This window comes from Nyctereutes procyonoides, unplaced genomic scaffold (assembly GCF_905146905.1).
Source record: "Nyctereutes procyonoides isolate TBG_1078 unplaced genomic scaffold, NYPRO_anot_genome, whole genome shotgun sequence".
Taxonomy (NCBI): domain Eukaryota; kingdom Metazoa; phylum Chordata; class Mammalia; order Carnivora; family Canidae; genus Nyctereutes; species Nyctereutes procyonoides.
Window position 1 is genome coordinate 25,192,214 of NW_026575136.1, and position 121,896 is coordinate 25,314,109.

The 121,896-nt window shown below is 44.8% G+C and overlaps 1 protein-coding gene across 5 annotated transcripts; it reads right to left on the minus strand.

The window, feature by feature from the left end:
- Positions 1-40,546: 40,546 nt before the first annotated feature.
- Positions 40,547-120,423, minus strand: LOC129495438 (E3 ubiquitin-protein ligase RNF152). 5 transcript variants are annotated; one of them, XM_055302917.1, is made up of 3 exons: positions 120,225-120,423; positions 96,864-96,987; positions 40,547-48,296 (listed from the first exon to the last, which is right to left on the minus strand). In XM_055302917.1, exon 3 carries the CDS (start codon positions 48,127-48,129, stop codon positions 47,518-47,520), a length of 612 nt encoding a protein of 203 aa, XP_055158892.1. In that variant the 5' UTR covers positions 48,130-48,296; positions 96,864-96,987; positions 120,225-120,423; the 3' UTR covers positions 40,547-47,517. The 5 variants fall into 5 exon arrangements, with proteins under 5 accessions (XP_055158892.1, XP_055158891.1, XP_055158890.1 ...); XM_055302916.1 differs by lacking the exon at positions 120,225-120,423 and adding an exon at positions 97,448-97,623; XM_055302915.1 differs by lacking the exon at positions 96,864-96,987.
- Between the last annotated feature and the right edge of the window lie 1,473 nt (positions 120,424-121,896).

The following is a 121,896-nucleotide window of genomic DNA, read 5'->3' on the forward strand; positions in this document are numbered from 1 at the left end:
TTTAGAAGGGGAGGTCAGAGAGTTGACATTGCTACTTACAATCTTATCAGAATGCTGTATCTGTTAACCATGGGTAGCCAACTGTTCTTAGTCTTTTTCTCATTCTGCTCAAAATTTAAATTCCAGGGGCTTGGCCCCCTATCCCATACTTTGGCTAGAGGAAGACAGGACATCTTGAGTAACAGTCTCACTAACCTATATGGAATGGGGAAGAAATAATTTTCCACAAGGAACTGAAGTGCTATTACTGAAATTGGTCATGGATGCCAGATAGCCCAAAGTATTCTCACTTTGATAAAATATGCATTGTCACCACATTCAGTCAATTAAGTTATAATCAGAAGCAAATAAATTTAACATTTTTTGTTGGCCTGAGTAAGCTTATGATGGATAATGTTCTCAAAACAAAAATCTATTTTAATGCACTTTAAATTTAGCCTTGAGAAAGAAAAACTCAATAGGGTATAAGCAGAAAACAACTCTATTCTTTCCCTTCATTGTCTGTCTGAGCTATTTCAGCCCCACACCCTCTTGGATGAACTCTTGGCCGGCTCCCATATCTTTGTCAGCCACCCTTTGATAAGAAAAAGTTCCCTAGTCACTTTGAGAACCTGGGATAGCCTCCATTCAGTAAATTTCCTCTTCACTGTAACAAAACTGGGAACTTCATTGAAAGTTCCTGCCTTTGGCTTTGCTCTGCTTCTGGCTGGGAGCCTGCAGGGGGAGGGGATGGCAAGGCTGATGTCCTTCTGGTTTCCCTGCCCCTGCCTTTACTCTTCCTCTCTGCCTGAATCCTTCCAAATAAAACTTGAAGGTGGGACTGGGGGTCTAGCTACTAGAAAAAGAAGCACCAGAAAGACCTTACTTGGCTGCTACTGTCAATATCTGCTGAAGCATTCTATGAAGATGGGTGATTCCCTTGTTGACTTTCTCTCACGGAACACCTCCTAGAAACATCCACCTGCAGCTCTCTTGATGAAAAGGCAGGGCCTCTCCTCCAGCTGTCTTCTTAAAACATTTCTATTAGCTTCTGTATCCAAAAGAGCATCCCCATCTTTTCTTAGCAGGACACTATTTGGGGTGAGCTCCCCTCTGAGCGGTCCAAGTTTGGTCTACGCTGTGCCTTACCATTAGTGGAAGCCCAGCCTTCTCCCAATAGTGCCAGCAGGGCGAAGGGAAAATGTCATCACCCTTCAACACCCTTGTTTAAAGAAATTCTTCTGATTTTCTTCAACTTCAGTCCTTTCCTATACTTAAAGTCATGAGATAGTCTAACAGCATACCTCACGGGCAAGTCCTTCATAGGTAGTCAGCACTCCACTTTGGACTACGAGGGTACTTGCCATCTAGTATTTTGCTCTGGGTCTTTGATAGAATACCAGATTTTTTAAAAATTTATTTATTCATGAAAGACACAGAAAAAGGCAGAGATATAGGCAGAGGGAGAAGCAGGCTCTCTGCGGGGAGCCTGACGCAGGACTCGATCCCAGGACCCCAGGATCATGACCTGATCCAAAGGCAGACACTCAACCACTGAGCCACCCAGGTGCCTCTAGAGTACCGTTTTGACACACCAATGTACAAACATCTATTATACTCCTTGAATGTTGATCACACACCGGGCATTGCTAGTCACAGGGAAAGCAAACATGAATTGGGCTCCCTGCCCTCTAGAAGTTCTTAAGATACACTTCAAGGTAGAAAGAAGCACGTGTTTACAAAAATTGTAGTGATCAGATATTCTTAGTAAGCATGATCTTAAAAAAGCAATTGGTCCTTTCTGATCCTTAGTTTCTTTAGATTTAAAAATGAGGGCCTGGTTCCTCAAAACATAGAATCACCATATGATACAGTGATGTCGGTCCTAAGTCTACACCCCAAATAACTAAAATTTAAGACTCAAACAGATACTTGTACACCAACGGTCACAAGAACCAGAAAAGTGGAAATAACACAGGGTCCATCAGCAGGTGAATGGATCAACAAAATGTGGTATAGACATAGAATAGAATATTTTTATCTACAAAAACACATAAAATTCTGATACATAATAAAATCCTGCTCCAACATGGCTGAACCTTGAAAATGTTATGCTAAGTGAAACAAAGCAGACCGAGAAGGCAAAAATTACGTGATTCCACATGGATGAGGTACCTCAGACAGTCAAGCAGAATGGTGAGTACCAGTGGCAGAGAGGAGAGAATGATGGTGACCAGCGGCTGAAGGGAGGGGGAAGGAGGAGTTAGCTCAAGGGGCACAGAATCTCTGTTTGGGAAGATAAGAAAGACCTGGAAATAGGTAGTGGTGATGGTTTGCAAAACACTATAAATGTATACAATGCCACAGAATTGTACACTTAAAAATGGTTGAAATGGTAAATTTTATGTCACGCATAGTATACCACCATAAAAAAATGAGGGTCTGGGCATGAGAAACCCCCATGTTTCTGCTAGATTCTAAGTTCTCTTAAGCCCAGAAATTGCTACTACGATGAAATTATTTTCAGTTAATTAACAATCAAGTTTAATTTCCAGCTTCTCCCAGGAAAAGAAAGGAGGAAGCTGGATCTACCCCCAAATTCACCTGAACCATAAGAGGGAAGGTGGGAAATGGGGTCAGAAGACTAAACCAACGTCATTCTGATCCTCACAAACCACAACTATGAGGGAGCTCTTTTATGTATTCATGTACTGACTGTGAAAACCATGGCTAACGTCTGAAGTGCACCTTCTCATCCAGAAAGTTCGATGATACAGCGTGAAGTAAAGTGACACAGTGTTATCTGGGGCTGGGGGGTGAAGGTGAGGGAATTAGGGTTTCAATGGATTTGGGAAGTAAGCAAAATTAGAGAGTGAGACTTACAGACAAACCAAGAATGCCACTGGGCTGCCACCTGGGATCTGGGGGGCAAGGAGGCTGTTTTTATTTTGAAGGAAATTCCAAGGGACGGTAGGAGTGAGATCCCAGGAATTCGGCTAACCACAGAACCTCACGTCTTACCGCCTGGATGATGTGGGCGACAGGCTGCACGGAGGACTTCATTGACACTGAATACTTCGCAAGTCTCTTTTCCAAACACAAGCGTGTTAAGGTCACGGGTGTGTGAAATGTCACACCTCCGCTCCTCAGCGCAAAGCGAGGTGAGATGAGGCGGTTACCAGAAGATGGGCCACAGATGGAAGGCAGAGTGGAAACTGCGGGCCTTCGGACAGCTTTCCTCACAGAACAAGGGCCTGCCCAAAGGAAGCAGCATCTGCGGTGTTTCTAGGGAACACGTCACATCAGAAATCTCTGCCTCCTGCCAAATTCTTATGCCCCAAATCACCTGGGCTCAATTGTGTCTGTTAGTGGCTCACTACTAAAGGCTGAATTCTGAGAAGAGGCTTTCTTCTAAATGGGTGATGGTCATTGGCCTCATCTGAAGGGGGTTGCTGGCGCCGGAGCTCGGCCTTATCTGTGGAGAGCAGCCTCCCGACAGCAGGCCCAGCCTGTAGTCTGTCCAGCCCAGCGGCAGTTGGCTTTGCTGGGCCAGCCGCCACCTCACACCATGTCGACAGCACCACTCACCTTGGGAGCCTCACGTGATCCTGTTTTGTATTTCCACCTCCTCATTCGCAGATCACGCTCTATTCTATTTGTTTTGGCCACAGGTTCCCCCCTTCTGGGGGCTGCACACATCCGTTTGGCCTGAATATGGCTTCCATTTCTCTTAACCCTGTTCTCTCTCTCTCTCTCTCCCCCTTGGGAATCTGCGGTGACAGTGTCTATGCCTGGCCTCTACTGGATTCAAAGGAGCACCCCCCCTACCCCCCCCCATTCTCAAGTGCCTGAAGGAAAGCCCTGAGCCCATTTTCTCCACCTGATTTAGTCTTTATTTGATTTTAAAGATTTTATTGGTTTATTTATTTGAGAGGGAAAGAGAGAATGAGACAGGGGAGGGACAGAGGGAGAGAGAGAGAAGCAGGCTTCCCGCTGAGCAGGGAGCCCAGTGTAGGGCTTGATCTCAGGCCCCTGAGCCAAAGGCCCACCCAAAAGCTCCACCGAATGGGCCACCCAGGTTAGTCTTTAACGAGATTTTGGAACACAGGTTTGGAACGAGAGAGACTTAAGTTTCAATTCCAGCTCCGTCGTTTACTACTTACCTTGATCCAGCTACTTAACCTAAAATTCAGTGTTCCTTTTCTACAAAGTAGGATAATAAGACGCACCCCAGAGGATCGCTGAAAGAATTTAATAAAATGATGCCTGTCAAATGCCCATAAATGATCCATAAATGGTAGGTCAATCTCCTTATCAATCGAGGCCGTCAATACGCTCCCTGCCTTAGCAATTATTTGGAAGATTTGATTTTTGTTGTTTGGTGTTGCATTTTGTTTCATTATTAATCGTTTAAGCAAATGCCTTATATTCACCAAAAAGTATGTGCATGTGTAAGGAATAAAGAATAACAACACAGTGGCCCATGAACCAGTTAAAGAAAAAGATGGTCCCCATTACCTGGAAGTGCTTTGACTTCACCTCCACTTCATTTTCCCCACCCACCCAATTATTTTGAACTCTCGGCCCATCCTTCTTTTTTGGTTTATAGTTTTGACTTCATATTCGTAACCATACACAATACACCTACAGTAGCCTTTTAAAAGTTTTTTTCATGCATCCCGTGGGAGCTCAATAAAGATTTATTGAATTGAAAAAATAAATAAATAAATAAAACTTTTTTATAATTATAATCGTTCTCTGGGTATGCTTCTGAGATTTGCTTTTTTCATTCACTATTTGGGGTCACCCATATTGCCGTATATGCCTGTAATTCATTCCCTCCCACTCATTTATGGCATTCGATTATACAAATATGCTACAATTTATTTAACCATTCTACTGTCAGTGGAAATGCTGGTTGTTTGCAGTTGTTTTCCTATTATGGGGCTGCTATGAGCAGTGTTACGGGAGTTACTACTATCCACATGCAAAGGTTTCTCTAGGGGAAATCCCTAGGAGTGGAACGGCCGTGTTACTGGATATGCACATTTTCAAATTGGCTAAATCATGCCGGTTAGGTTCTAGTGTAGCTCTAAGAATTTACATGTCCACAAGCAGCATCTAAGTGTTCAAGTTAGTCTACATACTCATCAAAATTCGATCTTTATCTTGTTGGAGAAGTTCTTCCTAATAACAAGGTCATAAAAATATTCTATTTTGTCTCCTGAAAGTTTTATGGTTCTGCCTTTCATATATAAATGTTTAATCCACCTGGAATGGATTGTTATGTCCTATGAGATAGCTTCATTATTTTGGGGGTGAACCACCAACAGAATTTTAAATTATCAATTTAAAATAATCATGTTAGGGGCACCTGAGGGGCTCAGTGGGTTAAGCAACCGACTCTTGATTGCAGCTCAAGTCGTGATCTCAGAGCCCCAGTTCGGGCTTCCCCCTGAGCATGGAGCCTGCTTAAGATTCTCTCTCTCCCTCTATCCCAACCTCTCCCCCCATTCCCCTGCTCGTGGGAATAAAAATAAAAAATTTTTATTTTTTAATTTCCTCCCTAAAAAATAAAAATAAATAATCATTTTAAGCAATCAATCCTTTACCCCACTGACCAGAACTATTTTAAATAATTCTTTACCCACTAACAGCAGTGCCTAAAGTTTCTTTATATGAATCTGAGTCTGTCTCTGGGCACTTGATTCAATTTCATTGGTTAATCTGTCTTTCCAAAGTATTTCCAAGTAATAATTCTTGCTATGTTTCTGGTAAAGCAATGCACCCAGATTGTTCTTTCAGGAGTATCTTTGCTATTTTTGATCCTTGGCTGTTTTTTGTTTGTTTGTTTGTTTGTTTGTTTTTTAAGATTTATTTATTTATTCAAGAGAGACACAGAGAAAGGGGCAGAAACACAGGCAGAAAGAGAAGCGAGGTCCCAGCAGGGAGCCAGATGTGGGACTGACCCTGGATCCCGGGATCACGCCCTGAGTCGAAGGCAGACGCTCAACCGCTGAGCCACCCAGGCATCCCAATCCTTGGCTCTTTGATATAAATTTGTACATCAGTTCATCAAGTTCAGACAAAATGAAACAACCCAAAACTGTGTTTTCTGTGAAATTGCATTGTCTATATGTAAATTTGGGAAGACTTGACTTCTTTGCTAAATCTTTTCCCCCCAGCCATTACACAGTATATTCTTCACTTCCAGGCATCTTCATAAATGTGTTTCAATAAAATTTAATAATTTGGTACATTGAGATCTTGCTCTTCTTTTCCAACTGTTTTCTTCCTCAGTACTTCATATATTTTCAATGCTATCATAATTGGTATCTCTTATTAAATTACATTTTCTAAATGTTTATGGCTGAAATGCCCAAACAGATTAATGTTCATATATTAATTTTGCATTAAGCAATCTTTCTAAAGTCTGGTTAACCATAATAATTATTAGAGATGCTTTGGGGTTTTCTATGTACATAATTATATCATCTGCGTAACAAAGAAAATCGTGCCTTTTCTTTTCCAAATCTCACCGGTCTGACCATGACTTCCACCTTTGTCTTCTTTCTGCTCTTAAAGGAATTACAGTCAAACCTCATTGTTCATGGGTTCCGCATCTGCAAATTCACCTACTTGCTAAGACTCCTCTGTAACACTGAAGTCAATGCGCGCTTCTGTGGTCATTTGCAGCCATTTGCAGGTGCAGAGTGGCAAAAAATTTAAGTCCCCCTTCTTGCAGGTTCCCAGCTGAGGGCAAGCAAGCCTTCAGCTCTCAGGCTGGAAACATGTGCCCTTTTCACATCTCATGTTTCATGTCATGTTTTTTGCATTGTGGTCATTTTTTTGTCAGTGATTCCACTGCTTAAAAGGATGGGGAAGCCCAAGACTGATGCTCTGTCTAGTGCCCAGCATGCAAGAAAGTGGCTCGAGATGTAGGAAGAAAATACATGTGTTCACATAACTGTCTTTCAAGCCGATTTGCTATTTTTATTTCTGTGTAAATCATATTTTCCCAGGAACACGTCTATTTTGTTCAAGGTTTTAAATATAGTAGAATAAAATTTTTCACTATATTTTCTTATCTTTCATTTATTCACATTTTAAAAAATATTTTATTTATTTATTTCATGGAGAGAGCACGAGCCTAGGGGGTGGCAGGTAGAGGGAGAAGCAAGCTCCCCACTGAGTGGGGAGTCCGACATGGGGCTCAGTTCCAGGGCTCAGAGATCACGACCTGAGCCAAAGGGAGATGCTTAACCGACTGAGCCACCAGGTGTCCTTTTTCTTATCTTTTAAATCGGAAACACCAGGGCGCCTGGCTAGCTCAGTCGGTTAAGCGTCTGGTTTCAGCTCAGGTCGTGATCCCCAGAGTCCTGGGGTCGAGCCCCGCATTGGTCTCCTTGCTCAATGGGGAGTCTGCTTCTCTCTCTGCTCCTTACCTCACTTGTGTTCTCTCTTGCAAATAAATGAATAAAATCTTTTAAAAAAATCCTTGAAACACCTATAGTCAAGCCCGTTTCATATTTCTCATATTTCACTTGCGCCTTTTCCCCTTTTTATCCTCCATGTACATGGTAAGAGACATGCGGATGGACTAGTGATGCCCCCAGGTGTTAGGGGTCTCTGGCAATAGGAGCACCTGAGAAAGAGCCCTTACCTTATCCATGGCTATTGCTGTGCTCAACCTCAATGTCCCAGAAGACCCAGAGGACCACTGTCGGTGGCCCCAATCCAATTTCTCCCAAGGGCACCCATGCTGAGCCCTGTGGTTCTCAGGCTCCTCCCCCATGCTTACTGCCTCCTCAATGCTTTTCTCACCCTTGCAATTATAAAGCTGAAGACTAGCAGGTCTACAGTGTCCCCTACATTGTGGCAATTGCCCTCACTCACCTGCCATGTACCGTAAAATGTTCTGAAGATGGGGGAATGAGGCTGTGACCCAAGGAACGTGAGCAGCCTCTGGTACCTGCCAAAGGCAGCAAAACCAGATTCTCCCCTAGAGCCTCCAGAAGGAACACAGCCCCACCGATGTCTTCATTTTAGCCCATGTTGGACTTCTGATCCCAGAACTGTTTGTGTTGTTTGAAGCCACTAAGTTTGTGGCACTGTGTCACAGCAGCTATGGTGAACTACGTACCACCTTCTCTGCTGCCTTCTGACTTGTCCACATTTTTTTTAAGATTCTGTTTGAGAGAGACAGACAGACAGACAGACAGAACGGGGGGGGCAGAGGGAGAGGGAGAAGCAGACTCCCTACTGAGCAGGGAGCTCCACACGAGGCTTGATCCCAGGACCCTGAGATCATGAACTGAAGGCAGACGCCTAACTGACTGAGCCACCTGTCTTGCCCACATTTTTAATGTTTCTTTTTCTTTACTTTCTAGACTTCTTTGTGATTATGTTTCAATCATTACATTTTCTTCTCTATAGTTTGGAGGTTCTATACTTTCTATTCTTTTTGTGGTTACTAAAGAACCCTAGGGGCAGCCCGGGTGGCTCAGCAGTTTGGTGCCGCCTTCGGCCCAGGGCGTGATCCTGGAGTCCCGGGATCGAGTCCCATGTCGGGCTCCCTGCATGGAGCCTGCTTCTCCCTCTGCCTGTGTCTCTCTCTCTCAATCTCTCTCTGTGTGTCTCTAATAAATAAATAAAATCTTTAAAAAAAAGAATCAGATTATTCTATTCATTAACTTTACACTCATAATAAATAATGTAAGAAACATAAAACCACCATACAGCATCACCTCCCTCCCAAATCATGTGCTACTACTAAGTAGTATTTTAATTCTACAGTTCAACCCCCCAGATTAAACACTACCATTTTTTCTTTATATAATTAATAATTGTTTCATCTATGCAAATATCTGCCATTTGCTTATTATTCCTTACTGCACCTCAGACTTTTTGTGTAAGATTACTTTCCTTCTAGCCAAAGTAAGTCTTTCTTTAGTCAAGGATTGTTGTGGCAAATTCAGCTCTCTTTTTTTTTCTTTCTTTTTTGATTTATTTTTGGTCTTAAAATGTTTTTCTTGCCTTGTTCTTTTTTTCTGTTTACTACTTGGTTAGGATAGGATTTCAGTACAGCAAATTGCCCGTATTTAGAATGTACGATTTGACGAGTCCAGGAGATGTAAAAACCTGCGAAACCAGCACCACAATCAAGACACAGAACATTTCCATCACCCCCAAGGTCACTTCATGTCCTTGGCCCTCCCTGTCTCTGGGCAACCACTTTGTTTACTGTAACTATAGAGGAGTTTCTTTTTTTCTGGAGTCTTTAATAAGTGAAATAATTCAGTAAATAGTTATTTGGATCTGGCTCCTTTGGCCCAGCATAATTATTTTGAGATTGATTCATGTCATTGCATTTATCAACAGTTCCATTTTATTATTGAGCGGTGTTCAATTTTATAAATATGCCACAGTTTATTATCGCTTCCTTTGCAATGGGTATTGGGTTATCCTGAGTGTTTTGACCACTATCAATATGCTGTGGCCCTTTATGTACACATCTTTGTGCAAACACGTTTTCTTTTTTTTTTTCCAAACACGTTTTCATTTCTTTTGCATAAATACTGAAGACTGGAATGACATCTAATAAGTGTATTATTTAACTATTTAAGAACGGCCAAACCGTTTTCCAAAATGTGTGTGCCATATTAGATCCCACCAGTAGTTCCAAGTGCCCCCTATTTTTGCTAACATTGACAATGCATTTTTAAAAATTCTGGCCATTTTAGTAGATGTGTAGCGGTATCTCATTCAGTTTTGATGTGCACCTCACTGATGACTCATGTAGGCAGTCTCTAAGATGGCCTTTAACATTCGTCACCTCCTGGCATTCACACACGTGTGTAATTGTGTAATGGACTGAACTTAGTGAATTGCTCCTAATGGAGAGCAGACTGCAACACTGGCAGGTTCTCACTCCAGCAACGAGGTTACTACCATCAGACTGGCTTCCATCTTGGGCTTCTTCTCTCTGGAAAAGCAAGCCACTGAGATAAGTTCTCAGACGTTATCTTTCCAGGCATTTCCTTGGTCCCTTTTTTTCCCTCTTCCCTTTCTGGAACTCAAACGAGATGAAATTAGAACTTCTTCCTCTCACTTCTGTGCATCTTAACTTCTTTAGATATTTTCCATCTCTTTTTTTCCTGTGCTGTATTCTAGATCATTCTTTCGAATCTGTCTCCTGGTTCATGCTCCCTCCTTGGTTGTGTGTACTCTGCTATGAAACATAAGAGTGTTTTTCATTAGGAGGGCTTTCATTACTAAGGTTCTACAGGCTCTTTTTCATTTTTCATTTCTTACTCTTTGAGCATGCTTTTAATCCATTCTTTTATTTCTTTAAATATTCGGCAAACTTATTTTCTGTATCCAAAGGAGTTTTATATCTGCTTCTGCTGTCTGTTATTCCTGCTACCTTGCATTTGTGCTTTGTTTCCTTATTATTTTGTAATTTTTCACTGTGTACTCATATTCCTTAGAACTTCATCTTTGAGAATTCTTGGGGCCTGCTTTGAAAATGATTTCCTTGAGAGAGGATTTCTATTTCTTTTGTCAGATGCCTGCAGCACCAACCTATCCTAAGCTACTTTAACCTATTCTTGCCTTAAGGTTTTAGGAATCACGAAGTACGGTAAATTTTGGCAACAAATATGCATGAAGGGAGTCTTATAATTTTGAATTCCCAAGAAACATTTGTTTTCCGCTACTCCAAGATTCAAGAGAGGCAGTTTTCTTGCATCCCCTCCCCTTCCTTAACATAGGTACAGATTTATTTCCAATTCATTATTATCCTCAGGAAACAGTCTTCTGAGTCTCAGCTTTATGCAAGGGACCTATAATTAGACACTCCATGGGCAGTCTTGGCTTTTGTCAAATGTCACTGTCCCCACAAGGCTTTGAGAGCCAAGCTCAAGTTCACTGGATTTCAGTAAGGACACTCAAGGCAAAAGGTTGATTTAGTGCCTTACCTACTTCCATAGGTTAAAGCTTCTACTTAGCTTGTGGCATCAGGGTATTTCTACTTTCTTGCTAGTTCATTGATGCATTTGAAAATAATTTTTAAATAGTTTCGGAGGCAGAGTTATCAAGTCCAGTGTGCTGCCAGAAATGGAAAGGTTCCTTTTAATTTTTACAGGTTTCTAATGAAGTGTGAATTAATTTAACAATGTTCAACCATGCATCTAGTAAAATAATTCAAAGCACTTTGCCTTAGCCATTTCAAGCTGCTGTAACGGAATACCATAGACTTGGTGGCTTAAACAACATAATTTATTTCTCAGTTCAGAGGCTGGGAAGTCGAAGATCAAGGTGTAGGCAGATCCAGTGACTGGTGAGAGCCCACTTCCTGGTTTGCAGATGGCCATCTTCTTGCTGTGTCCTTACATGGTGAAAAGCAGAGAGCAATCATCTCTCTCAAGTCTCTTCTCATAAAGGCACTAATCATATTCATGAGACTCTACTCTCGTGAGTTAATCACCTCCCAAAGATTCCAACCCCAACCCCCATCACATTGGAGATTAGGGCTTCACTATGAATTTGGGGAGAACATAAACATTCCATACATAGCAGGCTTATTGTTTTCCATGGAACTTTATAGTTTGATCTAGCAGCTGCATATGTAGCTTTAAGTCAAGATGTGAAAGGTCGAAAGGAGGACAGTTGTGTTTTCTTGTCATCTTAAGTAAATTTTCCACCAAGATACCAGTCCTACTCCTCAACTTCATCCCAAGTCCCTCCCCACATGGAAGGGCTATTAAAATATTTTTGGACATCCCTAACATGGACGGAATGACCTTGAATCCCTCTGTTTCACAGAAAGTGAATTTATGTAGGAAAATATAAAAGATATTAGTCTAAACCTCTTTGGACAGCTTTTTAAGAAACCTAGCTATCCAAACCACCCTCATAAGGCCCTTTTAGGCTGTGGAATCATGGAGGTCTAGAGCCGGAGGTCATTACTCCAACATCTCATTCAACAGTTAAGGAAGCTGAAGTCCTAAGACCTCAGCCGAGGCTAATCCTGTGCCTTGTACATTGCCTTGCTCAGAGGAAGCAGCTGAGTTTGATTCAAGGGGCCTGAATCCTGGTCCTGAACTCTTTCCTCCAAGCTTCACTGCTAATAGTATTATTTGCAAAATCCAAGACTTGCTCTTTCATTTTATTTTAAGATTTTATTTATTTATTCATGAGAGACACACAGAGAGAAAGGCAGAGACACAGAGGAAGAAGCAGGCTCCATGCAGGGAGCTGGATGAGGGACTCAATCCCCAGACCTGGGATTATACCCTGAGCCAAAGGTAGAGGCTCAACAACTGAGCCACCCAGGCATCCCAAGATTTGCTCTTTCAATCTTAGGGGTTTTGTAGTGCAAGCACCCTACTACTCCCCCATAACCTTCTTTCCTTAGCCTAATAAAACATGTGGAAGCATTGTTAATTTAAGATTTAACATGGATTTCAGCTTCTAATAAGTGACATCTTCAATTGGCCACTCATAATTTTTATGTGTTATTTGTGCACTGTATAGCCCATTGGAAGCCTGTTGTAATGTACACAGTACATTTATGCCCAATTTGTTTCATTACTATTTTAATTAATCGAAGAGGTTAATAGTTTTGTATATTTGATTTTATGGCACATATTTTGCATATCCACTACACATTCGATATTGCATTCTGGATCAGAAATGTAACCCCTAATTGTAACATGGTTCCCATGAGAGAATATAGCTTGCTTTATGACTGACAGTCACTTTATGACAATTTCTAGAAATGAATTATGGTCTACATATAATCTGTAGCATCAAATTTACGAGTAATGGAATTAGAACATGTGATCTGCATGCTTTAATTTGAGGAGCACTGTCAATGGCAGCAGGAATCTTGACAATTTTCCATGGAAAACCACCATTACTTCAATATTATGATTTTATGATAACCTATAGAGGAGAAGGGATGGAAAATAAAGCATTTAAAGAGATATTATACATTATTAACTAATATGACATAAAATGTTCCCATCCCACTAATAAAAAATGCTGAATTTGTTATTTTATAGCAGGCTGTCTCCTAGAGAATAGCAATATTGGTAATATTTTTTTCACGGGGGAACTGGAACTTTTTGGTTACTTACATGATTTACAAGACTACTTTAGGAAAGGAACAATAACCACTCAGATGTGGGTTTGCCCTAAACTAGAGTAGTTACATTAGAGATTTAGAATGGTGGAAAACGTAAAACCCACACATCCTCACAGAAAAGGAGGCAATATGAAAATAAGGAGAATCATAATTTGTTTAATGGAATTCAGTCAAAGGGGGACTTAGCATTAAATACTTCCAGAGATCTGTATTTGATTTTGCTTCTTTTGTTGTACCCACACTCGTAGCAAAGACTTCTGTTACCATTTAATGTTAACAAATCATTTCTCAAACATAGTGGCTTGTTATGGTAATCCACGTTTGCTTAGTCAGCTGCAAAGTCCTTAACATGAATCATGTCCAAGAGTAGGTGGTTACGGATGAGGTAAGTTCCTCAAGAAGGAACTTGGACTCAAATAGTGGTAAGCTTAATCTGATAACATTGGCAGCTGGTCATCATTGCAACATGAATGATTAAAACCCATTCTGAACACCTAATTATTCCTTTTTCTTTTTTCAATATTTTATTTATTTATTCATGAGAGAGAGGGAGGGAGGCAGAGACCTAGGCAGAGGGAGAAGCAGGCTCCATGCAGAGATCCCAATGTGGGACTTGATCCTGGGACTCCAGGATCATGCCCTGAGCCAAAGGCAGATGCTCAAACGCTGAGCCACCTAGGTGTCCCCTAATTATTCCTTAATCTGATTATCACCACTCACCACATTCCTAAAAACGTCCTATGAGACGTTCTCATTTAAACCTAGTTGACAGCTAACTTTCATTATCAATAAGGTGGCCAAATAACTTTATCTGCATCTTTGAGATCATGAGCTGCCCAGTGATGGAAGTATTCAAAAAGGAGCCAGAAGATCTCTAGGATCACTTTCAAGACTCTGCCTCCCATTATGTGAGGGAACGTGTACATGACAATGACGTGCTGGGAGATGTTGAGATGGCTGGAGAGTATGGGACACAAAAAGCCATCAGGGTTGTGATTGCCACTCCGAGTTGAAGCAAATTTGACCTGAAATTGCTGATTATACCAGCGAAACATTCACCCACGTGGTATAAAAAGAAAAGCAATGGTTTAAAGTCAGGAGTTCTGAATTCAACCCACAGCTCTGCCACTAAATAATTGCCATGTTCTCTTAGTGCCTGGGTGGTTCAGTTGGTTGGGCAACCAATTCTTGGTTTTGGCTTGAGTGGGGGTCTTAACGGTTATGGAATCAGACCCCACGATGGGCTCCACACTCAGTGAGGAATCTGCTTAGGATTCTCTTCCTCTCTCTCTGCTTCTCCCCCCTCCCCATTCTCTCTCTCTCTCATTCTCTCTCCCTCTCAAATAAATAAATACATCTTTAAAAAGAATAATTGTATGCTCTCCAGCAAGTTTCTTCACCTTTCTGGGCTGACGTAGGACTCACTAGCCAGCCTCAACCTTTTGCTTATTACTTGCCTGTTTAAGCCAACTTATTTCCATTCTCAAGGAGATGGTTGCCCACCTCAAGGCTCACCACCTCTCTCAGCTGTCCCAGGTATAGCAGAGAATGTAGGGAAGATATTAAGAGATATGGGACCTGCATTGAAGAACTTTATAATCCAGCCCAAAGGTCAGCTGGTTTTCACCCACAGGGAAGGGAGGGTTAACCTGCAAAATGTTAGGTATAATAACTGCTGGGAGAATATGGAGCAATGGAGATGACTTTGTCAAAGCACAGAAGGCATACGGCTTGGATAACACTTGGGCTGGACACTCTTGGATCGACAGAGTTTGCTCAGGCTGAGAGCACAGGGAAGTTTATTTGAAACTGGGTGAGCAGCATGAATGGAGCCAGGGAGGCAAGAACAAGCATGGCATGTGGAAGAAATGGTGATTTGCTTAAATGAGGGAAAGGAGAGCATGGGACATAAGGCTGATTGGAAAGATAACAATGAACCTGATTATGAGGACATTGAAAAGTAACTCCAAGGGATCCCTGGGTGGCTCAGCGGTTTGGTGCCTGCCTTTGGCCCAGGGTGCGATCCTGGAGACCCGGGATCGGGCTCCCGGTGCATGGAGCCTGTTTGTGTCTCTGCCTCTCTCTCTGTGTGTGTCTCTCATGAATAAGTAAATAAAATCTTTTTAAATTTTTTTTAAAAAAATAAAAATGGCAAAGATGGTCACTTTTTCAAAAAAAAAAAAAAAAGAAGTGATCTTCCTTAGTGCAAGGCTCTGGATCCCATCATCCCCAGCCTTCTCAGGGGCTTCATTTCGCTTGCCATCCTATTTCTTTCTCTCTCTCCTTCACCCTCAAGCCCTCCCTTTCTCTCTCTCTCTCTCTGTCAACTCTTTCTAGTCAATATTCTTCAAATATTCTTCAAATATGTTGTAGAATCTACCTTTCACTCTTCAGCCACTACCTTCAGACAAGATCTGAAGATCTGATCAGACAAGTGGTCAACAATCTGCTTCTAAAATTAAACTCCTACTTCTTTAGTCCTTACCTGGCTGGACCCCCAAGCAAGAGATTATCCTGTTGACCTCCTCCTCTTTCAAATTATTTCTGCCCTTCTTCTGTCCCACCAAACTCCCCATTTATCTGCCACCTTTGGAGTCACTCCCTGATTCCCATTCAGGTTTCTTCATGGTCACTCTTCCTGTGTGCACAGTGCTGGGCGCCCCTGTTCCATCTTAGATTCTCTTTTATCTTTTTTATCTTCACACTCTTTGAGTGATCATATCCACTCTTTGGCCTCAGGTACCATCATATGTTGACGATGCCTAAGTCAACATGTACAGTAGAGATCTCCAGTACTTTCCATGGTCACTGGCCTTCTGGACATCCCCACTTGGATGCCCCACATACATTTCAAACTCAGCATGTCCAAACTTGAACTCATTCTGGCTTCTCCCCACCACACACATACCAACTTCTCCTCTAATGTGCCATGTGCTGAAATGATAGAATTACCATTAAAAACCCACACCAGGAATCCTGGGTGGCTCAGCGGTTTGGCACCTGCCTTCGGCCCAGGGCATGATCCTGGAATCCTGGGATCGAGGCCCACGTCAGGCTTCCTGCATGGAGCCTGCTTGTCCCTCTGCCTGTGTCTCTGCCTCTCTCTCTCTCTCTCTCTCTCTCTCTCTCTGTCTCTCATGAATAAATAAATAAAATCTTAAAAAATAATATAAATAAATAAATACCCACACCAGAAAGTTCACATCATCTTCCACTTTCTCCCTTTCTCTCATGCCCAGTTCCATCACTTACAATCCTGTCAATTATACAGATCCTGGGAAACCAGAAAATTCCCAGGTAGATCTGTGCTCTGAGCAGAGACTTACAGTGCCCTTCCCATCTACGGGGCCATTGGAAAGCTTCAAGTGTCAAAAAGAAATATTTTAATGATAGTTTGATCTCTGTGTTAGGAAAAAAGGATTTGAATTTTCAGATAAGTTGACTTTCATTACTAGTAAATGTTCTGGGATGTTGTAGTAACCCTGGGTTTGGGCATACTCTTTAAAGGCTGCTTTTGAGGCATTTGAACTGCATTTGTCGTAAAACCATTTAATATCAGCAAATGTGATAAGCTACTTATAGAGGAACCAGGAACAACATCTGTTGTTAGAGGATAAGGCATCAGTTTTCATGCCTCAAAGCCCTGTTGAGCAGCGAGAAGGCAGTCAAGCTGGAATTCGCCTGGGAGGGATGGTTGAAGGAGACCCTATCTCCCCTCCCAAAGCCAGTTGGAAGTTGATCTAGATTTCCAGAGCCCCCTCAAAGTTCAAACTTTGGCTCGCTCACTTCAAATGGGAAGCTACATCATCCTACCTGCCAGGACCCTCCTTCCCACACCACCTGGAAGGAGAAGGCATCTGCGGGGTGATGGCAATTAACACTCATGAAAGTGAAACAACACTGTTGGCTACTGTACTGTCTTCGCTGTGCTTGAAATCTCACAAAGGGTGTTGTAGATCCACTGTGTTTCCCCTCCAAAATATGTTCAAGTCCTAATCCCTGGTACCTGTGAACGTGACCTTATCTAGAAATGGTCCTTGTAGATGAAATCAATTTAAGATCAGGCCATTGGATTAGGTCCTAATCCGGTGACTGGTTTCCCTACAAGAAGAGAGTAATTTGGACTCACAGAGACACAGGCAAGAACACGAAGTCAAGACAGGCAGCAACTGGAGTGATGTGTTTATAAGTCAAGGAATGTCAAGGGTTGCTGTAAGCTACTGTAAATTAGGAAGGACACGTGGCACAAATTCTTCCCTAAAACCTCAGTGGGAGTCTTGGTTTTGGACTTCTAGCCACCAGAGCTCTGAGAGAATAAATTTCTATTCTTCTGAGCCACTCAGCCCATGCTTTTTTGCCACAACAGCCCTAGGAAAAGATAACGATGGGGAATTCTGGATGAGATAGAACCAAGAACCAGGAGGGAGGCCTCCAGAATGTTCGCCCCAGGCTTAAATGGCAGCCAGTCAACACACTGTGTCTTAAACAGCTCTCAGATCTGCCCACTTCTCCAAACTAGGCCCCCAAGCCAGCCCTCTTGCCTGGCTTCCCCAGGGGTCTCCTAACTGGTCTCTCCACTCCAGTCTTACACAAGGGTAGGGGAAACCTAAGGCTACCCACAGTCACGTTATCCAGAACTCTGTTCTCAACATGGTCAGAAGCAGCTGGCGTGCTGTATAAACGTGCAGGCACACTCCTAATGAGGATCCTCATCTCCTTTTAACTAAATCTTGACAGTAGTTCTGTGATGAGTAATACTATAAATCCCATTTTGGGGCATAGAGAGACTGCAGCCCAGGAACATTGAGTAATTAGCCGGAGGTCACACAGCTACCATTTGAGCTCAGGCCTGGCGAGCTCAGCACTCTTTCCTGGGTTTCTGTACTGCCTGGGGAAGAGGATGGCAAGCCACGGCTCAGGGCTCGAGGAGCACGCAGGGCCCCAAAAGAGGCGGAGTGCTCATCTTGAGACAGTCCTTTAAAACTGGGATGAGGTATCATCATTATTTCTCAGGGGAGACACTGAAATCTGAGAAACCCCAGTCTGGGCTGGGAGTAGGGCCCAAAGAACCTCCCGATCTGAGCAGGTGCTGTTCACCACAAACTCCTGGGTGAGCCAAGGCTGAGGCTTGCTTGCTCACAGCTAGTGCCTTACCAGTGACTTGCCCAAGAGCGCAGTGAGAGTTAATGTTTAGAAAGTGCTCTGAAAGCCTCTGATAAAAGACATTAAATGGCATTAATAGAACACATTCTGCAGGCCCCGTGTCTCACTCAGGCTTGATTGATATGCATCCCTCTTGCGCAGTAGGTGGACTCTTTACTTCAGATGAATTGAGCTCATTAATTAGGATCCTGTGTGCAGTTTATTGTGAAGGATGCTCGGTTATTACCGTAATTAGGACCCTGAGCCAACCCCAGACTATCTCACTGTAAACATATGGGGGAGGGGGACTGTCTGCTTGAACCCATTGTGCACATAGTTGCTAAATTCGAGCCCATTATCTTGCACAGACAGGCACCCGAGGCTCTAATAAAATAGAGCGTCACTGATTTCAATGGGGCTCTTTCTTAGATGATTCTCCGGTAAGCACGTGATTGATGCATTGTTTAATAGTGATTCTCTATTTCCAGACATGAGCTCAACTCTGGTTCTGTAACACCTCTATTCATCATCTCCACTCAGCAGCAGATAGGCATTTTGAAGCAAAATCAAGCTTCTTTACCCATTTGCAATCAAGGGGCTCCTCCTATTAGCCAGAAAGGTGGCAGTAGTGCCCTTAACGCAAGTGTTCACAAACCCAGTTGCACATTAGAAGCCTCTGGGGAGCTTTAAGCAAATCTCAATGCCCAGACCCCAGCCTTAGAAATCCTGATTCTGATCCATGCTGGGGACTAGGCATCAATGCGTGTGTGTGCGGTGTGTGTGTGTGTGTGTGTGTTAGCATCTTTCTTTTTCTCTTCTTTCTTTTAATTAACAGACTATCTTTTTTAGAGCAGTTTCACATTTACAGAAAAATTGAGGCCAGTCCAGAGAGTCCCCATATACCCACACACATATACCATATAGAATATACACAGATTTTTAATGACCTGAGTGATTCAAATGTGGGGGCAGAGCTAAGAATTCAGTTTTTGTTCAATCATTACCTGCACAACTGGAACTCAACAGCTTTTTGCAAAATAATATCTGATTAAGCCACAGCCCAAACTGTTTCAGGTTTCCTCAAAACTTGTCCCTAGTGCAGCAGCCCAAGCTTGAGAACGGACTGGCGTTTATTCAAATAGAGATGACTCTGTTCATCATCGTGGTTTATGCCTTGTACAAAATGAATGGCCTTGTCAATTATTAGAAGCCTTGGAGGATTCTCTTCCTTGTTAGATTAAAAAGAATAGAAATAGAAATAATACAAGTTGTGGCGATCTAGACCTCTTTGGAATGGTTGATGATTTGCAGAACTTAAGGAAAATTAATATATTACTTCGAAAAAAAGTTATTTATTTTTGGTATTAGTAGTCTTGCTGTAAAGATAAGTAGAACAAAAGAAGTGATCTGTTTGATAGAGAACAGGAAATATGGGGCAGGGCAGGGGGAGGTGTGGTTTTTCATAATAGCCAAAAGGGAGCTACATACGCAAGCAAGTGTTTTGGGTCCATAACCATTCTTCATTAAACAAATTTTTATCGAGAATTTATTATGTTTCAGGTTCTAGGTGCTGTGGATAAACAGGAAATCAAACAGGCAATAGTGCTGCTCTTATAGGATTTATACTCTGGAGGCATATAAAAATATGTACTCTCCCACTTATCCAAATGCTATTGGCATTGGCTAACTAATAACAGTTGGATGCTTCTGGAAATGTGAAATATTATTTAAATTGTAAATACTATTGACACCACTACGGCTTTTCATTAGACTGGCATCAAGATAAAAGGAAACTCAAATTCACATGAAATACAATTAATTACGAACTTTTGACTTGAAAGAAAGTTGGTGTGTTGTAACAATTGAATTGTTGAAGTATAAATCATGAATCACATATAAAATATAGAAAAGAAATGAATTCGGGGCACCTGGATGGCACAGTCCATTAGGCATCCGATTCCTGTTTTCCACTCAGGTCGTGATCTCAGGGTTGTGGGATCAAGCCCCACATCAGGCTCCACACTCAGCACAGCGTCTGCTTGTCCCTCTCCCTCTGGTCCTCTCCCTGCTTGCGTGGTCATTCTCGCTTTCTCAAATAAATAAATAAATCTTTTTTAAAAAAGAAAGGAATTCAAGTTCCTTTCATAAGGTTAACAGCTTATGGGTATGTTGGGTCTATTTCAGTTAGTCATGTTTTAGAATTTTGTTAGGAGCAAATGGTATCTTTATCGAAGGGCACTGGTATCTATCACTTAGCTTATGATGCATAACAAACTTCTCTGAAATAGAGGACCATAAAACAACCCAATTTAGCTTTTATTTAGCTCGAGATTCTGTAATAGGCTGGAAGCCTATTCTGGACTGGCTCAGCTGAGCTCTGCTGGGGTCTCTTGAGTGCTATGGCTAGCTGATGAGATGGCCTCACCCCCTGATGGGTGGTCTAGTGCCCCCGCCCACCCCCACCCCAGGGATGGTTCATCTCTTCTCCATGTGGCCTCTCATCCTTCAGTCTCCTCCTGGTCTCCTTCACATGGTGACTGCAGGGTTCCAAAACACAAAGAGAGCAAGTTCCAATGCTCAACTAGTTTCCAAGTCTGTGATTAGGCCACATTTGCTATCATCCCCTTGACAAAAGCAACTCTCAGGGCCAAGCCCAGAGCCGGTATGGGAGGGCACTACTCAAGAGCAGAGAAGGAAATGATAGTGGCATTTGTGCAAACGATTCATTCCTCTATCCCATTGCTAGGTTTGGGTTTTCAGGTGAGACTCTCCTAGAAATTGCTATTTTATGAGAAGTTCTCCCTCTGATCGTGGGCCCCATATACACGCAGCTGGAACTGTGCGCAGTGACTACAGCCCAGGGAAGACGACGCCTTGCTGCCTCACTTCCTGCAGTCTGGGATCTGGAGTTGTGCACTCCTTCCCCTGGACCATGCTAGTTTCCACCTCTGGGGTGGCTTAACGTGGCTCAAATTAAAGTGGCTTCATAGATTTCCTATGCACCCCTAATTTCCACACAGACCACACCCCGGAATCTTTAAGAGAAGAGCAAGACATTTGTGACAGTGAATGTGCCGTGAATATCTCTCTCCCAAGACTTACACTCAAACTATCTTCCTCTTCCTTAAGCCAAAAGTATCAATGAATCATTGTTAGAACCACATGTCAGAGATTGGAGACCGAATTCACCAGACGTGGGCAAGAAAGAGGCTCAGGAAAGAGAGACTATACCTCCCTGGGGGGCAGCGGGGAGGGTATCTCAGATTGGACTCCCCCTCAGAAGTACAATAAAGGAAGTACAATAAAGAGAGGAAAGTCGGGGATCCCTGGGTGGCTCAGCGGTTGAGTGTCTGCCTTCGGCCCAGGGCTTGATCCTAGAGACCCAGGATCGAGTCCCACATGGGGCTCCCAGTGTGGGGCCTGCTTCTCCCGCTGCCTGTATCTCTGCCTCTCTCTTTCTCTCTGTCTCTCATGAATAAAGAAAATCTTTAAAATAAAAAAAAAAGAGAGAGAGAAAAGCCAGAACAGGTCTTATGGCACCTTATTTGGAATTTCATAAAATTCATTAAAAATTTTGTTTCAAGTTTGAATATAATTGCCGTGAGTAGCCCCTGTGGCGGTGCAAGAGGTAGTATAGACCAGTGGTTAGGAGAGCAGGCTTCCCTCAAGCCTTGCTTCCATCACTACTACCCGTGTGACCTTGAACGAGTTAGCCTAGGTTAGCCTCACTTGTTCCCTCTGTAGTGGTCACGGTTCTCCCAAGAAACAGAACCGATAGACAGAGATGGAGGCGGAGATCAATTTTAAGGAATTGGCTCCCTGAGTTGCAGGGCCTGGCGAGTCTGACGTCTGTAGGACAGGCAAGAACTCTGATAGTTGTTGACGTTGCAGTGTAGAGTCAGAGCTCCACAGAGCACAGGCTGGAAACTCACGCAGGGTTTCTATGTCGCACGCCTGAGGATAATTCCTATTTCTGGGGGTGGGGGGCATCAGTCTTTGCTCTTGATGCCTTCAAATGGTTGGATGAGGCTTCCCCAAATTATAGGGCATCATCTACTTTACTCAGAGGGCGCACTCATTTAAATGTTAATCATATCTTAAAAAAAAAAAACCTTCATGACACTAGATGAGTGTTCGGCATCATCGCCTAAGCCAGGTTGAGGTGTAAAATTAACTATCACACTATCCATTAAAGGGAAACAAATAGTATATATGTCATAGAATTGTAATGCAATGAAGCAGACGAAGCAGGGAGGAGGGCTCCCAGCATTAATCTTGGTTATCATTATTCCTACCCATACCCTGCAGAACCAGTAAAGGCTGGTCATCCACGTAAATTAGGGCTATCTAGTTTGGGGAAGCAGAAGGTTTGGTGGATTTATGGCAGATAAGTGGTTTTATTCCTTATAGAACCAGAGCGGGGCATCTGGGGTTAGTTTTAAATTGATGTTTGTTTTCAAAAGAAAAGGAATTTTAAAAGAGCTCTGATCCTTTAAGACTGAACCATTGCTTTGGAGACCCATCACCTAGCAACAGGAAGATAATACCTTCTCTCCTCCAACAGGTAAACCTCTGGCTTATCTAATTGAAATTTCAGGCTTCCTGCCACACTCCTGAAAAACCATCACTTTAAAGGGATCAAACTGTACAAGCCAAACAAAGTCAAATTTGAATGTGCTGGTTTTCAAATGGCAGGCTAATGAGATTTTCATTGGGAGAAGAGATTTGAAGCTTTACAGCTCATCATTTAAGTAGCTTTGTTCTATTGGCATTCATCGAATTTCACAAAAAGACGGCAGTAAAATTCCCTTTTTTTTTTTGACTCCTGTCTGGGGATCAAAGATAAGTGTTAGAAGCAGAAACAAAGTGTAAATTGTAAGAAAATAAAGAATTATCTAGACTTTTCACCAGGTGGAGTTATCTTTTATTCTTCCCTCCCTGTTCCCTGACCCTCCCTTCCCATGTTCGTTACACATGCTATCCATCCTACTTCTGCGATGACTGCTCATTCCATGCTTTTCCGTTTCACCGACACTGCCCTTTACAGTGCTCCTGATTGATCTCCCTGACCACACTGTCTAATCCATTCTTTATAGCATTGACCAGTTTATTTCTTTTAAGACACAGCCTTTCCTCCTTCTATTCTCTGCTCAAAAGTTTCAATAACTACTATTGCTTTCCTTTCAACAGAGTTCAAACTCCTCTGCTTGGCATTTAAGACCTTCTGTGATACGACCTCACATTATCTTTCCAAGATTCTGTCCATAACTCTATGCGCCAATTCTAGCCGAACACAAATTTCTGGCCCTGAGCCTTTTTGACTCCACACGTCTATTTATACTACCACCTCTTCAAGTGCCATCTGCTTGAATCCCAGTAGTTCACCTAGGCCCAGGTATGCCACTTCCTCCAAGAAGCCTTCCTTGATTTCCCTTCTCCCAGGCAGTAATAGATTCTCACCTTCAATCACATCTCTCTTGTGTATTTATCACATTTAGAGAAGTCAGTAGGACGTAGTCGTTAGGTGCCCAATTTTGGAGGCAGAGAACTGGGTGTGAGGCCCAGCTCTCCTGCTTCTTATCTGTGTTTCCTTGGACAAATTGCTTACATTCTGGGAGTCATAGCTTATGTTTGTCTTTTTGAAAAATGAGATAGCCAGTGGTTGGTGAAAGTTAAATAAGTTAAATCATGGAACGTGCCTGGCATGTCGCTGACAGTCAGTAAACATTAACTCTTACTTTTAAAAAATCACATTTAACCTTTATTATAGTCTATATAGTCCCCATCTCATTCCTCCCTTAGGAAATCCTTTGGGGATAGAATCTGTCATAAGCCCACTGTGTTCCTCTCCCCACAGTGCCTGACATGTATTAATATTTGAAAAAAAATTGTATACAAAATCAAGCTCGTGGTGGCCTTTCCTGGGTAGCCTTCCTAAAATGCCCCCTCCACCCCCACCAGTGCACCCCAGTCACATGGTGTCTCTTTACTAGACCTTATTTTGACATGACACTAATTCTCATTGAAGTTAGAGCATATGCCTGTTGTTTTTGTCATACATATATCTTATTGTCTTACCCTCCCCCCCAAAAAAATGCACTCTCAAAAAGACAAGGACTTTTGTGTGTTTTGATTATTGCTGAATCCCAGCACCTGGATCAGTGTGCAGAGTGGGCATTCAACAAATATTTGCTGAACACATGAATGAATGGGGATCTCCCTTCTCCCCACCCGCTCCCCCAAGTGGTATATCTAAATAAAGTGATGATGCCTATTGCCAATTCCTCAAAGCTAGGTTTATAAAGAACAATTAGACTTACAGCCAGATGATTTTGGTATAGAAGTGTCAGGGGAAGAAACCTGTGATTGGAAATGTGAGGTAGCAATGTCTACTGCTTACCCATTTCTTCTCTGCCTCTCCTGTGGGGCATGTGAGAAGAGAGCATGTCTCTGCTTCCCTTCCAGTTAGGCAGGACCATGTTCTAGAGCAGAAGTGAAGCAGGTCACTTCCAGACCAAAGCATTTAATTATCAGCGTGAGACCCTCTTTCTCTGCCTTGTTACCTAAGGAGATCACATGTTCCAAGAGGTACAGCCACGGGATGGTGGTCCCCCTGTTCAGCCTGGATCCTGCAATAGTGCATAGACTGAGTCACCTAGACCCACAAACAACTTTGTAAGAGTGAGAAATAAGCTGGGTGGTGCTCAGCCATGAGACACAGGGGTCGTTTGTTACTATGCATAACCTAGCTACCCTGACTAATACAAACTGTATTACGGTGGATTGTATCAAAAGCCAGAAGGAGGGTCTTGGCATTTAGAAACAAACTTATCAATGCAAAGTAGTCTTTCACCGGAAATATTAAGTAACACAACATATGCTCTTTAGTTTATTTCGGTGACCATGAAAATGTCCTCTCATTTTCCTTGATTGTCCCTCATTCTTTGTAGATAAGGTGAATGTACCAACCTTTACTGGACTTCAGTGGGGTCCTTGCTTTGCATGCTACCATATTTACCAAAACCCATGCATCTCAGAACCATACAGTCATGATTCTAACATGAATGTGGATCAATTAATGCTGTACCGTGCAAAGCAAGGACTGCCTGAATTTGACTTTACTAGAAAGCACTGAGCTATAAAGGGACAACACTTTGAAACTCAATTTCCTTACAGTTTTCTTTGCTTTTATTTGTTTTCTTTCCAGAACAAGAATGTTTTTCCTATAAATTACTGTGACTTCTCAAGAACAATGAACTTCACGCACTGTATCTTAATATTGCTGATTGACATGGTCTTCCTTCTTCATATCCAAACCACCGTTCTTCCCATCACATAAGTAATACCAGTTATTGAGTTATAATCATTATTTCATCATTGATTCACTCAAAATATTGCAGAATTAGTTTAAAAACGAATAGCTGCCATTTTCTTTTCTAAAAATTCCTTTACTGTCTGAGAGACAGCCTCCTTGTGCAAAAATAATAAGGCTGGGGATGCCTGAGTGGCTCAGTGGTTGAGTGTCTGCCTTTGGCTCAAGGTGTGATTCTAGGACCCTGGGATCCAGTTCTGGATCAGGCTCTCCGCAGGGAGTCTGCTTCTCCCTCTGCTTATGTCTCTGCTTCTCTCTGTGTCTCTCATGCATAAATAAATAAAAATTTTAAATAATAATAATAATAATAATAATAATAATAATAATAATGTCAACCCAGGAGCCATGAATTCTTCCCCAGGACTTAGGGATGGATTTGCATCACTCTTTCTGTCCTTTGAGCAAGAACAGTTTGGCCAGAGGATGAGGATGATCCATGTCCACAGGATGGGACAAATGGATTGACTTTCCAAGGGATGAAGTCCATGTTGTTGGCTGCATTAGCACAATACTCTCCACAGCTGAACTCATGAGTCATCTGTTTTGTTTTGTTCTAAGATTTTATTTATTTATTCATGAGAGACACAGGCAGAAGGAGAAGCAGGCTCCATGCAAGGAGACCGATGTGGGACTCCATCCCGGGACTCTGGTATCAGGCCCTGAGCCAAAGGCAGATGCTCAACCACTGAGCCACCTGGGCATCCCGAGTCATCTGTATTCTTAAAGAGGTTCCCAAACCTACTGATTCATTTTTGACACCGACCGAACCCCTGCTGGTGCTAGGAAAATCAGATGTTTTAAGGCATAAAGTCTATGGACTATGTCTTACAATCTAGCTTGGGTCTTGAGTGACTGTATCTTCTAAAGTAGAAAGTGAGAGTAGTGCAAAACATTTACATTTGCTGTTTCAGAAAATCTGGAACTTTCTGTCATGTCCATATTACATATAAAAGATAATCCACGATAAGGGCCAAGGATTGTGTAGGCCCAGTAAGTGCTGTAGGAATGCAGAGCCTCCAAGAGAGGGGATCGGAGGACTGGGTAGGCAGTTTTATTGAGGAGATGAGACGAAGGGCAGGTGAGACCTGCATCTGAGACAGGAACTCAAATGCCCAGGGAGCCAAGCAGACAACATGAGCGAGGGCAGTAAGAATGGGAAGTACTGATGGCTGTGTACGAGCATGAGGCCATGTTCCCAGGCCTTCAGATTTTTCAAGAAAAGTCAGAAATCCATATTTGTAAGAAATGTCCAGATTTTAAAATATTGGCAACCCAGATAAACACAATTGCAAGTCAAATAAAACCGTTTCTGGCAGGATTGGACTGCTGCCTTGCAACTCTCGCCCCAGGTCATCCAGGCAGGAAGCTTGAGAAAAATTTTCTTCTGCTCTCAGCCGACCTTTTGCATTTCGGATAACTCCACTTCTACTGTGTGCAGAATATAGTTAGCGCTGATTAAATTGATATTAGATATAGTGCATTTACTTTGCATAATTCCTTAATTTTGAAGAGGAAATTTCTATTTCCCCCCCTCCACATACATAATTCTGCTCTGTCAACAGTAATTGTCCTGAGCCGCTGCCACACTGGGGAGAGCTGCTGAAGAGGCCTTGGCCGTGATTAATTAAATTCTATTTGCTGAGAGCAAATGGCAGAGTCCTCAATCACGCTTCACGCCTCTTCGGCTGCCTCCAGAGGAAGCTGTTGTCAGGATTATAAAACTGCAACTTTACTTATTTTATTTTTTATTGTGGTAATACATACCCAATATTTACCATTTCTAGCATTTTTAAGCATACCGCTCAGTGGTTCGTTGTAAGTGCATGGACAATGTTGTGCAACCACCACTGCCATCCGTTTCTAGAACCTTTTCATCATTCCAAACAGACACTGTTTACTCATTAAACAAGAACTCCCTGGTCTTCCCTCCCCACCAGCCCCTGGTAACCCCTATTCCACTTTCTGCCTCTGTGAATTTGCCTACTCCTCACACTTCATGTAAGTGAGATCACCCAAGAGTTGTCCTTCTGGGTCTGGCCCATTTCACGAAGCATAATGTTTCCAAGGTCTATCCATGTTGTGGCAAATATCCCATTTACTTTATTTTTTTGTTTGTTTGTTTATTTCCTCCATGTCTCCTCATCACTTTCCCTGCTTTAGTGGTAAATACATGCAAAAAAAGATGATACTTAAAGCATAAAAGCCACCTAAGGATGCATCATCCAGAGCTTTAATTCTCTTAAAAAGAAAGGATCCTAATTTGTCCAAATCTCTGGCTTTCAGACTGTCTGGATTTGAATCCTGCCACCATTAACTATTGTATGGCTCCAGGAATGTTATTCAACCTCCCTGTGCCCTGGAATTCTCACATAAAAAAAAAACAGGATGATAATAATTCACATATATGCTAATATCCGATGTTAGGTATAATACAGAAGGAGCTACCTATACAGAGCAGCTTTAGTCATTTAATTTTTTGGAAACATAACCAGGGACTGATTGTATATCTCCGTGTGTGTGTGTGTGTGTGTGTGTGTGATCTAAATAATTTATTTAAATGAGTCCTTGGTAGTGAATGTGGCCTGTTTGCTCACCAGGTGCTGCTCAGGGATCCAGGACTATGAGTGATGGGAGGAGAAGCTGCCACAGAGCCTCTGCATGGTGGTCCTCACGACAGACCCCTGGTCAGGGGGGGTCCCATCCCCAGCCATCACACTGAAATTTGGGAGCAGAGGACACCCCACACAACAGGATAACAGTGGCAACTCTCAGTGGGGAAGTTGACCAAAATATTTGGAAGTTCTCTGAAAGAAGGAAAAGAGAAAAGAAGGAACAGACCAGGGGTGGGTGGAAAGGTGGGATCTAATCCATTGAACAAGCCCATTCGGCGTTGGCGCAGAAATCATGGCATACCTCCTTTTATCAGCCCCAAGACCATCAACTTTTCTGATAGTCAAGCACTGTTCAAGAAGCACAGGTGAAAGAAAAGATGCAAGTGAGAATGTTCTCTGCAGATCCTTTATGCAAAGGAACTAGGTAAGATCCCTCCCTAGAGGCAGATCACAATCAGGTAGGAGAGAGAGGTCTGTAAGTCAACGGGCTCTATGAGAGTTCCAAGCAGAAGAAGAAAGGTCCATAAGATACCAGGTAGCGCAGAGAAGGGAGTCATGAGCCCTCTCACGGACAAGCAGAAGCTTCCTGGCACATGTGGCATCAAGGTTAGAAAACTACGTAGTTTCTCAGTCCGACCAGAGGGAGGGAGAGACAGTGTATGGGCAGTTGCATTCTGGGAACGTTTAAAATTCTTGAACACTGGTGGAGTTTAACGATAAGCTGGAGAGGTAGGGAGGGGGAGGAACCAGGAGCCCCGTGTAAGATGCTAAGGTACAGGGACCCTGGTCTTATTGATGAGATGGACCCAGTAAAAGTTTTCATCAGCAGAGGGGCAGGCTCAGAGATCTGTGGTTTCTGAAAGAACACACGAGCCTTGGTCAAGAGGACAGTAAGTGGGTAGTGGAGATAAAGCAGAAGGCAGGGCCATTAGCCAAGAGTTGATTGGAGTTCCCTGATGAGCATCAAAACCAGGGGAGCGGCCAGAAGAATGTAGAAGAAAAATAAACAACCTTGATACTTCTTTTATTATTTTTTTAGTCTTTTTTTAAATTTTTTTTTTTCTGAGAAAGCATTTATTGGGAGCTATGAGAGACTCTTCTAGCGTTATTTTTAAAATATTTGTTTAAATTCAATTAATTAACATATAACGCATTCTTGGTTTCAAAGGTAGAGATCAGTGACTCATCAGTCTTATATAACACCCAGTGCTCATTACATCCCTTGCCCTCCTTAATGCCCATCACCCAGTTATCCCATCCTCCCCACCCTCACCCCTCCAGCAACCCAGGTTGTTTCCTATGATTAAGAGTCTCTTATGGTGGGATCCCTGGGTGGCGCAGCGGTTTGGCGCCTGCCTTTGGCCCAGGGCGCGATCCTGGAGACCCGGGATCGAATCCCACATCGGGCTCCCGGTGCATGGAGCCTGCTTCTCCCTCTGCCTGTGTCTCTGCCTCTCTCTCTCTCTCTGTGACTATCGTAAATAAAAAAAACAAAAACAAAAACAAAAAACCTTTAAAAAAAAAAAGTCTCTTATGGTTTGTCTCCCTCTCTAATTTCGTCTTGTTTTCTTTTTTCCTCTCTTTTCCTATGATCCTCTGTTTTGTGTCTTAAATTCCATGTATGAATGAGATCATATGATAATTGTCTTCCTCTGATTGACTTGTTTAGCTTAGCATAATATCCTCTAGTTCCATCCATGTTGTTGCAAATGGCAGGATTTCATTTTTGATGGCTGAGTAATATTCCATTGTATATATATATACCCCATCTTCTTTATCCATCCACCCGTTGATGGACATCTGGGCTCTCTCCATAGTTTGGCTATTGTGGACATGGCTGCTATAAACATTGGGGTGCAGGTGCCCCTTCAGATCACTACATTTGAATCTTTGAGGGAAATACCCAGTAGTACAATTGCTGGGTTGGAGGGTAGCTCTATTTTCAACTTTCTTTGGAACCTCCATACTGTTTTCTAGAGTGGCTGCACCAGTTTGCATTCCTACAAGCAGTGTAAGAAGGTTCCCCTTGCTCTGCATTCTCGCCAACATCTGCCGTTCCTTGACTTGTTAATTTTAGCCATTCTGACTGATGTGATTTGGTATTTCATTGTGGTTTTGATTTGTATTTTCCTGATGCCAAGTGATGTGGAGCATTTTTCATGTGTCTGTTGGCCATTTGTATGTCTTCTTTGGAGAAATGTCAATTCATGTCTTCTGCCCATTTCTTGATTGGACTATTTGTTCTTTGGATGTTGAGTTTGTTAAATTCTTTATAAATTTTGGGTAATAGCCTTTTATCTGATATGTTATTTGCAAATATCTTCTCCCATTCTGTTGGTTGTCTTGATTTTGTCAATGGTTTCAGAGTTGGAACAAATAATCCTAAAATTTGTGTGGAACCAGAATAGACCCCAAATAGCCAAAGGAATGTTGAAAAAGAAAACCAAAACTGGTGACATCACAATTCCGAACTTCAAGCTCTATTACAAAGCAGTAATCATCAAGACAGTATGGGACTGGCACAAAAACAGACATTGATCTATATCAATGGAACAGAATAGAGAACCCAGAAATGGACCTTCAACTCTATAGTTAACTAATCTTCAACAAAGCAGGAAAGAATCCAATGGAAAAAAGACAGTCTCTTCAACAAATGGTGGTAGGAAAACTGGAGAGCCACATGCAGAAGAATGAAACTGGACCATTTCCTCACACCATACACAAAAATAGACTCAAAATGGATGAAAGACCTAAATGTGAGACCCATCAAAATCCCAGGGGAGAACACAGGCAGCAACTTCTGTAGCCTCAGGCACAGCAGTTTCTTATTAGACACGTCTCCAAAAGAAAGGGAAACAAAGGCAAAAATGAACTATTAGGACTTCATCAAAATAAAAAGTTTTATATATATATTTTTAAATAATCTCTACATCCAATTTGAGGCTCAAACTAATGACCCTGAGATCAAGAGTCACGTGCTCCTCTGACTAAGCCAGCCAGGTGTCTTTAATTTTTTTGGCTATAAAGCCATTCATTTAATAGGTATTTAATGATCACTCACTGTTATCTGAAGCTTTTCATTATTACATGTTATATTTTTAAGCATTTTGAAACCTTTTCACAAGCATTTTTACCATGTTTGAGCCCCAGAGTAACTATGCAAGAGAGTTGGTTCTATCGTCCCCATTTTATAGATGCAGAAACCGAGGTCCAGAGAGGTGAACCGATTTTTCCCAAGGTGACACAGAGAACTAGCTGCAAAGCCTCAGCTGAAACCAAATCTTACCCCGAACCACATGTACTCTCTGCTCTCCACCCCATGACGTCAATAGCTCAAAACCATTTCCCTGTTTATGCATCCTCAGAAAATGAAAGTCTGTTGGGCAACGGGGTTATTGGTCAAGGGAATGGAAAATTTCAAAGAAAGCCAAAATTTTTAGTGAACTGTAGAATTCTTGGAGTCATCGATCTAGATACAAATGACCCAGCAAATGGGAAGGAATGCAGGGCTGTTTCTGGTTTGTTTTTGAATTAAGTGGGGAATCCACTTATCCATTCACCCAGCTCTGGCACAGTTAATAACAAGGATTTATGGGGTGCTTGACAGGATGCCTTTGCCTACCTCCCGGGGTAAAATCTGTAAAATCTCTGTGTTAGATAGAAAGGCGGATGGGGCCATGAAGACCTGTCTTGATTGCTAAGGAAAACCAAAAAGCATTTGGTGACCCATTTAGGCTTTAATTTGCTTTCAGACTTCTCCACCATCTGTGGATGCCGGGGGGTGAGCCTTGTTTAGCCCATGAACACACATGGCTTCTGTTTGGTGTCTCCATTCGCCTGTGTCCCAAACATGAGGCCTTCAAAAAGGCAAAGTCACCTCTTCTGTCTCTTGCTAAGTTCGTCAGGTATTTGTGGCTCCCAGACCTATTTGTTGAAAAACATTTTCCATTCAGAGTTAAATCTGGCTGATTCCACCACTGTATTTATATGGCTGTAAAAAGAGATTAGTCCTGCTGTAATAATTTTTTTCCACTTTGTGGGCAGAGAGGCCCATTCGAAGCCACAATGTTTCCCACTTTCATCAAACTCTAAAAATGACAGATAGGCTCTGGGCACAACCCCACAATCACCTGGTAGGGGGAACAGCCTTAAAGAAGGCGACGGTGGCAATCTTTTCCTGAACCCCCATGAGAGAGGTTGCCCACACCTCAAGTTTCAAACCAAATTAGAGTCAACCCAACTCATGGGAAAGGATTGGCTGGAGAAAGAACAGAAATCACCTTGGAAATCACCTAGAATAGTGATCATCAAGTTCATTTCTTCTGTAGAACTCTTTTTTTTTTTTTAAAGATTATTTATTTGTGAGACAGAGAGAGACAAGGAAAGCGAGAGAGCAAGGATGAGAGGGAGAAGCAGGCTCGCCACTGAGCAGGGAGCCTGATGCAGGACTCGATCCCAGGACCCTGGGATCATGATCTGAGCTGAAGGCAGATGCCCTAACGAACCAGACCTCCCCAGTAGAACTCCTTTTAACCAGGCAGAAATATATGAAGGACTGGTTGACACTGACCTACTGTCCTCCCCTTCCTGACCTCCCCTTAGCCGGGACCAGCATCTTTTCTTTTTTCGCCTTGAACCTAGGTTGAATGATCTGCCCCCAAGCCTTCCCCTTTGTGAATCACAAGAGACCTCCAGAGGACAGAGCCCAGGCCTTTGCCTAATGGTTGGGGGGCACCTCCCCTGCCTCTGGGACCCCCCTCACTGCCCTGCAAGGGGCACCTCTCCGCCCCATCTTCACCCAGGGACCTCTCTCTTCTTGTTGTGTATGTCAAAAAAAAAAAAAAAAGGCAAGCAATGTGAACATAAAATGTCAAGATCAGAGAAAACTGCAAGACCAACCTGCTTAATCAAGCATTTCTGGAAGGGAAGAGTCCTTTTGACTAATGTTTTCAGACGGTTTTCTCACTGTCCATTTATCACAGGTTCTTGTTTGCCAATCCCAAGCAGATCATTTATATGTGCCCAGAATCCCTGGGTAATGGGCATGCTGTAAAAATAAATAGAATAAATAAATTAGTTCCTGAGCTCCTCGAATAAATCCAGTTGAATTAAACGCACCTAAAGTCACTCAGTCTTGAAGAGCAAAGTGAAGACTGTAATGAAACAGGCTTTTTGTTTGGGAGAAAGGGAGACAAGGGGAAAAAAACTTCCCTCAAAGGCATGAAAAAATTTAAGAAACAAAGGGAGTCATATTTGCACAGAGAGGTAGTCATTGTTATTTCCTAGAGGCTTTGTCTCCCAATTGCCTTTTACCATAGGCTCAATTCACTTTGCATTTCTAGAACGTTCCATTGAAATTTGAATGCAGGTCTTTTCAAAAGTGGAGTCAGTGGCAGTCACCTGACAGTTATAGATACAGATATAGATGATATAGATATAGATATAGATATAGATATAGATATAGATATAGATATATCCAAAGAGCAGGTAAGATTGTTTACCTCAAAAAATTACCCCTCTGAAAGGAGGAAGTAGCCCAAATTTTCACATTCCTATTGTCTTTTATATTATGAGTTTTATATACTTTAAAATAACAAAGCTTTACTGGAATGTGCATGACATCCTCATCCTCGATTGAGACCTCACAGCATACCAGGCACTGTTCGAAGGCCTTTATTTCCATTAAATGTTTTAACCCTCACAACAACCCTGTAAATCATGTAATATTATGATCGTCTCCATTGAAAAATGAGGAAACTGCTAGTTTTAAGTTTTTATAGAGGTCACCTGATAGAATTTATTTTAGAAGGCAAATAGCGAAAACTCACCTAAGATTTAAAATATATTGTACAATTAAGGTAAATTATATTTAAAGCAGACATTTGACATCTATGCCTATAAAAGTTGATATATTCAAGTTGACTTAAACTGCTTTTTTTTTAAGATTTTCTCACTGGGAAGATAAAGTATCACCTTGTAATTTGGATTATTTTCTACTTGAGCATATGCAGTGTTTCCTGAGCCCCTACTGTGTGTGGAAGACTGTGTGACTGTTGGGGAAACCGATGTGTATCTGGTGCTACCTTAAATCCAGTTCCAGTCAGTACTCATCACCCTCACACACACTCACCTATGCACACTTTTGCTCACCCACACTCACATACTCATTCTCACAACCCCACTCTCACATAGTGATGTACACTCATGCTCATGCTCACACATCCATGCTCATGTTCACATACCCACAGTCACACACATATTCACACCCGTGCACTCACTGATGCACACACATGCTCACACACACACGCATGCTCATGCTCACACTCACATACACACACTCATACATCCATGCTCACACTCACCTATTCACACTCTCACACACACAGTCACACTCACACATATCCTCCCTTCCTCCTCTCAGAGCGGAGCCCAGGCCCAGGCGGCAGAGGCTGCTCAGAGCAATAGCCTCCTTACATGTCCCACCGCAGTGGCTTCACCTGTCTGTTCATACTCCCAGCCCTGTCCTCTTCCCTCCTCATGCACAAACACACACATGATAATTAAATACAACAAAATACAGCATGGTCCTGTAGGCCAGTGGACTATGGGGAATGCACGACATCTGTAGATAGTCAAGTGAGACGTGACATCAGTTAATTCTGATTAACAAGTGAAGTCACCAAAGCAGTCAGCCTCGAGCATGAACATTTTGAGGAAGAGGAAATGACTGTATTGCAGGAAGACAGCTGAACAGGAACAGCTCATTAAAATGGGCTTGATGGGCAGGAAAGAGAAAGCAAACTATTCCCCACAGCAGTAGCAAGAATCTAAGTGCAGAAAGTGATGAGATCTGCAAAGAAGAGAATCCCAACCCCGGGTATTCCAAAACTGGCAGTGCATCCGAACCTGACGGAGCTGAGATATCCCAGCAGACGAGCTGACTCACATCCTCATTCATTCAGCAAATACGCACTGAGCCTTGATCGCTCCTCTGAGTGCTGGGGGTGCAGTGGTGAATGCCAGGCACAGATAGGTCCTGGTCTATCAGGGGTAAATCCAGGGCAGGATTAACATGATCCTCGCTGTCAGTGGTACCATGCTCAAATTCTCTTGAGGGAGCCTTTTCCCATGTAATCCCACATCCACTAATTCTGCTTCTCCAACATTTACATATTCAGGCTATCCTTTTTTTTTTTTTTTTGAGATTTTACTTTTAAGTAATCTCTACATCCAACGTGGGGCTCGAACTTACAACCCCAAGATCATGAGTCACATGCTCTACTGACTGAGCCAGCCAAGCATCCCTATCTTTTTTTTTTCTTAAGCAGAACACCATTTTTCAGAATTATATAAACTGAAGTCATTCTGAAATTAATGATAATTTCCATAAAAATAAAAGCCACCAAGTATCTGCTTTGGAAAAGGCTAGAGGAGCTGGGATGAAATTTGAGAAAGTGCAAAGCTTCTACTTTGGAATGAAGATTACCCTTTTGATGGCTGGGGGATGAGACAGACTAGAATGGGGTAAAATAAAGACCATTTCTTGGTTGCCTGATGTAAATCTAGGAAGGAGGTTTGATTTGTCCTAAATGGTGAAGAGCAGGCGATGTAATTTAATAGGGAACTTAACTGCACAGTGGGCCCAATTGTATTTAAAGTATAAATAAACTGATAGAAATCCATAGAAGCATACATTGTCATTATATTGCTTATATATTGAGTATATTGAAAGTAATTATTACATGAGCGCCTGAATGGCTCAGTCTGTTGTGCGTCTGACTCTTGATATTGGCTCAGGTCATGATCTCAGGGCTGTGAGATTGAGCCCTGCATCAGGCTCCATGCTTAGCAGGAAGGCTGCTTGAGATTCTCACTCCCTCTCTGCCCCCTCTTCCCCAACACCCCCCCTCCATGCTCAAACACATGTGTACGTGCTCTCTAAACAAATAAATAAAATATTTTTAAAAAAGTGATTATTACAACTATTAATTTCATTCCATGAAATTTACATTTCTATTAAAATGATAAAATAATTATTTTTAATTTGTGTTTTGCATGTATTTGTAAATTCCTTTATTTGTTTGCCTAAATCCTCTATGCAGCAGTTCTCAAAGTATGGCCCTCTGCCTGCTGCAGGGCCAACAAATCCTCCCAACAGGTTGCCCTTGACAATCCTAAAACTTTTTCTTAAGTGCCTGAATGAGATCAACTCATTAATAACTGTCTACGTATGTTTTGCTACATTTGGCATTTGGTATTTTTAAACTAAATTAGTGCTTTTTTAGACTTTAGAGAATTTAGGTATGGCTCCAATTCAGTATTTTACTAACACTGCAGGCTCCAGTTGCATGTGTGCATATGCAAGTAGTTGGATTCCTACAATTTGGGGGAAGGATACATATTAATTATCAGTACTGCCTTGAATAATCATGTTTTTTTAATTGCTGCTCTTCTTGCTTCTTAATAGCAAATTATTGTTAGTTTTGTTCATAATTATCAATTTAGTTTGTTGTGAGTTGTTTTTAACCCCATAGCATGTAGTAATGAATATTTATGAATTTTTAGGCTATAATTTTCCAAAATTACTCTGGTATGTATGCACTGTGTTCAAGTGTGAATCATCCATTCCTTTATTACTAAAGCAGATGTACACATATTTCCCCCATAATTTGCTAATATGAGAAATTTCATCAGTAATGTGTGTAGTGCATGGAGTTTTAGCATGCAATTTACAATAAAACATGAAAGTAAATCTAATATGAGCATTGGGTTTACATTTACGTCTTAAAAAGGGGAACATATGAGTAATGATTTAATCTTATTACATAAAAATAAGCACTACATATGTATATATATATTTTGGGGGCATCTTTTGAATAACTAGAGTAAGACAAAATTGTGAATCATTATTCAAGGTCAATAGTCTCCAAATTGTGTTTTACCAGATGTTAATAGGTGTTATGCAAATGTGGATTCTTTAGTCACATAAATTGGGAGAAAGTGATATCTATTATGTTTTATTATGTTTCCTTTTTCCAGATTTGCAAAGCCCTTTAGCATATTGTGATGGTGAATTTTATGTGTCAACTGGGATAGGCCTTGATGCCTAGATATTTGGTCGAACACTGGTCGGGGTGTTGCTGTGAAGGTAAGTTTTAGATGAGATTAACAGTTAAATCAGTGGACTTTGAGAAAAGCTCATTGTTCTCCCTAATGTGGGTGAGTCCATGCAATAAGCTGAAGACTTGAAGAGACAGAAATGCCTTTGAGGATGAGGGTATCCTGCCAGCATTTTGCTTTGGACTCAAGCTGTAACATTAACCCTTCTCTGGGTCTACAGCCTATGGCCTGCTCTGAAGATTGCCAGCTTCTACAGTTACATGAGCCAATTCCTTAAAATAAATCCCTTTATAGATACATATATGAATATGATAGATTTATATAGCTATGTGTATAAAGATACATCCTATGGGCTCTGTTTCTCTAGAAGACATGCTACACATGCTAAAGCCTTTAAAAAGTTCTACAATTCAAAAAAAAAATCCTCATTTAACCCACCGTTTTCCTGGTTTATTTAGCCACAAAACATTTTCACATAATACTTACAACTATCTCAAACAGAGCTTGGGCAAGGCTATTCCCAAGACTTGACCTCCCACAGACCTGATCTGTAGCCTTTGTCGGCAATATCAGACCCTAAACCTGTTCGATGCAGAAACTAATAGCATAACTCTCAGAACAAAAGGCTGGACATGGCTTTTGCTTCCACACCTGGCCCGGAGGGAGGGAAATAGCCACATTTTGTGGGCACAGGGAGGTGAAATATTCATTGTGGAACTGGTTCCACATAACGGTGACACTTGATGGAAATAACTACTGGTGGAATAGACCTCATAGCTGTGCTTTTGTAAAATGCTCTATTGTGGATATTTCTGGGGATTGGCGAGTCATACCAAAATATCATCAATTACAGGGCAATGTGGCATAAGGCAGGGCACGAATGGCAGGGAGCCCGACAAGAAAAGCCGGCTCTGCCTCCCTAAAAGGCATCACGCCTCCTCTGTCTCTTATTGTTCCTTCTTAAATGTGTTTTCATAACTGGTCCTCACTGACCCCAATTTATCCTTCAGATCTTATTCTAGAAGCCATTGCCTTTTCTGACTAATCCCTTACCCTGGATCCACCAACCAGCCTGCCCTCTTCCCTGTTATATGCATTCAAACACCGTGTCCCCCCGCATTGGACATAAACAGTGTTTATTAATGCCTGTCTTCCTTACAGGACTGTGAGGGCCAACAGGACAGGGGCCATTCCCATCTCGTTCATCTGGGCAGCCCTAGTGCCTAGTGGGAATGCTGCATGAAGGAACGCATGACCTGTGGAGGCCTTCCCAGGTGAGTCTATATAAATTATCCTTCCTTTGTAGCCCAATGGGTGTACTTTACTTTGATTTACCTCCAAAGATCTTCACTCTTTCAACCTTTAAAAAAATCTGTGCCAAGAGTCCATGAAAGGTTCACATGTATGTGTGCACACACATAATACAGACATGTGCACGCACGCACACGCATGCACATCTCTACATTCACTTACTCTTGCAAATAATAATACATTCATTTATCAAGCAAAGTAGTGTGGAAGTGATGGGGAATGCCAGGAACAGGCAGGAAGAATGAGAGACTGAATCCAATTACAGCTATATTATTTTCTGGGTCAAGCAGAATTGTGCAAAAGTCTTCAAACCTATAAAAAGAAGAGCAGAGACTCAGTCTGATTCCAGGGCCAGTTCCTCCCCTCCCCCCCACCCAGCTGCCATTTACCCCAGCCTAGTGCTGCTACGCAGCCTAGTGCTGCTACGCCATGTACACCGAACATGGGTATTTCTTCAAGAATTGTTATTGGAAACAAAAGCGTTGAGGAAGAAAAATTAATGCATTGGCAGATAAACAGGCTTTCATCTCCAGAAATCAGGCCGAGTATTTGGAGGGGACACATATTCAACGACTGAGAATGAGGGTGGCACGTGGTGGACGCCAGGCCTGGTTCCAAGGACTCCCTGTGTAGCCTCCACCATCCCCTCTAGACCGTCAGTTACTCACACGCAATATCCTTTTGCTGAGAGGGGTTGGAATGGCAAAGACCTTGGAGCTGACATAGACCCTCCCACCCCCTACTTCTTGCAACCCTACACCCAGAGACAGAAAACGTGTGCTATCCAAACAGTCTCATCTGAAGAGGTTGCCAATGTGGGCACCCCCAGGCAAGATGTGCGAGCAGGACTCGCCTGTGGTTCCCTCCCATTCACCCTAATTCCCGCGATGTCTAAAGAGAAGTCTCTAGATAAGGTTATAGGTACACCCAGCCCTGACATGGGAGGAGCTGAGACCTAGAAAAGCTAAGGTAGGTATTTAATAAATGCTGTAAACGCCTTTAGCCTTTCCAGTTAACTCCTCCAGCTGAAAGAAAAGCTCAAGCACGAGGAAGCAGTTATAAGGGAATCCCTCCCCAACCCACACATGTGCCTATTTACCCCAGCACCGGGAAAATCCACACAAGAAATTCTAAAATATGCCAAATAAATTTCACATTTTCAAAAATCTGGACTCCCTAATACAAAACTTGCTTTTTTGGTACAAGAAATAGATTTTGAATTACAGTAATCGCACACTTTTAAAACTATGGGGATTATTTTTTAATTGCCAGACAGAGCCAGGTCATGCTTATACTAGCATTGCATGCATGATCAGATCATTGATAACCCTTTAATTAGGATTAGGCCACTAGCTAAACTGAATTGAAATTCATTGCTGTAATCCAGTTACTGAAAGACCGGTTGATTAAAAAAAAAAAAGTCTCTCCCACTCTGTCCCACTGATGAAAACACATATTGAAGGATACCTTTCCAGATTCAGAGCCAAGAGGCAGATCACACTGCCTCTCACTGCACAGGGGCCACTGTGAATTGTTCTACACGTAGTACAATGAGATGGTCCACCTGGGGTCTGACGCATCCAATGCCATTTCTAAACAGTAGAAGGAGAAAGGTAGGGCCACTGGAAGCCATGAAAACCCAAGTTGCAAAACCATGCTTGGGCTTACTCATTACAAATGCGTTCTTTGGCTTCTCAGAGAAGCCACTTGAAGGTCACCTCCACTTAAAATTCTTGGCTCGGGAGCTCCTTGTTGCTTTATTACCCAAGTCTATTAAAATTCTTAGAGTAGCTGATGATGAAAATTCTAGCCAATTTTTTTTTTCATGAAGAGGAAGGAAAAAAAAAACCAACGCGTGAGTCTATTTGAAATCGTTTTATGAATTTTAATCATAGCAAATGTGTTTTAACAGTAGTCATAAAATCAACATTACCACATATACAAAGGACAAGACACCAGTTTGGCATACAAAAATACCATATATTAAAATTGGGTTCATTGGAAAAACTCAGGACTTGCTAAGACACCATCTACAACAGAGAGAGCAAGCAAGAATGCTTTTAAGACATTCAGATTTATAAACAGCAGCTTAATATCCCCCTTACAAAGTCAATTATTTGGCAACATTTGAACAATATTTTCTACACAGCCCAGCAGCTCATTTATCTGTAGGGCTATTTGGCCCTTTAAAAGAAAAGCTCCTAAAATAAATAATCCACATACTTGTAAATGAAACATGTCAAGGACTTGAGTTAGCCTCTAGAGCAGCATTAATCTAGCCATTTGACTGGAGTATTAGTTATCAAGAGGGCCGGGGAACCCACCAGTGGGCCTGGAAGAAATGGCGGGAACCCTGTTCACCAGCTGCATGGCTTGGGTTGGGGAGTTTGTACCCACCCCAAGCTGAAACCAGCCTCCCCACCTGCAACTGTCAAGTGAGGCAAACAGGAATAAAGAAAATAGAAGAAATGACAACAACCAGGATTGAAAAACGAAAATATTCTTGAATGAGTCTTCCAATACTATTGACCTACTCAGTTGGGAAACATCCACAGGCAGGGGCACTGCATTTCACTGGTAAGAGGGTGGTATTAGTTTGTAATGACTCAGCAACCAACTCTAAAGCGTCTAGTGTGCAGAGAACGCTGGGGGGCCTCCTTGCATTCTCTCATCAGCTGAACCCATTTCCCTATGTCTTCAACTGAAACATCTGGAATGGAATTTGGCAGGCTGTTCTAGAAGGACCAATTGTGCTTGTCTACATTACTCCTAGTCATCCATGACAGCTCTTTAGCTCCTATACATTTTGTCTCGACTTGTGATCCCATTGTAGATTTCTCTCCTTTTTGGCAAGTATCTTCTTACTGTCTTGGGCACTCTGCCTATCTATTTTGCTCTAGACCTGAGGCCACATCTCCACTGCTCCCAGACAGAATTTTTCTCTCCAGTTGTTTTCTGAAGCTCGGTGCATGGCAGCAGCTATTCTTGTCCTCCCACGATTTAAATACAGATGACATAGATTGAGGTTGCTATTTGCTCCCCCTTTAAGGGGGCATTTTTTTTCCCTCTTATCTCCTCCTTCCTACTGCCCATGCTCCTTTACCACCCTCACATTCAATTATCTACTTCCAGATTCTCAAAAAGCAAATGTCAAATTAAAAATTGAACATTCCTTGGAACTCCTGTTAGAATAACCCAGTAACTCACAGGGAGAATACAGAAAACTTGCACATGGGCTACCAGCCCTACATCCCATGGTGATGAATTTAGAGCAGTGTTCTAGAAGAACAGGATAACTATAAGAGAGCACCCCAGAAAAACAAAGAAAATGCATGCTGTTGCAGACTTCAAGAGACTCCTCTGTACTCTGCCCCAAATATTACTGATTGTCCCTAAAAAGATCATAATATGAATAGTATCAAAAATCTTAGACTAGAATAATAAAGTCCAGCTAACGAGATGAGGGTTTTCAAGCACCACTACATCATAAGTGAGATATACATAGTGGGATACCCCAGGCAGTGAATCCTGAAAAAAAATACAACAACCCATTGGCCCAACTGTGCAAGGAAACTTGTGCAGAAAAATTGGAGCCATGTTGCAAGAGTTCAGGAATAACGGTACTCTACCCATGATGCTTGAGCAGAGTCAAAAAACAAGCCATTTGGAAAATGGAAATTAAATGCCCCACTTACTTATGCTCTTCAATCATCAATGGCTTTCCAATAAAATGTACACAGTAGAACCCACCTTTTCATATGTTTGAAGTCTCAAGAGTTTATTTATATAGACTTTCCCAAAGGTGGTTGGTTTGATATAATGTATGCAACCTATAGCATTTGTTAAGAAATTAACATCTAAAGTCAACATTATATAACCCACAAATTGGAAAACATGACTAACAACATTTTTTACTTGATATTTAAACTCCTGTTACAGCTAAGTCGTGTGTGTATCTACATGTCTATACCTATGTGAAGATATAGATATAGATCTCTATACAGGGAATCATGTCAGAAAAAAAAAAATCAATGGCTTGAATTTCCACTTCTTTTTTAGAAGTATTTCATGCTTAATAAAATTTAACTGATCTTCATTGCCTTTGAGATAGATTACTATTTTCAACAGTTACTGAATTATCTGGATTACTTTGTTCTTTTTTGGAGTTTCTCTTTTGGTGAGGGTTACCTTGTAAGTGATGTTTTACTGGGAATGACGGAAATGGCAAGGAACAGTCTCTTCTTCCAGGTCAAGGATGACAGATCAACTGACTCGTGACACTTCTTATGTGGAAACAAAACACTGATTGATTGGCAGCATCATTCTTTTAAGAGAAGATAGAAATTCAAACCTTTTCGATAGTACTCCTCTCATACCAATAACCTCTGGACCTCTAAATTCCTCCTGAGTCCAAAGAAAAACTACCATTTTGGCAAAAAAAATATTAATAGTAATTTCAAAAGACAAGCTAAAAAGGTCATGCCCACCGACAAGTTCTAGAAAAAAAATTTACTCAATTGGGCTAAATTGAAATGAATGCAATGTTTACCTTATATTCAGAAGCAATGAAAAACAGACCAGCCAATTTTGACACAGCACAGGATTTCAGATAAAGCAATGGGAACTCTTCAAACCAAAATCTAGACTAGAATACACACCATACAGTCAGGAAGAGTCTCATCTTTCTATGAAAATATATCACAAACCAAGTCTTCTGCTTTCCTTTACTCACTTAAAAAGCAGTTTTAGTAACTTTAATAACCCTGAAGTCTTTAAATTCCATGGGCAATGTTTTTTAAGCCAAAAAAAAAAAAAAAAGCTTCTGTGCAAGGCTGCAAATTTCCAATTCGTTCAGTGATAAAGGGATAAAAGGAAAAACCAAACAAGACTAAAACAGTGTCAAATCTCACTCTAAAAACAGTACCTATGTTATAGTCTGGCATCTGAAAAAGGATGCCCACATATGCCCACACCAAACACAATGACAAGCCAGCAGACTTCAAGGGCAAACAAAAACCCTCTATGAGCACTGCAAAACATGCCTGCTTTTACATTTCACACCTTACTGATGCAGTGATGAAGTCTGGGGAAGATGCTGGAAGCAAAGAGGAATTTCATTAGGCGCTTTTTTTTTTCTTTTTTTCTGTAACATTTACTTTTTGGCCATAAGACCCTAGACACAGTTTCACAGTACAGGTCATGCATAGCTTGCAAGTCAAACGTTTTACAGCTACTGTCTAACTACTATTTTTGGACAACAGATTCACATGCAGCTAATGATCCCAGAAACGGGGCTTCAGAAAGCGCTCTTTAAGTTTCACTGACCATTCTTTGACCCAAAGTATGTAAGTAATAACCCCAAAGGGCAACAATGAATTTTTATTGTCACACTTGAGATCATATACTTTTTAAGCCCAGAAAGGATTTTTCAGCCAACTGCATGTAACTAAACCACAAACCGTCTTCTTAGCCTTATTCCATTAACACTGATGCTAGATTCCCCTGCACAACCCTCCAGAATCCCATGGTCCAATATGGTAGCCACTAGCCATGTGAGCGACTATGTTTAAGTAACTTAAAATACAAAATCCACCTCCTCAGTCGTACTAACCCTGCTTCAGCTGCCCACTAGCCAATGTGGCCAGTGGCTACTATATTGGACAGCATAGGTTATAGAACATTTCCATCATCCGAGAAAGGTCTACTGAACAGACTAGATCTCGAAGGCTGCACCAGCACATGGGTTAACCTTCAAGGGACCTACTCTGAAGTCATGCAGAAGATTAAACTTAATTATATTCTCAAAGAAAGTACCTTTTAGCTTTCTAATCATAAAGTATGACTGAAACTGAGAACCAATTTGCCTTTTCATCACAACTTATGCCCCAGGTCATTATATGAAAATTTCCCAAAGACAACGCTTTTCGATAGCATACTTGGCTCAACTTAACATATTGAGCATTCTCTTGTTTATGTCAAGATCATTAATAAAGATGAAAATTCATGCTTCTTAAAGTTAACTATTTACACAACACTCATTGTCCTTTACATAAGGGGGGGGGAACCAATGGTGTGCGATTTTAAAAATTCAAATCACATCATTTTTATTAAATGTCTCTACTCGTCTTTTAATCAACCCTCCTTTCATTTCCCAGAGAGGTAGTGCTAACTAAAAGGAATATGTATATATATTAAAAACAACAACAACAACAACAAAAACCCACACAACCTAAAGCAATAGTTGAGTCAGTAAAGGAGTAAAGGGTATGCATCCACCCTCCAAAGGCTCACAGTCCGACAGAGATGTCAACAGGCATAAGAAGGAGCAAGAGAAACTCTAATGCAGTTCTCATCTCCCTTTTGTTGCAGAATTTCAAGGGGCCACCTACCTCTGTGGGCCTCCACGGGCTCATGTACGAAACAAATCCACTGGGGATTGCTTTCAGCTCTGACTCTGTGCTTTCAGTTGTGATTTTTTTCACTCATGTGCAACTGTGAATTCCGGTTGATTGGGTCACTGGACTTTTGTCACACGGGGTAGATGAGTTGTTCATGTTGTGAGGAAATGCCAGAAGAGGCCAGAGCAAGGGGATGCCAGCTAACAGTGAAACAGCCAGTCGACAAAAATTCTATCTGTAGGCTGAGGTATGACACGCACAAACACACGCGCACTTACACGTGTGCACAACGGTGCACCGTAAGAGGCAATGTACAGGTAACTGGAGGCAGAATGCATTTAAACAATATTTCTTAGGTCAGTAAGACTCACACAGGAAATTCTGATCTTGGTATTATTGTTACCTTAAATTGAAAAGTCAAGAATCTATCACAGAGCCGATTAATTTTGCACTCTCACCTGCAGCTCTAGCATGGGATTGTTTTTAAGTTACGTGGACATTTTTACTCTACTGCTTTGCACTAAGAAACACGGGGCTCTACGGCCACACGCATTAGTGTCTACATCTAACCTACTTAACACACAGAACTCGAGGACATACTACACTACAGGGCCAGTCACTTCATACTGTACATAAACAGATGCAGATATCATTCACAAAATTAACTCAAATATGGCCTGGCTGGAAATTGCAAAGGGGAAAGTCTATTTGAAATGTAGCATTCTTAATGCAACATTTTGGTGATTTTTTTTTTTTTCCCTCCAAGAGGAATAGAAATGAGGTCAGACATGCATCACGGCAGCCTGGCAGATTTTGAGAAGTTGACACTAACCCAACAGTATATTATGTTACATAATAGAGGATAGTATTCAGCTAATATGATACCTAAATTATTAATACCAAATAAATCCTAGATTATTTGTTGTATAATGCCCAATAGCTTACACAATAAAATGGCATTTTAACCTAATTTCTACTTTGAGCTTTCAAATATACTTGCTTCATGAATTCCATAAAAGAAATTGGAGAACTGTAAAAGCTCACAGCTATTTCTGAATGCACACACATTCAGGCACAGGAATTTACCGCTTAACGCCAGCAGATCTTTCTTCATGAGCATCTGTAGGCCACTACACATTTAAGAATATTTGAGAATTTATGATGAACTGATCCATTTAAATTGGGAATGTGAGTTGTTGGTTTACCTTGTCACTTTTCTCAATAAAAACATTTTGAAATACAAGAGATCGTCTCACTTATACCAGCAAGAGGAAACTAGAATCCTAAACGGTTTAATTCTCACAGCGCGACATCTTTTGAAAAGTAATCATGGACTGTCTATTAAAATGTCAGTCCGGGTTTGTCATCGACGAACAACACTCATATCTACTACGACTCCTCCAAACCAGGACAAAAGACAGAGTCTTCTGTTACTTTCCATTTGTGCCTCACAGAACACAGGACTTGAATACACAGAAGAGGAGCAAATGTTGGAAGTGACGAGTGGGTGACACTTCACAGAGCGGGTCCCGGTGCCCAAGAGGTGGCCACTGTGTCAGACCCTGGACTCATTCGGGCCAACAAAGTCTTACTCCTGGGATTCTTCTGAAAAGATTCAAAACCTGAGGTAAATCAAATGACACACACTCACACACACACAAATACACAATATTTACATTTAAAATCCTTATCTCATGAGATGGCTTGAGAAAAATTGGCATATAGGGTTCCTGTAGGATTAGGTATTTCTCATGATTACTCAGTTTATTGCTCCCCCGTTGGGCTTTCAGTTTAATAAACACGTAGCGAGCTCTAATTACAAGGGAAGAAAAATGAAGGTGCGTAACAAAACACAACACACCGGGAACACTTGTTCAAACATTTTCTTCAAAAAAAAAATGACAGTCCACTTCACTTACTTTAATTTGGGTGCCATTCAAAAGGTATAAAAAGCCTTAGCAACTAAACGAGACTGGATTTCCATTAAAAAGGGGAAAGAAACCAGCACTGCATGTCGTCGCTGAATTTTTACATGGATTCTCAGGTTTAATTCTACTTGTATACATAGCATCTTTGTTTTAATCTACCACATTTAGAGAAGATCACATTGTATGCACTTGCACGGTTTAACGTCTAAGTAGAATACGTCTATCTCGTAACATGATTTTGAAAAATCAGAAATTACAGTCCATTTAGTAAATGATTATGAGGATGCATGCAATCGTCTTCGAAGCTGTTGCCACCAACACTCAGAATGATTTGCCTGGTATCCTGTGGAGACCTCACGTCTGCCCTCCGCTAATCAAGTGGCAGCCCCGAGGCCAGCGCTGGCACCAAATGATCAGCGTCGGCCCCCTCCTTCTCGCTGCGATCCCATCACCAACACCTGCTCAACCCCTAGTTGGCACCCACGAGAGACTTCGGCAGGCCCGCTCAGCCACAGGATATCACAGTGAAGCGCTTAGAAATGCAAGACATGTTGTGCAGCACGATGCCCAGGAGGAAGACCAGGACGCAGGCCACAAGGATCACAGTGCACACCCCGGACCAGGTGGAGCTTTTCGCCGCGCCCCGCCTGTCTGGCTCCTCCTCCACCGCCTCCTGGGGCGGCCCCCCCTGCAGGGGCTGCTGTTCCCCGGGGATCGTCACCACCGTGACGGGCTTCTGCTGGCTCCCGGGCAGCAGGCGGCAGCCCAGGTCTCCGGGCAGCAGCGCTCGCTCCTTGGCGATGGGCAGGGGCAGCATGTAGCACCCATTGCTGGGAAGTTTGATGAAGACCGGGGTGTGCTCGGACGCGTGCGGGATGGCGATGACCGCCAGGACCTCGGGGTCGTCGGGGAGCTGCGACACGGAGAAGCCTGGGGGCAGCTTGGTGATGCCCCGGCACCACGGGCATCTCACGTCCTTCTGGCTCGTCCTCATCTGCTGGAGGCACACCGAGCAGCAGGTGTGTTTGCAGTCCAGCAGCTTGGGCCTTCGCCGGGGGCTGTAGTAATTGAAACAGATCTGACATTCCAGCAAAGAATCTTGGGAGAGCGTCTCCATCGTGGCCCGGTGGCGGGGAGGCCAAGGCCAAGGCCAAGGCCAAGGCCGGGCGGAGGAGCTTGTTCTCAGAGGCCGGCAGGCCCACGCCCTCCTCCTTCTGGTCTTTCCACGGTGGCCGGGTGACCCGGGAGCTCACAGGCACAGAGCATACTCAAGTGTGTTCATTTCTGAAGAAGACAAAAAAAAAAAAAATGCGGAAAAGTTAATTATTTCCAACAAGCTCAGATGTCAGCACATCTGATGGGAGTAGTTCAAAAGTCCTGATGCTGGGTTAAAAATAAATAAATAAATAAATAAATAAATAAATAAATAAATAAATAAATAAAAGTTTCCCACTCGAGATTACAGGATTCCCGCAGGTAATGCCCAGTGGAAGGTAGACGGGTTGTCTCAGGTGGCTTCTTATGGTAAATACTTGGTTTGTTTCTAAAGGGAATGACTTCGTGGGGGTACATAATGCCCCACAGTTCATAAAGAGGGAGTCTTGATTCTGTTTTACGTATTTTGGTGGACCCTGGCTTGTTCTAAAATCCACTGGGGAAATTCTCAAGCTTCTAAGATGCTTTGTAAAAAAAAAAAAAAAATTTTTTTTTAAATGCTTTGTAGCATCTCCTAAAAGTAAATTTCTTTCCTTAGACCCTCTGGTCTTCTTTTCCTGACTCAACTTACCCTCCTGTAAGCATTCATTGCCAGATTCAGGCAACGTCCCAAACCTAGGGATTCATAACGAACTAGTTCGCCCATTCTATACGGGTTAGGACTATTCCTCTCTCTCATCGGAAATTAAAACGGTGCTGCCCAAAGGAGCACGCACAGGCATCTGTTATTTTTTTCCGATCAAATCACTGAAACAGTAATTCTTATCATCTGGTTTTAAGCGACAAAAACTGGAAACGACAGCCTCAAAAGGCAGCAACTACAATGAGCCTTCAGGCAGCGGGGGTCACAAAGGCACACGAGGACCATTAGTATTTTTTCAGTCCTTTTAATCTCATTAATATTTAGGCTTGCACCAGATAATGGGACCATAAGCAAATACTATTCACTCACTAATCCTAATCAAGTGCGGTATAGCAAAAGGCTGCCAGAGAAGACCGGCAGGCAGACCCCACCATAAAACAGTAAGAGCAAAAATAACATGAGCCTCCAGGTATTGAAAGGCAGCAGAGTAACTCAGATGACTTAACCCGGGTTTGAGGAACCCCCTGGTGCTCTACTGTTTCAAGGAAGGCCGCCCAACCAACCTTTCAATGGTTTCCTATTGAAAGCATCCAAATTTACTCTCTCTGGATGGAGTCACGATACTTTGGAGAGAACTACCCAACCACTATTGTAGAAAAAATTCCTAGTCATTGAATACCAACCCACTCCCAGAGCCAGGAGCTAACATGGAAAAGAAGCTCCAACACATTTCTCTTAAAAAGCAAACCACCTTCTTCTAACTTCCTTTGTGAAATTACGAATGTACTCCTCGCCAATGATATGATTTGTTAAAATCAAAATTAGAAATGCAGGGGGCGCCTGGGTGGCTCAGTTGGTTAAGCAACTGCCTTCAGCTCAGGCCATGACCCGGGGTCCTGGGATCAAGCCCCACAGTCGGGCTCCCTGCTTCTCCCTCGCCCTCTGCCCACCACCCTACCACCCCACCACCTATACCCACTGCTCGTGTTCTCTGTCAAATAAATAAAATCTTTTAAAAAATTAGAAATGCAGCAAAGTTTAAAGTAAAAAATAATCATTGGCAAAAATTAACAATGACAGTCCAAAAGAGAAACACGGTGTCAAATATTTTAGCTGTAGTAAAGGTGCCTAAATTATCGAAAGTCAAATATAGTAATACAGCATTCAGAAAGTTCGTATCATAATCGACTGCTTATCTCTCTACTAATTCAAGAAGTGTTTGTTGAATAAATGAAATTTGGTAAAGGTAGAACTCAAATGTTTTCACTGGAAAAAAAAACATATGAGGTGATGGACATGTTATCAGCTGGAGGGGGTCCTTTCACAATGTACACGTAGCAAATCACCACCATGCACGCCTCAAATAATTTACAATTTTGTCAACTATACCTCAGTAAAGCCGAAAAAAAGTAAAAAATTAAAGACATAAGTATCTGTGGGGCATCAATCAGGCACAAAGCACAATGCTAGCTACTATAGGGCATAAAGATGAATCAGATCCAAATGCTACTCTTAGGTAATTTAAGGCTAGGTAAAAAAGAAAACGTGAATAGATTTCTTCTTCCATTCATTTATTCATTCCAGTTCTTATTGGACATCTGCCATGTGTCAGGCATGATGGTATTTGCTTTTGTCTCTTGTAACTAAGACCTTGTCACTGCCTATTAAGAGACTCCCAGCCTAGCCATAACCAGTTATGCATGCTAACAGTCGTAATATAAATATAGAGTGATACATGCCATACAGGAAGGGAGGAATCGGGGATGGCTCCATGAAAAATCTGGATTATGGAGAGGATTTAGACATGTAAAATTAGGGGGCACTTTTCTTTAGGTTCAGAAATCACTGTGAGCAAAGGAGAGAGGGTGAGTCATTACAGAATTACTTCTAGACTCTACCTGTGGCACTGGCCAGAGGATTGTTTTTTTCGTAATAAGAGAGTAACTCAAAAAAGCCCACCCTTCAGTTTCATAGTTTTAGCTTTTATCTTTAGGTCTTTGAAACGGATTCATGTTTTTAATTATCTTTTTTAAAGTTTTTATTTTTAAGTAATCTCTACACCCAACGTGGGGCCCAAACTTACATCCCCAAGATCAAGAGTCGCATGCCCCACGGACTGAACCAGCCAGGCGCCCCCAGATGCCTGCAAGCACCCTTCCCCTGGCCCAGCCGGGGAACCCAGTCCTGCAGGGAAGGAGAGAGAGGAGTGTGGCCAGGCCCAGACCACACACAACATAGAGAGCTTCGAGTGCCAGGCCAAGAATATGGGACTTTTTTTTTTTTTAATATTTTATTTGTTTATTCATGAGAGACACACACACACACACAGAGAGAGGCAGAGACACAGGCAGAGGAAGAAGCAGGCTCTATGCAGGGAGCCCGATGTGGGACTCGATCCCAGGACCCCAGGATCACGCCCTGGGTTGATGGCAGGGCTAAACTGCTGAGCCACCAGGGCTGCTTGGATGTGGGACTTTGTAATGGGCAATGGGTAGACCCCAGAGAGGGCAAGAGTATGGGAATGAGCAGCGCCTGGGTTGTTTACCTTCGGCTCAGGTCATGATCCTGGGGTCCTGGGATGGAGCCCCGCATCCGGGTCCCTGCTCAGCAGAGTCTGGTTTTCCCTCTCCCTCTGCCCCTTCCCTGGCTCATGCTTTCCCTCTCTCCTTCTGTCCAATAAGTAAATAAAAATCTTTAAAAAAAAAAGATTATGAGAATGACTCATTAGTCATATTCAAGATAGATTGGAAAGACCTGCTGAAAAGCTATTATAATATTAGACAAGAGGTAGCGAGTCGTTGAAGGAAAGACTGGCAACTGGGATGAAGATGAGAAGAGGAGGAGGGTGGGTGGCATCCCTAGGAGAAATGGGGATCCCGAGAGAGTGCCCCTGTCTGGGCCTTACTCCAGTTGAGATGTGAGGAAGATCCACGAAATGAGTTCTTCAGGGAGACATGGAAGAGCTGGACAAAGGCTGCAAGCGTGGAGCTGATGCTGCAGAGCAGAGTCGGGCTTGGACCTGAGAGCCAGGCGACGGCCACGGAAGGCCCATCGGCCGGACGACACAGAACAGAGGGACGGCTTGGGGAGCACACCGCTAAGTCCCCCCGAAAGGAAGAGCTGTGGCAAGGGAAGCCACCCCCGTGTCCCCGCGCGGCCCCGGCAGCAGGAGGCCAAGCAGCGGGAGGGCACGGAGGGGGCCGTGGGGCTCCGGGGACAGGTGTCCCTCAGGGCAATTCGGGTGGAGTAGGGGGTGCGATGGAGTGTGCGGGGCCCAGGATGTGGGCACCCGAGTCCCCACGAGGCAGTGGGGGGGCCACGGGGCAGGAGAAGGGAGGCAGGAGCGTCCAGGTCCCCCCAGGCCCAGGGGGCATGTGGGGCTGGGAAGGGGGCCCATAGGCCCGCGGAACGGAAATTCCCCGTGTCTTGGCAGCCAAGATAGAATCTTCTAGAATGGGGATGCCCGGGGGTGTGTGTGTGCAGGGGGGGCTCAGAGGTTGAGCACCTGCCTTCAGCCCAGGGCATGATCCTGGAGACCCAGGATCAAGTCCCATGTCGGGCTCCCTGCATGGAGCCTGCTTCTCCCTCTGCCTGTGTCTCTGCCTCTCTCTCTCTGTGTGTGTCTCATGAACAAATAAATAAAATCTTTAAAAAAACAAACAAAAAAAAGAAGCCCCTGGACAGAGTACCAGGGAACCCAGGGAGATGAGGGTGCGGCCGGGCGGGAGGGGGGCTCTGAGCTCTGGTGGTGGAAAGGATGAGATGGGGGATGGGTATGAGAAAAAGCACAGAGCCCTGCAACCCCTTCCTGAATTTGGAGACCACTTTCCTTCACAATGGCCCTCAGGACCACTACCTCCGAAGATATATGGAGCCGGGACATGTTTCCTGACCCCAGTACCGAAACAATGACCACCGATTTATTAACCTTCCTTCCTCCCTTATTATTTATCTTCTTTCCATATAAAAATGTGGGTAGCAGATTAGCAGAGTGGGAAGAGCAGGGACTTTGGCCTCCAAGAACCTTGGCTCAAAACCTTGCTCTATCACTACCAGCTGTGACCCTAGAACAGGTCATCCAGCCTCTGGAAGCCTGTGGATCACCAGCCAATGGGGCAAAATGGAAGTGTAGCTGAAGTCCGGTAAAGGGTGCAAGGAGCACAGGTTCTCTCTCTCTCCCTCCCTCCTGACTCCGCCTCCTCCCCGTGTGCCACCTGCCCAGAGAGCTCTTCCTGGCTCTCAAAGAACTGCCATGTTGAACAGCTTGGGAGGAAGAATGCAAGTGTTCTCCTTGGCCCTGCCCCAAGACTTGCCATGCCATCATTTTTCAACAAAACCAACATCCAATTTTATTCATGAATTTATGTTCCAAGTAATGTTCACTTAATTGGTGTTAAGCTCCCTTAAAACTACATTACAGTACTCAATTTCCAACTCTATCCAAGTAAGTCTAGGCCCTACAGTAGAGGCTGAACACAAATGCCAGATGGGAAAACAGTTCCTCTCTTCCTTGCTTAGCCACTCAAGCCGTCTTGACGGTGGCATCTCTCATTTATACATGGACTTGTTCTATCTTAAGCCAGCCTATACTGCATTCCAGTTTATTTTCTGTAGCATAATTAGTAAGGATGATGATTAGTTAGGTAAAGAGAAGGAAATTTATGAGCCTGTGGACCGAAGCTAATGATGAATCATCCCTTTTCCCTTTCTTCAGAATCTGGAAAGGTGTGAGTCAACCATAGAAGAAATGGTATGCGAACAAGGAAGGCCCACATAAGCTGAAAACAAACTCGGGTGCCCAGTCAAATGCATCATACACGAAGCACACGTTGGCAAGAGCCTCAGGAACCAGGGGTTGATGTTATTTCCTCACGGGAACAAGATACGGCATTCCACGGAAGCACTCGGGACACTTAAGGGGAAACGGCCCTTCGGTAGAATGTGTGCAAACAGGTGTATAGTTAAATACATTAGGATGATTTATTTTGAAAGAATCTGAAGATCAGAAAACATCAGAAGAAGAGGAAGAGCAGCTAAAGGAAGTTATTCAGGAAATAATTATGGCCTAGAAGACAGAACTTCTTTTCTTTTTTTTTTTTTTTTAAGATTTTATTTATTTATTCATGAGACGCAGAGAGAGAGGCACAGACACCGGCAGAGGGAGAAGCAGGCTCCATTCCATGTAGTGAGCCCAATGTGGGATTCGATCCTGGGTCTCCAGGACCACACCCTGGGCCGAAGGTGACGGCTAAACCGCTGAGCCACCCGGGTTGCCCCAGAACTTCTTTTCAAACATATTTTCATAAAATGGTATTTAGTTTCATAAATGATGTTAGTTGTACGATCAATGAACGAAGTAGTAATGCATGCCTGGGTTTAAAATGCCTTTTTAAAAAATATATATTTATTTATTTGAGAGAGCGAGAGAACGAGCAGGGGGATGGGCAGAGGGAAAGGGTAGGAATAGGAGCAGACTCCCCACTGAGCGTGGAACCCAATGTGGGGCTCAACAAGGGCTCAATCTCATGACCCTGAGACCATGACCTGAGCCAAAATCAGGCATCAGGCATCCAACCAACTGCACCACCCAGGTGTCCCTAAAACACTATTCTTGGTTTTGGCTCAGGTCGTGATCTCAAAGTTGTGAGATGGAGCTCCATATCGGGCTCTGTGATCCTCTGAGTGTGCTCAAGGTTTTCTCCCCCTTCCTTCCCCTTGTCCCCCTGCTCAGGTGCTCTCACTATCTCAAGTAAGTGAGTAAATAAATAAATAAATAAAACCTTAAACAAACAAACAAACAAGCAAACAAGAAATAGATTGAGATTTGTGTTAGTAGAGGGAGGCATGATTTGGGGAGGAAATGCCAAAAACTAGAGGCTTATGCATGTTGCTGTTGTTTGGGGGCAGTGGATATTTGATGCTTTCCAACACTGATATATTTTCACAATATAAAATTTTCCCCCTTTTTAAAAACCATGTAATTTTAAGCATCTTTATAAAAGTTGTGGGCATGATAAAGTGCTACTATGAATTTAGTGGGTGGTAAAACAAACAAACAAACAAACAAACACAGGTCTCCAATACTGAGTTTTTTATTTATATAAGTCCCAGTTGCTTTTAGAAGCCCAGGCATATGAGGATAAAAAAGTCAATGAAATAAATAATCCACATAGTTTTACTCTGCTTGTACTCTTAAGAAGTTTCATACATTCTGATTTAGATTTGTGACCGTGACATTAATTGGGAAGCCTCGCCTCAGAACCGTGGTATGAACTGATAGTTATTATATCTGGCTGACCTTGAACTGTTCCATCTGATGCTCCCCATCGTGATCTTAAATTTAATGATCATGTTGAGAAAGATCTCAAAGTCAGAGATTAAAGTAGACACTGTACTGGTGCTTTTCTTACTCTATTGAAATAGCATGTCTTTCTGATGCAGGTCATTTGCTTCAGTCTTCAAGAAAATGTAAATATTTGAAATGAGATTAAATGAAATAATTACAATTCCATTTAATGTGGTATTTCAGCGGCCAAGACCACTTAGTTACATTGGATCTTAGCAAACACTCTGATTAGTGGCAAGAATGGGAATTGCCTGGCAGTGACAGATGTGTCGCTGACTTCTGGTCCTCTGGTAGCCGAGAGCCATCCTTTCAGGACACGATTGCGTAACACATGCAGAGGCCAACTGGTGTTAACTACTATCTCTGATTTAATGGAGAAGGCAGTGGATTCTAGGACTCTGACAAGTTTTAAGTAAGAATTCCATCGGCCCAAACTCTAATGTTTGCATTGTCTCCTCCTATGAGCATCCCTGGTTTGCTGTATTTAATGATGTCAAGAATCTAGAAAGTGAAAGCTGTCACTAACGAGTCTTGGATGGCCAGGGCCATGCAGCAGGGAATGGGGACAGTCTAGACGCAGAGTGGCCTCGGTAGCAGGGCAGGCGGGGGGGACAGAGAGATCATGGCTAAACAGGCAGAGGGCAGCAGACCAGCCAGATTGCCATGGTCAGCCCCAAGGACATGCCACACAACCGAAGGACTAGCCCTGCCCACTGGGATAACTGCAGTCCCGACGGACTGGGCCACAGGACAGGTGCCAATTCTGCTACTCTGAAAACGCAACTAACCAAGCAGCTGAAGCTGAACCTTGGTCTCCAGAAAGATTATTTACTCAGAAGCATTTAAGTCAAGTTAGGAAAAAAAAAAATGAATGTGATCCATCCATAGTTTGGCAATGCATATTTAAAATCCAAATATATTGGAATCAAGACATTTTTAGGAATTCAAGTCAAATTTCAGAATGGCCATGAGTTGACAGTAACTGCTGGGTTTTGTGGGTTTGCTTCTTCGAATAGCTATTATATTAAACAATCATTGCTCTTAGGGGTCAGAAGATGAGGATTTTAGCTCTAATTCTGCCCTAACCAGATAGGCTGACCTGAAGCAAGTCCCCTCTCCACGAGCTGCAGCGTCCTCACCTATGAAGACACAGGACTAGATGGACCTCTAAAGTACCTTCCAGCAAACATAGCTCCTACCACGCGAACACAGTGCTGGGCTTCTGACAGCATGCCAGAGCTGTCCGGCTCTTTGTTCTGTGCTTATGATACCCGACAGATAATTTATAAGTATCACATTAACAATCTCACAACAATGTGCATCTATGTGCGAGAGTGGGCAGCTAAATAAACAGGAGCCCACTTACATTAGAAATTTCTTCCTTTGTGCCTCCGGTTCAACGAATGAGTCTAGGTAGAGCTAACGGGCTAACAGAAACAGCCACAATTTTGATTTGTAGCAACAACCCAAAGAATATCAATAACCTTAGATCAAGTAAGATATCGCTATTACCCAAACCTGTTATCAGGCGATGGTGGTCCCAACTTTCCCTTGAAAAGAAGCCGGCCCAGCTGTCCACCTCACACAGAGGTGAAATCACAAATCAGACACACCGCTTCACCTTCACTTCTTCTGATCGCCCAGTAATGGTGAAGAAAAAGTTGCAGATGCTCATAAAAGCAGGGGGAGCTAAAAAGGGCTGTCAAGGGACCCCCAGGCTCCCTGGAGAAAAGGGATAATAAAAGATGCCATCAGACAGACAGACAGGCAGGCAGGCAGAAGCGAGGGAAAATAATCAATTACCCCAAATCCTAGAATTCCGAGCACAGCCAAAGGAACTGACAAGTCAGGTATATAAGTAAAGCCAAAGAAATGAAAAACAAACAAAAATCCTAAGCCTTCCCACTGGCTGGACACCTACTGAGGCAAAACATGGGGTCGGTAAGCCAGTATTTATGGGGAATCCATCATGGGCCAAGCATCAGCCAAGACACGGAGACACGATGGCAAACTAGCGCCTTTGCCCTCAAGGAGCCTGGATGTGTTCCTGAGAGAGAAGCTAGGAGAAGGGAACCACAGAAGGGTTGGGGGGCAGTCAGAGCACTAAATGAGGGGCTTCTTCAAGCGATCCTGTGTGTTCAATCGATCATACACAGAGCTTAGACAGAACTAAGCAAACAACTAGCACTGCCCATGGGAGCCAGAGAAGATGCTAGAACTGAAGGCGGCTACCACCAGCTGGCCCACTGCTCTTTCTACTCCAATGACACTGCAGAACAGGAAAACTCAGAGGGAAGGACACCAACATTTCCTTTTACGATTAAGCATCACATCTGATCCATGCGGTCAGCACCCCAGACAGCAAGGTGGGCTCTGAGCCCACACACCCCAAGAGAAGCAGGAGTTGAGGGGGTCTATACCTCTAGGCAGTCTAAAGACAGCCCCAGGCCAGGGAGCACAACAGCTCTTCGCTGGAGAGAAGGGGCTGGAATCGTGCGTTCATGACTGTGAGGCTCCCAGTAGGCAAGCTCCCTGGAGGGCAAAGGCCCCTCTCTGCCGTGGGTCCCCACTGCCCTCCTCTTCCCCTGCAGGGTATAGGGGAACTCTGAAGGCCCCAGACAGACTTCCTATGTGTATATTTGCATTTCTATAATATGAGCCACGCATGTGCATTCCCCACTTGGTTTTTTCTTACCCAACCACCAATTCCAGCACAAAAAGAAACCTTCAGGTAATTTGTCTTTTAATTTTCCCATTATATTTTATCTGTATCAGGGACCCTCAACCTTCTTCTATAAAGAGGCTGATAAGTATATTAGGCTTTTAGGCTCTGTGAGTCATACAGCCGTGTTCACGAATACTCACCTCTGCAATCAAAGTGTGAAAGCAGTCATAGACAACAGACAAGGAACAGTGCCTTCACCAAAACAGGCTGAGGCTGGATTTGGCCAAGAGGCTATCATTGGCCGACCCCAGCTCTCCATCAGTTCCTCAGCTCTGCTCTTAAGCCCCTAAATCCAGTATTTTACTCCGGAGACATCCATTCCCATATCAGGGGTGGGTCCTTGCTCTAACATCTCACCTGCTGTCTTTCTGTTAAGCTCCAGAAGGCAAAATACTTTCATAGTCATTTAGGGGAGACAACAAGAGAATATTGGCTTTATAGATGCAACACCTTTTTAAATGACCATTTTCAGACCACAGGAAGAAAGAGAGGTGAGCAGAGAACATTGACAATGACCATCATACACTCATCTCAGCAACAGTAGGTACTATGACCATTCGTGAGAACATAAAGCTAGGGTTCCAAACTTCCTTCATACTTAGAAATATGGATCTATTAGTTTGACAAAATGGGCAGTAACTCTAGAATTTATTGTGACCACTCCAGGTTAAAGACAATCTCTAATTTGATGGAACTTCACAGACACAATGGTAATGCCACCTGTCTGAACTTTGGATACAATCCTGTGTTCATCTCCACAGTTATGGCAAGCCAAGACGTAGTGAATAAATGTAGATCTGGTCAGGTTAATCTCAGCTTTATGCTGCTATCCCATGGTGGTTCACCTTTATCAAGAAGGGACATGGAGATGGGGGAGGCACCTGGATGGCTCAGTCGATTAAGTGTCTGCCTTCAGCTCAGGTCATGATCTCAGGGTCCTGAGATCGATCCTCACAACGGGCTCCCTGTTCAGCAGGGAGTCTGCTTTTCCCTCTCCCTCTGCCCCCATTTTCTCTATCTCTCTCTATCTCAAATAAAATCTTTAAACAAAAAAAAAAAAGGAGAAGAAAAAAGGACATTAGGTAAATTTCCCAAACACATGAGAATTCCTTCAAAGTGCCACAGAATATGTATGATGATGAGAATCCCATTAATCTGAGGCACCCTGAGATAGAAGGAGGTATAAGACTGGAAAATCTTAGCTCAACTTTCTTTAAATTTTAAAGATTTATTTATTTATTTATTTATTTATTTATTTATTTATTTGAGAGAGAGAGAAAGTGCACGCACGCGCGCAAGTGAGCAAAAGAGCATAATGGGAGGAAGAGGTCCGAGGGAGAGGGTGAGAGAGAATCTCACTCAAGCAGACTCCACACTGAGCGTGGAGCCTGACATAGGGTTCGATCTCACAACTCACATCATGATCTGAGCTGAAACCAAGAGTCAGATGCTTAACCAACTGGGCTATCCAGGTGCCCCTTGGCTCAGTTTAAAAAAAAAAATCTAAATGTTAAAACTCATTTCCTTTTTGCACATTTAAAAAATACATATTTCTTCAGATTACCCAGAAAACCTAAATTAAACATTTGAAAAGAACAGCACATGAAAATCCTGGTGGGCTTTATGGATAGCTCTTTAAATAAATCTATTCAGAAGCCATTCATAAGATTATTTTCCTTGAGCAGAGAGTGTTTATTGCTGCAGTCTCCCCACCTAGCATCAATTTCAATGATTCATGACATAAGTGAAGTCTCAAACTGAAGTTGCAAAGGATCCCTACAGACACTGATACTAAACCAAACCCAAGAAGCGCCACGGGGAGCACGGGGGAGTCAGCTGTCCGTCTGCTTGTTACACTTCTGCTTTTTCTGATATCCAGCTGCAGTAACTCAACAAGACTTGATTTTCCACTGAGTCAAAGTAAGAAGAAAAAAGCACACCCCCTCCAAACTGGGTATCGAATGGTGGTACAACCAAACACCATCAACCATTAATCCATCTTTCCTAACCTAACAAGAAATCCAAAAGATCTCTCTTTTGCTTTCTTAGATTTATTTTTGAGTCAGCTCTGAAATTATATTTGACAATAAAATGCGCATATTTTAAACATACAGTTCAACGAGTTTTGACAAATATACACAGCTGTGTAACCACCATGCCAATCAAGCTATTTCCATCGCCCCAGAAGGTCCCTTTGTGCCTCATCCAGTCCACCCTCTCTGCCCCCTGCTCTGTTCTATCTTTGAATCTGTTTCTTTAAAAAGCTTAGCTGTAGGTATAGGCGTAGGGGAAGAGGCAACGTTCTGAGGGTACCTTCAGATGACCTAGGGCCATGTGTTGGGGAATAAGGCGTTGAATCAACCTCACATTCATATTTCCCAGAGAAAACCGTAGAGTAACAAATAGTACTCTGAATGCGTTCATTCAAATATGTACTGAGTACATGGCACTATTCTGGGTTTGGGGGATCCAAAAAGAAAAAGATGGGCCCCTCCCAGCAAAGATAACCATGTGATACGGTCTGGGCCTAATGCAAGGTAGGAGACAGCAATGGAAGAAAGAAGCCCCTGTGTCTGTCTGGGGAAGTCCGGAAAGATTTTTTTCAGGAAAAGGTGGCATTTAAACTTCAAGGATGAGGACACGGCATAAGCAAAGGCACAGAGCCCTAGATGGAGGCAGTACCAGTGGCTTGGAGCAGGGATCAGAACCTGTGGCCTCCAGCAGTACTCAAATGTCTGTAAAAGGTGGTAATAACAGCACCCACCTCATAGGTCGTTCAGATTCAAATGCGTTAGAACACACGTAAAAAGTCTAAGAACAGTGCCTGCCAGCCAGCTGGCTCTTCCCGGTATCGTCACTACCTGATGAGGAGGGAAAGGCGGGCATTGGGGTCTGAATAGTATTAACTCATCAATCAATTAAGTCCAGTGCTTCCCTCCAAGCTCTGAGCCCAATGGAGAGGCAGGCAAAGCAGCACGTGGGGGTTAAAATATAGCCGTGGCCACACTGCTCTAAAGCCAGACCGGAGGAAGGCCCCAAAGCCAAAATGGCACTTCCTGTTCCTCACATTCTGGTTCCAACGAACTCCGCAGCTGTCCCTGCTGAGGGAAAGGCCAACTCATGGGGGGGGGGCGGGGGGGCACAGGACATGCCCCAAGGAGGGCAAATAAGTCAGTGAGAGAGGAAGGGAAGAGAAAAAGAGCATGAGGAAGGAAAGAGGAAGGAGAGAAGAGGGGAAGGAGACAGAGGGCCCTTACCTCCTTCCAAACCCTCAGCGAGGGGCACTGAGAAACGCCCAGACCCCACTAACAGGCAGATTTTGTGGGAATCCAAGGAACAGAAGGGCAGGACCCTCCCCTTCTTATTTCTCAGGGTTTGGATTTGATCCTGGGAGTGACAGAGCTCGTGAAGACTCCAGTGGGGAGGAATATTACAATCATATCTGCACAATCTTTTTTTTTTCCTTCCTTTTTAACCACTTTAAAGTCCACCATTCAGTGGCATTAAGTGCAATCCTCATGTTGGGTAAGCATCATCACTACTTCCAGAAACTTTTTCATCATCCCAACCACAAACTCAAGTAGGGCCAAAGGCACCATGCTCCAAGATGGGCCACTTTGACATGAAGATTACTTTGCATTAAAAGCAATTCAAGGGCAGCCCAGGTGGCTCAGCGGTTCAGTGTCACCTTTGGCGCAGGGCCTGATCCTAGAGACCCGGGATCGAGTCCCACATTGGGTTCCCTGCATGGAGTCTGCTTCTCCCCCTGCCTGGGTCTCTGCCTTTCTCTCTCTCTCTCTCTCTCTCTCTCTCTCTCTCTCTTACGAATAAATTAAAAAAAAAAAAAAAGCAATCCAAACCCAGCAGATTCAGAAAAAGCTCTTTACCTCACCCTCAACTGTCTGCCTGTACCAGGAAAAGAGGTATTCAGAGACTTCTCTTTACCGAAGAAATTTCTCTGTATAACAGAGCAACCTTTGTTTTCCAAACATCTCCTCTCACCTCCCCACTAATGGTCTTTCTCCCCCTTTGAATCCTCAGAGTCTACCCTTCTCCTTAGCTCACCTAAGCCCCATGGCTCCTCACTGTCTTTGGGATTCCATGTCTGTGCAGATTCCCCATATGTATAAAACTACATTCGTTGTCTCCTGTTCATCTGTCTTGTCAACTTTTTTTAAAGATTTTATTTATTTATTTATTTATACATGAGATACACACAGAGAGAGAGGCAGAGACACAGGCAGAGGGAGAAGCAGGCTCCATGCAGGAAGCCTGATGTGGGACTGGATCCCGGGACTCCAGGATCATGACCTGAGCCAAAGGCAGACGCCTAACCTCTGAGTCACTCAGGCATCCCTGTCTCTTGTCAATTTGATGCTCAGTCCAGCTAGAAGGATCTTGAAGGGCAGAGGAATTTCTTCCTCCCCTACACTTGGTACTCCTGAGTAACAGTAGTAACTCCCCACAGCCCTTGGTAACCTCCATCCTGCTTTTGTTTCTCAAGGAATTTGCCTTATCCTGATGCCTCATGTAAGTGGAATCGTGTATTTGTCCTTTTATGCCTGGTCTATTTCACTAAGCATGTTTTCAAGGTTCACCCATGTTGGAATTTCATTCCTTTTTATCGCTGAGTAATATTCCATTGTGCATTATTTGTTAAAGCTCCTGGGGCAGCATCTTGGGGAATGAATGGGGAGGGGGAGGGGTCACTGCTGGAATGTAGGCAATGGGGATGAAGGGAAAGGGGAAAAGCAAAGAGAACTTGAGGCTTGTTAGAATTAGAGAGGAGTGTCAAGGAGCCCTCGTTCTCAACTATAGACCCCAACAGTGAAAACCAGACAGAGACAAGGCTGCTTAACTCATGCACTAACTGAAACCCATTATGCTTATTTCTTATCGCACTTCCTTGAGGTATTGACCACGCTGTTTTGCAATGACTGGAACTTTCTAACTGCCAGGCCAGAAAAGCCCAGATAGCAAGGTCATGCCTAGGAGACCACACCCTACAGGCCCCCTTCCGTGCCCATGATCATGTGCTGGAATACATACCAACCCCACCCGTGATCACATGCTCTCTGCCTGCTTTCTTGCACGTACCCTCCTGAGCCTCTTCTATAAAACTCTAGAGTCCATCTTGCAGGCATAGAGGCCGGCTATTCAGGTTTGAGCCTGCCACGTCCCCTGGCTTCCAGCACCCGAAAATAAATGTCTCCCCTTCTGTTTTCCATACCCTCATCTCTTGAGTGATTGGCTTGTCTTGCAACAAGTTTATCCAAGTTTGTTTGGCAACAGTGTTGGCCAACCCAGCCAGAAGCTACACTTTCAATTTGCCTGGCCTCTTTGGGTTCCCCGGAATGGAGCAGTTGGCCACAGCAGCGCCAAGGCTCATCTGTGGGTTTCCTGAACTAGTGACTGTGATAGATCATTTGGTAACATGAAGAAGGAGGGACAGATACCCAGGTTTCTGGTTCAGATGACTGGATGGAGATGAGATTTCTGAGGAGGGCTGCTTAATGAAATGCAGCCAGGGTCTGAGGATTCCAGAGATGGCCAATACATTCTGAATCTTGACATGTTCTAACCGCTCAAGTCCTGACTCTGGATGAAGTTAGGTAACCACTGGGGAAACCAGTATTACCACACACTTTTATTTCTATGAAGTTATATTTCACCAAGTCAATTATTAGACAACAAAGAAATGAGTATTTTCTTTTCTTTTCTTTTTGTTTTGTTTTAATTTTATCTATTTACTCATGAGAAACACACAGAGAGAGGCAGAGACACAGGCAGAGGGAGAAGCAGGCTTCCTGTGGGCGCCTAATGTAGGACTTGATCCCAGGACTCCAGGATCATGCCGTGAGCCCAAGACAGATGTTCTACGGCTGAGCCACCCAGGTGCCCCAGAAATGGGTATTTTCATTTCTAGGTCCTTTAGAAAAAACAAGAGAGGAGAAGTGACTGTGAACCACAAATGTTTAAGTTCACAGAGATTAAGCCTCAGCACTGTTCAAATTCTCATCTCTGCAAAGGCCCAGGGTAAAATACTTGTAAGAGGTTCTGTGGTGCAAGGCTAGAGCTATTAGGACATCACATTGTCAAATAATGACTGCCACCAGGCCTACAGCCATATTTTGTGTCTAAATTCCTCACTCTCTAAATCCTGGCTGTAGTGCGAAGAAATGCTCAGATTCACCACCTCTTTTTGTTGCTTATTCAGTCTGAGCTCCCCGCCACTCTTCAAACAGGCACAGCTTTACCGATTAATAAAGTTTGCCAAGTCCAGTAGATGGTATACAGTGGGTGCTCATTTATTAAGTAACACCCAGATAAAAGAGCATGTCTTCCTCTCACTGTCGTATTATCTCGATAATAAGAATATTCAACATCACAAGGAGCCCCAATCTGAAATGTGAGGTTATGGATCATCCAAATTTTTATAGCCAAGACCACACACAAAGTATTTAAGCTTTTAGAGAAAAAAATTAAGTAATTTTGGATGCCATGTTCACCCCCTACTCTAAGTACCCTTGAAGAAAAAAAAAAAAAACACTGTAAATTAAGCCTGTTTAATCTTCCAATTAACTTATTGAATTTCAGCTTTCATATCCTTTGTGAAAAAATTTCTCAGAACTTACCCAGAATAGTCACAAAACGTATCTAAAAGCAATAAGTTAATATTTTTATATTAACCCAATTCTACTTTTGAGTTTAAAACACAGAGCTGTAGCAAAATAGGAGTAAACCAACAAATACAGATTTAAATGAAAATAGATGTCTCACAGGCCATTAGCTAATGTAGGTCATGGGAATCAGATTATTTTGGTTTATTGAGACAGCCAGTCTATTTCAGAAAATAATTCTCTAATGCTCTCAAAGTTACTGAGTAACTTAGAATAAAACAAGGTCAAATTTAACCTACATTGAAAGGAGGGAAGAGGTAGCAAAGCCTCAAAGAAATTCCAATCTAAGGTGATTTACAGCATAGGCCCCGCCCAGCACCCCCACCCCTCCCCCACCCCACCCACAATCCAGTTCCACTCCTGTCCTTGGCTTTAACTGTCACAATCCCGCTGTGTTCCCATCAATGGAATACCAATGAGACCACAGAACCACAGACTCACACACAAATACAATTTCCTGAGGAAGTGATTCTAGAGCTAACATCACTGAACAAGAGGGCGGTCTGTTAGTCTCATCTGTTTGTTTTTCTTTAGCTGATGGGAAACATTCTAGGGTTCTCAAGGCCAAAGGGACTGTGCATTTTTTAAATGCCATCTATCCCTGAAGCTGGATTATAATAAGCAGATAAAGAGACAGAAACATCATGACAACAATTCGAAGAGGTTTTTCTTTTTGTGCATCAATCCAGAATGGGGCAATACATCATCCAGGTGACCCTTCCCAATTATGGCTACTTTCAAATCTGATAGCCATTTGCATTAAAAAAAAAATTCATCCACAAGATAAAATACCAAATACACTGGAACTACTGACTCCTTTTATTATGGGTGCAAAATGCTAATGCAAACCTGCTTTATTCCACAAATCAGCAAGTCATCATTCACACAATCAGCCATCCATTGAATTATTGAGTACCTACTCTCACCAGGCACTGGAGCAAATGATGTGGCCTTTGGTTATTTATCCAAGTACTTGCCATGCCCTGGCTTGAAATCCACCCTCCAGACACTCTGAGCCACTTGCACTTCTGTAAAAGCAACGTGCCTCTCTGCCTCTAAGCTTCTACACACACATCATTCTCTTAGCTTAGAACTGTCGTCCCCTTTCCTGGCCTGGAAAAATTCAGCCCAGATGTCCACCACCAATCTAAGAAAGCATCTCTTACCCCTCCAGCTAGGTTAGGTGCTACTCTTACATTATCATATTGTTTACTTGCGTCTCCCCCACTGGAAAGAGTGGAAGAAACCTACACACACAGTGTGTTTGACCAACTGAGGGGTTCAATGGATTCCTGTTTACCTGCATCTCCCCCAGCCAGAATGAATACCCAAGGACAGGGATTTGGCCTGTCTTCTAGTCTTTCATTAACAACTGCCATCCAGTAAGTGCTCAATAAATGCTTATAAAAACCATAATGGCTCTTAATCATAGGAAATGAATTGAGGGTTGCCGGAGGAGAGGGAGGTGGGGGGATGAGGTAACTGGGTGATGGACGTTAAGGAGGGCACGTGATGTAACAAGCAATGGGTGTTATATACACCGGATGAATCACCAACCTCTACCTCTGAAACTAGTAATACACTATATGTTAATTAATTGAATTTAAATTAAAAAAATAAATGCTTGTAGACTGAAAAACTAACTGAAATCAGGCCATTTTTTGAAAAATTAAGGACATGTGGGAACCAGTACTGTAGGCAATTCAGAAATCACAAACACAGTAAGATTCATGCATTAACAGTATGCTTTCATTTACCTCTTCCGAGAATGATACGTTAAAGGAAGGAGTTACTATGTAAATAAATGAACTCGGATGTTAAACTAGTGTTTCTATAAAATTATGTGAATCCATGCCTCATAATGTCCACTGAAGACTGAATAAATCGGTGCCTGGCAGTGGGGTCCCAATGTAAATATGTGCAAAAACCTCCCTGAATGATTGTCCTTCCTGTCAACTGAGGCTTGAGAGCCACTGATAATTCCTTACTCTAACTATGAAGGACTCTAACATCTACCCCACAACAGGCACTCTCACACACTGCTCTTGAGAGAACACAACAGCAGGAGGGAGAAGTGTCATTACCTAATAAACTGTATGTGATTTACCTGTCCACCGAGTAATTCCACTTCTAAGTATTCACTCCAGAAATACACCTCCATTCATACAAACTAAAACATTCACAAGTTAATGCACATCACCATCGTTTGCAACAGCCATATGCTGAGGAAAAAAAATATTTAAATTCTCATTCATAGAAGCTAATTGGTGTCTTATCCACTCAGTGCAGCAGTATGGGTATGTGGTCATACAAAAGAATGAGGAAGATGCTATGAACTGCTTTAAAATGACAGCCTCTGTGTGTGTCTCTCATGAATCAATAAATAAAATCTTTAAAAATAAAAATAAAAAATAAAAAGTAATTAAATCAAAAAGGATGAACAAAAATCAAACCCTGAAATTTAAATAAACAGAAACAACTGAATTGAGCTCGGATAGACAACATAACCATCATAACATCAACCAACATAATCAAAAGGGGGGAAATGCAGAACAAAAAGAGAAAGAGAGGAAGGGGCAGGGAGTTCTTTTTTAATGGAGAATCCCAAGTTGTATATGAAAAATGACAGATTGTTTTTAAAAAGATTTTATTTGAGAGAGAGAGAACACGAGCCCTGGGGAGGGGCAGAGGGAGAGGGAGAAGCAGACTCCCCACTAAGCAGGGAGTCAGATGTGGGGCTTGATCCTGGACCCCGGGATCGTGACCTGGGCCAAAGGCAAACGCTTAACGGCCTGAGCCACTCAGGCGCCCCAGCAGATTACATTTTTAAACCATCATTTTGCCATCTCCAATGTAGCGACTGATTTAGGCGAAGATCACTAATAAATGCCAAAATCACTGGGTGAAAGGTTGTGGAAGACAGCATAGTGTATCTATCTACTCTCCTCAAAAACCATTTCACACTGGGCAGCCTGGGTGGTTCAGTGGTTTAGTGCCGTCTTCAGTCCAGGGTGTGATCCTGGAGACCTGGGATCGAGTCCCATGTCAGGCTCCCTGCATAGAGCCTGCTTCTCCCTCTGCTTGTGTCTCTGCCTCTCTCTCTCTCTGTTTCTCATGAATAAATAAATAAAATATTTAAAAAAAACAGTTCACAGACTGCTTACTAACTGGTGAAGACAAAGTCCTCTCTACAATGGAGAAATCTGGCAGGTATCCCCTTGGCCAAGGATGTAGCTTAGCACCTCCCCATAATGGCACAGGCCAAGGGCACGTGCCTCCTGCAGGGTGCCCAGAAGAACCTAATTTTGCTTGTGAGGTACCATGCCAAAATGTTCATCTTGACTTTTGATCACAAGGAACAAGATGCGTTGGACTCCTAGGGCTCCTCAAAACTGGCAATGTTGTGGAAAGGAAACCAAAAGCAAGGAGACTGTTCTAGATTGTAAGAGACGGAGAAGATGCCTGAACCATGTTGGGATCCACAACTGGATGTGGGGGCAGCGGGGAATCTCTATGGTGATCAAGGGCGTTTTTAAATACGGACTATGTATTAGATGATATTCTTGAATTAATGGTGAATTTCTTGGGTGTGTTGATAGGATTCTGAAGGAGAATGTTCTCCTTGTTCTCAGGAGAATATGCCAGAATTATTCTGGCAGTGAAGTGTCATGACGCCTGAAAATGTGGTCAAGTGTGAAATTCATCTCCATTCCACCTGTTTAGTTATTCCTTCTATTTCTAAGACTATAGGTGAGAGGAAGCTAAATACAGCTATAGCAAGCCTCTTACGCTTTCTGAAAAGTTGCCTATCACCCTTCAAAAACATGTGAGGATTGATGAAAATAAAACCTCCTGACTGTTATGGGCTGAACTGTGCCCCCCATCCCATAATTCATACATTGAAGTCCTAACCCCAGGACCTCAGAATGTGACTGTATTTAGAGATACGGCCTTTAAAGAGGTGATTAAGCTAAAATGAGGTCACTAGAGTGGCCCTCATTCAATATATCCATGTCCTCATCAGGAGAAATTAGGGCACAGCCAGGTATTCCGAACACCACAGCAAGATACAGGGAGAAGGTGGACGTCGACTAGCCAAGGAGACAGGTCTCAGAAGAAGAAGCCAACCCTGCTGACACCTAGAGCTGAGACTTCTAGCCCCCAAAATGGTGAGAAAATAAACTTCTGTTGCTTAAGCCACCCAGTCCACGCCACTTTTGTTATAGCAGCCTAAGCAAACGAATACACTGACTTTGTGCTTTTTTTTTTTTATGATCCTTTTTTTAAGTAATCCCTACCCCCAATGTGGGACTTGAACCTACAACCGCAAGATCAAGAGTTGCATGCTCCACCAATGGAGCCAGCCAGGCACCCCTTGTGCTCTTCTTGATTAATTTTTCTATTTAGCCAGGCAAAGTGTCTAGCAGTGTTCCTGGCCCACAGCACCCAAATGCACTCTTTCCTTCAGATTTCACAAAAATGGTACCCGAGGTCCTTCAGTCCCATCCCCATTAATCACACAGCCTCCATGCCCGTCCCCCACTCTCTCCCCTAGGCCCCAGACACCCTCAAACTCCTGGTTCCTTGCCTTTGTGCCTTTCTTTTGTTATTTAAAGATTTTATTTATTTATTCATGATAGACACAGAGAGAGAGGAGGGTGGACAGAGACACAGGCAGAGGGAGAAGCAGGCCCCACACAACAGGGAGCCCGACGCGGGACTCGATCCCAGGACTCCAGGATCATGTCCTGGGCCAAAGGCAGGTGCTAAACCGCTGAGCCACCCAGGGATCCCTGCCTCTGTGCCTTTCTTTGAAGAAACACGCACCCTGTTCCTCCTGACCTGAAGGCTTCCCTCTACAGCCCTAACAAGGTTGGAGGTTGTCTCCTCCCTAGTTGCTCAGCTCTTTAGCAGCCCCTATGAAACCCCTTCCCATGTTGCCTTGTAACTAGTTGTTCATTCACAATTCTCCCCCAGCCTTGCCCCCAGATTTGATCACTCTAGGGCAAGAAATAAGTGTTCTTTATCTTTGTAAACCACAGCATTTAAGCACATGCTACACACCCATGTCTTTGGTGAATTAAATTAATTTGAAACATGAACAATCCTATATATTTGATTTTGGACTCCTAACTTTTCATGGACTTGGCATGTTCAAGGGAACAGAGAGAAGCAATCGCAAAAAGGACTCCACAAAGTTCAGCCCTATAACCAAAGGCAGAGGAGTAATACTTAAATCCTCACATTTCAGCCTGCGCTTGAAGCCAGCCTCATTTTCATTCCCATTAGCAGAAATGAATCTCAGAGAACCAAGATCAAATGAAATGTGCCTCGGTGTGAGCTTAAACCAACCTCTCTTTCTAGAATAAACTGTTGTAATCCTTCCTTAGTCCCTGGCAATCCACCTCTCCTGCCACCCCTCCCACCCAACTTGGCCGCAAAGCATCTACAAATAGCCACGGAGCATCCTCAGAGAGCATTAATATTCGTGGCTGGAGAGAGATGCAAGAGCCACCATGTACTAAGATGGCAGTGGAGGGTGGGCCAAGGACAGCACGGAGATCGACGCACGTCTGCTGTCCAAAGCCCCACTCAAGGTCCTCGCTTTCCCCTCCCCATCCAGATCAAAGTCTTACCTATCCTATTCTCATGACTCGCCTCCTTGCCTCCCACTAACTCCCTCCTGGGGGTCTTTCACCCTTTGTAGGTTGATGCTCCTTTATCTTAAACCACCTATACTTCCCATCTGTTCCTTTCTGGTCCCTACTGGTCCCTGCTTCTCTGCTAACAACATCAGCTGCAGACTTATTCTCAACCTTCCTCACCCATCATCTTCCACAACCTAACTATGATTACTCACTCGTAGGACCCCACTCTGTTGCAAAAAACAGCCTTCCCCATGACGTTTGATAGTAAGTTGCAGACCAGAGGTCCCATTATTGCTGTATGTTCAAAGTATTTCCTACCTAACTGCAGTACAACCATGAAAATCAGCAAATTTCGCCAAATGCCCCAACAATGCAAAGGGACGGGATCCAGGGTTACATGTTGTATTTACATGTCCTGATTCCTTATTCTTCTTCAGTCTGGAACATTCCCCAGTCTTCTCTTAATTGTATTATAACCCTGACGATTGGAAGATCACCAGGATAATGTCTGAACACCCCTCAGTCTGGGTTCGTCTGATGTTTTCTCATGAATAGATTCAGCTTATACATTTTATTTGGTGGGGAGAGGAGAGGGATTACAGAAGTACTTCTGGCAGGTGGTTATGTTACACTAAGTTGATCACTTGTCTCCCAGCTTTCTCCACGATAAAGTTACTCGTTAATCCCCCTCCTTTTGTATTTAACAAGCATTTCGTAGAAAGATATGTTGAGGCTATCTAAATCTTATTCCTTATGAAACTTCCATCCACCCATTTCAGTATGCTTTAAAATTTCTTGCATGAATTAACTATAACATGATGGTTGCCCGATGGTGATTTTTAATTCTGTCCTTTCTTCTACATTTATTAGCAATATTCTGTTGCAAGTAGACCACCATTTTTTCCTTATTTATTTTATTTATACTAGTATGGGCTCATTGATTTTATATTATTCAACCAGCTGTGACCCATTACTACTATATTATTTTGATGCTGTAAGTATTCTAGGTTTGGCTATCGGGGGCTCCTTCAGGCTGGTTCCTATGTCCCCATCACTCTTTGAGCACTTCGTGACACAGAAAGATATTTTATGCTCATCTGACACTTCCCTTGCCCCAGAATCAGCCACTTCTCCCAGGAGCCCATTTCTTTTACCTGCAGAAGGGCATTTAGAAATCAAGATCTTAAAAAAAAAAAAAATAGAAATCAAGATCTTAGTGGGGCGCCTGGCTGGTTGGGTCGGTAGAGCACACGACTCTTGATCTTGGGGTTGTGAACTTAAGCCCCATGTAGGGTGTAGAGATTACTTGAAAAAAAATTTTTTCTTAAGTCTTAAAAGAAAGAAACCAACATCTAGAAACCACAGGTTTCTAAGCATTATGGCCATCAGTGCTCCCAGGTCCTGTCAATAGACATAGCTAGGGCTGCGCTCCACTGGAGATGTCCAACATCTTGTTCTCATGCAGCAGACAAGCCTCAACATCAGTTAAATTGCCTAGGATCCTGCAACTTGGACCAATCTGCCTTTTCTTTATAGCCGACAACCCAAGGAGCTATGCCTACAAAATGGGAGTCCAATCCTGTTGCTCACAGCTCCCCCTCCTCTCCTAAAGTTTCATGCTCTGGTCTGGGAGCTTCTAGTCCTATCTGACTGTGTCTTCTTTGCTCTTTCCCCTTGTCGTACCACTCTGAGTGTTCACTTCTAACTTCTTGGCTTTCCATGGAGACTTTCAGAGTGCATGGATTCCAGGCAGCCCAAAGCCAGCCCTGCCCTGTGTACAGTCCATCCCAGATCCCAGAACCCCAGAAACATGTTTATTCCACAGGAGAATTCTCCCACTGAAAAACAGCACCAAAAAAATAATAATAAAATATTTACATTCTTCATGGTGATGATCCATCTTTCCCTACATTAACTTCTAATGGATTAAAGAAAAAAGACAAAAACATTTTAGATGGTATAGTAAAGTGATATGTACCCTTTTAGATTTGTGGAGGTGATATTTAGGTTCCAAAGTCAGGGCTACTCAGCTAGGCCTGCCTTTCTGAGCTTCTTCCCTTTCTCTACCTCTGACATCACAGTTTTTTCTAAAAGCACCATTATTATTCCTTCCTCTACTGCTCTGCTCAGCTTCCATCCCCAGAAATGTGTCCATCCAGGCAACCTGGAGATGAGGTATAAATCTTCTGATTCCTACAACCTACCGTAGTAGCCTAATCTGGGATGAGAAAGAGAATACACGAAGCAACACTCATGGGAAAGGCGATCAGAAGTCAGCCCCAGCCCGCTATACAGTCCATCTTCTGCTTTTTGGAAGTTTCTACAGGGTTCCATACATGATGGATATTTAATAACGTTGTCAGGCTAACTAGCAGTGATTTCTAGTGGCTATCCATAAGAAGTCACTAGAAAGGCCTATAATTTTGGACCTCAGAGCTTTCATTTTTCCAAATGGGATAGGCATGCAATAAATATCTCCAGAACCACAACGTGATATGACACTAGCTATTAAGGCTCAAGGAACCAATATCCATGAAACAGTCCCTTATCCATTAATAACAGTCACAAAATGTCATGCCCCACAGCTGTGCTGTGCTACAAATCTTATATTCTTTATTTAAGAATAGATAAATAAATAAGCAAGGGTTGGTCTGATGCTTCCGGGTGTAGGGAAGTGAGATCTTTGTAGTCATCACTTCAAACATGAATCCATGAGTTCTGAGTCAAGGCCTCCCTCTTCTAGACTAATGATTCTTTACTCTTAGGGGCTACAACCCTTCTGGGAAAGTGATAAAGGGCACAGACTCCTCTACGCCTGAGAGGGTAGAGGTGCAGAAAAACCCACATGTCTGCAAGCAGACGTGTGCCTATAACTGCATGGACTTCGATCACTGAGTCCCCAGCTGAAGAACTCCTGCCCTCAGCCAGTGTTTCTCAGACATTCATGTGCCAATAAATCACCAATGCTGCTTTGAGTGGCAAACTTCTAGAACAGAGGTCAGCATGCTTCTTCTGTACAGGGACAGATGGTAAATATTTTAGGCTTCATGGGCCACGCAGCATCTGCTAGAACTACTCGACTCCGCCATTGCAGTAGAAAGCAGCCACATACAATACCCAAGCATACGGATGTGCCTGGGTTCTAATAAAACTTTATTTACAGAAGCAGGAGACAGGCTGGATTTGACCTGAGGAATATGCTAGAAGGTATTACTTTAGACCCAGTAGAAGGACTATAATAGCAAATTACAAGACCAAACCCAATTCTGATCTTTTGAGGGCTCCCACTTATTTTTACTGCAAGTTTATCACATGTTCGCTTTGTTCTAAAACTTAACCAGCAACCCCCTTCACCACATTTTTTTTCCTACTGAACAATTTGTTATGAAGAAGCCATTGTTCTGTTTTGCAGGCGACACAGCAAGGGTCAGAATAACTCCACATTATAAACATTTCCTGAAAGACCCTCCTTGGCCTGCTTTTCTAACTCACAGCGCAGTTCTATTAATTGACAGCTGACCACACGCCAGACATAAAAGCAGAACACATTCTTTCGTGTTCCAAGCTGCCCGTTTCTCTTCTGAATCCTGCTGTCATTTTAACAAGCCTGGCAGCTGTCAGACTCAGGCCAACAGTCACAAGGGCTTTGTTTCCACAGAGACTTGTTTTCACAAAAATCAAGCCCTGCGCAAGGCTCTTCTCTGGCCTAACCCCGTCCTTTGTGGCAAAAGGGCAAATGCTGGACTATGGGGCATCTTCCTCCCAGGTAACCTGGAGCTACCCCGAATCCCTCCCCTGTCTCCTGACCACTGGTGGCAAGCCAAGGCCCTTCCACCGCAGCCACCCACCTCCCCAGAATGGAAGTGGCTTCGATGGGTTTGCCTCCCAAGGGTCCTGCACCTGTAGTTTGCACCTGGCCAGGTGCCTGCCCGCCGTGCTCTAGAGGAAGGTTTGCAGAATGACCTGTGTGAGTATGTGGCCATGTCCTTTTTTCTTTTCTTTTAAAGATTTAATTTATTTATTCATGAGAGACACACAGAAAGAGGCAGAGACGCAGGCAGAGGGAGAAGCAGGCCCCACGCAGGGAGCCCTATGTGGGACTCGACCCCAGGACCCGGGGATCATGCCCTGAGCTGAAGGCAGATGCCCAACCACTGAGCCCCCCAGGTGCCCCAGTGTGTAGCCATTTCCAAGTGACTGACAAAATGGTTTTCTTTTCAGCTCACGCACACCCTGACAGGAAAGGCAGCTCGAGCTAGAAATGATTTAGGTTCATGGGCATGTTTCTAGCCATTTTTGCTGGTTTCCCAAGGTAAGCCTTGCCAAATTAGATATTAACTTCTTCAGGATTGCCAGCTCTTGTCTAAACACCGAGAGCATGTAGGTGTCTAAACAGCACAAAGCATAAAACTCTACAAAGCACAAATGCTGGGGCAGCTGGCTGGCTCAATAGGTTAAGCATCTGCCTTCAGCTCAGGCCATGATCTCAAGGTCCTGGGATCGAGCCCCATACTGGGCTCCCTGCTCAGCGGGGAGTCTGCTTCTCCCTCTCCCTCTGCCTCTGCCCCTTCCCTGCTCATTCTCTCTCAAATAAATAAATAAAATCTTTAAAAAAAAAAACCCACAAACGATGCTTTTTCTTTTGCATGCAAGTCCAAGTCAAATCCCCAGCCTTTTGTAAAATCTCACACACTAATGGGAAATGAGTTATGAGTAACAGACCACTGGACATCATAAAAACAATATCCTGCTGCCCACCTCTCACTATGGCAAAGGACGTTCATCACCGGATCTGATGGAATAAGTCACAGTGGCTCTGGCGTTTCTCAGGTGTTTGTTATTGTTGTTTTTGTCTGAGAAAACACGTTTGGGACTGTAGGGCATTCACAGCAGCATTTCTTACCTGGAGGTCACACTCTCACTCTAAATCACTTGCACAGGCCGTCCCACAAGTTATTCATCTTGTGTCTACACGAGAACTCTACAGGTTAGCAGGGAATAAAAGTAATAATAACAGGAGTCTGTAGGTCATATGCACTTAAAACCTGTGTCTCCAATGAGGGCAGGGAATCTGATTTCTTAAGGGAATGAGCAAAATACATTTCACCTTAGTTTTTAGAGGCTGTGATGACCCTTAGCTCGTCACGGTGGCCTCGCAAAAAAGGCATTTATTCACCTACTCCCCTCGTGATGAACAATTTATGGAGGGCAAGTGACAAAGAGGCTACTTCGTTCACTTTATTCCCTGTTTCTCCTGGGGGCCATAAGTGGCTCCAAGGGCAGAAAAATGTTGGTGATGCTCTAGGATTTTTCTGAGTGAGGAAGCTGGGTTAAGAGGACTTGCTTAGTCTCTTGCAGAGGTGACAGTTTTGACTGTGCTGTATAAGAAGGGAAGGTTGGGGATCTCAGATAAAACCTAGTGAAACAAGGTAGGTGGCTGGAGTGCCAGACCTCCCACCAAGCCCACAGGCCTGCCCAGGGCAGCGGGGCACACAGCGCGTGCCCACCAAGCCACCTGCGAGCTTTGTTTTTTTTTTTTTTTTTTCACCTGCGAGCTTTGTGCTAGAAAACATCAACCTTCCATCCACGTAGGTGCTCAGGTGTGAAGCGGATAGTCGAAAAGGTTTCTTCCCTTACATCAGAGTTTTTCTTCTCTTTCATCTTACATGGGGTAGGTACATGGATCCTTTAAGACCCGGCCGGGTTTACGTGAGCACCCTCTAATGCACTCACTCCCCACCCAAGACACCAGCTGCCCAGCTGACATTCCTCCCAGTTAACACTGTCCTCCCAGTAACCACACTGAGAATAAACCCGCTCCAAATGCAGCCAAGCCCATGTGCTTGTTGCCTGGGCTTGCTCTTGTCTTTTTCCCAACCTTCCCCCAAATTATCTTTTTTTTTTTTTAAGTAGGTTCCATGCCCAGCATGAAGCCCAACGTCGGGGTTTGAGCTTATCACCTGGAGCTCAAGACCTGAGCTGATGGGCAGCCCCGGTGGCACAGCGGTTTAGTGCTGCCTGCGACACTTGGGGAACCGGGTTTGAGTCCCACATCGGGCTCCCTGCATGGAGCCTGCTTCTCCCTCTGCCTGTGTCTCTGCCTCTCTCTCTCTCTCTCTCTCTTTCTGTGTGTCTTGTGAATAAATAAGTTTAAAAAAAAAAAAAAAACAAAGAAAAGACCTGAGCTGAGGGGTGCCTGGGTGGCTCAGTCGGTAAAGCGTCTGCCTTCAGCTCAGGCCATGATCTCAGGGTCCGGGGATCCAGGCCCACATTGGGCTCCCTGCTCAGCGGGGAGTCTGCTCCCTCTCTCTCTGCTGCTCCCCCTGCTTGTGCTCTCTATGTCAAATAAATAAATAAAATCCTAAAAATAAATAAATAAGACCTGGCCTGAGAACACAAGTCAGGCCCTTAACCAACAGAGTCCCCCAGATGAGAACCCCCAGGGGTGATCTCAGATCTGTGACTGCTGTCGGTGTTTAAATGGCAATTATAAGGTTTCATTTTCAAATCATGTTACCCTCGGTGGCTGCCCCCAAAACTACCTTGAAGAGCAGCCATGGTATCATGAAATAGAAAGTCAAGAAATAGAAATACCGCAGTCGTTCAGGACTACAGAGCAGACCACTTCAGTCTACCCTAGACCCGCTTCTTTTCCCTCCCTGCTGCACCTGTGCAAGCCCCTCTAGCTGGTCTCAGCCCTGCGGCCTTTGCTGCCGCCGTGCCTGCTGCCAACAGCCTTCTTCCCACCTCCCTGGCTGGATAATTCTTTGGCTCAGAGGCTGCGGGGGGTAAAAGTGGTCCCCAACAGACCGATGCACACTCATGAAGCACCTGTCCCTTCCTCCTCACACTCTTCTCCCTCGTAATTCCTCACTTGAGGTGTGCTCCAGTAGAAGCCCTGGAGACTTGCTGCCCCCTGCCAACACCGAGCTCGCCACAGTAAACCTGTAGAAACATTTATGAAAGGGGCAGCAGGTGCGGAAATACGAGCGCTTCTTCATGGATAAGAAGGCCAAAGCAATGCACTCGCATGGAGAAGCACAACTGCCTGAAGGGAGGACTTTGCTTGGGCAGAGCAAAGGCCAGAGACCTTGGAAAGTCACTAACTGGAATCTCAACTCATCACCAATTAGCTACCGTGGCCTTCGGGCCAATCATTTAACCTCAGAGTTTCAATTTCCTCACCTGTCAGGCAAGAACAGTCAAACCTATCTCAAAATATTGTTTTTTGGATCAGAAGGGTACTTGGTAAGGTATCCAGCCCTCTACCCAGCACCTAATAGCTGCTCAGTAAACGCTAGTATTCTTTTCCCCTACTTGTGGTCTAACTTCACTTTGGGAGCAAACGTGACCTTGCCAGCAAGGAAACAGAATGTTCAGAAATAAATAAAAAGAAGTGGAGAGGAAAGCACCAGAACGAGGGAGCAGGATAATATTTAAAAGCAAAAAATAGATCTAGGAGGGCAGCAAAGTTTTAACACACAAGCAAACAGGAACTTTGCTAAATGTGCTATTTCCATTTGCATGAGGTCTGCTTCTGTGGCTGACTTGAGACCCTCACTGCATCGTGCCACCGCACACAGCTCTGCTCTAAAAAAGGTTTGGTGCAGTTATCGCAGGAGCTGGTAAAACAGTGCCAGAAGTCTCTTGGCTCAGAATAAATTCCCACAAGTGCCCTTGAATCTGTGAACGATGCAAAGACGGCTTTGCATCAATGGAAAATACAGGCTGTCTTAAGTCTCTCTCTCAAAATCACTATGGCCCATGGTAGAAACATCGCTTTTTCTTAAAACACACCTCAGAGAAAACCAGCCACCGAGGGTAACATAATTTGAAAATGCAACATTATAATTGCCATTTAAACACTGACAACAGTCACACATCTGAGGTCACCACTGGGGGTTCTCATAAGCTTCTCAGAGTTAACATGTCCAGGATGGAATTCTTGGTCTCCTCGCAACACACCCCAAAATCTGCTCTTCCCACAGTCCTCCCCATCTCAGTTACCGGCAACTCTATCCTTCCAGCAGCACAGGCCCAAACCCTCAGCATCACCCAGGCGTACCTCAACCTCATATCCTACCTACCCCATCAGTTTTGCTCTTTACAGGTGTCTGGAATCCCAGCACTTTTCCCTCCTCCCCTCCCACACCAGGGTCCTGGTCACCCCCTCTCCCCCCAGGAGCATTGACAATAGGGTGGTCGGGCTCCCCGCACCTCCTTTGCCCCCTACAGTCTACTCTTAGTACTGCATCCAGAGTGATGCTATTACAACAAAAATCAGAGCAGAGGACTCCTCCCCAAAGCCTAGGATAGCCACACATGGCTGAGAAGTAAAACCAAAGTTCTCACAATGGCCCGTGTGTGTGCCATCACACCCCCCCCCCCGGGGCCTCCCCTGGCTCACCCTTCCCAGGGCCTGCGACCTCTTCTCTCAGATACTGCTGTGTCTTTCCTCCTCGCCTCCTTCAAGTCTATGCTCAAATGCCACTTTCTTAAGAAGGCCTTCCTTGATTGCCTCTTTGCGAATTGCAACACCTCCCAGCATCCCCTCCCCTCTCCCTTTGGTTATCTTTCTCTAGACACAACATCCTCTAACACTGTAGGTAACTTACCTATTCTATTTTGCTTGGTGTCACCCCCTCAGTCCCCAGCACATGAGCTCCAGGTCTTATCTGGTGCTGCGTCTGCAGCATCTAGAACTGTGCCTGGCACATACCAGATGCTCCACTGAAAATCTGCCTCTGGGCCTCTATCACATCAGCCAACTAAAGCTCTATGGGGGGGGGGGCGGAGGCAGGAAGAACATGTTATCTTACTGACTCTGTTCTCTCTCTCTCTCTCTGCCACTACATCAAAGTTTTCTAGGTTTCCCAATATTTTTGCAGGAGACATCAGGCTTCTGTAATTATTCTGACCATTAATAATTACAACCACATGTTTGAATGATTCCCTAAAAAAGAAGTATGTATGTCAGATATGGTAAAAATTAAAAATAAAAATAAATTACTACCCTTCCTCTGCTATCACCTTCCTCTACTTAAACTGGAAGCTCGTAAGGGAATAGCAAGCAACACTCACATGCTTACCATTCTAATACACAGAGATCCAGTCTACATGACCTCAGCTGGACATTGCTACATTATTCTTGAGGGGTGTTGGAGGAGAGCTAAGGAAGGGACCATATGCAGGTCTGGGCAGGGGTGAGGGTCCTCTCCAGGCTGCCAGGGATTAGCGACAGAAGACCCAGAACTGAAAGGCAAGAGAAGGGAGCTGTCGCCACCATCCATATAAGCTTGAAGTTTTGGAATCTGGAAAATGGGCCTGCCCAACAGGAGCTGGGGGGAGAGGGGAGGGAAATGGGGCTCAGATGGAGAGGGATCATGGGTATGGGAAAGGGGAGGAGGGATCTGACTTCTCTCTTCTCTGGCCTACCATCTCCTGCCAGTAGTCAACCCCAACCTGAAGCCAAGAGGCAAGGGAGGCAGGGTGATGCAGCCCAACAAGGTCTGGGGAGACAGGAGATTGATCTGGAGGGAAGAATGGAGAATGTCCAGCACACCCGTTAGCCAGGGGAGATCCTGGATCTTAACCAGTCTGGGGAAGAACACAGAAGGGGAGGGGAGCCTGGATAGAGGTAGGAGCCTTCCTTACTTCCTGTTAGCTGTTGATCCAGGGAAATGCTGCCCTGGGTGGAAGGTTGGGGGGGGGGGTTAACAGCTCATAACCTAAACACTAAGTCCTCTGTCCAAAGCAAATGGTCTCTAGTACCCCACACACAAAAACTGAGATGCAACTGCTACGTAGTATGGCCAGAGGGTTTTTTTTTTTATAGAAAAGCTCCATTTCTGCTGCCTTGAAGTTGACCCTGAAGAATTTCCCTGGGCCTTTGACTAGTTTTGAGAATCCTGCTCTCTCTTCTAAAGTTCTTTCTAAAGCATAATAAGTAATCAATCACTGAGCAACTGCAGAGAACACAGACCAAGTTCTAGGTGCCCACTCCTCCCAACAGCCCCATAAAGGGAAGTATTCACCGCTGAGTTGGCAGTAATCTGCCCCAACAACCCACTGAGCAGATGCCAAAGCCTGTGCCATTTTCCAAAATATGAAAGAAGTTTTAGAATTTAATCCAAATTAAAAAATTCTCAAACTTCTGATTTCGGATGACCCATAACAAAATGGATCTCTCCTTCATCGATGTATTTGAATTGATGTAGGTGGTGTAATCAGTTAGGCTGAACGTTCTTCACTGGAAGAGTCTGAAGAGCCGCTGGTTCCGGATTAAGTTCTATCAATGATTTACTTTGTGACCTGAAGCAATACTCAATTTCTCAGCAGCTCAGTGTCTCTATCTTTTTAAATACAATGACCCTTCATCCAAACCTGTCAGGGACATAGGGAGGTGAAAGACTTAATAGACCCTTCCCATCTCTTCTAGAGGCTCTTCTTCACCACCCTCCTAATGTGGATTTTGCCCAAAGCAATAACACAGTAGCATAGAAAGCACATCTGTCAGACCCATCTGGAGTCACACAGTAGACCTTTCAGTGGTGAACCATTTGAACTTGGACAATTTATCCAACCTTGTTGTGCCCTAGTACTCTTCATCTGTAAAATGTGAACACTAAGAAAGCATGGGCTCACACAGTTGCCAGGTGATAAAAGGAGAATATGTGTGCAAAGCCCTCAGGGTAGTATCTGGAATAGAATAACCACTTGAAAGCAGAATGTAATCATTATCATCATTATAATCCTCATTATCATTTTTCATATGTGGTTCTAAGTAGCATTGGTGAAAATACAAAATTTCTTTGAGCATTCTCCAGAATTATTCTATGATCTTAAAATAATTCTCCTTTTCCGTCTTTACAAGCAGAATAGAAAATAACACAAATGGGGGGGTGAGGTGCATCTGGGTGGCCCAGTCAGTGAAGCGTCAGACTGATAGGTTTCCACTCAGGTCATGATTTCAAGGGTCATGAGACTTAGCCCTGTGATGGGCTCCACACTCAAGGGGGAATCTGCTTGAAGACTCTCTCCCTCTGTTCCCCTACTTGTGCACACACACAATCTCTCTCTAAAATAAGTAAATCTAAAAGAAAAAAGAAAGTAACACAAAGGGATATCATGATCACCACCAAACTTGATTAATAGCGCTCATCGAGAGTAAAACCCATGATACTGAAAAGCAGGATTAAGCTACAGAGACTTGGTTAAAGCACAAGCAATATGTCCTGAGGGAAATCTTGGGGACAGAGGATTTCATTTTGGACTACTCTCTATGAAAAAAGTCTAAATCCATGACAACAAAGTAAACCTGTTTGTGAATGAATGGTACCCAAAATTTGGGTTAAAAAAAGAAACAATTTCATGAACCACAAAATACCCCAAAATCTTCTTTGAGCTCATAGATGTGGTGCAAACTCCCTGAAGCTCCCACCCAGCATTCACTCTACGTAAGCACCCCACTCCTCAACTGTAAAGTCTTCTGATACTCAGGAAGCTCCACTCGCAGGGACCAGGCCCCCCAGGGCAGCTGGCACAGTGCCAAGCACACAGAAATGCCCAACCACCATGTTCGCTTTGATAAATGACTGATTCTGTAGCAAAATGGATCAGAGCCTTATCAGCTTCCCAGGGAACCACTCAGAACATCAGCAACACGCCAATGACCTTCCTCTGTTTGGTCCCCAAGACCATCTACTGTTACCCACAATTACGAAGAACATCTTCTGATCTGAGTCGGGTTGGTACAGATAAGCCACGTGAAGTCTTACATTTCTGATCTAACAGAACCAGACAGGCTTTACTCGCCCAAGTCCCTCCCCCATCACCACTTTGTATCAATATTTAAAATCAAATTTTTAAACCATTAAAGTTCTGGACCACAGCGTCTACTCTGCATTAATACTGTAGCCACGGTATAGTATCTAGTAGGTATCCAATAAACGTTTATTGAAGGGAGGAGAAAAGGAGGGAAGAAAGAAAGGTGGAAAAAACACTGACCCAAGCTCCTAAGCTGCCCCAGATTCAAGGGTGAGGAAGTGGACACACCTGGAAATGGTACCAAGTTTTCTATGGGCCTCACCTAATCCTTGCAACAGTCCTATGAGAAGGTATCCCGTTTACCCATTTTAAGGATACAGAAACTGAGGTACAGAGAGATTAAATAGTTTTCTGAGTGTCCCCCAGAGAGTAAGCTTCAGAGCCAAGATTTAAACTGAAACAATATCATCCACAGCTCCACTTGAGTCCTGCCCTACTGTCTGGATACCTAAATTCACCTAAGGCAGCCTGAAGAAAGCCAATCATTAATGTTTTCATTTATAGATAAGAAAATTAAACCCAACTGGTTAAATGACCAATAAAAAAATATATCACATACCATCTAGAGGTACCAGACAGTGCTTCTATTTGGTCACTACCTTAGAACCCAGAAAATAAGGACCCTCATCTATTTTTATACATGAATATAGTAAGTTTATGCTATGCGCTATCATCTTTTTAACTTCAACCCAGAATCCCCACTGATAATACAACAGCAACATTTGCATAGCATCTTGTGATTTATAAAAAACGATTTTATCTACGATACCCTCCCTGTGACATACACAATGCAGATGACTTCACCTGCTGTCAAAGACCAGGGCCATCTTAGCGACAGGCAGCCCAGAGAGGCCCTCAGCGACACGACTCAGCTCAAAGCACCCAGGAACACAGGGAGATAACTTTCAAAGACCACAGCTTCTACCAACAATGACTGCCAAGGAAGAAATTTCAAAATGATTACTTTTTCCTCCAGACTGGAAACTTAAGGATGCAAAATATGAATAAAAACAATATTTCTCAATCCTCATGGGGATCAATCATTTAAGGAAAAGCTCTCCACGTCTTTCTTCTCTCTGCCTCACTAATACTTTTTAAAACCTTTGGGCAATACAAGGAGAAAGGTATTTACTTACTGAAACTGTGTCTGCCATCGGGGCACACCAATCTGTTTGCCGAACATCTATCTCAAGAGTTGTTGGCTCACTCATACTTTTTGCCTTTCTTGCCAGAATTATACCATAGCTCATACATTGGGAAGTCAATATCATTGAAAGATGTAACCTACAGTCCTTGGAAGAGCATCTTCCCAAAAACTCAAAAGAACATCTGGATCATCAGACCTCAGAAGACGAATTTAAAATCTTACTTCAGCATACACAATACCTCTGCAGCGGGTCTCATTCTTGGCTGAACACTACCAAGCTTTTTAAAGCTTGGATGAGCTTTAAAAAATACCATTGCTCAAGTGCCACCTGCAGAGGTTCTGACTTAATTGTCCTGGGGTGAGGCCTGCACACTGGGACTTTTAAAAGCTCTGCCAGTGACTCCACAACATGCAAGGCTGAGACTCACAAATACCGAAAGGAAGGCATACACCTGCCGGATCAAAAAAAGTGACTCACTTTTGACCTAATGACCAGGAACAATTTCACAATTTAGAAATCTTTGATAACATGGGTTTTACATTTTTAGACCCAATCTGTTTGTTCACTGCATAATGGAAGCTGTCCTCTTGGTCTTCCTGACATAGCTAGCCCACCTTCACCTGGAAATCTAGATGAATATAAAAATGCATTTTGAAATTACTAACACTTATGCAGCACTTTGAGGTTTATAAATATATAAATACAAAGTCACATTTAATCATTACAAGAGCTGTGAGACACGCGTTTTCTATTGCTGCTGTAACAAATTATCCCAAGCTTAGTGGTCTAAACCACATGAATTTATTCTTATAGTTCTGGAGACCAGATGTCTGAAATCGGTCTCCCTAAGCTAAAGTCAAGGTGTGGGCATGGCTGGTTCCTTCTGGAGGCCCGGAAGGGAAAATCTATTTCCTTGCCTAGAGGCAGCCTGTGTTCCTTAAGCTATGGCTCCTTCCAAATATTCCTCTGCTGCCTCCCTCTTACAAGAAAGGACCCTTGTACTTACTTTGTACAGACCCAAATAATCCAGGATAATCTCTCCCATTTTCAGATCCCTAATCACTTCTACAAAGTTCCTTTTGCCATATAAGAGAACACTCACAGGTTCCAGGGATTAGGACAAGGACATCTTTGGGGGGCCATTACTCAGCCTGCCACAGAATAAAATAACTGTCACCACTATCACCATTATGCCCATTCTCCCTGCCCATCATCCTCATTTTTTCAATTAAAACTAGGCTCAGGGTTGCATGACTTAACCAGTTCCCATGTCTGAGACAAGGTTGAATTTAAAACTGACCTTATAACTCTAAGTCCCACTTTCCCTCTGCCACAAGTGTTGGTTCCCCACGATAAGGTGATGTCTGCAATATTACTTTCTTTTCCCAGTTTTCACCACATTGTTAACAATAAGTGTTTTCACTCAGCTTCAATCATTATTTCTGTTCCTCAGCCAATACAGGCCATGCACTACTACCCCTGGTAAACAGGCCTTGAGCCAGACCCGTTCTCTATGGTGCAGAAAAAGCAGCAAGCCTCCTGAGGCAGTAATTCGTTATACAGACTACAATGTCACAAGTATCTGAGCTGCACAAGAAGTACATGGGGAGAAAAAGCAAGCTCTCGGTTTGAAGAGAGCAAAGCGATCTGAACTTGCTAAGGCACACTTACACACAACCACCTAGAGAAAAATTTATAATCCGTGATGTCCTTATCCTGCCTACTTCAAACAACCTATTCAGAATTACTTTCTCTCTTCTTCTCAACTGAGGAGGAGGTAGTGTGTATTTAGAAGCTCGGATGGCGTTCTTCTAGAACGTGGTATTATTTTAGTGGGGGTCATCAGGAAGCAGTGGGTACAGCTTTCAACACAAAGAACATTCTAATATGATGGTCATACTTCCACTGATGCTTTGGGATTTCACATACCCCTCCTCCCAAGCACATCAGGGAGAGAAGAACCTGGTGCTGAATCACAGCCACTTCAACAATGGGAGAAGGTAAACAAGCCAAGCAAATCTCACTCCCAAGCTTATACCTTGCCTGAGTCTGTGTTCAACCTGATGTGAAAATGGTAGGGAAGGAGAACGAGGAGAAGGAGGGGAAGGGGGAGAAAGAGGAGGAGGAGGAGGAGGAGGAGGAGGAAGAAGAAGAAGAAGAAGAAGAAGAAGAAGAAGAAGAAGAAGAAGAAGAAGAAGAAGAAGAAGAAAGAAGAAAGAAGAAGAAGAAGAAGAAGAAGAAGAAGAAGAAGAAGAAGAAGAAGAAGAAATCCATACCCCATCAGAATGCAAGTGGTATAATATCAGAAAGTCACATGATTTTCCAGGATTAAGAGAACTCATTGACTCTGTCTCCAGAACTATAAAATAACAGCAAACAGGGTTTTAAAGGTCATGTGGAATAAGTCAAATAACCAAAATATTATATTTTAAATAAGCTAATGTGGCAGAGGAGAGGAGGAATGCTGGAATATATTCTGTGGCTTGTATTCATGCCAAATCCATGTTCTGAAGCTATCATTTTATAGGATTACAATGAATATTTGCAATGATTCTTGGGGGAACCAAGATTCCCCGCCATCTAAGAGTCAGCTTGGGCCACTAACTCAGAAAAGTAAGTCAATGCATTTTTAAAGCTTTACAACAAGGTAGCATTACACGGGAATTCTGGTTTAGCAGGAGCCAACCATAAACTTGTAATAAAATTAGGACATTCTAGGGCAGCCAGGGTGGCTCAGCGGTTTAGCGCCGCCGCCTTCAGCCCAGGGCACGATCCTGGAGACCCTGGATCGAGTCCCACGTTCGGCTCCCTGCATGGAGCCTGCTTCGCCCTCTGCCTGTGTCTCTGTCTCTCTCTATGTGTCATGAATAAATAAATAAATCTTTAAAATAAAATTAGGACATTCTAATCCACATAATTTGGATATAACCTAACTAAAAGAGAGCACATCTGCTAAGTATTCCTTACTCCATGTCTCCCTAGATCCAGGTAGTTCAAGAGCCCTGGGTTCCTGTCCTGGCTCTCCATTCATTCATCTGGACCAGTCACTCAGCTTCTCCGGGCCTGAGTTCTCATTGGTAGGCTGGACAAAATGACCTCTAAGGGCTCCTCCAATTCTGACTCTAGAAGCTTCCAAAAGATCTATTAACAAAGTTTACTGGCTGCTTTCTATTTGCAATTAGATTCCAGTTGAGCTGATGAATAAGTGAAGATCATGAAACTGATGGTTAAGACTCCAAACAACTAGAAGCTAGAGAAGACCCCTAAGCTGGAGAACAACATGATGAAATATTAAATGGGTCCCCCTCCTGGGGAAAGCCTCAAAGCCTAGGGGTCCCAAGAGTTTATTTCAAAGACTTCTGAGGGTCTTATACTTAACTACAGGAGGGTCCTGCACTTTCATGCCGCCTCCAGTACTCAGAGCCTCCCAAGCACAGGCACAGAAGGGATGGACGGGAATGGGGGGAGGTGGTCACTCTTGGGACGGGAATTCCACACAAAACATCATCAGAGCATCATCACTAGGGCCCTTCTGGCCACATAGGGTCCGGCAGAGCATTCAAGGTTAGTCTGATGCAGGGATGACTATTCATTTGAGCTGGAGACTGAGTAGTTGGAGATTTGCTACACCTCTTTATCTGGGGTGGAGATGGGGGACAGTAGAGCAATCTTCCTCCTCTTTGAGGGTCTGCAAAATTAGCCACAGCAAATGAAAAGTGGATTCACAGAGCTGCTGAGCTCTCTCAGGATTCAGATCCCTGAACAGCTAGTTCCATGAAACAAATGTGCTTGCCTAAGTGGGAGAGCCCAGAAAAAAACTGACAGGAAAATTGAAGACTTGCTATAAAACTCATCTTCAAAAAGCCATAATTATCACAATCGTGTCACCTAAGCATTATTTACAAACATCCTTCTGCACAATTTCTCCTCTCGGAACAGCCCTTGTCTAGATATGGCTCCATTACTCAGGGTAACATTTTAGATTAATTAAGTAGTAAAACACGGAAAAACAAGCATTTTTCCATCAAAATTCTGGAGTGAATTTAATTAAAATAAGATGCAGGGGGACAGGCATAAAATAGAGATTCTGACTTTTTACCTTTATGCTGATCATCCCCGCTTACCAGTTGAAGAATATGTCCATTACCAGTGCTGTGTACACTACTCAATGGATTACCCCCAACACTGGAAAAGAGAGTGTAAAAGAAATTTCCTACTTTGCAGATAAGAAAAACTAAGACTTTCAGGAAATTAAATGATTCATCCAGAGTCGACTCACAACAAAAACCCTGATCACCAAACTCCTAATTTCGATGCCTCCCTCAGGACATCAAACACGGTCTAGGGGATTTCATTTTCATGGGGAAACTAAAATAATTTTTACATCAAAAGCTGCCACATATTTTGTCCGGGCCTTGCTTTTGACCCTTTTGGGCTTCAGAATATTATGGTTTGGGTCCTGGCAAAATGAAGCCAATCTTCAACAGCCACACAAACAGGGTTTTCTCTCCAAGCAGAGACAGGGATGCTCCTCACGGTCTGTTACACGTTACTGCAGTTCTTCTCATAACCTACTATTCCTTTTTTCACATTTCTATAACGCAAGTATAACTGATATACGGTGTTATACTAGTTTCAGGTGTACAACATAGGGATTCGACAATTGTATACATTACGCACTGCTCATCACGATATGTGTCGTCCTCATACAACATTATCATTCCCTGCGCTGTACTTCTCATTCCCGTGACTTATTTGTTTTATAATCAAAAGTCTGTACCTCTTAACCCCCTTGTCCCTCCAGTTTGATCTCTGTTTTTATGACTATTTCTGTTTTTGCTTGTTTTATTTTTTGGAGTCCACGTCTAAGTGAAATATGGCACTTGTCTTTCTCTGACTTGTTTCACTTAGTCTAAGATCTTCTAGATCCATCCATGTTGTCCCCAGTGGCAAGATTTCATTCTTTTTTTTTTTTTTTACGAGTGAGTAATATTCCATTGTGTGTACAAATATTTCTTTTAAATGCCAGGCCTCATGGTTCATGGCCGCATTCTGCTTGGACCAGGTACAGAAGTAGCAAACAGATCACACGATTTTCACGTCTTCTAGGCCCTGGCCAGCAATCAAACATAGGCCTGGGTGGGGACGCTTTGTTCATTCTGTTTGGGGATGGCAATATTAAAACAAAACACTTCGCAGTCCCAGCTCCGTTCATCAATAGTCATTTTAGGTACATTTGTCATGAGGTATCTAAACATCTACGTTTGGGTGTTTTCCAAAATAATGCACTTGCCCCATGATTTTAAGGAAGGAGACAACTAAAACAGCAGCAGCAGCAGGAAAAACAACTCTAGCTTATGCTCAGGTGGTAGAGAGGAGTTAAGCTTTATTCTGGGATTTCTGCTACTGAGCCTACTAAGTCTACTCAAATAAATGAAGCAGGGAGGATGATGGCTCCATCCCAGAAGTGGTCTGTCTCAACCTGGGGTCCAGCTGCTCCAGCCCTCGTTTCTCACAAATGAATCCCTCCCACCTACACCAGTTTCTAGGACCAACCCTAACCCTAGTGGAGACATGTGGGGACTTTTGGGGCAACCCCCTGGGGCCCCACCCAAGTCTCCCCAGAATGCCAGCTTGGCTCTGACTTCCTGCCCCAGCTCCCCTACCTACACTTGCGTTCTTTCTTGTTCCTTAGCCCTCAGGTCTGAAGCTCACCGGACCCCTAGCTGCCTCTCCCTCCCCCAAGCACCTGGACCTACCATCCCTTAAACCCCATTCCCTAACACCAGGACTCTGTCCCTGATACTGCCACTTCTGGCAATATTCCCCAATTTTACCTCCTTCAACTTCCCATTGCAACCCATCACCCCAAGGGGACACCCCAAGCCCCCGGCCTTCCCTCGGCCCTTCCATCGTATCTGGCAGGCGGGCTCCCACCCAGGGCAAGTCTCTCGCACTCCTCCTGGGCCTGGCAGGGCCCTGAGATACAAGACCAGCAGCTCCTCAACCGACCCTCTGCATTTCAGACCATGTTCTTATTTAAACGCCCCCGTCTGAGCCTAAAATCCATTTACTGGTGGAGACAGAGCTAGTGAATGACTGTCCTCATGAACAACCCCTATTTCCTTGAGGTCGGCCAGCGGCTTGCACACAGCAACCCATTAATTGCCCTGCAGACATCATGATGCAGCAAATTTCACTCTTTTCACACAGAGATGAGACACCGAGGATCCTGCTCTGGTAAGAACCGGGCCTAAGTTCCCTTGGCAAGACGGGGGCAAAACGAGGACTAACTCAGTCTGCTGGCTTCGTCCTGACAGTATGAACCCCCCTGGGGGCAACCACGTTTCTCATGCCGAGTTATGTCAGGCACCCAGCCCGGGATGGCCGAGCCCCTCTTCTGGCCAAGCTGGAGCTCCCTGGGTCCCAGCCACCTGCGCGCACAACGCCGGAGCCCCCGCGTGCCCGGCCCCGTGCATACGAGGGGCCGCCGTATGCACTTGCCCAAATTCCCAACTCAGTACTTCTGATAAAACTGATCGTTTCAAATAAAACTGGAAGGGGGGATCCCTGGGTGGCTCAGCGGTTCAGCGCCGCCTTTGGCCCAGGGCACGATCCTGGGGTCCTGGGATCGAATCCCACATCGGGCCCCCTGCATGGAGCCTGCTTCTCCCTCTGCCTGTGTCTCTGCCTCTTTCTCTCTATCATAAATAAATAAATAAAATCTTAAAAAAAAAATGGAAGGCCTTTCGCACTTCCCACTGGTACCATCGAGGCTTCTTGGTTTCAGGCTCAGGAGACGCCAGTCGTCAACAGAGCGTGAGAGAGGGTGGTTTGGTGCTAATCCGACCTCTGAGCTGCTTCCGAGGTGCAGCGGTGCTCCCAAGGACACACAGCCAGCAGGTCTGGAAAGATCGGGGGGCTACCTCTCTGTCCAGGGTGGTGAATGCGGCCCTTCTGCAAAGGAGCTTAAAGCTGTGGTGTGAATGAGTAGCAATCCACCTGTGTGTGTGTGTGTGCACGCGCGTGTGTCTAGGGGTATCAAAGAGGGTCTCCATGGCAGCCCGGGTGGCTCAGTGGTTTAGCACCGCCTTCAGCCCAGGATGTGATCCTGGAGACCTGGGATCGAGTCCCAAGTCAGGCTTCCTGCATGTAGCCTGCTCCTCCCTCTGTCTGTGTCTCTGCCTCTAATGAATAAATAAATAAAATCTTTAAAAAGGGATGCCTAGGTGGCTCACTGGTTGAGCGTCTGCCTTTGGCTCAGGGCACATGATCCTGGGGTTCTGGGATGGAGTCCCATATCGTGCTCCCCGCAGGGAGCCTGCTTCTCCCTCTGCCTGTGTCTCTGTGTCTCTTGTGAATAAATAAATAGAATCTTTTAAAAATAAATAAAATAAAATCTTTAAAAACAAAACAAAAACAAAGAAAGTCTCCAAAAAGTGTATGCTCAGGTCCTAGTCCCCTGTACCTGAGACTGTGGCCTTGCTGGGAAGTAGGGCCAGTGTACAGGTAGTTTGCTAATACAAGGTCATACTACTGGGAGGGCCTTCAATCTACCACTCATGTGCTGTCAGGAGAAGAGGAGACACCTGAGGAAAGGGGGTCATAAGACGACACAGGCAGAGAGTAGGTACATCTGCAAGCCAAGGGCCGCCAGCAACACCAGGAGTTGGAAGAGGCAAGGAAGGTTCCTCCCCTACAGGTTTCGGGGGGGCGTCGCCTGCTGACACCTTGAATTCAGACGTACAGCTGCCAGAGCCATCAGAGAAATAAATTTCTGTTGTCCTAAGCTACGCGATTCCTTGTATTTTGTTAGGGCAGCCCTGGGAAATTAATATAAGGTAGAAATGAAGAACTGAGGAGTCACAAATACCTCCTCTTCTTTTAAAGATTTTATTTATTGGAATGCCGGGGTGGCTCAGCAGCTGAGCCCCTGCCTTTGGCTCAGGGCGTGATCCCCGTCCAGGGATCGAGTGCGCATCAGGTTTCCTACAAGGAGTCTGCTTCTCCCTCCAGGTCTCTGCCTCTCTGTGTCTCTCATGAACAAATAAATAAAATCTTAAAAAAAAAAAGATTTTATTTATTTATTTGACAGAGAGAGAGAGAGTGCAAGTGCAGGGGGAGCAGCAGAGGGAGAGGGAGCAGCAAACTCCCAGCTGAGCAGGGAGCCCATGGGGGGCTTGATCCCAGGACCCAGGATCATGACCTGAGCGAAAGGCAGATCCTTCACTGACTGAGCCACCCAGGAGCCCCACAAAAACCTCTTGATTTGGAAGCAGCACCAACTAAGAAAGAGAAAATATATGGCTGTGCTCCGTGAAACCTCTTCTGCCCACCTCATGGAAATGGAGGAAGAAAGACAAGGCCCTGAGTCCCTCAGAGAAACCTTCCCTCCCCTAAGAAGTAAGACCTAATCAGATCCTGAGGGGAGGTAGGAGGAAATCCTGTTTCCTCCATCCTGAGCCTTTTAGCACCTCTCTGCCTCCCATACTATAAAAGGTACTAGACAGGTGTTTTCACATCCATGATCTCATTTAATGGTCACGACCATCTGTGTGACGGAGAAAGAGGGCAGGTATTATCATCCCCATTTTACACACAAGAAAACTGAGGCTCAGGGATCCCTGGATGGCGCAGCGGTTTGGCGCCTGCCTTTGGCCCAGGGTGCGATCCTGGAGACCCGGGATCGAATCCCACATCGGGCTCCCGGTGCATGGAGCCTGCTTCTCCCTCTGCCTGTGTCTCTGCCTCTCTCTCTCTCTCTCTCTCTCTCTCTCTCTGTGACTGTCATAAATAAATAAAAGAAAAAAAAAAAAAAGAAAACTGAGGCTCAGATGAGGTCACGGGCTGCCCATGGACAGGATGACCCTTCCAAAAAAAACTTGAGTGGACAAAGCAGATTTTCAAAAGAGGTGAGATGGGGGTGAAATCCCATCTGAAAAACAACAACAACAACAACAACAACAGTAACAACAAGTTAAACAAAAGTGCTAGACACCTTCCGTGTCCAAACCAAATCAAAGGGGCCTTGAAGCGCAGCCCCTGTACCTTTTTCTGAAGGTAGCGGCATTCACGCAACGTGGATGGAGACACAATCTGCCAATTCTCTGGCCAGCTTTTGACATTCAAGTATCTTTGAGTAAAAAAAAAAAACAAAAAACAAACGAACAAACAAACAAAAACCAAACCAAACCTGAACGTGTCTTCCAGGCCCGGGATATAAGGAGTCTGCGCCCCTCTCCCCATGTGCTCTACACTCCTCAAGCACTTGCTGTGTCACCACGCGGCCCCCGCCCAGTGGTCACCTGCACCGGGATGTGCTCTCCTGGAGCTGGACTCGAGGGTCCGAGAGGCTGGAGCTCTCCCAGGCTGTGTTCAACGGCCCCGATGACCGAGTGGGCTATCCCAAGGGACGGCAGGTGTCCCGGAAGAGGACGGGACAGAGAGGGTTAAGCTGGAAAGCACTGGAGATAAGGACTCTGGGCGGAGAGCTGGGACTCTAATCAGCTGCCTTTTCCAAATATTTTAATCTTTCCCCTCTGGAAAACACCCAGTCGCTGGCCACCGAGAACACTCGATTTCTTCTTTGCAGCCAAGATCTCAGGCACACAGGCCCCGGGACCAGCCACCAACCCCTCCGGGGTGGGGACGCCAGGCCGCGGAATGCCAGTCCACATTTTGTCAGCTTGAAAATATTAAACACCACTGAACAAAATGTAAGGTTTCTTTTTCAGACTTAAACGTCTACTTATTTCAAAATGAATTAGTGGTTCTCTGGGTTTCATAATGTTTAATTCATTAATGATAACTACAGCTCGAGAATTTGAAAGGAAATTGCTTCCAGGATAAAATTAAATGCGAAACTCTAAGCAGTGATTCATGGCTGTTCCTATCTAAATTACTAATCCGTGTGACAAACCTGGTTGGCAGCACAAAAAAAGCAATACTATTTCCCCCCGTTGCCTTTATAGACTTTGCTGAATTGTTTTGCAAACTGCCTAAACCCAAGTCCTAGATAATCCCCTGCTGGCAGCCTCCATTCCAGAGTGGGGTTCCGTACCCAGAGTCCCCGCTGCCTCGGAGAGGCTCCTAATGGACTAATACTTTCGTGTCTCGGAAAAGAGTTTTCTCAACATTAGGGTTTAGACGTATAATCCAATGGATTTTAAAAGAAACTCATTTTAAATTAAAGGCAAATATCCCCATGATATCTGTCCGCATCTCCCCGAAGAAACCTGCATAAAACTAAAAATGGCAATTTTCTTTTAGTTTGCAAGGAAGCCTAGCCAGCTGAGATCCAATTACGTATCTCCCCGTTAGAACAACTGGGGCACTAGAGTCACCGTGTCGCCCAAAAGACAAGATAATAGAAGGCTTCTGAAGTTGCATCAAGCCCAAGCTCCTCAGCCTCCTGAAATTTCTCTCGTGTCTCTTCCTGCCACCACCGCCCAGCAGGCCAGGCTCACGACGTGGGGTACAGAGGAGAAGCAGGCAAAGATACTGCTGACCACACACAGCCCCCCTCCAAAAGAACTCAGGCGACCAGCATCCCCCAGGGCACATCTCTGCAAACTGCTGCCAGACTGTCACATAAAAGCCCTGCAAACCAGGTCCCCCGTCTCCTGGCTGTGTCACACGCCAACCATCCTGTGCGCTGCTCCTCCGTGGCAGGTCACATCCCCACCAGCCCTCAGGGGTGCGATTCTGTGCCAGGGATTTACATATGGTGACTCCTTTATCCTTGGGACAACTTGGGGAAGGTGTCCTCATTGTCCTCATATAGCAGAGCAAGAGATGGTGGCAAAGACGTTCAAAATACCTGCCCAAGTTCCAGAGCAAGTAGTTGGCAGAGCCAGGATTCACACCCACGCTTTCTGCCCAATTTCCCAGGCTTTGAGCCATCTGATGGGGCCACAGCACAGCTCAGAATATTCTACTCACTCCCTACTACCAAGGGAGCAGGGCCCACACGGCCACCAGGCTCTATGGGTCCTTTGGGGATTCGGCTACATTTCCAGCCTCGTCTCCAGCTACCTCCCATTCCAGCTTTTCCAATCTATGGCACATGCTCTTCCCTCCACCTCTTCTCCTGGGACAGCCGCCAAGTCTCCCTTTGGGGTCTCTACTCCCCGCCTTTATGCCCTGGAGTGCCAAGCTCATTCCTTCGGCTTCCTACTGACGCTGGGGGTGCACGTTCCTCTCCCAGCCACAGCTCTGGCTTTTCTCCGACCTGCCCCCTGGGTTCCCACAGCTCAGCAGGGCCACGGTGACGTTCTGGAACCTTTGGAACTAATGAATGTGCTACAGCAAATCAACAGCAACACCTAAGAAAGAAAAAAAAAAACCCAAGCAGCAGGCTCGGGGCTTGTCCCAAAATGACTCAGTTAGTTCCCTGATGAGTGAAGGCAAGGAGAAGGCAGGACTTTCGTGAACTTTGTAAAAGCATATTTTTTCCAATCAAGCATTCAAACGTTGCAACCACATGAAGGCTAGAAAACCTAGCTATCTGCTCACTAGCTAGTGGCTTTCCGAAACAAGCCTGTTTTGGATTTCAAACCAACAAGAGATAATCTTCAGAATGGGAACTCAAGAGTTACCCACGCAGGACAAAAGCAAGGAGATGGCAAACTGAATCCACGACTCAGACTGGTTTTTATGGTTGCTTCTGAGCAGCAGGAGGGGGAGTGAAGAGACGTGTGAATTTTTTAATTTTAAGGAAGGAGTGTGTGCAACCCCTGCAGCTCTTCTGTTGCCCCCACCATGGGGTGAAGGGATGTAAAGCGGGCTCGACTGCCCCTATTCAAGGTCTTACCAGGTGGGCACCCATTCCTGACCATGAACTGGGCTTCACACAAACCCCAATACCATCAGCAATGCAGCATGAAAAGCGAACAGTAACTCACAGCAATCATTTAAAATATAAAATAGGGCAGCCCCGGTGGCTCAGCGATTTAGCATCTGCCTTCTGCCCAGGGCCTGATCCTGGAGACCCTGGATCGAGTCCCACATCGGGCTCCCTGCATGGAACCTGCTTCTCCCTCTGCCTGTGTCTCTGCCTCTCTCTCTCTCTCTCTCTCTCTCTCTCTCTGTCTCTCATGAATAAATAAATAACATCTCTTAAAAATAATAATAAAATAAAATATAAAATAATACTCCTAAACCCCATACAATGCTTAGGAATGTCCAATGCACACAAACTCTCTGGGGAATCCTGCAGTACTGTGAAAATACACAAAATGCACATAAAAATACAACTCTACTGTTAGGTAAAATTAACCTAAAACTAATATGCTAGCTAAAACACAGTAAACATTAAATCAGTTTTGCTCACCTTCTTAGAACTCAATGGGCCCCAGGGGGTGGTGGCAGGTGTGAGATTTGGATGCGGGAGCCTCCTTAACAAAACCCAAGGAGATTCATGGTAATGGGTGGAGCTGGGTTTTTGTCATCTCTCCCCATTTCCCTTGTGGCCAGCACAGGTGTTCAGAGGGGGCCCGCTGACTACAGCGGGGGGGCTCCAAGTGTCACTGCAAGTGTACAACACTGGGTTCAGAGGTGTTTTCCTCCCAGGGAAAAGTTGTTTTAAGATTTTATTTATTTATTTGACAGAGAACAAGAGAGCACAAGCATGTGGAGTGGCAGAGGGAGAGGGCTGAGCAGGAAGCCCGACGCGGAACTCGATCCCAGGACCCCGGGATCATGGCCTGAGCCGAAGGCAGGCGCTTAACCGACTGAGCCACCCAGGAGCCCGGGGAAAAGCATTTTTAAAATATTTTCTAATATTTCTCTCTCCCCCCAGCTTATTCAAGGTCTCAGACCCCACAGCTGCCCAGTGTCAGCTCAGAGAACACAGGATGGAGGCGAGCAAAGCCCGATCACCATTAGCTGCCCCTGGAGGGCACTTAGCTGCCCTGGGCATCCGGAAAAGCCACTTCAGGTCACAAGGAAAGGTACAGGCTTTACAAGCAACTTCGAAGCTGTCCACTAAATGAGTGAAAAAGCATAAATCAGCATTGTGCCCTGTAGTGATGTGGAGGAAAGAGGCAGAGCAGGAAAGCGTGTAGGAAAGTCAGGAGCAGGCCTTACAAAAGCAGCTGCGTGAAAAGGTCAGTGATATACAGGAGGCTTCGCAGGTGACTTACAGCGGGTTGATAAAGGACTGCCTATACCTGAGGTTCTCAGGGTTCCCGCTCTATTTTGGTTTCCTAAATAGAGGAACCAAAAGTTTTCACTGTTTATAAAAAGGACAGGTCTTGCATAAGCATTTGAAATTTTAGAAAAGATTTTTTTTTTTTTAGAACATTCTAACACCTTGCAGGTAATCTTTAGTTCTTAAGTTCTCCATTTCTTTGTAAGTAGGACTAGCTAAAGGAAGCCCCGGTCTTCACCATTTCAACTACCACAAAATTCTAATTAGTGAAATCCGCAGAAATGGGAAATCTCGGTCTTCAAATTTTAACTGCTAACTATACCATAATGATAGCAAGACGAAATGAGAAAGTTTGTAAGCATAGGACTTCGAACAGGAAACCACGACAGTGACAGTGTAACCAGGGTTCACTAGAAGCATTTGTATTTTCTGGTAGAGACATGCGTGGAGCTTGTTGACTCTGAATTTAAACCACGGGGAAAAAAAAAAAAAAAGAGGGCAGCCCGGGTGGCTCAGTGGTTTAGCATCACCTTTAGCCCAGGGCGTGATCCTGGAGACCTGGGATCGAGTCCCACATGGGGACCATGGATCGAGTCCCAATGGAGCCTGCTTCTCCCTCTGCCTGTGTCTTCCATTCTCTCTCTCTCTGTCTCTCTAAAAAAAAAAAAAAAAAAAAAAGAAAGAAAAAAAAGAAAAGAAAAGAAACATGGGTAAGTCTATCAACCCAAGGAAGGCCTCATCGTGTATCTTGTCATCTCATATCTTTCCATTGCTCCTAAAAAACCTTGCCTGGTCTTGGAAATAATTTGGAAATACGGAAATATTGTTTTATTGGACCTCATCTGACACTAATCCCCTGCTTTTAGGATTATAAAGAGGCTGGAGTGGGGGAGTGGGGCTCAGAGCGCAGCGGGAAGCCCTGGGTGGCCAAATGTCATTGCAGCCATGGCTTGGCCTACACACTCCAAAAGAGAAAACAGGCTTTCCGGATCAGTGTCTGAGGATGGGATTTATCACCACAAATAAACTCACGGATGGCATTTTTAAAAATCTTCATGTCAGACATTTCATCTCCTCGTCTCCCACACCGCTTTTTTCTATGAAGTGACCTCACCTGCTCGGGTTTTCTTCTGCCCAAGGAAGAGAAGTGTGCAGTGTTCTCACGGTCAGGGCCCTCGGCCCCTGGCTCTCCACTGCCTGCTTGCTTCCCCTTCAGGAAAGACTTCCCAGCCCTGCCTTCTGCACGGCTCCAGAGCCCAGGCTGGGGTCTGTGGCTCAGCCGACGATGACCCCAACGCCACTACTCCCTGTAGGCTTTGCTTTGGGATGTCACTCTTCTTTCTCTCCTCCTCCTCCTTTTTTTTTTTTTTAAGGAGGTAGATAGTTGAAGAGTTCTTTTAAGGTTAACCAAGAAGGAGTAAGGACCAAAGTCCTATTTTCCTGCCAGCATGTTTGGAGACCTCACGTCCTCAGATCCAAGAAAAAGAAAAGTGAAGCCAAAGTAAGGGGCCAGCTCCATACAAGGCAAAAACGATCCAGGTTAAATTGAGTGCTTCGCGGCCTGTGTCTGCGCCTCCCCTCCTGCCCTGGTTTCCTGCTCAAGTCAGTCTTCCCACCACCCCATCCCCGTCTCAGTGGGGCCAATCTGCCTGGATGATGTTACAACCTGTGGTCTTCTTCACGCTCCCTCCATCGGGCCCGCCCACTCCCCATCTGCACCTGCTTCCCAGCAGGGCTGGCGGACACTTGCACAACACCCTAGGGAGGTGATTGTTTTCCTTCACAAGGGCGCTCGCATTTTAGCAAAGGATTCAGGGACATGAAACCCAAAAAGGAAAAGGAAGGGATTTATAATGAACTGTCTACGTCCCAGCTTCAGAACCGAGACGCAGCATTTAATTTTTCTGGGCCTGCCTCTGGCTCCTGCCTCGGAGGGTTGTTCTGATAATTAAGTAAGCAAACCTATACGGAATACTTAAAACAGCACCTGACACCTCGCAAGGGCTTCTACCCACATCAGTTTTAGGAACCTTCTCCATGACCTTCTGAAATAAATACTACTGGTCTCGTCCTACATGAGGACACAGAATGGCCTGCTCAGGATCACAAGGCAGATGAATGAGCAGAGTAGGGATATAGCCCACAGTCTACCGAGCGACCCACAACCCCTGCTGTTTTTATCACAGCCCAAGGAATGAATCTCTAATGGTAAGACCATGAACACTCTGCAGGCCTGTGGGGCGAGATCCCACTGAAGGGGTCCTGTGGTGTGCTGATGGGGGACTATCAGAAGGAAAGGATGGGGCGCTGGGGGAAGTATTGAACAGCGCAGCCTGTCCTGCCAGGGCTAACACAAAGCCCACCTCTGAACCCCAGACCTCGGTCTACCAGTTCACCTCACTCAGGCTCTGTTTTTCCTGACTATAAAATGGGACATAAAAGGTACTTGGGATGTTGCAAGCTCCTGACCCCTGGGGGTGCTCAAGGCAGAAAATAAAACCTCTTGTGAAGGAAACTCCAGAAAGGGAGTAAGTCCTACAAGTGAGGGCAGCAAATCTGGGGATTTAAGTTACTTCCAATGTTAGAAATCAAGGCTTTGGGCAGCCCAGGTGGCTCAGCGGTTTAGCGCCGCCTTCAGCCCAGGGCCTGATCCTGGAGACCCGGGATCGAGTCCCGCATAGGGCTCTCTGCATGGAGCCTGTTTCTCCCTCTGCCTGTGTCTCTGCCTCTGTCTCTCATGCATAAATAAATAAAATCTTAAAAAAAAAAAAAAGAAATTGAGGCTTCACTGAACAACAGGCTGAAAATTAACAATGCTTAAAAAAAAAAAAAAAAGGAACAGAGCCAAAAATATTACTAATAGCCCTGGTGATATCTGGTTAAAAATTCTGAATTACGTCTGGGCAGTCTAATTTTTTATCTCCACAGTATTCCTGAAAACTCACCTATTTCCATTATAGGTTACAAATCCATAATTAGGCCTCTTTCCTTTCTGGCTGTTCTACATTTGAAAAGCATTCACTATTCATTCCACTGAAGCGGACTTCCCTCAAAATAACCTCATTACTCTATACTTGCACAATTATGTCACGGATGTAATTACCACCATCATGATTCCAGCGGCTATTTGTTGCACCATAATTTCCAGATGAATTTCTAGTGTAGAAATAAAATAGCCACAATAAGATAATTAATTACAACTCAATTATGACTACAGCACAGTGACCAAAATTAAAACTCTGAAAGTTTTAGTATTTCGTTTTTAATATCATGTTCATCTTTGTAGCCAGCAAATAATTACTATAAAGACGCTTATTGTTAGTATATTTTGTTTCTGATAGCAGCTGCTTTCTTCGTGTACTTTTCTATAACTACTACTGCAAAGTTTGGAAGGACCACCATATCGCGATGGTTGGAGGACCAATGCTACTACTAATCAGATTCAGGGTTTGCATGCTCCTTTTGCCCCTTGGGAGCATAATCTTGACCAAGCTACCAACTTTTTTGGGTCTCAGTTTGCTCACCCAAAAAAATGGGCTACAAACAGAACTTACAATTATTGTGATAATTAGGTTAGGTAGCTTATATAGAGATTTGCAAAATGCTTTGGATTCAGCTACTGCCAAGTAAAGTTAGAAATTCTTTAACATATAAATTCCATTCAAAGATATTCAAAATTTAAAATTTTACTCAAGAAGAGGCACCTGGGTGGCTCACCTGATGGTCTACCTTCAGCTCAGGTCATGATCTCAGGGTCCTGGGATTGAGCCCTGCGTCAGGCTCCCTGCTTAGCAGGTAGCCTGCTTCTCCCTCTCCCTCTGCCTACTGCTCCCCTTGCTTGTGCTCTCTCTCTCTCTCTCTCTGTCAAATAAATAAGATCTTTAAAAAATAATAAAATTAAGGGCAGCCCCGGTGGCGCAGCAGTTTAGCGCCGCCTGCAGCCTGGGGTGTGATCCTGGAGATCCAGGATTGAGTCCCACGTCAGGCTCCTCCATGGAGCCTGCTTCTCTCTCTGCTTCTCTCTCTGCCTGTGTCTCTGCCTCTCTCTCTCTCTTTCTCTATGAATAAGTAAATAAAATCTTTTTTAAAAATTTAATTTAATTTAAAAAAATAAAATTTTACTCAAGGGGCACCTGGCTGGCTCAGTAGGTGGAGCATGTGACTCTTGATCTCAGGATCCTGAGTCTGAGCCCCACATTGGGCAAAGAGCCTACTTAAGCAAGCAAGAAAACAAAAGAAAAGAAAAAAGAGAAAAAAAAAGAAAAGAAGAAAAAATTTTACTCAAAATGTTGTCACCTCCACACGTAAACACAGGTAGGCCTCATATGGTACAAGAGCAGGGCCCCCACCGTTTGCTTTTTTTCTGCCAATTGTACTCAATTCGTTCTGAACATCAGTCCACCTGATGTAGTCTCTGAAGGAATAAAGTTCCTTCCCAGAACCCAGAGAAAGCAGACTCATTTTCCGAGACAGTGGAACCGGCTAGAGCAAAGCGCCAGGCAGCAGATCTCAACTAATTGTCACTGATGATACTAGAGTTTTTGAGGCCGATGGCGCAGAGATTGTATTAGTAAACAGACCTCACAAACAGAAATGAAAGCCTCTCCCATCTTCAAAGTATTTTCCTAATCTACCTAAACAAGTAGTTTTATTCTGTGTATTTGTGACCACTCCTCGTGCCATACTAAGAGAATTTTGTCTCACAATATTTAATTTTAGAATATAAATATTTTATTTCTAAATATTTATTTAGAAATATAAAATTTTAGAAATAATTTTAGAATATATATATATTTATATACTAAGGCCTCCACTATTTGACCCACTTGGACTCCCAGTGTATTTTGGTTCCTGAAAACCTACGCCCAACTTCTTCCACGAAACCAAAGGCCGAACTACAGGCAACTTGCCCCAATACCGTCCCCTTGCTGCTAGTTTCAGAGTGCATTCACAGGCCAGAGAGAAGAATCAACCAAGACAGTCAATATGTCTTTTGAATAGCAGAATAGAAACAAAGCTGGTAGCCGTGACTAACATAACATATTTCTGATTGCCAACACAAAACTCGGCTACCAAGGCAGTGGCCCCCAAAAAGAAAACTTCTCGATGATTAACCGACCAGTAGCATGAAGATACCATATGCAAGATAGCATGGGATTATAAAAAAGTATTAATTATCGCAGTCTTTAAGGAGATTAAGAGCCAGTTGGAGATATAAGATAACAGGTTATGACAACATTTACTGGTAAAAAAAATAAGCCAAGTCCCTAGATGCAAAGATGCGTAAGGTAGGCATGGCCCTCACACAAGCCACATGCATCATCACTCAGCAGCCGGCCACCCCCAGCCCTACACTAGGTCTGAAGGTGTAGGAGGTGGCAAAGGTCTGCATCATCAGGGATTCAGAGATGGGCTTTGAGCACGGTACCAAAGGACTGGAACTGAGGGGCAGAGGAAGAAGAAAGCAGGCATCCTAAAGGAAGCCACAGGAGGAAGGCAGGCCAGCCTAAGTATGCCCAGGGCCCGGTGAGGCAGACCTAGCCACCAGTTCAGGTGAGCAGAGCATCATCCAACCAGGTTCCCAATATTCCAGGCAGGGCCCCCTGATGGAACCCTCTTCATTCATGGTCTGTAAAAGATTTTAAATATCTTAAATCTAGAAGAAATCATAATCGATTTGTGACTAATAAACATAAATTTAGCTACACTATAATATGAAGTCACACATTACCTTTTAGTTTTCAATACATGCAAGTGTCCTTTGTTCCAGAAAACAAATCTGTTTTCCTTGTTCCTACCTCCCTTTCGAGCTGCGTCCTTTCACAGAGCTCTCAGAGGCACTCTCTCCCACTTGGCAACATGGTTCAACCTCAGACTCACGATGGCCATCTGGATGTGGATTACTCTCAAAGGTACGGCTCCGACCTCTCTTCCAAATGCCATTGCCAAAGAGCATTGACTTCTTCCAAATCTGGACGCTTCCATGTAATTTTATATTTGTTACTATTATTCAACCAGTAACCCAGACTTGAAAACCTGTTTAGCTCCCACCTCTCATTCAACTGACCTTCAAAATTCCAGTAATCTGGTCTCTGAAACGCCTCTTGCATTCATGCATCCTTTCTATCCCTGTGGCCCTCCCCCTGGGGTTCAGGTCTGTGTCATTACATCTTCTTTGGAGCCCAACTGGTCTCCCCACCTTTGTCCTTTCCAGTCCATATTGACTGCTGCTGGATTAAGCTTCCAAAAGCACAGCTCCCCAACCTCCAAACCATCAATGACTTCCTGCCAAATAAATCCCAAAGGCCTCCTTCCCACCAGCTATTCTATTCCTTTTCCTACCAGTCCGGCTTGCATACTGCCTGCTGTAGTCATAAAGCATTATTTGTGGTCCAGAAGACAAAATTCACCCTCCCCTACCACCTGGCTGCTGCCCACTTCACCACCCACATGTCCAGACTACTACCCATGCTTCAAGAGCATCGTCGAATGCTACTTCTTGCACAAAGCCATTTTAAATCCTTTAGCAGGAAGGAATCTCTCCCCTCCGAATTCTGGTACCACTTCATCCACTACCACCTGGCATGTGAGTTCCTTGGGTATACATATTCTTACTTCTCTGGAGGTGACCTCCTAAAGCAGCATCTCTGTAGGAAAATAATCAAACCAACGTGCTAAGTTAGTGCTTTCTTATGCGGAAGCATTGTGTCAAGAATTATGGAAGACACAAGAGCATCAGTTGACAGCTAAATTGGGAAATTATGCTCAAACAATCCAAAAATAAAGCAATAATATCAGTAACTCTTTTTAACCATCATATACAGATGTTCACTGAATTCATGAAAATACAGAACATCTCAGAGAAAAGGAGTCTCCGGAACAGAATGAAGACTCCGAGGCAGCATACTGCAGAGGCTTATAGCATCAACTCTGGAGCTGTTTGGTGGCTGAGTTCTAATCCAAGCTCTGGCATTTACTCACTTGTGACCTTGGGCAAGTCATTTAGCCTCCATTTCTTGTAAAGCGACAAATTAAAATGGAGATATTGAAAGTGCTTCCCCTTTCAGACTGTAGTAAGAATTATGCACGCACTATATGCAAAATCACTTAGAGACTGGCATATATATAACTGGTGCTGTCCATCCCGCTGGTCTTTTTTTTTTTTTAAGATTTTATTTATTTATCCATGAGAGACACTGAGAGAGGCAGAGACACAGGCAGAGGGAGAGGCAGGCTCCATGCAGGGAGTCCGATGTGGGACTCGATCCCAGGACTCCAGGATCACGCCCTGGGCTGAAGGCAGATGCTTAACCACTGAGCCACCCAGGCGTCCCCATGCCACTAGTCTTATTACTATGAAAATGTTCTATCTGGGGGAAAGAAAACCAAAAAAAACAAAAAAACAAAAAACACAAGCATCACATATTTGGTAGTTAAGATGCCTAGCAGGATTTTTACTAAAAAAGGAGACATTACCATCTTAATATGGTCAATCTACATTTGCTCTACTTCCTGACAGGTATTCTCTGACTGACTGATGGGTCCGTGAAATCACTAGGGGTAGCTCTTTGCACCACGGATTGAATGCTGTGCAAACAGAGCAGGCACCTCGACCAATGAGTCACGCACAAAGCCTTCAGCCAGCCAAGGGCTCACCCACAAACAGGCATTGTCTCCCACAAACAACCCTGCTGTTGTCATCCAGATGGGGGCCAAACAAAACCATTGGACTTAGGCATTTTGGCCAGTGGCTGAGTGCGGATACAACCATAGATACAATTCATTGCTGCAAAAGAAATCTAGAACTATGCACTGAATTTGCTCTGATAAGCAAGCTTCAGGGGTCAGATTTTTAGAGGACACTAAACCACAGCATCCAGCTGGACGATGCACGTAGAGTCTGTCTCAAAGCCCATCACATCATATAGTGACTTATTAATTAATGGTGTGGGGAACAGCTGTGACTCTAGGGTATCAACATCTGTCATTTTCCCCTCAAAATGTTAAAATGCATTATACATAAATTGCCACAAGTATTCAACTTGAACCTGCATTACAGGCGCAAATTCATACACGGTGAAGTGAAACCTGCTAGGGAACATTTGATGTTTTATTACGTTTCACTAAAATTATTTATAGCTCAAAATTGCTTGTTATTCACATGTCAGAGTAGTGGAATAATAACAAATTCACATTTACCATCATCTTATTTTCTGACGAAATACAGAAATTAAAAGAATTCTAGCACTAAGGCTGAGGCTATACAAGAACAAACAAAGATATCTTGTCCCTTTTTCCATGGTCGAATGTCTGTTTTTACTTCACATGACCTGGAATACGGCATGGCAGCTTCCACGAGGTCTTTCATCCAAATGTCAGGGAAGGTTAGGCAGGGGCGACTGATCGCCAGAACAAATACCCTCAAATCTCACTGGCCTAACACAATACATGGTGTAACCTCTTCTTCAGGCCTTTTTCCAACGCCGCTTGGTAAGCGAGGTTCTGCTTCATGCAGTCATTCAGGCTTCTTCTATCCATCCTGTGGCTTCTTCCATCCATCCAGTGGCTTCTTCCATCCATCCTGTGGCTCCTTCCATCCATCAGTGGCTTCTTCCTCCCATCCTGTGGCTTCTTCTATCCAACCAGTGGCTTCTTCCATCCATCCAGTGGCTTCTTCCATCCATCTTGTGGCTTCTTCCATCCTGTGGCTTCTTCTATCCAACCAGTGGCTTCTTCCATCCATCCAGTGGCTTCTTCCATCCATCTTGTGGCTTCTTCCATCCTGTGGCTTCTTCTATCCAACCAGTGGCTTCTTCCATCCATCCAGTGGCTTCTTCCATCCAGTGGCTTCAGCATAGCCCAGCCATTCTACCCCGCTCCCCTGCAGCTGGCCAGCAGACCAGAAAGAGAACAAATATGGAAAAGCACCCCCACTCTTAGCAGTCTCTCATTTCCACACATCCCATGGTGAGAATCAGTCACATTCCCCTCCACCCACACATGGAAGGTAGTCTAGGACAGTGGTTGTCAACAGGAGGCAACGGGAGACACTAGCAACGTCTGGAGACATCTGTGATTGTCACAACTAGGCAACTGGCATCTCGTGGGTAGGGCCCAAGGATGCTACTAAACACACCACATGGCCCAGGTCAGTGTCCCCACAACAAAGGATCATTCAGTCCAAATGTCAATAATGCCGAGATTCTGATAAGCATCTCTCCGGTCACCACAATCATATGACATGTCAATGCTCAGGTCTACCACCGTTTTTCACTAAGATACACTCTAAACAATCCCGACCAAAAAAAAAAAAAAATCCCGACAAATCCACACTTCAAGTTTGTTCATTCATTTGCTCACTCGTTCCTCCATCCATTCATCCAAACTCCTGAACAAGACAAGGTCCCTGCAGGCAGAGAATTCTCAGGTGGAGCAGGGAGGCAACCACATACAGGGTTATCACACACAGAGGAAAGTGGGATTAAAAAAGAACAAATGGAAGGAAAGCTAATTCCTCCTGATATAGTTGGAGGCGACTCCATAAAGCAAGTAGAATGGGAAGGAAGTCTTGAAGGAAGCATATAGTTACAGCTTTCCATCAAGACAAGGTGTTTTTGTGGGAAGGGGAAGGACATTCCAGTAAAAGGAGCTACGTGAACAAAGGATTGGCAATATGAAAACACAGGATTTATTCTCCTCTTGGTATAGGGCAAAGCAGAAACTGGGAGAGGAAGGGTTGTAAGAAATGCTTTTTTTTTTTTGTTCGAACAATATTTTTTTAGTAGTGCATTCATGAAAGTCTTAAGCTCGCAGCTACATACTCTGGCTTTCAGGTAAGTGGCCCTTCAAGAAACAATTCACATCACCCAGCTACATAGAAACTTGTTAGTACAGGGCAAAACTCAGCTAATAGTCAGAAATCTCACTGCAAATTTCCCAACAGAGCTCATCACTGACTCTTTCAAACCACAGGACCTCAAAGTCAACATCACACTGATTCAGGGAGATGTTGACCAAAATCACCCATCTTTGTTCCCAGGAACAGTGCAGAAGTCAGATCGCTTATATTACATCCAACCCACTTTTTAAAAAGGACTTATTGCTTCTTTCAATGCTGAACCCAGCTGTGAATGTGGCTCCCAGGCTGCGGTTAAGAGCCCAGACCGCACAGGTTCGTATCTCGGCTCTGGCATAGACTCGCCATGTGACCTTGGGCAAGTCACCTAACTTTTCCAGATCCAGTGCCTCTCAGATAACACACTTAAAGCAGTTAGCACTGAGCCTGAAGCACATAATAAACGTTGCCTGTTATCTCTGTACTATAGTTACCCCCCCACCCCTCCCCCAGAAATACACTGTGGAATCCAACACAGTTTGGGAAGGGAAACATCTGATAAACTTCCATGTCATTTTGTAGAACATGCATTATTAATAACAACGTCAGTTTGCTTTGGGCAAGATGCTTTTAATTACGAAGTCAATATCACCATGTAAACAACAGTTGTTCTTAATTCTGAAGCTAAAATTGAGTTCAAAAAAATACCACACTCCTACACAATTATTTACCCCACTAGTCGCTTAACTCACTTTTCCTCCCTCAAACCATTGTCCCTCTCTCTCCTTTTCTCATTTTCGCTGTGATCCGCTCTGGGAAAACAAAGTGTATTTAGCTGTTAAGTACTATAGATTATATCGAACGACACCAGTCACCTAGCACTAAAAAGCCTCATAAAGGAAAGAAATTTGTTTCTTTCCAAGTCAGAATCTCAAAGGAGACGCTAAACCGAGAGAAGTGGACTCTGGAACCCGAGGAGCATCAGCCGGTGCAGAAGTGCTCCCTCCTATGCTGAGAACTGTGGGGAACAACCCACTTTTGGGGTGTCCCAAAGTGAACATCTGCATGAAGCCCCATTCACCTCTACTCAGGGTGGCCACGGAATCGAATGGCTCTGCCCTCTGCAGCAAGTCAAGGACAAGGAACAAAATGAAAGCCAAGGCAACCAGATGACAGAGGCCGGATCCCATTTATGCTTCAAAATTGATTATCACTGCCCTCTTAATTTACAAGGAATTCTAAATTGTCCGGACAGCATCTCTTTTTCAATTTCCATTCCCAGACTGGCCTTGATTCCTGCGAATGTTATTTTAAGAAGCACATTAAAGAGAGGGTTTGACACCTCCGTGGACCGGTTCCACAAATAAGGTGTCATAAATCTGGGGTAAAATCTAACATATTCCTTTTAACTTCGTAGTGAAGACATTTTTTCTTGCAAATCAAAGAACTTCGTGTTGGGAAGAATGACCGCCCTAGATGCAATTCTCAAACACTTTATTATTTTGACATAAACTTGGAGGTGTGTGAACAAGTAATTTTTGATAGCTCTGACTCTGCCATTGGGGGAAATAAAAAAAGTAAATGAGTGATTCTGCAAAAAAACAAAAACACAAAAGAACCCCACTAACTCCTGTCAACTAATATTTAGCCTTTGTGTGTAGAAATAACGGCAATTTATAAAATGAATTCTACTTGCTTGTGAGTTTCCCCTTCCGTAGACAAACCATTTACCTTTTTCTCAGGTGAAGCAACAGGCCCTGAAGAAATCTGGCTTATCAGGAACAGAAATGAATATGATTTCTTGGTGTGCATAGTGATTACACAGGAATCCGAGTTGAAAGAGTGACGTAAATGTCTAGCAATTGCCCTCAGGTGCTATGTGCATGGGGTTTGCAGAACTAGCAAACTAATTACTGTTTCTGGCAATTTGCTGCAGGTCCTAACATCCCCAGATAAATAGTTACACTTCCCAAAAAGAAACAGAACACAAAGGGTTATCATTGGAGCCATCAGCTAAAGACCAGAAAAATCTGTGGCTTATCCAAGGGCCTTATCAGTTGCCTTCAATCCCATGTGTTAGTAATGGAGATTCAGGAGGAGAAAATGCCAGCAAGTTGGGAGTCGGGGTTCAGTAGTATGGAGCTAGGCCTGCTTCCCTTCCCAACCCCCCCTTGGAATGAACAGACTCATCAGGAAAAAGCTCCCTTAACCGGAGGAGGAACGCACTGGGCACTGTGTACACAAGCACTCCCTTCACACAACCGTTAGGTTCACAACACGTGCACGTTCCAGAAGCATCCCAGCTGCAGACAAAAGACAAGGCGACTCATCGGCTGGTGTCACATGGTTCCATCAAGAAGAAGAAAAAACCAAAAACTGTCAAGAAAAGCATAAGCTTCAGGCGCCTGGGTGGCTCAGTGGTTGAGTGTCTGCCTTTGGCTCAGCCCATGATCCTGGGGTCCTAGGATTGGGTCTCACATCCGGCTCCCCAAGGGGAGCCTGCTTCTTCCTCTGCCTCGCTCTGTCTCTCGTGAATAAATAAATACAATCTTTAAAATAAATAAATAAATAAAGCTCCTACATAATTACACTCCAGATATCAGCACAGTGAGGAACCCAGAGCAGATACAGGGTCATGCATTTTCAACTTAGCCATCAGAGGGACCAGACTGAAATCCTGCAACGATCAGCAGCAACCCAGCTCTGAATTGGACCCTAGCTCTCAAAGTTATTTCTCAAAATTAAATTCCACCATTCCTTCAACAAGTATTTATTGAATGTCTATGGTGTACCAACCAAGCCCTGTGCAGCAACCCTACCAGGCACAGCAAATACTACAGCTTAAAGAGCATTTTTAAAAGATCCCCTTAACTTTATGGTTATATTGTCTAACTCTAGTTTCCTCTCTTGCCTTTGCTAAAGAAATCTCTTCTTTAATAAAAATAACAATAATAATAAAGATCCTATCCCCAAAAGCACATTCATAAGTCAAAGGACTGACAAAGCCACGTGGCCTTCTGCAGGTGTCTCCATCCTGTTCTCTTCTGCCTCTTTTCGGATGGTGATTGCATCTCTAACCATGTGGAATGTCCAAAAAGCCTGCTTCGGGAGGCTTAAAAACAACAACAACAACAACAACCACCACAGAACAAGGAAGGAGAGGACCCCTAAATAGGGTGATCAACTCATCTTGGGTCTCCTGGGACTGTTCTGGTTTTAAAACAGAATGCCCCTCAACCTGGGTATCCTCATAGTCCTGACAAGTGGAGTCAGTGGGTCATCTTACCCCGCAAGAAACCAGACCCTTGCCTTGGCTGGGAGGAGTGAGGCCACGAAGGAAAGGAGGTTGGTGCTCTTTGAGGAAGAAGGCCCGATCGCCTGCAGGCTGTCCCAGAGCCTTTCGGCATCCTCCAGCTTCTTCCCCAGAAGGCCTATCATTTTAAACTCCACACCATTTAAGCAAAGTTTTACAAAGACTCTCCAACAACAAGACTCCGATGACATGACATACAAAGCATATCCTCATAAAAATGCCAAGGGCTGTAATTATTTGGACGTGGTTATCTTCATGGCTAGTTAAAGAGCTTCTTCAGGTTAGAGCACAGCTACTCATCCCAAGATTTCCAGATTTCAACACCATGACTGGTGGGTGGTAGATGCTGAATAAAAGGGACATTAATAATAGTTGCCATTATGCAGTGTTTACAACGCACAGGGCAATATGCTAAGGCATCTTATGTAAATGATTCAACTTACTCTCATATAACTCAATGAGGTTGACTGTCCTCCATTCTCCAGATGAAGACACCAAAGCCCAGTCAGACTTTGTTTACTCAAGGTCATTATGGCAGAGCCAACACTTGAACCCGAACCCATCTTGCTTCAAAAATTCCATGTTTTGGGGGGCTCCTGGGTGGCTCAGTTAAGTGTCTGCCTTTGACTCGGGTTATGATCCCAGGGTCCTGGGATGGAGCCCCACATTGGGCTCTCTGCCCAGGGGGGAGCCTGCTTCTCCCTCTCCCTTTGCCTGCCACTGCTTGTGCACTCTTTCTCTCTCTGTCAAATAAACAAATAAAATCTTTTTTTAAAAATTCCATGCTTTTCATCACTCAATTGAATGAGGATCAAGTAAGGTGGGTATGTATGGTAACAGATCAAGAATTGAAAGAGAAAGGATCCCTGGGTGGCGCAGCGGTTTAGCGCCTGCCTTTGGCCCAGGGTGCAATCCTGGAGACCTGGGATCGAATCCCACATCAGGCTCCCGGTGCATGGAGCCTGCTTCTCCCTCTGCCTATGTCTCTGCCTCTCTCTCTCTCTCTCTCTCTATCATAAATAAATAAAAATTTAAAAAAAAAAGAATTGAGAGAGAAGAGTATCAGATACATTTCTTTTATTCTATTCCCTTTTAGCTTTGACATTGCAAAAAAATAAAAAGGCAGAAAACCAAACTAATTAGAAGTTTGTACGTTAACCTAAGGCAAAGCAAGGATTTTACTTAGAATTGTTCTTAGCAAATGGTAAGCACTGAATTTTTTTTATTTTTTTTTAATTTTTTTTTAATTTTTTATTTACTTATGATAGTCACAGAGAGAGAGAGAGGCAGAGACACAGGCAGAGGGAGTAGCAGGCTCCATGCACCAGGAGCCCGACGTGGGATTCGATCCCGGGTCTCCAGGACCGCGCCCTAGGCCAAATGCAGGCGCCAAACCGCTGCGCCACCCAGGGATCCCAAGCACTGAATTTTTTAATAAATTTAATATATACAATGTTACACCTAATATGGAGTTTAAATCATTGATTCTCAGGGTTTCTTTTGTTCAGCTCATTGTTTTTTCTTTTTTCTTTTCTTTTTTTTTTTTTTTTTTGATTCTCAGTGTTTCAAATGTTATTTTACCCATCACCAGAGGTGACTAGATTGATTCCTACCTTAGATTTCTTAAGTGTTAACATGACGAAGTAGGACCAGATGGCCAAGCACTTACCCCTGATAAAGGTGGTTCTCTACCTATGTAGTTGAATTAGCTATTACTCACTTAAAATGACCATAGTCCTTATGTCTCATGCAACAAAAGGGCATTTTCTCTAAACAAGGTACAGAGATCCATCCACATTCTCCGCAACCACCTTTAACCTCATATTAATCTGTAAGGAAGCAATTTACAAACCCAGCCCAGAGCAATGCAACTGGAAAAGACTATCACACCAAATACTTTGTTTTTGAGACATTTATGTCAGCTCCACTCATTATCCCTCAAACTGAGAACATTATTTTGATGTTAATGTATTCGTGGCCATTCTCTCCAAGCAGCTAAACACATTTCCTCTTTCATAATAATGCCATTAGTAATGATCAAGCATTCTGAGGGTTAGAGTTTCTATCATGTGAATGAATATTCCAAAATCAAAAGAGGTAGAGCAAACCAGATGTCTATCACAAAGGCATTTATGGCTACAAGCTAATTACGAAGGGAGCTATGCCAGCCAGTGGTGGACAATTGTCATCCACTGGGGTCAAGCCCAAACCGCACAGTCTGCTTCTTGAGACTGTGGGATGTAAAGTCCCATATGTCCCCAAGGAGAAGATGTTTTTGTGCGCTGTGCTGTCATTTTGGAAGAAGCAGACAAACTGAGGGTGAAAAACAGATTACCAATAACAATTCATTTTGTTAGAAGGATGACCCTCAACAAGAATATTCACTTCCCAACCACTGAAATGCACACTGCAGCCTGGCAACTCCCATTTGATCCAATATTTAATCACGATTAATGCAAGTAGGGGAAGCTCTTAAAAATAAGTTTCCCCTTGAGTTCTTTGGTGGTTCGGTCGTTTGGGTGGACAGCTCTTGATTTCGGCTCCAGTCATGGTCTCAGGGTCCTGGGATAGAGCCTGGAGTTGGGCTGTGCGCTCAGTGGGGAGTCTGCTTGTCCCTCTTCCTCTCCTCCCAACGCACCCCCCCCACCTCCACTTGTGTGTGCTCGTTCTCTCTCAAATAAATAAATGAAATCAGGAAAAAGAAGTTTCTTTCTTAACTTCCTTTTAAGTCTACGGCCAAAAGCATCTATAATTCCTTTATCACTGTAGGTCAAAATCATTTCTGTGCTGTCAAAGATTCATCAATGATTGAGTATTTATTGAGCCCTTATGCTGTACACACATGGTGGGGAATATAAAATAGGTTCAAACCTCATCGAGTATTCATCTCCAAGGAGCAAGAGAAATGAGATCTTCCTGGTTTCAGTCCCTATATCCTCCAGCTCCAAGGCCCCCTTTGAGGAAACTGGATCCCTCACCCTTTCCTCCAGCTGAGCAGTGACTAGAAAAGTTCCATTCACATCCTTTTGTGAACTAGCTTGAGTGGGTTTCTGTTCTTTGCAAGTAAACATAAAGAAAAAGACTGGGCGCCTGGGTGGCTCAGTCGGTTAGGCATCTGCATTTGGCTCAGGTCGTGATCACGGGGTCCTAGGATCCAATCCCATGTTGGGCTACATGCTCAGTGGGGAGTCTGCTTCTCCCTCTGCCCCTCCCCTCCGCTCATTCTCTCTCTCTCTCAAATAAATAGATTAAATCTAGGAAGGAAGGAAGGAAGGAAGGAAGGAAGGAAGGAAGGAAGGGAGGGAGGGAGGGAGGGAGGGGGCCCCTCAATCTTAGGTGATAATACAAGGCCATCTATGTATGATAAGTGCCCTTTGTAGAATGAATGACTTTCTTGAAAATGAGAGATGAAGGCAATTCTGTCAGAGAACTTTGGAGGAGCAAAGGATTGCTATGGGCTAAAGCTACAGAATTAATATTTTTTTAGAAGACTTAAGACCCAAGTCACACCTTTAATAAAGCAGAGTATAGGGAGAGGATGTTGTAGGCCACAGAATATTCCAGAACTTTAAAACAAGCCATGCAAAGCATTTCTGGGAAAGAGTGGGTTAACCAGCCCAGCGAATGTGGCATTTTAAAGTCGGGCAGAGCCAAAGCCAGCAATGGACAGGAAGCCTGGGTCCAGGTGGGGAAAGCTTTCAAGGGAAGGCTACAAAATACGAACTGCATCCCCAAAAGACAGAAGCCACTGAGAAGTATCGAGGCAGAGAATGAACAACTAAAATGGCCTACTGTCCTCAGGGTATCAGCGTCGTAACAGGGACCGTGGGGAAAGCCAGGAGGTAAAGGTACCCACTCACGGTCCAGAGAGAAATAAAGTCCTCAGCTGAGATGTGGCAGGAGGGAAGGGAAATGGAGGGAGACAGAGGAACTGTCACTAGAGAGGGACAGTTCACCCGTTCATCAGCACAATTCCAGTATTGTTAAGAATGCTCCTGGGCAGCCCGGGTGGCTCAGCCGCTTAGTGCCAACTTCGGCCCAGGGCATGATGCTGGGGACCCGGGATCGAGTCCCACGTAGGCTCCCTGCATGGAGCCTGCTTCTCCCTCTGCCTGTGTCTCTGCCCACCCCCTGTGTGTCTCTCAGGAATAAATAAATAAAATCTTCTAAATAAAAATTAAAAAATGGGGCAGCCCGGGTGGCTCAGCGGTTTGGCACCACCTTTGGCCCAGGGCCTGATCCTGGGGACCTGGGATAGAGTCCCACGTCCGGCTTCCTGCATGGAGCCTCCTTCTCCCTCTGCCTGTGTCTCTGCCTCTTTCTCTGTGTGTCTCATGAATAAATAAAATCAAAAAACAATAAAACAAAATAGAATGCTCCCTATTTCCATGGTATCTATCAATGCTTTTGCCAAAATCTCCTCAATGCCTGTAGAACCCCAGTGAGGAGCGTCTTAAGCGTGCTGATCCGGGCTTATAAACGGAAAGCGAGGCTGGGAAGTTACATTTCCTTGGAAGGTAGGAAAGAGAGACTAGAAAGAAAAATCCCAGCACAGACCATGGCCCCACATCTTTGCCCCTCCCGGTGGCCCCCCTGCATTGGGTCAGTACCTTCTCTGGTGAAGTCTGGCAGCCCAGCAGCCTGTGTGACGTCAGAATAGCTTTTATCACGCAGGATGCTCGCAAGGACTCTCCTGTGTGCACGAAGAAGTGGATCCAGTGGGAAAGAAGGCGTCCTGGCCTACTCAGGGCCTCCGCTCCCAGCAGATCATGGGAGCCCCCCAAAAAAATTTCCACCAAACAAATGGACTTCAGGCCTCCGCAGCCACATAGGCTCTAGGCCGGAAAACCACAGGCTCCAAGGACCACCCAAAGGAGAAATAAGTCACCTTGTCTGCAAGTTGCTTGGCCTTGCAACGCTGCTGGCCTTCAGTCTCCCCATGACAGCAAGTCAACCAGAAATTTTCCTAAAAATCCTTAAACATGGGGCACCCGGGGGGCTCAGCGGTTGAGCATCTGCCTTTGGCTCAGGTCCTGATCCCAGGGTCCTGGGACCGAGTCCCGCATTGGGCTCCCTGCAGGGAGCCTGCTTCTCCCTCTGCCCATGTCTCTGCCTCTCTCCGTATGTCTCTCATGAACAAATAAATAAAATCTTAAAAAAAAATAAACTATAATAAAAAATAAAAATCCTTAAACCTAAAAGGAGTATTCTTTTCATCCAAATGGTGATTTCCATCCCTAAGGCGGGCGCTGGGACACAGGTAGCTCACGAAGCCAGGAGAGGAGCAGGAAGGCCCCCGCCCGCCTCCCTCCGGGCTTCTAGAGGTTACTTCGGCCCGAGGCCGGGCACCTCATTCACCCCGCAAGTGTCCCCCACCTGGTCGGCCAAGTTCGTTATGAAGTTCAAGGGCCGAGCACTCGGAGGCCAAACATAATACAGAAGTGTCTTCTGGAGCTTCCCAAATAGATTTCAAGACTAGTTCCTCTGGACTTAATGCCCTCAGCCCAACCCCACGCCGCTGAACCGCCCCCCGGGTGGCTCGGGGTCTCCGATGGGCTCTACGAGGTGCTCCCGGTGGTGCTCCCGGCTGGCTTCTCAGCCGCTCGCTTCCAGCTTTCCCTCCCTTGGGGTGCAATGTTTTGTCACTCGAGGGGAGCAGAGGGCAGCCTCCGCATTCTTAGACGAAGGCCGATGTCCCCGAGTCACTGTGACTCGCTCAATGTCCCCTAGGCACTGTAACTCGGGCCCGCTGTCATCCCACCCTACCACCTGGCTAGGGAGAGCTGCTTTATAAAGGTGGCTTCAGCAAGGTGATCCCTGAGCCAGAGCCATTCTATTCGGTTAAATTCCACGCTTCGGGGGCAGCCCAGGTGGCCTAGTGGTTTAGCACCGCCTTCGGCCCAAGGCATGATCCTGGAGACCCGGGATGGAGTCCCATGTCGGGCTCCCTGCATGGAGCTGCTTCTCCCTCTGCCTGTGTCTCTGCCTCTCTCTGTGTGTGTCTCTCATGAATAAATAAATAAAATCTTTTAAAAAAATAAATTCCACACTTCGGCTGAAGGTACTTCTCTAATCCTAAAAATTCCAATCCATGCCTGCATTTATCACAACATGAACAGAGCTGTTTGAGTAACCAGCCCCTCCTACAGCCAAATCTCTCTAGGAGCCACCAACTACTTAATCCACCGACCCTCGCAACACCTATTCTTCAGCATCCAAGTATTTTTAGGGACAAGGCAACATGGAAGGCTTGAAAACTTATCACCCTGGTTGTCAACAGGATTTGCTGATGGAAGCATGAATGTCCCAGAACTCTGGGTGTTCTGCTGAGCCTGTGACCAGAAAATGTCCCTCGTCCAAAATGCTTTTTTTCTAAACATCGGAGTAACAAGGGGGAGACCCAAGGCCACTCTACACACGTTCCTGTCCCCTCGTGAAGTCTCCTCTGTGGCCCTGTGATCTTTGCTGTGGGAGGCCGCCCCCCCCCGCCCCCGTGTGACACTAGGCCCACTGCCACTCCTTTTCTACCCCAGGCTGTTCCAATGAACTCAGGAAGTCTTAGACGAGAGGCAGATGGTGAGGGAAAGAAGGTCTGTAAGTACCAGCTCTCTATTACATAATGCTAAGCACAGAACCTCCTAGAACTAACCCTAGAACGATCTCCTGCCCTAGCACTTCAGAATAAACAACTACTAAAACAGGCAACAAGAGAGAACACTGTTAATTTTTTTTATTTGATGATCAGTGTACAATCATGCTAGTAAATATAATACCAACATATCAGTAAATACCACATTGGGGTAGGACCAGAGCCTTGAAGATATTTATCATTCATTCTTTCACTTGATACTCACGTAATATCCAGTGTCTACAAAGCATGAGCTAGCCCCACGGGAACACACTCTATAACCTCATCTGGGCCGCGTGACCTGTAGCAGTCATTAGTGATGCTCACCTATATCCAGTGCCCCCTTTTTCAGGACAAGAGAAACTGAACTGTGACTGAAATGGGGTCACAGGACTAGCTGTGCAAAGCAATGCAAGTCACTTCTGGGTCCGATCGTGTCACTCACACAGCAAGATCCTCCACAGTTTCCTTTCCCACACTGCACACTCAAGATCATACCTCCATCGATTTGGGTCTTCGAGTGACTACGATGAGCAGGGCCTACCTGCTGACCACGCTGGACACACAGCCGGGGAAAGAAAGAAATTGTATTTAGCCACTGAGATCTGGAGGTGATTTCTTACTGCAGCATAACTGAACCTAAACTGCCAATAACAGCACTGTGGAGAAAAAGGGAGAAGCCTGCAAAAAGTGCCTCTCCCCCAGCTGTTTTCTCAATCCAATACTAGAAAAAAAAAAAGCAGAGTTTGTTTCAAAATTCGAGTAATTCTTTGAAATGCAGAGGGTTCAGACAGGACAGACGGGTTCAAGCAACTCTGAGGGAATAAGGAACGAAACAGAATGACCTTTCAACAATGGCGAAATCTAAACATTCCTGTGGAATTCAGCTGAAGAGTTTAAAGACCATGAAGAAAAGGTCACCTTCTGACAACAGGTCCAGTCACTTAGGAAGTAGTGATCTCCCCGATGAAAGAGGCATTCAACAATCATATGCCCCTCCCTCGGAAGTCCAATACCACCCTTTGTTCCTCTCTCCCCAGCTTCCATGGAACTTAATTAGAATCAAGTCTTCAATAAGCTCCCTGAAGGTGGTTCATATTTATGTCTCCAGACAGCACCACCCCGCACCCCACCCCTGGGCATCTCTCACAGAGCTTATTATTTATCAGGTGCTTGATAAACATCTGCTGAATGAATTAAACAAATAGTGGAGAAAGGACTCGGGCACTGGAGGCAAAGGTTGGTCTAATAACCCTTTGGGCTCCCCCAACCCACAGCTAAACACACTACGGCAGACGTCTGGGGGTGGGGAGCCTCCACCTAAAAAAAAAACAAAATAAGCATCAATACAACACTTTATTATGATTTATTACTGCACACAGTCTACAGCCACAGTGAAACCTAACGCTGCTGTATGGTTATCTTTGTTCTTGGACGTGCATTTACATGTGCGGGCAGCTGTTTTCCCATGTGGAATTTTGTGTGTGAGGTATTTATTTTTTCTATTAAAAAAAAAACCACACCCTTTGTTTCTATTGCATTATTACACTCCTTATTATCCCATCACGTGGCATTTCCTCTCGCAGGAACACAGCACACACCCTGCATTACTGCTGACAAAAAAAATTACTTGTCAAAATACCTCTATCCGAGCACCACTGCAAATCTGGTCTTCCCAAAGCGGCGGTCTTTGTCTCAGCTGGGACCAGCTAACTCCTTTACTTCTCCTAGTGATTCCTGGATGCTCTGAGTAGAAGGACACATGCCAGTGGCACTTGGGCTTTTGTAAAGTCACCTTTCAGGACTCCCCTAGAGGTGAATGACAAACCCTTCAAGTTTTTTAATTTTATTTTTCAAGGGCTTGGGGTGGGGGTGCAGGGGTGTTGGGGGGGCGGATGGCGAGGGGACAGCCTGCCACAGACACAGCGCTGCTGTTGCTGCAGTGCCAGAGAGAGCACCAGGAGCCTTGGGCCCCCAGCGATCCCTTCTTCCTACAAGATAAACCTTGAGTCCACCTCCATAAGCATCCTCCTTCCCGGCTCGGCGTGCGGGGTGCCAGGACTCTGCCCTCTAGGAGACAATGCCAATGCCAAGGTGATCCGACACGTCTGAAGGTGACGTTTTCATTGTGCTCCATCAAGATAACCCCAGACTGAGTTAGGCTGACATGGAAACAGAACTATCCTTGGAAAGAAAGGGGCAGGCCAGAGTTTTTGGACAAGAACCAACAACCTAAAGATAAAATGCAGACTGAGAGCCTAATGGTTCATGGCTATGTAAATGGAAACTTAACTAAAGCTCTGCTTCTGGTGGCTTTCTGCTCTCCCCGCCGCCCTCGGTTCCACCTCCCAGTAACTTGCTGCTGGCACGTCCCTCCCGAGATTGCAAACACTATTACAATGAAGGCTTGCAGGACAGGCATTATTTCATAAGAAGGTTACTACATCTGACCAATGCCCTAATTGAGCGCTGGTCAAATTTATAATCGGCCTGACGATGATACCTTTTCAACAAGCGATAGCCACGAACAGACCGAAGCCAAAACATATCACTACAGATAAGAAAGCCGGCATCTATCCAAACCCCAAGCTCGGATACAATTGCCTCCGTACTCCACGCATCCAAATTCCCAGCAGTGCAAACCGGGTGGAACGGAATCGAGCCCAAAGGCACCCCTGCCCTCAACGACTTCTCCCAAAGCAAGGTTTCGAGGCATTTGCAATCTCCTCCTCAGCACCGGGAGTCAGCGGCAGCCCCCCGCTGTCCACACGGGCAGGAAAGCGACGGGGTCGTGCAGAAAGCAACCGAGCGGCCGCGTGCAGACGCCGTTGGCCCAAATGACCCGAGACACCCCGGCGGCTACGCAGGCTGCTGGGGGTTACCTGAAGCTGTCACCGAGGCCCTTTCACCCCCTCCTGCGTGATGACATCAAGTGGAAATGGTAACGCGTTTGGGAGGCAGGAGGCTGACAAGCAGGAAGCACAATTGAGCTTGAGCTTTGTTCAGCCTGCAGTGAAACCCGCGCAGGAAGGGTCAGGCTCGCGCAGCCGGGGGAGGCATCCAGGCAGCGTCCCCGGCCGCCGCGGGGGGGGGGGGGGGTGCGCGGGGCCCGCCGGCCGCCGAGGGGCCGCGGAGGGGGCGTAACGCCGCCTAATTGCCTCCCGGGGATAAACACCCCCTCCTCCCCCTCCGCTGCAGTCCCCCCCGCCCCCAAGTTCTCCTCCGGCGGTAGAGCCTCCACCGGCAAGTGTAGCCCCGCCGGAAGAAAGCCGCGCGAGGGGGCGAAGAAGAGCATCTCGGGGCAAAGACACACGAGCGAGATGTGCCAGCGCACGGGGCTACGGCCCCCCACCCCGACACACGCGCCGGCGCCGCACCGCGCACCTGCCCGCCGCCCCCGGGCCGCGTCCCCGCCCGGCCGCTCTGCTCGGCCCCACGCCGCGCGGCGCCCCCCGCGTCCTGCTTTGTCCTGCCGCTGCCCTCCGGGAGCAGGCGCCGGGGCACGTGGGGCGCACAAAAGACCCCCAACCTCGGGCCCGCCACCGCTCCCGCTCCCCTACCCGCCCCCCAGAGGGGTTCCCGGGGCGCCGAGCGGCGCGCGAGGGCAACTTCTGGGGCGTGGGGACCTGCTCGCCCGCGGCCGGCGGGGGGCGGCGGGGGGCGGCGGGGGCGTGCGGGGTGGGGGCGCGGCCGGGCGCGTGCGGGGTGGGGGCGCGGCCGGGGCGCGCGCACGTGCACCCTCCGGGGCGCGCTCGCGGGGCTGGAGCTCCAGGGGGCATCCGAGGACTCCGCCGAGCCGCCGGCAGCGCCGCTCCCCCGCCCGGCCGCCAGCCCAACTCCGCCGGCGCTCGCGAGGAACGCAACTCGGGGACCCCCGCCCCGGCGCCCCGGGGCCGCCCCGCCGGGCCCCGCAGCCCCTCCCCGGCCCCCCGCGGCCCGCCCCCATCCCCTGCCCCGGGGGAGCCCCACGCACCCGGCGGCGGGTCCCCTGCCCCGCGCCCCCGGCCCCGGCGCGGCCGCCGTGGGGGCGCAGGCATCCCTCCCCGCGCGCCCCTCTCGCCGCCCCGGCCCGGGGTGGGGGGTGCAGAGCCGAGAGCGAACCGAAAGTCACCGACCTCTCTCCGCAGCGGGCTCGGGCGCTCCCCACAGAGGCGGCGGCGGCGGCGGCGGCAGCATCGCGGGGGGGACCCGGCGCGCCCGGCCCCGCTCGGGAGGCGCCCACCTGCCCGCCGCCCTCGGCGCTCCCGGCCGGACCCCGCCGCCAGGCGCTCGGCTGCGACCGGAGCTTTTTGTGTCGCCGCCCAGGCTCCGGCACCGAGGGCGGTGGGGCGGGAGGCCGGGCTCCGCGCCCCGCGGCACCGCCCCTCCCGGCGGCTCCGCCCCCTCCACCCCCCTGCGGCGGCCGGTCCTGGACGTCCGTCCGTCTGTCCGCCCGCGATCGCACCCCCACCCCCACCCCCGACGGAGGAGCCGCCCACCCCGTGCCCACGTGCGCCCTCGGCGGGACCTGGACGGGGCCTCCCCCGCGCGCGCGGGGACCTGAGCCGCGAGCAGGTGCGAGAGGAGGCCGCGAGCGGCCGGCGGGGCGGGACCGGAGGCCCCGGAACCCGGCCCGGGGTCCAGTCCACGCGTTGCGGTTCCAGAACCTGCCCTGGCATCCGCGTCGCCGCTATAGATACTTTTTGGCTGCCCCTAAAAGTTCGCATCATCCAAGCAGGGAGCGGCCCTGCTTTTGCGAAGGGGAAGACCGAAGGGACGCCCCACCCCCGGGCTTCCCGGGGCGGGGGAGAGGTGCGCGTCCTGAGGTGCTGCGGCGGGTGCGACCACGGGGCCCACCTTCTTCTCCACCCTGACACCCAATTCCTGCCGAGGGAACATGCTTAGAATGACTAGTTCCTCCTAGAAAATGTAAAGACGTGGGTCCCTTGCCTCTTGGGTTGACTGCAAAATTGAAGAATGGAAGACAGGGGGTCGCTGGCAGAGGGTGGTACCCATGCTCCTTGGTGCCTTGTTAGAGGATTTCCTTGCAGAATGAAGATCCAGAACTCTCTTCTGTGAGTCTGGTAAAGCTAAGCCTACCAATGTGCCTGGACCTCCAGCAGCCCGGTTAACCGAGTGGCCCTGAGTCCCAACAACAGAGCTCGCAGCCTTTTCCCCGGCGGCTGGAACGGAGCTGGCTCCCCGTTCTGCTGTCTTGTCCACAAAGAGCGAGCTCCCGTTCTGACCTTTCCCAGCAGCTCACTGAAGTGCTTCTGCCAAGAAAATGAAAAGAAAACCCCGCCAACCCTCGGGGGGCTCTGATGACCCAGTAAAACTCAAAATGTACTCAACTGGCCGTCCTTGTCTTGTTCCACAAGTAAAACCTGTTAACAGTGTTTCCAAATGTGTTGTCACCAAGCACCTACAGAAATCGGTCACCAAGAGACAACTTTATAGCTTTATAGCTTGATGGGTGTCAGTCCTCTCTTAAGCTCCAAATGAAAGTGTTCACTTGGCCAACCTGTGTCCTTTTGTCCTCTGAAGTCATATCCTCACTGTGCACCTGGCAGGAGTGAAAGCTAGCTGCGTGTCTGAAAAGCCTCAGGTATACTTGAAGCAGAAGACCATAGAAGTCTTTATTTTTGGCCTCCAATTTAGGGCTTTTTTTTTTCTTTTTTTTAATGAGAAGCTAATGAGAGTATTGAAAACTCTGATGTTGACCAGGAGCTTGGAATAGGATGGTGAGTTATCACACACCGAAATTTCACTAGGACAGTTTAGCCTGTAAATATTATGATGATACAAGAG

Excerpts from the sequence above, each read along its gene's own strand:
- LOC129495438 (XM_055302915.1), bottom strand. The coding sequence starts at position 48,129 with ATGGAGACGCTCTCCCAAGATTCTTTGCTGGAATGTCAGATCTGTTTC.